Source organism: Ornithodoros turicata, chromosome 9, assembly GCF_037126465.1.
Source record: "Ornithodoros turicata isolate Travis chromosome 9, ASM3712646v1, whole genome shotgun sequence".
Classification (NCBI taxonomy): domain Eukaryota; kingdom Metazoa; phylum Arthropoda; class Arachnida; order Ixodida; family Argasidae; genus Ornithodoros; species Ornithodoros turicata.
The window spans coordinates 16070024-16214202 of NC_088209.1; the positions used below are offsets into that span (position 1 = coordinate 16070024).

The 144179-nt window shown below is 46.4% G+C and overlaps 4 protein-coding genes across 6 annotated transcripts in view; all 4 read right to left on the reverse strand.

The window, feature by feature from the left end:
- Positions 1–7969, reverse strand: part of LOC135368196 (protein obstructor-E-like) — a 22717-nt gene extending 14748 nt beyond the window's left edge. Inside the window, exon 1 of the mRNA XM_064601328.1 lies at positions 7747–7969. Within this exon, the coding sequence (XP_064457398.1) occupies positions 7747–7801 (55 nt within the window). The 5' untranslated portion in view covers positions 7802–7969. The remainder of the gene's footprint in view (positions 1–7746) is intronic.
- A 3058-nt stretch (positions 7970–11027) lies between these two features.
- LOC135368197 (protein obstructor-E-like) lies at positions 11028–16170 on the reverse strand. Its single transcript, XM_064601329.1, has 4 exons — positions 16064–16170; positions 14474–14677; positions 11484–11692; positions 11028–11346 (listed from the first exon to the last, which is right to left on the reverse strand). The coding sequence occupies exons 1-4, from the start codon at positions 16107–16109 to the stop codon at positions 11299–11301; spliced, it is 507 nt and encodes a 168-aa protein (XP_064457399.1). The 5' UTR covers positions 16110–16170; the 3' UTR covers positions 11028–11298.
- A 15554-nt stretch (positions 16171–31724) lies between these two features.
- Positions 31725–120850, reverse strand: LOC135368198 (laminin subunit gamma-1-like). 3 transcript variants are annotated; one of them, XM_064601330.1, is made up of 25 exons: positions 120362–120850; positions 77543–77844; positions 75889–76019; positions 75652–75824; positions 64780–64965; positions 63691–63808; positions 63375–63619; positions 63180–63302; positions 59061–59363; positions 57017–57241; positions 54157–54342; positions 51095–51224; positions 48855–48967; positions 47325–47633; positions 47080–47217; positions 46201–46392; positions 44925–45234; positions 43896–44030; positions 42474–42654; positions 39577–39699; positions 38551–38665; positions 38265–38464; positions 36303–36461; positions 33983–34082; positions 31725–33145 (listed from the first exon to the last, which is right to left on the reverse strand). In XM_064601330.1, the coding sequence occupies exons 1-25, from the start codon at positions 120777–120779 to the stop codon at positions 32892–32894; spliced, it is 4869 nt and encodes a 1622-aa protein (XP_064457400.1). In that variant the 5' UTR covers positions 120780–120850; the 3' UTR covers positions 31725–32891. The 3 variants fall into 3 exon arrangements, with proteins under 3 accessions (XP_064457400.1, XP_064457401.1, XP_064457402.1); XM_064601331.1 differs by having other exon boundaries at positions 42474–42651; positions 43893–44030; XM_064601332.1 differs by lacking the exon at positions 54157–54342.
- A 17694-nt stretch (positions 120851–138544) lies between these two features.
- The window catches only part of LOC135368199 (mediator of RNA polymerase II transcription subunit 7-like), a gene marked incomplete at its 5' end in the record, with an annotated part of 6080 nt that continues 445 nt past the window's right edge, over positions 138545–144179 (reverse strand). Inside the window, 1 exon segment of the mRNA XM_064601333.1 lies at positions 138545–138876. Within this exon segment, the coding sequence (XP_064457403.1) occupies positions 138700–138876 (177 nt within the window).

The window sequence follows — 144179 nt, forward strand, 5'->3', positions numbered from 1 at the left end:
CAGGGTGAGTGGCAAGTCATGTTCTAGCCAGCTTGCTAGGACTGTACTGTACTCCGCAGCGACTCTCCCGTGTTTGGATTGTTCGCATGGTATGGGCAGTATACGAAAACTGTCCTAGACAGTGTTGTTATCTAGCTTGTGGGATTGTAACGTGCAGTTAGTGTCACTGTAAAGTGGACTACCCCCATAGGTAGTCCGCCTGCTTCATGACAATACACGCATCAGAAATCTGCCGCGGCCGATAAAAAGGTCGTCGGGGCAGTATAGCTTGCGGTGTTATTCCCGGGAAGATTTTTTCTCAAGATCAGAAATCTGTCCCAGGGGCTACCTGCCCTGTGGGAAAGCGGATGCTTGTCCCATCCTACATTTGGCAATAGAAGGTAGCTCTCCTGCTTGCTGACAATACATTATCAGGAATCTCCCTTAGGCAGCATCGCTTGTGGTGCTCTTTCCGGGAAGATTTTTCCTAAAATCTCCCTTAGGAGTGTTGTTATCCTGACTTTCAGTATAGTGCCCTTTTAGTGTTCCTGTTTGTGTAAGGGAGCCTGCCTAGCACAGGTTTATCCTGCTGTTCGTTTTTATGGCGAGGGCAGTACTATTTTTGAAATGCGATGTGGGCAAACTTTCGCTTGTCCCATTGGAAAACTGTATATTTGTTTGACAAACAAATAAAATACCTACATACTTATAGCTGGAAAATAGGAGCCTACCTCCATCCATAGGTAGCTCTCCTGCTTGATAAGAATGCATGTGGCATCGGGGACAGCCAACAAAATAATGTTTGAAGATTTGAAGATGAAATGATTTGAATCGTGACGTGGGCAAGCATTGTGCTTGTCCCATCCCACAGTTTGCAATACAAAAATATGAATGCACCACCATCGGTTCGATACCCGTATGGAGGAACACCATCTCCTCTACACTTCCATAGATTTCGCTCCCACGCCTTATGGCACGAAGATGGTCCACCACAGTATGGTATGCATGGTTCTGTTGCCCATGAATGGCATAATAAAACTGGCGCCTAACCTATGATCTGCGTCCACCTGTCGGCACACGGCTGAAACACAATGACAAGTCCATGGTCGGCCGTCGTAGTGAGGGCGTCGTCGTGTGTAAAGGGCCTAAAGTCCAAGAAACCCTGCACTTCGCAGGACGCTCCACAGTATACATTTTCGGACAACTGTGCTCTTCGAAGAAACGCATAGAAGGTATACGTTGTCCACTACTAAGCATTACTTTCCTTCGTGCCGTTAGCCCGTACGCAACTCCCCGCAGTCTTGGTCTGTTGCATGACGACGACAAGCACGAACGTGACGTGATTTCACATGCCGGAGTTGGTATTGCGCTAGTTCTAGTTTTTGTCCTAGTTTGTTGAGACAGTTATATGGGAGCCAGTTCATGTGACTGGACTTCCGCTTCGATGCAAATATATGACTTCAATTGTACGATTGACGGCCAGCACGGAAGACTAACAAGCAAGAAGAAGAATCACGGAAGACAGCACTAGGTGGGCAGCAACAATAACAATTATATTCTTACGATGAAGTGGGAAGGTTTTACACTCTAGGAGTGAAACGCTACCAATACCTAGGGGGTCTAATATGATAAGCTTGCGCTTGTCCCATCCCGCAGTTGGTAATAAGACGAGCACACCCCGAATTGGAACGACTCGTTTCTTCAATCGGCTTTATTGACGCCCTCACACACGTCAATGGCGGCGTGTACCAGTTTACTTGGAGCAATTCCCGTGGGCAGCACCGGGCCTAGCCAGCTGTTTGTCCTGCTGGTGCTGTTTTCGGCGTCTCAACGTTCCCTTACTAGATGACCCAGAAATCAAAAGCGATTTATACAATCGGCTGCGGGAACAATGTTCCCACGCGAACTTCGGGTCAGATGACTGGGAGACCTTGGAGCAAGCGGCCGGTGCCCGCGCTTCCGGTTTTGGAGTAGAGAGCGTGCGCGTGAGCACCGGCAGCGTAGAGACGCACTCAGGCAGGTACTAGCTGTGCTGCGGCTCCCTGACTCACGTGGCTAGTGAGCTTGCGGACGTATCAAGACGCCTGGCGTCTCTAAGGGTGCACGCATGGCGCAAATTCGTCGTCAAACAGAACGCCGAACGTTGGTGCTGTGAGGCATACTGTTCCCGCCTGGTGCGCTGCATGCGCTACATGTCGGGAAATCCGTGCACGAGTATAGCCGAGCTTAGGTCAGAGGACGGCTCCCTTCTCACTGACGCAGACGACATTCGACGCGCAATCACTTCTAGCGGACTAGCCTCCTCATGGTTGTGCTCTACAACTTTGCAATTGCGCGGTCAACCTATATTCATATCAGATTAGTTACGAGAGGTAATTAACGGCTGTACCAATTACTGATACGCCACCACCTTTGAGTCGGCCCCATCCGGAATAGATATATTCAACGGCTTATCCGAAAGAAAAACAAATCGCTCATTTAGTAAAATTCTGGTCAGTCTTATGTGACGCACCCTGTATACACACGCTAAAAGTGCCTTCCATACTCTTTTAATCTTTGATCTCAGTTGTCTGGCGACGTAAACACCCAGTTATTATTATCTTTTAATATTTGTTTTGCATCCGGATTATCCGTTCGTTTTACGGCTGATACCGTTGCGCTTGTACAAGGCACCGAGCGCATCGGCACGTCAACACTCGTCGACCGCTCTTGCTCGTCGTAAAATTGCCGCGATTAGAATGGCGCCCCTGATCAAGCGCAACGTTTATGCAGTACCCGTCAACCGCGTGCCCCATCCAATCTAATCTAATCTCGTTAAGGCGGCCGCATCTCAATGAGGAACGTCAAGGTGCATCATGCAGACCTCCGCACGTTAGATAGGCATCGACCACTGCACAGACTTTATCAGAAGTTGCTTTTGGTGTGCGCGCCTGCGTGCTTATTTAATATCAGCCGTAATTCGCGTGTGCTGCAATGTAGTGTTTTTCGAAAACAGCTCCGGTGGAAAATGTATTTGTTAGACGCTGAGTTTGTCAAGCGACGAGTGGAAGGACAACGTTGTTCCGGGGAGCTGCAACGTTCTATGACTAAAATAACCGGCAAAATGAGAATGAAGGAAAGGAAGTTTCGCTGGCCGATACTTGCTTGACACATTTAAGCCAATTAACCACCGCAGAGAATGATATTACATTAATTCCGAGTCAGCTCCACCGCTGATTCTCATTCCGCTAAGACGGCTGGACTCGGTGCCTTCCTGGGAATCACCCTTGATGGCAGGGTGCAAGTTGCTTTACGACGCTGTCTTTCGCCAGGGGCATTAAATACGGCGCGCTGAGCTTTCGGCGCACGCTGAAGAACCCTCAGGTGAGCAAAACTAATCCACAGACCCGACCACTGCGGTGGCGTAGCTCATGATCACATGGCGATCACGTGGCGAATTCCACAGGTATATAGCTGTAGTGCAGAGAAAGTTACACTGACTCCCCACAAGGAGCCTCTGCTTAAAGTGACGATGAAATTATTTTCGCCAATTCCAAATCGAAATTACGAACGAAATTTCCAAACATATTTCGTGGACAAGTTTGCATGCTCGCTGGCAAAAGACCGTCCACGAATCAGCAACATCCTCTGTGTATGATCTGACGGCCTGTGCGCCTCGCAGACGGGTCGCCTGTGTTTCACGGCTGCCGTTCACGGCTGTGGTTTAGAATCTTTGCGCCATTTTAACGATTTTGAACTTCATATTTCACAGGGCGGTGAATGCTTTAGTACACAGGAACAAATTGAAAATGATCGTAGGCTTGTCAAATATCGTTTCATTGTCCTTTTAACGTTCCACATCCTCGCTTGCTTGTCGGCCATCCTCTATTAGACTGGTTAGGCAAGGCTTGACTGGTCTTTTCTTTTTTTTTTTTTTTATGGCGCATTTAATAAATTGATTTTGCGAAAGGCTGAGTCATTCATCGTCATTCATCATTCGAGGTACCCTTGTGCAGCGCACGGCAAGCATCCACACACAAGATAGTCACGCAATCCACGCGCCAAAACACCATGACACCCGCCAAAACGCGTCTCTGAACTGGCTGAATGGCGGAACTACGTCACTTAACTTCCATCGTGGTGCTTTTTGCACATCACTCCGTTTCTGAAATGGAGCTACGGAGGTTGACTGGAGTCACGCGCACCGGAAGTACGCTTGGCCTTTAGTGGATGGGGTCATGACTCCTCTGACTGTGGAGTCGTCACTTAATGCGCCCACCACGGTGGACGTGAAATATTTATCAGCAGTCACCGAGGGCGTATAGCTTAGGACGGGGAAGAAGGCGGCTTAAGGACCAATGTTGCCATACGGGATGGACTGCTGTCATCAGTTTGCTTTATGGTGTCATACGCTTCTCTGTGTTCGCGTGCAGTGAGTTCAGCATTGCCCCCAGTTCCCACACATAGACGCCGGCACTGATAGCGCCCCTCTTTCATGCACAAGGATCAGTAAGGTTTTTTTTTTTTTTTACAAGCAGAATTTTACGCAATTTGTGTGTTAGCTTCAGTGAACTCTGCATAACTGTTGGTGTCGTTTTTGAAGCAAGCAGTAAGTAAAATATGTTACTTTGCATAAACATACATATTAGCCTAATAGTTTATAGCTTATAAACATACAGTTTTTAATCCGTCCAGTTCTTGAATACGCTATCATAGTTTGCGACCCTTATACAATGAAGTTAAATAATAAACTCGAGCAAGTACAAGGGATGGCAACAAGATTTATTAGGGAAATTGTGGATTGACTGCCTCAGTAAGACATCTGCTTGAGAAGCTACATATGGAACCTCTTGCCCAACGGCGAAAGGCAGCCAAGCTAAGGATTTTATTCCTCGTCTACCACAACCAGTTACAAGTTGACAGTAACAAATACATTACACGTGTAGACTGTCACAGCAAACGAATAAATCACGGCAAGAACATCAAGCCGTACACCTCACACATAGATGTCTTCAAGAAATCTTTTTTTTTTTCCTGATTCTATTGATTTGTCTGGAACAGCGACCCTAGTCCGTCGCCTGTGTCGATAACGTAAACAACTTTTCCAGTTTGTTACCTAATGCCCTTGACACATTATCTCGATTATGATTTTATGGTGCTGTGATATTCTTTGTTGTGTATTTGTTTGCTTATATTTAAGTTATTTGTTTGCTCTGACCCGCAGCATATACCCATCCCCCCTGTAATAGACAGTATTGTAAAATAAAATAAATAAATAAATATTAATGGTACCATCACTACCCCTCTGAGACAAAACAGACGCGTTCACTTCTTGTTAAACCCATAATCTCTCTCTCACACACACACTTCTTGTTAAAAGCACTCTTTAGAATCGCTCCACTGAACTGATGCCGCGATAAAGAGAAACGAACGAGGGGGAGATAGCGCATCGCGAGAATGAAAAGACCCCCCTCCACTGACGCTACGCTTCAACGAGGCTCAAAAGTGCGTTAAGGAAAGGCTATCCCGTTAAACACCCAAGTCGCCATTGTTCAAATTTCGGACCTGCGACAGTAAGAAGGTAGCCAATTTGATCAAGAAGGAGCCGAATCTGGAAACCCACCGCGTCTGCATCTCCCGCAGTAATGGCGGCGCATCTGCGAACTCTATATACTCGCACGAATGCTCTGCAGCGCACCGCCTACGCTGGAACTCCGCGGTGTCCGTGTTGCACGACACGACATCACTGAAGACGCGCTGTACAGACACTGAGCGACCACCGGCATGGCCGGGTGGGTAAAAGCGTACCCCAACGACACCGAATATCCTCTGGATGTACGAATAATGACCCAACGGACGGATATCTGAGTGATATCCATCGGACGTACGAATCGGTACGCGTGAATCCGTGACGCGACGCGGCTGCACTGAGGCCCGAAAAGTGCGTTAAAGAAATGTCATCGCATGGCCTGGAGTTGCTATCCATATAAAGGAAGACTATTCATTGCCTAATTAACCAAATGTCCTAAGTGCAAGCTGTGTGACACATTTGAAGCAATCCCCGTTGCATGTATCTCCTCTCACTTCCTCTCCACCCTTCCTGTGGTAGGGGACCTCCGACGCGCCCGCCCTCTGCTCTAAGACTGCACGTTGGAACGCAAATTTTACTTTTAGCATCCGGCATAACTTTGCGGGAACACGATTTTTTATGTCACATTACGTGACTTACACGCCTTAACGGTCACAGAACCCGGTGAGACAAGTAACGGTCTCCAGCGTCTCGAATTCTTGGCCGTATGCCATCGTATATCTCTTCGAGCGTATGGCCTTGCTGTCGCTGCTATGCCTTCGCCTTCTATCCTTTGCTCTTTGTCTTATTTGCCCAGATCCAGTTCTACTTTACTCCGCCCGCCAGAGAAACGCGTTTCCTTATGTGGGTCGCTAATGATCGCGCCGATTGAATCGACGAGAAGATTTGCAGATTCCGAAAGCTTTCTCTGCATCACGATGATGTTCCGGTCCGGAGGCTGCCTGCTTAGAAAGCCACGTCCGTGAGCTCCTACACGTGCTATTAAGTATTCATAAGCCCAGCTCAAAGTTCATCATGTAATTCACTGAACTTCAAAGATGGCAGTACAAAGTGTCATAGCATTACATAGGTGACATCGATTGCGCTAAGGAATGTGTCGCATCGCATGAGTACGCAGGTAATCCAGCTTCTTGTAAGTACCAGAGCCGCTTGCACGAGCGTTGAGGCAGTTCCTCAGAGGCGTTAGCGATAGCTTCGGCGGTACTCTACGAAAGATCAGCGTTGAGGACACTACCGAGTGCCAGAAGCACTACGAATCTACTGAGGGCACCGCTGAGGAATCTCCTCAAAGATCGTGCAAGCGGGCCGAGGAGCAACCGGATCACGGACAAAACACGAAAGACGCAAACAACTGCTGTCTTTTGTGGAAAAAAAGCGATAAAAACCGGGCTGTTTGGTGGTACATCTAAAAGCGATAAAACCCCGGTGCAGGGGACACAAAGAGACAACACAGACACATACATAAGACGTGTAGTCCCAACAATGAATGTAACGAACACAGTGAATGCCCGCCTGAATAGACAGTAGGTTAAAAAGCGCTTCGTCTGTGTTGTCTCTTTGTGTCCCCTGCACCGGGGTTTTATCGCTTTTAGGTCTTTTGTGGTTTGTCCATGTTCCTTTGGCTGCTCATACGTACTTACAAGATGCAATTGCATCAACAGGGCCATATCCCTGTTTTGGCAGTGTTTCCCTATGGAACTTAACTTTCTTTGAAGGCCGTTGAAAACGAAGCAGACATCGCAACAGAAATGACAGAGGTTGCCAGAGGAATGCCAGACGGAATGTTGATGAGTGAAACAGTCACGTTTCTTTCTCTTAAGCTGTCACGTGACATTTAGTCACGTTCTTTCTGTGCTCCTTCCATTCCTTTTTACTTTTTGTTTTTGTTAATGGTATCAGGACGCCGTACCGAATATGTGCTGCTTATTCTTTAAACGTAACGTTCATAAAAGGCGCGAAGTAATGAACAGCGCGTTGCCTCCCCGCAGCGCTCCTTATCACATAGCATCACATGCGCCACAAAGGCAACGCGACACGCCGACATACCGCACACAAGGGATCGTCTTGAAGCGACACGTGACATAAAAAGGGGGCTAACTATCTCCTGCCATGCATTGGTGACTGCCCTTGAGGGGCGCTATCGCGAACGATACGTGCCACTGGTCATCGATTCCGTTCAAAAGGAAGTGGCTACTCACCAGAGGCCGGAACGAGGAAACAGGAGAGGAAAGCGAGCATCCAGAGCTTCATCATTCTCTCTTTCTACCTATCCCGAAGCTTGTTTGTGTTTTGCTTTTCGAGAGCCCAACGGTTGAGCGTGGTCTCGCAGGTTCACCACGTAAGCGCTCTCTAGAGCTCCGCCACAACACTTCCCCTTGATTTCTGTTTCCTTCCTGCCACAAGGCAAGGGACCAACAAGAAGTGGCGCACCGGGGTCACGTGGTCGCCACTCGTCGAGTCGGTTTCTGATCGAGTAACCTCGTTTTCTTTCTTTAAGGTTGTGGGTGGGGAGCGGCAGAGGTCCTTGCTACCGACCGCGAGATGTATACGTGTCCCCTTGTGGCGCTAGGTGTGCTGCGTCAACCAAAGTATAGCTCGCCGTAACGGACGCTAGGTGTTGTCGCAAGTTCAGTTGTGTTTCTTCTTTCTCTTTCGCTGCTTTTTTTTTTTTTTCTTTCGAAAGCTGATGCATTGTATTGGTAGGTCAACGGACGTGTTATGTATGGTGGTAAGGTGGGTGGGATGCAGGTACGATCCCAACGCCCGCTACAATTGCAGGACAATCCGTGGAGCTGTCTGGAACTTCTCATGGTGCGACGGAATCGCAGGGGAGAGACTGGAGACGTTAGCCGCTCCAGTGCAGCCAGCTGCTTCAGAACACCACTTGGTACATGTTAAATCGCGGTATGTTAATCACTTTCTTGAGTGAGTCATGGGTAAGGATGGTCCGCTTCAAGTTAGCAAGCGCCACAAGAGCTTTCCTGCCGGTGATTACTAAATGCAAAGTGTTCATTTTTAAGACTGCTTGTTCATGCTAGAGATCTATCGTCATCGAGACACTGGTCGAGCATGATTCACTTGGAACGCGTATCATTCAGTTCCATGCCGTGGGATAACCCGTATTAGCTCAACTCAGTTCACCGTGCTTATCGAATTAAATACTTAAATTAAGGCATTAAGGCCGCTTATCACAATTTGTGCCTGCAAGGGTTTCGGAAGCAGACGGCCTTCAAAGCACCAGGAGCAGTGCACAATCCTTGAAAACAGACCTTTGGTGTCCCCAAGGGCAAAAGAGAAAAACGTCTTCCTTCTGCGCTGGGAGGGGATGTTACATGCGGTAGAAGAATATGCCCTCGTCATGTGATAGGTAGTTTTCAGAATATTTGGCTTTTCCTCTGCTACTTTCGGCCCTCCATCGATGACTTGCAGCTGAGCATGCAAGTATTGGTTGTAGCTGTTCTCCAGGATAAAGTTTATAGTCTCCGCAGGAGACCTCACTTTTTATGAGACAAGTAACATTATGTCCACAGCTGTTGTGTCCATAAACTGTTCTATTGTTCTGTATAGGTCACTGCATTGGTGAAGTACATGATGGATTTCAGTCCTCGAAGTACATTCGGGGTCAGTCGTAGTTCCTTATTTGTGCATCCGACTAAGCCTCGTGATCGATATTTGAAGGCAACAGCTGTGTAAAGTGTAACTTTTAAAATGTTCCGGTTTCTCAGACTTGTTTTTGTTTTGCGACGCATGGACTGAAGCAGTACAAAAGACTTCAGAGGGCTAAACCTCTTTTTTTGCTCCGAATTACGTTTCACGTTACGACTCTAGTGTACTAGAAAACGCACACACACACTGCACCCATCATCTCCTCTTGTAAAGTACGGGCACCATACGTATACAAATCCACAACAAATCCAATTGTTACATTTCCGCTGCATGCTTTGACATGGTGGGCGTCGTCTTTGATGTTCACTAAAAGTTTTACTTTTTTTCACTTTAGACGTATGATAAGCGAAAACATCACTCTAACGCAGTTTTATGGAGAGCATGGGACACGCATGATCGACTCCCACAGCAAATGTCCTAGTCAAGTTCATCAGACAGTGCCAGCAGCCTTCGCAAAGCATCTTTAGTATTATTCGCATAGGACGAGGTACAGTCGCTATAGGACTGTGACACTGTACTATGTAGGACACTATAGGACGGGACACTAAAGGCTGATTCACGTTACTGCGTTTACGGCTGCGTACAGCGTCTTACGTATACCTTCGTTCCATCCGGAAGGATGCTCCGTGGCTACGATTCGCTGTCAGCGAACGTAACACGCGAGCGCAACCGTAAACGCAGCTGTGTGAATCACCCCTTAAAGGGGCTATCGCATCTGGAAAGGTGTGTGTGAGACCAATACGGTAATGTTCGGCATGGTTTCACAGACTACTCGGCTAAGTTTCTCTTCCGAAAACAGCTTACTTATTAAATAAACCAGTTTTAAAGATTCGCACTCCCTCTGCAGCTAAGCCAGAATGACGTAAGTTGGGCACACAAATGGGAGCACAGCCAACACCACCTAGAGAGAGAAAGCCTGTGCATTTCCTCCTCTCTCTCTCTCTTTCAATTAAGAGCCAGAATTCGTCTGCTACTGCGATTCTCCGTTCTGCGAATTCAAGAACCCGCAAGTGATTGCAGCTCACCTGGAGCCTGCGGACCTAAATATTTAGACAAAAAGTGCGAGACGCTTTCCAGAAAATCACTTTTGAGAAAGACCGAGACCGTTTTGCGCTTTATTTCCAAGTTTTCCTATTTAGTACGCGGGGACGTTCAACCACAACTCGCAGACGACGGTGGTTCGTCTCCATAGCCACGACCGCTGAAAGCACGTTCGTGATTGGCTACGGCCGCTGAAAACACGATCCTGATTGGCTGACTCTTAATTGTTACGTCACGTCGACGAGCGCGCAGGCTCTCTGTATCTAGGTGGCGTTGGCACAGCGCAGGTGATTGTCTTCGAGGCCGTCTGCTTCGCGCTTGCACCGCAATATACTAAGTGAAAAGCTCTTGGCTGTACGCTCTTGACTGTAAAAACACGTACGACGCTAACCAGAAACAGCATTCCACGAGCTGATCTCAGACTTCTCCGCGACCTACAGACGCCATCACTCCCGCACGGCGGTCGGACGCTAACACCTCTCTGCCGCTCACTGATTGGCCTTGCCCGCGCCAAAGGGCGCTCACTGATTGGCCTTGTCCAAGTGACGCTTACAGAGAGGGAATTCCGGAATACTCTCAACATCCGTCGTCTGCCGTTCCCATGCGTTACATCAAATTGCACAGAAACAACTTCACTCATTCGCGGTGGATTTTCGGCGCCATTAGCGGTGATGAACGAGGAGGAAAATGGCGCCGTAGTTTCGGAATCGACCGCGATGGATGCGATAGTCCGTTTAACAGTCATTAATGTATGTATAGGACGAAGGACCAGTAAGAGCTAAACGATATCTTTATGAAGTCACAACATATAGGCATTCACTTTTGTCCGCGTGATCTTTCGGTCACGTCTGATCATTTAATTGAGCATGGAACAACCAGTCCGCACGGAACCAGCTGTGATCGAATGTCCTTCTACGCACTCATTCTTTGTCACGGTAGTCGCGACAAAATACTCGGCAGTTACACGGAGCGCAAAAGTTCCTCAGCAGCACCAAAGTGTGGCAGTTGAAGACTTGTGACTCGTGGTAGTCCATCCGGGGTATCTACTCGTAGTCAGCAGTAGTTTCACCGTGATGAGTGCTGGAATCGTCCTGCGTGCCAAGATACGAGAATCAGCCATATATAGCATTTCACATGAAAATCCTTCATTGAGTAATCTGGAAAGGAGCATCGCACGAAAAAGAGCTTTTTTTTTTGGAAAACAGCACGGACGTGCTGAGACCCTAACCTCAGGATGTCTTGCGAGATGTTCGCATCCGGGTACCTTGGCGGCCCACTCACACCCTCCAACGGCAGGGTTGAAGGCTAGGCCTTTTTGACAAGCTATCGTCGAAGCGACCCCTTTGTGACACTGGTAGAATTCTCCGCAAGCCTTGGGGTCCTCGTGAGGGAAGTAGCCGTTGCTGCGAGGACATTTCTTGCTCGGTTTGGCATTTTCTGTAATGGCGAATCAAGTGTAAGCAGCGCCAAGATAAGTGTCTTTTAGCCATCTTTTTGTTGCGCATTAGCTACTATAAGGCAATAAACCTATGATTACTATTATGACTGTATTTGAAGATTATTGTTAAGTTATGTTATTATGCATGACAGGAGTTGTTATTGTCTGTGCTCCCTCCTATTACAGTAAAGCCCCAAATTATTATCAATTACAGTTGCAGAAGATCTGGGCTTGTTACATTGCTTCCTCTATTGTATCTTGTGTACAGGCTATAAGAATTGATAGATTATATCATTTATTTCAGATGTGTTCTTGGAGTATTTAAAGCGAACAGGATCCCACAAAAAGGAGGAGCGCTACAAGTAGATGACATTTCATGTCAGAAACCTAATTCTGTCCGACATAGTAATGTTTTTGCTATATTTGCTCATTTTGACAAGCACAGATATGCGTCACAACTGTGAATGTGTTTGACACGTATACCCGGTAGCTAGTGTGCTGTGGTTCCGTGCTTACAGGCGTCCCATATTCCACAAGTAAACCGATATGGCTGGTATTCCGTTATGGCATGTATGCTGGTACAGCTGCAGATATGCTGATACAGCTCCGGCTACACATATGCAGATATGGCAGATATGTCTCATACCGGGACCAAGAATATGACATGACGTTATAATGGGAAAATTATATCGGAATTTCCAGTAGGGAAGGGCTTCCATACGAGAAATAAAGGGAAAGAGTGTTTCGACTGTCCCAGTTGTGCTGCGGGGGTGTCCGCCTTGCCTTTCGCGGGACAGTCGAAACACTCTTTCCCTTCATTTCGCCTGAGTGCCGCTAGGGTAGCTCCCTTGCCGCTCCGCAGGCGCTTTCAAGTTAACTCTGCTTCGAGCTGTACAGCGAAAATGTGCGCTATGTCACTGGATGCTATTCCGACGAATCACCTAGCTACCTAGGTCGTCTAGACCATGTGCAGACAGCTCTTCTTTATGCTGTTCTGTGCTGTCCTTATGCTGCGTACCACGACCGACTAAACCTCTTCTGAATCCCACCTGAATTTCAATGCCCTTGTAATTTAGGTGTCTCCCGCTGTATACTCTTCAAAAATAGTGTTTCTTGACGTGAAGCGGAAGTATCATAAAATCAATTTCTGCTTTAGAGAATAATGACGTCATGTGTGTCCAACCTACAAACACGCCTGGCAACATTGCTCTTCGAGGGTGTATTCCCTTCTCTTCACCAAAGCTGCTGGCGTGCCTCCAACGTGGGAGGAGAGAGCGGAGACGAGCGCTGTTGCTAGGAGACAGACGTCAGAGCCCCCGATTACGTCACTTACTATTGGAGAATCCGAAACTATCAAGTTTTTGTGGGCTCTTTAGAAGTCAGTTGGAGGCGGTAATGTTCACTGGCGGAATTTACATTTTGCGTTCTGAGTCTGAAAGCGAGGTTGATCTATAATATATATATATATAGAATGTCGTCTGCGTCTTCAGCCCAAACTCAGGGTCATGTCTTCTACAAGTCGTGGTGATCGAGTCACGCGATTGGATCACTTTATGCGGAATGACCCATATACCGGCTGACTCGCGTTCTTTAGTGTGTTCTACGCTTTTTTAGTCCTTAGTAGCACTTTGGCCAAACGCGCAAATTTTAACATATTTAGAGCCACTCTGCATTGTGTGCCGCAAGTGTCGCGCCTTGCGTCCTCTTTCTAGCCTCTTTCCACACAGAGAATGTGCTGAACGCACTAATCCCTCAAACTTCTACTCGCCTCATCCAGCCAGGTTGCGATGAAGCTTCCAACGCCCCTGGCACTCATTCACCTGTCACACACGGACAGCCTTTAATGATCATTTAAACCAATGACTGTCGAACCAGAGCCGTTTATAGAGAGAGCTTGGACCATTCTCTTATCTTTTGCCACCTCGTGGGTGGAGCCTGTTTTAAAGTCAGAGTCGTCGTCGCGCCGCCCAAAACGCCTGAATCCAAGCGAAATCCGTCCGGAATCCGCTTCTCAGCCATTCTGATGGCGGGCGCCATTCTCATGTTGTCGAGCAGATGGTCTACACGTGTGCTCAATGTAATCTACAGGAATCGCCGGCTTGTGACCCATAACCACCTGTGACATGGAAGGGGGGGGGGGTGCTTTGTTACCAAACTGAAAGAATTCAAGGACGAAGAGCTTTCGAAATGTCGAAGTACGCACGTGTCTTCCCGTCTTGCCTCGTTACAGGGGTGTTCCTTTATTCACCTCGCGCGACACGCGAGTCGGAGTCGTGACGTCATAGTAAGTCATCAACCCGAGCGACTCGCACGGAAAGGAGAGTCGCTGCGGGTCGACCTCCAGCACGGTGTTGAATCCTCGTATTTTAGGACGTGAGTCACTGTCGCCCACCAAGAGTCGATTCTCTTGACTCTCGATTTGATCGAGCACACCCGCAATAAACGAAAGCACCCGTAAACAACGCTCAGCGTCGACGTGGCGACCGAGTGACGACGCGACAACAGTAGAAGACGGCGAGGGAGGTCGCTCAGCCGTGACGTCGCATGACGCGCTTCAAGTTAGGCCCCTCTTAATATCCAAACTCTTTCTATAGACAGCTCCGCGTAACGCACGTAGCGCCATCAAGCGTGTAACGTGTCAACCTGTGAGGGAACACTCGATTCAATGCTCTTTGAGAAGTTGACACAGTACACACTTGATAGCGGTGCGCGCATGTTCATTGGTTACAATTGTCATTGAAGACCCGTGTGACCATGAGGTGTTACTGAACAATACTTACGTAGGTACGGCCTGCTGGAGCAGTCAACGTTGGGCGTGAAGTCACACCTGCCGTAGAGTGGGTTGTTGGCCAGGAACGCCATACCGTCGGGACAAAGTTTCTCGTGGGCTACACCACGCCTGCACTCGTAATACATGTCGCACTGCTCCGGGTCGGGGAAGAAGCCATTGCCGCTGGGGCATTTGAAGTTGGACGCTCCCAGGACTGCAATGAATGTGGAAGCAACACTTATCCCACCAGAAAATTTAAGCGAAATACGCGGTAGACGGCAACTCTTTTGAAGTGCCTGCAGCGTCCCTCAAAGACTTGCTGGAAGGAGCTGGCCCAACGACATGGCGGATCCAGACCCTCGGTTTGCGGGGGGGGGGGATTTCTTTGTCGGAGCGCGTAGTGGGGGAAGAGAGATGTAGAAATGCAATGCATAAACAGACATTTTTTTGGGGGGGAGGGGGGATCGCCAAACCGATCCGCCCCCACGGATCCGTCACTGCGTGAATGTTACTATCAGTCGTGTTCTCTAGCGGGCAGTATCTTTTTATTGTTTATTATTGAGTCTAATTAATTAACTAGATGAGACTAATTAGCTAAATGTCAATTGGAATATTGTAGAGTGCTTCGTCAACTATCCGACCGAAGGTGTGTTTGACAAGGTGCGCTTTGTATTTCTTTTTTTTTTTTATCCTGCATGAGAAGAGAGCCCACAAAATACAAAAATGCCATATGACCTGCATGAAATATCAGGACCGCCTTTGGCAGCGCTCCACAGACAAGGCGGTATTGCATTTCGCTGACTTTTTCTGAGGCTGACAAAAAAAAAAAAAGAAAAAAAACGTGGCGTATACCGTGTCCGAAACACCCCGATCGAGCGGGTGTTTGTCTAGGCGTTCTTGAACATTTCAATTAAACACCGCGGTTCTTGATGGACTATTTTTAAAGTTAGCTAGTTTATCTTATCTATTTAATTAAATAGACTCAATGAAAAAAAAATCTGGCGATTGCGATACGCTACTGCAAAACAACATTCAGTTGGTTTCATATATGTTCAGTACGTCGCACAGTGCGCTCCGTCTTTTCTTACATCTTGGTGCGTGTCAGGTTGGGACTCCACTGATTTTCCCAGCACCCCCTCCCTGCACACCCCTTCCCCCAAAGATCCTGAACATCCCAAATATCCTCATAAATCATTATCCTCATAACCCCCTCATGAAACGTCGCAACCGTTGAATGCCGTTCCTTTCGTGTTAGTGTCAAGGTAACGTAATCTTTCATTCCGAGAGGAGAAAAGTTTTTACTTTAGTGCCCCCTTAAAGGTGCGTGACACTTTGATACACGTGGACAACAGTGTTCGGACTGTTAGTGAGGTAAAGACTCAACAGGAGGCGCTGCACCGAGTGCTGGAACCCGATGCGTCCGGCAATGTGTCCTGTTACGAACGATTTAAAATTTAGACGATTACGTATCCTTAGTCAAAGGTTTAACGAAGATCAGCGAACCGCAGCAAGGGAAAGTGGGATTGTATCGATCTGACACGAAAGCGGACGAACCGGAGCGAGTGCACAGTATATGTGGTCGTGACGTCATTCGGCTCACCTGTCTGCAGAAGGGAGACGAAGCAGACGACAGCGACAAGCCCCATGGTGAATGCGTACAGCTCGGAGCACAGCGCAGGAATATAGTGCGGGTGATATTTCTCTGCGGGTCTCGCCCGGTCTGACTGAGTTCCCGCCTTTAGCAAACCGGATGAACCAGAATTGAGGTCAGAATGCCTCTTCGCTTTCGTGGGATTTGCAAACGTGTCTCTCAGAAGCAGTTTTCACTTAGTACCCCTTACCCCGTCGTGTGTTTGCCGCGCGACCTTCGGCATAAAGGGCATTATTAATTGGGATCGGTGCGATCGAGATTGGTGTAAGCGGAAAAAACGAGTTGCAGGATACGGAGATTGCGATTGCTGAGCACGTAACTCCCCTCTCACTGTAAGAAGAAGAAAAAAAAAATACAACCTTGGTGGTACATTGTATTTTAGCATATTGCGGCAACTGAACTTGCAAACGATGCAGTAATAAACTATGAGGCACAAAACAAGTAGCACGTTTCAATATCGTTCATGAGAGGGTTGCAGGGCCGCTGTAAGGTTGGTTCTTCCTTGTGATTGGAGGGTCTCCCCACTCTCTATGTTACCGGAGATTTTTTTTTTTTTCACACCGTTTCGAATTAGATTATCAGATTATCGGTATGGCACAACATCTTCTTGCATTTTCAACGTCAACCTTTAGTTTTCGCACGGTATTTTTCTTGGCAGCTTACTGCTCCACTCTTTCTGTACTCTTACAGCGATTTTCGGCAAGACACTATAGCAAGTCATTCACGATATCTTTTCGAGGAGTTTTTCCCAACATCTTCCGTGTAATATCGCTATCAAAATGCGTCGCATAGCTTGCAGAATGCCGTATACAGTTTAGTGTCTCAGGCGTAAGAGAGGCCTTTCTTTCAGGAAATGCTTTATTTTCGCTAAATCCACTCTCTAGATCTGCGTTTACATGAGGAATACAGAGTGCTGCTTTGACTACCAGATCCAGATCCTGCTCCCGAGCAATCATGTTCGCTTGGTCAAAGCGCAATATGGCAGTTCGCAATATCGCTTCATGGCAATCTCGTATGCTCACGTGGCGCTTTCAGAGCGCAAGGAATTTGAAAGCTACCAATTTTTCGCCCGCCAATCGAGCAGCGGGTTGCCCAACTATGTCCGGTGTCGTCACATCCGCACACCGAGGGTGGCAAGGGCCCGCATTGGTCCGCACGCCGAAGCTGACGTGGGTTAGCAGACGACAAAACCCAAAGACGAGCGAGCGCGATGACCCTAGCGTGGTCCAAGCGACTAAACCGCTAGATTCCTGGCACTCATGTTCGGATGGCAACAGTCACGTGGTCCAGCGCGGGCGCCAGACTCGCAGTTTCCAAGCACTAGGCCGTGTTGCCACGAAATACCACCCGAATTCGCCATAACAGGGGGGATATGTTTAATAGAATGAAAAGGAAGAAAAAAAAAAATGTCGCCATAACAAATATTACCTCTTTCGTCCAGCGTCGTTCGGATTTTTCTTCTTCTTCCGGGAACGCCGGGCACACCGTAGAGCCCTGCATGGGCAGACTTTTCCGGGCCCGACCCTTGCCGGGAGCATCGAAAAATGGGCCGGCCCGAGCCCGCACCTTCGTGTTTTTATGCGGCTCGGTGGCTCAGTGAGTAGAGCCCGGCCCGGCCTGGCCCGGTGACTCAGCGAATAGAGTCCGGCCCGGCCCGGTGATTCAGATAGTAGATCCCGGCTTAGTATTCCCAGCCGTGACGTACGCGTTTCTAGCGCTTATCAAAACAAATTAATAAGTCAATTTATAAGGAGAGAAGACACCGCCATAAACATACAAGAACTGTCGGTTTAACGCCACAACAGCACGAGACCAAATTCAATCCAAAACGCACGCGGGCAAGCGCGTTGTCGTTACATTACCAAGTTCTTGTGGAGGTAGAGGATGTCGACAAGCTCCTCCCGAACCCCAACCCCTCTCACCAAGCTTTGCAAACGTGTTTGTGAAATACGGGAGGAGTCAGGAGCAATGTGGAGCGGTTTTGAGAATGTTATAGAGGGTCGAATCATACGCATAACGCAGTGTCCTTTGCTTGTTTTTGCAAATACTAATGCGCAGGTATGACGCATGCGCGTGATGATATGAACTAATAGTCCTCCATTGTGTGGAATTAGCCGCGTGACCCGGTCGAGCCTGACTGGCAGACCGACCCGCCCTGCTGGCATCTTTTGTCCGCCAGGACCCGGACCGCGGTGTTTGCATATTTTGTCGGCCAGTGTTTGGCCCTGCCAGGAGCATACAGCCAACAACAAGCCCGGCCTGTGCCCGTGCAGGGCTCTAGCACAACGTAATAGAGAACTCCCACGTTCCGCAGACATTAGGATAATTGGGACATGGTCTAAGCAACTACCAAGAAATAGGCTCCTCTGCTGCTCCACGTGGCTGTCAACTGCGCACATACTGCGCGTTCCCGTTTATAGCACACCTTGGTCGAGATTGTCAGAGCATTTCGAACAACTAAAAAAATTTTTTACCGGACAACCGGAACCTGTGACCACTGTTCTGCGCTGCCACACTCCAGAATACCAATCATATTGATTTTCTCGTGTAGTGGATTCGATTGTCTCAAATTTAGCGTCATTTACAAGGAAGAAGTGCAGCCTACGGCACGAAAGTCTTGTTTCTAATGTATATAGTAAACAGTCTATGCTCTTAACCGTCTTTATTTTTGATTCTGCATCGCCGGAAACCTGTACATTGTTTTTCTTCAAGTTCTACGATGTCATTTACAAGGCTCAAAACAGCCCCGTAAGTGTTTTCAGCGCTTTCGACACCTCCAGGGTTTTCCAATGGGCCGAAAAAAATATTCAAACGAGAGCAAAATGGATTCCAGAGCTCTTCAGCGCATTTGTATACTTTCTACAAGAGACCAATCCAAGGCAATGACGGCGACGGTCTCGTTGATTTGCGCTGGAGCTGGCTTGTTTTTGCCTCAACTTGTTTTTCAGTTTCCGGCTCCGCTTCCAGACTTTACCCTCCCTTTGACAGCGAGTTTTTAGCTATGGTCCTTGCCCTCAGGAGGGTTCCTCCCGCCATCGAAAGGATTCTCTTGCTGTCGGACTCCCTATCCGTCATTTCAGCTTCAGCCCTTAGGTTTGCTGCCAACCTCAGAGTCATTGTTGTCCATTTTGGTACACCTTGCCCCGCATCACATTCGCAATGTCGTCATCACGTGGATTCCTGGCCACCGTGGACTCACTTTTAACGAAACCGCCGAGACCATCGCAAAAGTGTCCTCTCTAGGGGATATTTCCTCTCCTCCGAGTTCTTGAGCCTGTCTCGAGCTGCCCTTCCACGACCACCCTATGAACATCTTTCCTTTTCGTGGAACCCTAACCTCTGCAGCTCCAGGCAGACTTCTAGTCTGGGTGATGCGAGCTCGATGCCTCGAGCTACCGTTAAAGTTTTACCGTCGCTGTGCCGGAAGCCTTTGTCTCCTGTCTTTATCTCCAGTTGTGGCCAGGATGAAACAACTGACCACTTTTTGCTCCTCTGCTCTCATTCTGGCCAACTCCGCCAGAGGTATATCTGCACTCCTTTGCGTTTGTTAGGAGCCCCACTTTCGTTAGCGCCAGTGCTTTCTCTCGGAGCATCCCATACTGCGCTCTGTAATAGGTCTGCTGTGGCAGATCCCGTGTCGTACATTGTGCTCTCCAACCGCTTGTAGGCACTTTCTCGCTCCTCTCGTACATTTTCACGTACGCACGTGTTCATGCATAGTCGTCATACGTCATAGATATGTCAGTTAGCACCCGCGCCTTACATCTCATCACTACAGGTGGTGACGGTGAAAGGGCTCGCCGTTGTGGGAACTGTGCCGACATATGTCTGAAAGCGTCAGAGGAAAACCCAGGAAAAACCCCAGACAGCACAGCCGGCATCGGGATTCGAACCCGGGTACCTCCCAGCCTACAGACGTACTTACGCCCTTTTGTCCTTGCCAATCCCCCTTAGTGGCCCACGGCCATCTTTTGATTGGTAGAACAAGAAGAAGAAGATGTCTTTGCGCGATCTGCATGCAATCGACATCGACATCATGAAACGTCTCGTCAGTCGACGCATCACGCGCTCTTCATTCCAAGCGTAGTTCACGGACGTCCGTCGGATTTAACGTGCACGGTTCCAGGACACCATGGATCGAAGCGTCTGTTCCCTTTTTGAAACAAGTATGGGCTCCAGCATTAGACGGCGTGCATTCAGGAGGTCTCACAGCACCGAGTGCCGTGTGGTTCACCCAGACAGCGAACTCCTCCTGATGAGTACCGCGGCCAAAATTCGAAAGAGTAAGAGCTGCCGTTTGCACACTGACGATTTGCAGCTGGGCTACGCTTACGTAGCGTCTGCACCTTACCAGAGTTCTACATGTATCACGGGTGAGGGTCCGCTCATAAGCCATGAGCACCATGAAGGGCAACCCCATAGAGAAGCTCATAGGGCAAAGAAGATAGTAACCAAGGACTGCCGTTTAGAAGCAGATCACACTGGTGATGAGACGACTAGTGCGAACAACGTGCCTTCGAAACGTACGGTTGAAGACCATATGACTCTGGGCGCGGCATTATCTGCATTGGAAGAGTACTCCGCAGTACAGCACATACTATCGCGAACGGTCGAATACGAAGGATGGCAGACCGCGACGACGGCAAGTAGCCACACCGCTGGCGTGGATGCGCAAGTGTATCCTCCGGATAGTGTCGCAGGGCACATGCCACACCGCGAAGATCTGGGCTCTTACCGTAGCCAAGGACATTCGTTGTGGACGTATGTGCCACACGATCAAGGAATGTTCCTGGTTGATGACATTGCAGACGCGACATTGGACTTGGCACCCTCTTCGTGCCAATTCTATGGTGACACAAATTTACGAAACATCCGTTATGAGGCGATCGTGCCAACTTGCCTAGCTGTTGCCGAAGAGAGTGTGAGTATAATTGATCAAAGCGGCTGTTCTTTCGTACATCCTGGAGGCCAGCAACGGCAGTATTCAAGGAGCATAGAGGAAATCGGAGAAGATCAAAGGAGGAGTAACACCGTGGGAGAAACAGGATATGTCATTTCAGAGGGCGTATCGTCTTTTCACGGAGTGGAGGCATATTCATCTCATCCACATCCGCCCCATACAAACTTCCAATCGGTATATCTCGCTGGTTCTTCTCCACGGCTGCACCAGTCCCGGAAAAGCCAGGAGAGCTCAGTTCGTCGAATGGCACGGCAGGCTCACGAATTCGCACGCCGACCAAAGAGCCTGAGCCCAAGCTACGCGAGGAGCAGCTCGTTGAGCAGAGACACAACAAAGTACGCTGCCTTCGTGTACTCCGATCACTTGCGGGATTCGTCACCGAGTTACCTGCTGAGGGGTTTTGATGCGGGAGATTCGGTTGGCCGTTCATTCTCACCAACGCTCAGGCATTCGGAGGAGAGTGCCCATACCTACAGTCCTGATGGCTACATCGAAGCAAACATACTCTACCCCCATGTATTTGCCCACACATCCCCCCATGGTGACGGCGAGCACCGTCGAAAGTATCGCTCTTCCAGGGAACGATCGAAGGCGGCGTATTTTATGCACAAGTCCGGAACAGACTCGAGCAGAGCGCGGGTGGATTCGTTGAACGCTGCCACTTGCAGGACTTCCGAAAACAAAGCGAAACGCACACGGGACGGAAGTTCACAGATGCACAGACGAGGACGACCACTGTGGTGGTGCAAAAAAGTCAGAAAATCCAGGAGTCTTGACAACAGCACGAAACAAGCGGGTGGCTCCACGTTCTTGCACGACGACATGACCGTAGAATCCACAGCTGCCATGCTACAGAAGCCGACGTGCTTTAGCGGTTCATGTCCGCTCCCCACAACAGCTTTCGAGTGTCTCGAAGACGACATGCCACCAACAAGGAAGATTAATGACCGCGAAGCTGCTTCGTTGATGCATAACATGGACATCGACGACGCAGTGTCTCTCTTACAGCCTACGGTGCGACGGTTGCCATTTCTCAGACGCATTGTTCTCAACCGTAAAATGCTATTCCTTACTCTGGTCCCCGTTGCGCTTCTCTTTAGCGTCATATTGGCTTCCGTCTCCAGGAACAAAGATTCTCAGGGTCCAGCAATTGTATTAGGCAACTATTCAATGTACAGGATCAGAGAGCATAGTTCACCCGAGACACACGACGATCTGTCAGCAAGAGACATCTCTACCACGTGTGATACGGTAGCATGCCGCAACGACGGCATCTATCTCAAAGGCCTCCTGGCCTGGGATTTTAATCCATGCGATGACTTTTACCAATTTGTATGCAAGCGATGGAAGAGCACAGTCAGCGGGTCCTCGTTCAAGAAGGAGGAGTTTATAGCAGCTGCATACAGAGACCTAACTCACCAACTAGAGGTACAAGCATTACATCTGCTGCAACGTACAGAGTCCTTCGAAGAGCTCTCAGAGCTTAGAAAGATCTTCTGGGCGTGCATGGACACACAAGAGCTTCAGAAGGACAGCTACAGCCACATGACGGAACTGCTCTGGCTTTCTACGCTCGAGGGGTTTCCTTTTACCTTTTCGCAGAGGAACAGTTCGTCAGTTTGGTTGGTTGTCGCCAAGCTGCTTCGAATGACTGGGATACAGACCCTCGTAGACATTCGAATGATACCTCATCCGTCCGCGGATCACGAAAGCATTCCGGCTGTTCGAATACCGGAGCTACTTTCTCCATATCCAGACAACTTTACCAAGACTTCGGCCTTCTACAACCAGACTGCTTATATGGCTATGTCGCTTCTAACCTCACAGCACATTGCAGCTACCCTTTCTGAGCAGGTTGCTGTTTTTGCCGCACGATTAGAATCCCTGGCTTCAAACTACAGCAGCTCCCACTGCTCTTCGGGCATGTATTCATTGAAGAAGCATCCAGATCTCCTGCTCTTCGTAAACGAGATGTTCTCGTCCAGAGGGTCGTTTATGCATTCCGATCACTACACGACGGTGGTGGTCGAGTGCTCGCACTATTTCAACAATATTTCATTCCTCGTGGCAAACACCAGACCCCTTATCGTGCTCAATTATTTAGGTATTCGACTACTGACAGACATGTCGGCGTTCGTACCGTGGGAAGGGCAAGTCACCCAAGCGCTCGTGCAACACTTCTACAGCGAGCCTCGTCCGTTTCTTCCCCGTTGGAAGCTGTGCCTTCGCATGGCAGAACGCGCTGCACCGCTACTATTTCTACACGCCGTGCGCATAGCACAAGAACATACCGCTGGACTGGACTCTATCTCCCACCATAGCCGTGTCCTGGTCCAACAGCTGACTAGTTCATTGGATAAGCTAACGGTGCTGGACGAAGGAACGAAATCGATAGCCAGAGGGATTCTTAACAGGACCAAGATAGCGCTGTTTTATCCTTCTTGGTTGAAGGACACCAACAAGTTCAACAACTACGTAAGGAAGCTTCCTCGCGTGATACATGGGCAAGGTCTGCTTTCCTTCTATAAGCTTCGTAAACATACAGTCACGGAACGCCTGCGAAACAATGACTTCTACTGGCCTTCTTCAGCGTTTCAGACCGACTGCCATATTGAGGACCAAACCATTTATCTGCCGTGGCTCATGTTCAACATGACTCTGGTAAACTTTGAAGGCGACGAAAGCTTGATGCTTCCGCACGCCGGAGCAAGAATTACACAGTGCTTGCTGCGGATGATGCTGCGTGCCATCAACTTCAATGCAAGCCAACACTCGCACAGCAGTTGGTGGCCGGATCTCAGCCACTCCCTCATTGGTAGTACTAAACTGTGCTTTGAACAGTACGCAGACGTCCAGAGGGCAAGTTCACAAGCACTGTTGGAGTCAACAGCAGCTCTGAAGCCCACTCTGGACCTGTACCTCAGAGAGAAGCGACTGGACACTCGTTTTGAGATGCTGAGGTCGTACAGCGTTCAGCACCTCTTCTATGTCTACTACGCCCTGGGGTACTGCGAAAATAGCGCCATAAATGGTAGTAACGCAGTGGCATCCCTGGTAAATGTTCCCCTGTGGAACAACAGAATGTTCCAAGAGACATTCCATTGTGCCGTGGGCACTAAGATGAACCCAATGAGAAAATGCCTGCTATGGAAAGAAGCGTAGCAATGTCGCAAGCTTCCCAATGCTTGGGGTGTCGGCCCTATCAGTGCAATGAACTTTTTGGGTATTACTCTCCCGAAGGACCACACCATAAGGAGTTCTAAGGTGTATTAATAAAGCATACTATTTCTTTTGCGACTCAATTTGCTCAATTTGTTCATGTAGTGCACGACTGAATGTTTATTATCTGTGAATTCCAGATGAGGGCAGGTGACTATCAAGGAAAATATTTGTATTATGAAATGCTCTTCAAACTTGCAAAGTTAAGAACACAGTTGCTTTGTAGTGCTCGTGGAAACTCTCCCCAGCGCTGTGCAATATGCGTCTAGATTGTTAGCTGCGCAGCGACAGTGTACTTGGGAGCAACTTTCCCGTTGCTACAAGTGTGGTTCAACCCATTTCCCTAAGATATGTTCTAACATGCAATCAATAGATCGGAAAGGGGCTGCTTTCCAGGACGGTATTGATTGCTCCGCAACATCCCCTTAGAGTATACATTGGATCGGAGGGCATTTGAACAGTCGACGAGAGCGAAGGGTGAGGAAGGATGAGGCAGCCTCAGAGCAATCGCCTGGGGGTTATTCGTCGATTGATCGTCTTTTCTGGTTATGCACTACTTGTGCTCTGGTTATATCGTCTGTTCTGGCTACGTTCTGGTTACTCGCTGCCCCACTGGTCCATGTCTGCTAGCTAGAGTCGAGTCGAGTCTAGTATGCTGAGCGGCCTGTCTGCCGTATAAGCTACAAATTGCTCAAACGAAAAAAGCAAGGAGTCGTGGGTGTTTGCGTGCTTGATGTGTGCTTCCACGGGCGTTTCCTATAACTAAAGTCCTTCAAAGTCCTAACTAAAGGTGGGTGTTTCCGCAGTGCTCCGCTACTCGGCCTGCTAAAGACATATGTGTTTCTGCACCGCGACCTGCATGCCATTCCTATAGAGACTAATGGCGGCCGGGTTCACATTTTTGCGATTACGGTTGCGCTTGCGCTTACGGCGAATAATCGCCATGACGACAGAGCGAAGGAGTGTCACCTCAACAAGTGTGCCGCCGCGGTAGGCCCCTAACAGGTCGAACATAACACAACCCCTTACAAGCTCCGTGCGCCGTTCTCGTAAGTCGTAGCATAAGGGTTTATTATGATTCACCATAGTTCTATTGAGACATATCCGGTCCGCGGGTTGATGCCCTGTGGCGCTAGTGGACCGCGCGGTACGATCATGCGCGTGAGCACAAAGGTCTTCGTCGTCGTCGTTGCTACAGTTTCAACAGTAGGTCGTGGTGGTGGTGGTGGTGATACCCCTACCTAACGGAATAATAGCAAGCAGTCCAAGCACACTCGATGTTAGCGGACAAAATAAACGCACTTCACAGTAGTAGGCAACGTTTCCATCAGTGTGGGGAGTACAACGGACGGGACAGCAACCAACCAGGGACGAGCCAGCCAGCAAACCAGTAATAGCGTTTGTTCTCACAAAACATACAAGCAAAATACACAACAGCTCGGGGACTGTGGCAGAGCTCCAGGTGATTTGCTAGCGCTCAGTGTGTTGTCGTGCTTGCTTTCTTTCTTGCCGATCCGCGCTGATTTCCTGCCGCGGCTCCATAAGCATTGGTTTTTCTACTCAGCGGCTACTAGTTATCCTAGGGACTAGGCTAGGATGGGTGAATTGTGGTCGGCCAGACGAGGCTCAAAGGATATGGAGGCTACTGATACAGCGATGTGTGACTATATGCGTATAATGCAAGCGGATTCCGGAAGGGTGCGCGACCCATCATCTTTGATCGGTGACCGACAAGCAATCTGTATAGTACAACCGGATAAATGTCTGTATATATACAATTCGGAGGAAGATGGATTTGTTCTTCACGATCTGGATTTGTTCTCCACGATAACGATCTGCGCTCAAAGCTCTTTTGACATTTCTGGACACCATCGGACTTCGATCGTTATCGTGAAGGGGCTCGTTATTTTATTCCCCACATCCCCACCAGCAATGGGGTACAGTGTCGCCTCTGGCGATGAACCGCCCCACTCTCCAAAGTCAAATAAAGTTGTTGTTGTTGTTCTTCACACTGCCTTTTTAAATAGGCGCCCCGGAGCACGACTGTTTCAGGCTCCACTCACTTAACGCGACAGAAGCACCACTCGCGCACCCGGGAGGTGCACTGAGCCGCTTTTCGCGCTCTCGATTCATTTTGGTGCATAGAAGGAGACGACCAACGCCCGGGTGCTTGAGATTTTCCGTGACGCACTTCCAGTTCTTCGAAGTGCGGGCTCGGAAGCAAAATGCCGACTTACTATGTTCCCAATTCTTCCGTTTCGGGCAACTGTAATATTTTTATAACAGCCATCATGCTTTTCTATTAATGGGCAACTTTCACACGGATATCGGTGGTTATTCACGCGAAATGCAGTGGTTTAATGCAGACATCTTCACGCCTACACAGTAATCTTCCTGGTGGGTGGCATCTGTTACAAAGTCCCAATTTTCTATTTCATTCGCTGTTACAAAGAAAAGTCTTCACAACCACTGTCGTCTCTTCCAACGTTGCTGTATGTGCTCAAACTAAGCCGACGTGTCGTCCGACTGCAGGGGCGGATCTATAGACCCTGAGTTTTGAGGGCGGAGCCTTTGTCGAAGCGCGTAGTGGGGGAGGGGAGAGAGGGAAAGCTACTGTATAAACTGACGTTTTGGGGGCGACCGCCCCTCCCCCGGATCCGCCACTGTCCGATTGTGCACTGCAATAGCCAGACAACAGGAAGCGGCATCAGCGAGCGAGGAGTGTAGCGCTCCGAAGTTGCTCGTCCCTGTTTAGTGGCCGCTCCGGGTGTCTCATACTCCCGATTTGAGTGCGGAAGAAACACGACTTGGATTGGATTGAATTGGATACCAGGCAGCAGCATAGCCAGAAAAATATTTCGGGAGGGGTTCTATGGAGACTTTAAATGCGAGAAGAGGATATCCCCTCGTTTCCCCAATGCACTGCCAAAGGTACCATTTCGGGTGGGTTGAACCCCCAGGACTGGAAATGACAACTTTTCGTCGTTTCCAGCCCCAAGTCAATCTTTTAGGAAGTGCTCTGGGTGTGTTCTCGCTTCTTGTCTAGTGTCCCCTTTTTGTAACTTCTTGCTTTGTCCCTTTGGACGTTCCATTTGGCTTTGCGAGGTTAAACTGCTCCCCCAAATTTTCTGCCCCTGCCGTCTAAGGTTTTTGTATAGCCTTTGCCCACTTTCTCCCTCTCTCTTTCTTCTCCTCCCCCGTTTTTTTCATGAGTTGACCATGTATAAAATCTTGCTGCATACCGTTTATTCCGGTACCTGAAGGTACAATTTGGTTACAAAGGTTACAAAGGTTAGGTCTCTGGTACAATTTGAAGAAGTGCAGACTACTGCACGGTTAATCGTTTTATTTGCATGTGTAGATTTTTAATGCGTTAACAATTTTTAAAATGTTAGACGCAGCACAGTATTACATTTCACGGTTGATGCTTGAAAACGCGATTTTTTTCTCCTGCATTTAGGAAACGTATAAATACACGTTGAACATTACAGGAAGCTGATCGTGTGCCCTTCGCAAAATATTTATGAAAATAGCAGGAGCAGGCAGGCTAGCTGGTGTTGAATGGATATTAACATTGCCTTGAGTTTGGGGGGAAAACACAGGACGAACACAAGACGAGATCTGTTCATCTCGTCCTGTGTTTTCCCCTCAAACTCAAGGCTATGTTAATAGCAAAATATTTGTTCTGCAAAAGCAGTACAGGACTGAGTATTGACCTACACATTGTGAAGCCATTCAAATTAGACGAAGTGCAAATATCTCAAGAAAGAAAACTGAAGCGGTCTTCCAACAAGATCGCTTGGGCATGCCTAAACCATTAGCAAGAAAATCGTTTCTTCGCTTGCTTTTTTTTTTCTTTCTGTTTTTATATATTCTTCATTTCTTTCACTATTGAGTGTCTTTGCTGAAGCTGCATGGATGAACCAGTGCAGAAGCAGGCGCGTTGAGTGACAAAAACTGCTTATCCCCCAGGAATGTCCCCATGGTGTCATCGTGTCCTCGTATATATCTTCAGAACGTCCTGAGGATGAACACTCATTCAGGTACATCCTGTGGCCGTCCCTGTGGGCAGCTGGAGGGATGAGAAATCTTAATTTGTTTAATTTTCCTGGTAAGACTCCCAGAATATTGATTCACACACTTTTTTTTTTTTTTTTGCTTTTTGGGGCTGAATGCCATTTGCCAGAAGTAGTATATCGTGGCAAGCAAAGTTAAGATAGTCAGTGACAACAAAGTGATACACTTGACCCCGCGCCCACACAAGAATCGCTCCGCGCGCGCGAATGTAGTGCGGCGCGGGCAAATGGGGGGGGGGGGGGGGAGACGGCACTACATCGCGAAGTGGGGGCCAATATGGCGGGGGCGTCCTGCAAAGGCTGGTAGCCAATCGTAGGAGCCTTTCACGGAGGAGTGGGTGGCCCCATTGTTGGACTTAAGTTGTCACTGACTGTTGGCAGCGAGCAGAATAAGACGGTACATCGAAATATGGCGAGGCTAAATGAGCGATCTGGGACGCGTTCCTTGCCACAACTTAGTTTCGCGAGCTCGCGATTGCCCCGCCTCCCTAGAGTGGGTGGCCGAAAATGGCCAGGGGCGTTCTGACAGCTACGTCGCAGATTCGCAAATAGACATCTACCTGATCGCAGGGCCGGCGATAGGGGTAGGTGAGTAAGGCGCGACCGCCTTAGGCCCCGCGCACGAAGCCCTCAACCAGGAATTACTTTTTTTTAAATATCAAATATGCACTTAATCGCACGCAAATGAGAGAAGAATGTGTTTTATGCCATTCCGTCATGTGATGAGAAAAAGTCCCACTTTTAAGAAAAATCCGGCAACCCTGCAATCTATACCGAGGATTTCGCACCCTTCTCTCCTGCTGCCATTTTCCGTACTGCTAAAATTCTCCCACTGCGAAAATCTTATCATTTCTTATCTTTTCATTACTGCTGGTGTGAAACAGGCCCCGCGATGTGGCTTTGCCTCAGGCCCCGCACAACCCTAGCACCGGCCTGCCTGTTCGTAAGCAAAATGACGTCATAGTGTTCGACAGCGCCACCAATTTGGTAGATTTGCACTAAGTTCGATGCTAGGGGCGAAAAAAGGTCGTGCCCGAAAGCCACGGTCTTGGGAGGATTACGGTCCCATAAAGGGACGCGACCTTCGATCCTACTTTTCTTTCAATAGGAGGCAGCGAACAAGTGCCCATTCAAGGAACCCAGCCCTCCCCTTCCGATTTGTTTCGGTTTCAGTCTCTCTACCAACTTAACAAAGACTTTTCGCTCATCATCATAGCAGCAGGCGGGCCACCGTTGGGAGAGGAGGCTGAACGATCGACGAGAATAATTTCGATGTTCGACGCTTGTGTTGGGAATCTGATGACGACCCACAGCGTAAACATACCGCACTCATGGAATGCCCTTAGACACGCCGTCTTCCGCGACGGACGTTAAATACAGGGTGCTGTGGTCAGCTCTTTCCGTGTAGCAGCGCCAGCGCGCCCCCTATCTTAACGCAGGCTCTTTGGGTCGGAGAGTATCTGGCATGAAAAATTCCAAAGACTACGGCTACGGCTGGTTAGGCTGGTGTTGTGTGTTTTTACTCCTTATCATTTTTTTCTTTTGGTGACCTCGTATCATGATCGAGGAAGACGGCGTACCATTCCTACTTCCGCACAACACAAGGCAAAAAGATATGTCCCCAAGCAGCACATTGTACTGAAAGTCGAGTGCAATAGGGGTGGACGGTATGTGTCTTATCAATTTTCTTTAGTTTCACCCAGTCTGTTCAAGGCCTTCCACCTACCTGTCCGCCCCTACTGCACTCGACTTTCAGTACATTGTGCTGTTTGGTATCGTTGTGCCCCTACCAAGCAAAACAGTTTGGGCATATCTCATGGCATATCTCCATTCGGCAGTACCCTCTGTTCGACAAGCGAACAAGGGGTGGGCATTTTATCAAGGAAGTTATGTTCGGTCACGTTGAATCTGATATCGACGAGTCACATGCGTGCCTCGAGTGTGAATTCCGTCAATGGAGAAGGGCGCGTACACAGTCTCCGTTTGGCTCAAGAAAGGATCTGGAGAGATCATTGGCGCACACACTGAGACGGGTAAGAACCTCTTCTAAATTTATGACTAATTCACAAATGTAGCAGGGCTTCTGCATGCTTAAAAAAGCTGCTCTTCATGTGCTCAGTACGTTACACGACAAAAATTTTGAAATCATACACTTTTAGGTTCCTGTAATGATGATGGTACCTTAGGGGAAAGGAATAAGAAGAATGTGGTGACAAAAATCTTTTGAATTCTTAGTTTTGTAAATTCGGTAACAGTACTAATCCTGTACACAATCCAAGTAGGCTATGTATCGTATCATATCCTTGCAAATGCGTCCACTTGAACATCAGTTTGAATCTGTATTATGGTACCTGCATTAGATCTCTCACGGGTTCACGAAGTTCTAGAGCTCGTGTATAAGAGACAAGTAGGCAATGGACGATAATGTCAAACAGAATGCTTTATTCTCCATGCGCTCTCGTGCGGCTCAAGGGTTGGCGACAGCCCGCGCTGTCGTGTAGCCCAACGAGTGGTGGTGGTGGCGGCGGCGATTCAGCCGATACAAACGGCGATTCAGATACAAACAACGTGTCTTTTCTTTCTCTATACTTGCATCGCAAAATCCGCACTGGAATTTCCTGGTGTCCTCCATGATTCAGCCGAGACGAGTCACAGCAAAAGCAGACGACAGCTGCTATAGCTACCCCTATCTGATATAGGTAGCGCGAGTCGATCCAGAGTAGGGTAGGCAACACGCTTTAGAAACGCGGGTCGTGACGTACTCCGGTTTTCTGGACTGCTGGAGTCTCGCATCGCAGTTTGCGACGGAGTTCGTTGCCGACAGGTGAGCGCTCTCTTAACACTTAACGCTTAAAAAGAAGGAGGTGAGCGCGAAAGAATGAAAAAATTGTCACATCACTTTTGGTGTTACATTTGCAGTTACATAACTTTTGACCTTAAAGTTTGACCTTTACAGGACCATTGTTACAGGGTCCGCGATTGGGTTCATGCTGGGCTGAAAAATGACGGCCCATGTCAACCTCTGCTTCTAAATATTGGCACCGCGTGTTGCACAGCTTTGGAGCATTGAAACCCCCCCCCCCCCCTCCCCACTGATTTGCCCGTAAATGGGGGCGTCTAGCGTGTGTAAATTACATTGGTTTAGTGGACAGCATATGATATATGTCACGTCTCATACGACTCCTCCCACAGTTTTCTGCAGTGGGGAAATGCGCTGGTCGTTCCTTCACAAGAGCTCACGTAAAGTGTTGCACAACATGCCGCAGCCAAAGATGAAAAATTTATAGATGATCGTTTCACTGCCCCTGTACGGTTCCGCTGCATGGAAGCAATGAATGTGAAGCATGGAGGGTGATTGGCTCGGAAAAATTTATTTCAATAGTAACTTCATGTCATTTCCAACAAACTCTGATGCAAGTGTTATTTTTCTACTATGCACAAATATAAGCCACATATGAAGATGCAGCTGTTGGCAGTGCGTCAAATGCAGAAAGCTGCAACACACAGCAGGCTTCAAACATGAGTGAACAAAGAAGTACAGCATGATGTGGCTGGATTTAGACTTCCACTCGGATGAGGAGCAAAAAAGAGCGATTTGACGGATGAAATGTACGATGCGCAATCAACACATGAAAGGGAGGAAAAAAAAAAATGTCATAAGCAAAACCTATATGGTATATATAAAAATTAGACAAACAGTGGGAGCAGGCACGTTCCGCTAGTGCTACGTTTTCACTGTAACTATATAATGCCTATGTTATTTTGCAGTGGTCCCCATATATGTAGAAGCATGCTTCCCTGCATGTCCAATCATAACTTCACGTTAAAAGTAATGGCAGTTTGAGAGCTTCATTTGATGTGTTTGTGTGTGTGAGTGATGGAACCAGCTGGTAGAATATTAATCTCTCGCCAACATTGCTTGAGGATGTCGGACCCTAATTTTACAACATTTACTAGTGAAGTACGAGATTCCCGTCGTACCACAACGCTACGTGGACTGCAAGATGTTTATGTCAGTGTCCCCCGTTAGAATAGTTTGTCTCCACAGCGGAGAAGAGTGGCCTCAAACTAAATAGCGCACTAGTGTCGTTTAATTCATCAGTCGTCGCGATAAAAGCCGCAACGGAGCAACAAGAACTGGAGTCGTCTCACTAGATGGCCTGCAGCAGGTATCATGTACATTTTCTTTGGCGTACACTTTGGAGACGTCAAGCATAAACACCACTCTTTACCTGTCACGCACCCAAAATAATTTTTGGCTGGCAAAGAAATGTTTTTTGTGGGCCATAAAGGTATACATTAGGAAAACAATTTACTGCATAGAGCCAGCCCATCGAAAAAATATATTGCTGGGCATCGCTGAGGTAGTTTGACCAGCGAACGACAAAAATAACTTAGATTCTCGAATACGTACATTTCTTCTACAGAAGGGTGATCATCACTCTGCCACTTTTAGTAAAAGAGCAACTCATAATATCTTTTCTTCTAGAGACATCACAAGGAAAAGGGAGCCCCGAGATGTTCAGGGCTCTAACCTTATCCTGCGGAAGCAACCTTCAGGCAGGGATTCGCTGATGTCCTTTACGTTAGCGACATCCTTCTTGAGCTTGTTGATCTCGTCTTCGTAATCTCTCATCCAGCCCAGCTGCATCTCGCGTGCATTCTGGAGCTCGGCAACACGGTCATCGAGGCGAGCTTGTGCCATGTCTCGCTCTGCTTGTCTGAGGCGCTCTTCGAGCCTGTTAAGGTCACCGGTGTCTACATCGTCCACATTTTCTGTAACAAGGAATCATATTTCACATGTCATTGCTGCAAATGGAGCTACCCCATTGTTTGCGCATGAGTAGGGCCTTGTTTCGTGGGGTGAAACCCGACAAAAAATCTGTTCATACCCCCCCCCCCCCCAAACAAAAAAAAAAGAACAAAAATGAACTCGGCAAAGTGCCAATTCAGCCACCACTACGGGCACTGGACACTCAGTACGGCTGTTTGGCAACTTGTGTTAATCTAAAATGCAAGAAGCTCTTATTCAAATATTTTTTTCGTGCACTATTATCCGATTTTACCCTGTTTTAAGGCTCCTGGAATAAAACCAATTTTTAACCCCCCCCCCCCCCCCCCCCCCCCCGATTTTTAAAAAAACATAGAACCCAAAAACTCAAGGCCCTACCCAGAGTCACTGCTTGTGAGTTTCTTGGAATCTCGGTGCACCACTTCAAAGGGGTAGGAAGTGCAAAGCCCTTTGAAGGATGCTGTTACCATGACAACCAACACAAAAAGAACGGAATTCATCCGTTAGTCATGTGTGATTAACGAAATGCAGATGCACGCCACTTTGCACCTTCTGTCTTCATTTCCTCATCAAGCTGCGCGACAATGTGGAGTGTTGTAGAGTACAAGGAGTACTCTTTGCATATAACGACCCATCAGACACAGTCTGTTTTACTTTTTGAACACTGTGCTGGCTACCAAAGCTGTGTTGGCTACATTGCGGACTCCAGTTTGACATCCCCTCCTCAGCATTATGGTCTGGTCCCAGCTATCGTACCATGAAGAGGCACTACTTTGTACTCTTGGCATACCTGTGGCGACTTACGGTTGTGAAGCACTCACCTAGAGCAGCTATGATACCGTTTACTGTGTCCAAGGCAGCCCTCGCTTTATCGTATGCTTCCGTCGCTCCTGTGCGGGCCTCATTTGCCTTTTCTGATGCCTGTGGAAGAGTATTGCAATACCAGTATAGCACACAGTATGGCATTACCAGTACTACTGGGAACAAAACATAGAGGAAACCAATTCCTTCAGCAGGGTCAATAATGGCTCATCTACAGGGGGTACTACTGAAATAACAGTTACTGGTAACGGCTATTCTAGAGCAGTGTTATCGCTATGGTAATGCTGAGGGAAGCAAACTTACGCCCCAATATGTGACAATCGTGCCTAAGTAACTTTGTAAAAACTATTTGTAATGCAATAATTAATAATAACTAATTAGCTAATAAGCTATAATAATAACTAAATAATGCAACAATAACCTTGGTGTTCGGCATGTTTCCCATGTTTTCTTTAGTGAACATTTTTGCAAGGTACTGAGGTTTGCAATAGTATCTATGAAGTAGGTCGATGGTGAGTAATTGAAAAAGGTAATATAATTCCTTGAGTACCAGGAGCAGGATGACACATAACAGGACCAGTCGGACTCAAGTCAGGTTTTTTAGGACAGCACAGACTGAATCTGTCTGGTCCTGTTCTGTGTCATCTCCATCCCTGTCCCGCTCCTCAGACTCAAGGATTGCTACCCAAAGAAAGGTAACTGAAACAGAAACCCAGGTAACGGTAACAGAAACAGAAATGGATATCGCGCACCTAGAATACCTGAAACAGAAACGGATATGACAATAATTTGCAGTAATGATTTGGGTACCGCAGGACCCGAATTATTGCAGTTCTTTACCCTATCATGTAGATAAATTTAGGAAATAAACCTCAATGAAGCAAACTAAAATTAACTGAAGAACTAAAATGAACTGTCGCACTGGAGCATGTAAGTAAGTAGTATAGAGTAAATAGAAGAAGCCTAGTCCTTATACGCTTATGGTGAGTTGGAAGTTGCAAGCGTGAGTAACATTCCTGAAAACCATGTTCATATTAGCTGTTCACAGAAATCACGTACCTATATGTGTATTTTGAAAAAACGTTTTCTCTTGTGTGCGTGTATCCCTAGAGTCCTCAAAATAGATTTCAGAACATTGAGGGACTAAGTTTTGTCACAGTCTCAAAGCTCTTTTCTTTTTTTTTTCCTTTGAAGGGAAGAAAAGTTAGAAGGAAGACAAAAAGGCTGGGGGTGGGGCGGTACTGAAACATAAACGTAACGTTAACGAAAGTAACGATTGAAACTGAAACAGAAACAGAAACAAATAAGGGCCAGTAACGAAGGTGGTAACGGAAACAAAAAAGATTCTGTTACCCTTCCTTGATGCTACCTTCTTCAGTTACACACCAGCAGTGATGGCCAGTAATTAACTACATGTAGTTAAACTACTAGTTAAACTACCAGATTGTAGTTAAAAAGTAGTTATCAACTACTTGCAGAAATGTAGTTGCAACTACTAGTTAAGCTACTATTTTAAGTAGTTAACTACAGTAGTTAGGTTACTGAAGGCGCGAACTACTTCCGATTTTGCCGCAGGCTTTACGGCACGATTGTGCTTCCGACTTTTACCTTGAGCTACTTGTTTGACGAGAACGGAGGTGCAGAGCAATTGTGTCGTGCATGTGTACTAAATCTTCACTTTTAATGCTTGTCCAATGTCCAGTGAAGCCTAATTTGCTGTGAAATAATTATGCAACTTAGTTTATCGCGTAGGCACAGAAAGAATCCTGCCGCAAGCTTTGTATTTGACGATCGTAGCAGTGGCTTGAGCCAAAGTTTATCATTGTTTGTGATTCATATTTAGGTGTCCAAGAACACTACAAGGGATTGGTGTTGATGGACAACGTTAAGTAGTTATAGGTGTAGTTAAACTACATTGCAGTAGTTAAAGAAGTAGTTTTAACTACTCCCCTGAAAAGTAGTTGAACTACTAGTTAAACTACTCCATCACGAAGTAGTTAGTATAGTTATAGTTAAATTACTGTAGAAGTAGTTAGTGGCCATCACTGCACACCAGCTTGCTTGCTTACTGTTCCCATGTTTGACGTTATACCCCACTGCAAACCCTGTCCCTCTGTCCCTTTTATGTTCTCGCTCCTCAGACTCAAGAATTATGCTACCTTCTTCGGTTACGCACATCTCGGTTGCTTACCGTTCCTGTGTTCGAGTATGAGATTTTGTACAAACCTCCAGGGCTCTTCATTCAAATTCTGTAGCACTGCTTTACCTATAGAAGCATGTGCGTCTTTACATCAATGAGGCCACATATAGCATGTTTACCGCTTTGGCAAGGGCTTCATCATCCTTAGCCTGGTTTTCATATTCTTTCATGCGCTTGTCAGTGTCGTCCACTTGAGCTGCCACGTGGTCTGCATCTTCGCGCAAGGCGCTAGCCGTGTCCTTCGATCGGTCAGCTTCGTTCTTCACATGATTGGCATCCTGCAGGACAAATTGTTAGAGGACCACACATTACACATCAGAGTCCTTGCTCGCATCCAGCGAGACCAAGTGGTTAATAAAACCTCCAAGTTCGCTACAAGCGTGCTGATTAACATCGAGTCATTGAAATGAAAGCATTGAACTGTTGCTCTGTTGGCTGTCTCAGATGTGGAGAGATTCCCCTGAAGGGTCAATATATTTGATAACGTTCCCTCTCGACAGTGCCATATGTGCCACATGGTATAAGTAACACACTTGCAAGAGATAAGATTGCAGATCTAATTCCAGTCTGTAAAACTCGTAATTTTTTTTCAATCCCTCGTAAAACTCTCGTGCTGTCTCAATTTTCTTGCCATATGCGCATACACTGTCGAAGAAGAAGTCTTTGGACGAATATTTCTTGAAATTGATTCTTTGTGAATTATTTACAGTTATGTATTTAATTATTTACACTGAATTATATACTGTCACCACTTTCGTTAAAGCTGTCTGGGGGACGGCACTAGGAAGATAAATCTACTTGAATGTAGATGCGCCCATTAATTACGCACTGTTCATGCAACGGCAGAACGGTGCTGTTCCAGAGACACTGTCGGCAATTCATTAAAACATTTTCCAACCTTGGGAAAAATGGGAAAAATACCAGGAAAAATAGTCATCAGATAAGCCGCGGAGCGCCCGTGAGAAGAAAAAAAATCGTGTATAAAATCTGCGGCTAATACGCATGAAGAACCTAAAACTAAGCATCTAAAAAGCAACATAAACTTGGGGTGTGCGAATATTCGAGTTCTCGAATTCGAATCGAATATCAAACGCTCGAACTACTCGACTCGCGAATCGAATATCCAATATTCGATTTTTCGAATATTTGACACGAATATGAACGACACAACCCGAAAGTGGGCTTCACCTGATGCTTCCGTGCATGAGGCGAAGCCTGCTTTACGAAATTGCTCTTGCTGCAGGGACCAACACAGGCGGGACGGATAATGTTATCCAAACTTAGTTTTGTAGACATCGTCTGTGGAAGGGGTGGCGCCCCTCCCACATGCAGTTTAGTGGTGCCTACGGGGGACTTTGATTTGATATCTGTGAGGTTGCCTTTGAAAAGTTAGGACTCTCGAATAATGACTACAGCCCACGAACAAGAAGGGAGTTTTAAAGATGTCCTTTATGTCTAAAATTTCAGCAGTGCAACTTCCTCGAGTGACAGCAAAGAGACTAAAGGGTGCTCATGGCAAAGCTGAGGCAGGATGCCAATTCGTTTGTTTCACAAATGGCCTGTGGTTGTCTGAAACAACTACAGCCCCATCCGTATAACGTGCTACTGCATGACATAGAATTTTGAAATGAAGGTAACCACTCCAGCGCTCCAGTGAGTGTATGCTCACCTGAAAAGCAGTAAGCACTCTGATGTAAAATTAAAGAGTAGGGGGCTTTAAACAGAAGGATTGCATGCCTCTCTTGTGACAGTTAATGCCAGAAAAATTACACTAAAGCCATGGGCCACAAAACGGAAAGTCGAAAAGTTTAGTGCGAAAGTCACATATTGTAAATTTTGCACGAATATTCGATATTCGATTCGGTATACGCAATTTTTTTCCCCCATTCAATTCGACATTCGATTGGGGTGAGTCGTACTCAATTTATTATTATTTGTTATTTATTATTTATTAATTTATCTAGTTTTTAATAATTTATTTATTTCTTTGTTTTTATTAATTTAATTTATTTATTTATTGTTATTTCAATTGGGGGTGAGTCGCACACCCCCAACATAAACCCATTCACGGGGGACTTTACCCGGGATGCCTGTTCAGCAATACGCTCAGCTTCTTGCGCTATGTCCCGAGCACTGTGAGCATCGTCTTCTGCGTCCTCAAGTGCCTCCCGAGCTTCTCCAGTTCGGTTCTCTGCATCCTCAATGAAGTCGGTGATCTCTGGGATGCGGTCCAAGGCTTCCATGGCCTTCTCTTTGCTCTTCTTTACGTTCTCGTCAAATGCTGAAAAAGTCGCCGATGACGACAATGATGGATAAGGATAATCTTAATGAATGAGGGGACGTTTTGGCACCATTCCAGTCAGTCACCTTTGAGAGTCTGCAGAGTGTTTTGCGCTTCTTTCAAGATCCTTTCGCCGCTCTCGACTGCCTCCTTCGACTTCTGCAGGGCAGCGTCCGTAGCAGCGAGGAGCCCATCTGTAATCTATGTAGCAGCACATTGTAAGTATTTAAGAACTGTAAGTATGAAATTAAGCACTATTTTTGTGACTGTGTTAGGCAAACCCTGAAACATCTCCTCTGGTGGTATTGGAGTCATTGCTGTTCTTTGCATACCGTAATAAAAACACCACGGTGGTTTATCCAAAACCACAGGCACGGGGGGAGTGTTGCAAAAAATGGGGGGGGGGGGTAGAATTATTACAGTTACGTGATAACAGCTTAATGTACCATTATCAATGGAAATAACAAAGACCCACTTGTAGGAGGTGCACAGACAAAAAGAAAAATTGGTGACCTCCCTCCTGCTGCAGTGAGGAGTAATGCGATTGTTTAACTGCTAAGAAAATGCGGGGATAATTTTAAATTGTGTTTAATGGTTTGCAGATATGGGTCAAACGTTGGAGCAGAACTGCAGTGAGTTACAATGTAATGGCAGATAGGTAGAGCCTGAAGTTTTAGGTTTTACCCCCGATTCTTCGCCGAATTTGCACCTCTAATTGAAGGTTGCCTCTTTAGGGTGAAATCCCATTTTTACCCGGCACATTCGTCTTCACTGAGACATCTGTAGGAATGCACACTAACTTGTTTGGCAGCAAATGAAGTTACATCACCCTTTGTACCAAACCAGTACAGTTTGTTTGAGTAACTGAGCCCGATTGCTCCCCGAATTGAGCATACTGGAAGTTTTTTTCACCCGAACTTGGATGAATTTAGAGCACACGTTTATTTACCCGATTTTTACCCCCGAATTTAGAAAAAAATATTTCCCAAAAACTTCAGGCTCTACAGATATTATAACGAAACATCACTGCAGCTACGTAGTGACTTGCACAAGACATTTTCATGTGGAAGAAGCTGGAAGCTAACAGACAACATGAATGGTTACGTTCTTACTTGCTGCTGGTGTTCAGCTTCTGCAAGCAGTCCCTCCGCATCTTCCCGCTGTGGTTCAATGCTTTCAACAATATCTCTGTGCCTTTCCATGAGATCATCAGCCTCCTTCTGAATTCTTCTGGCCTGGTTCGGCAAAGTATCGACAAGAGGTAAATTCCAACACCACATGCATGTTCATGTATGCACTCATGTCTAACCCCCCGTGCCCCATGTTCAAGAGCAGCAAAAGGTAAAACAAGCACCTGGATAGAGTGGTTACATTAACATTTAATGCGAGCGTGAACAATAAACTGTTGGTGCTTGCATTTAAAGGAGCATTAAAATGGTATCTAACATGGCCAATAACTGCTGTCATCTTGTAAAGCAGTATGTGAAAAGCATTCCCACAAAATATTTCTGTCCAAAGTTGTTTCACCACGACGCAATTAATTTGGAAAATGGCTGCTGCGGTGACAGGCCGGAGCACTCCAACTTGCAGACCGCACCCACCCTACTGTGGCGTTTGTGGTAGAGAGCCCCTCATTCGTTCGTAGGAAAAACCGTCTGCTACGAACATTGCGAGCCGTTTCTTGTTGACTTCTATTCTTTATATGATTTATATCACGTTTTCTAAAAAAGAAAAAGCGTATATGCAGCCTGAGAAAATAAGATTACGATCACGAGAGTAATATACCCGTGGCTTCCGTGCAATCTCAGAATTCACAGCAGCAGAAAGCAAGCGATGGCGGCAGTCTTGTGGCGCCACCTGTTAGCCACTGAACCAGCTGCGCGGTGAAAACGGTCGGACAAGGTTGCACACTGTCGGGAAGCACGGGGTTTTCGCTGTACAAGACGCGGTTAATTTCGGGCTGCGCCACTCGTTCTTCCCGTGGTATCTGCGGTCCCAAAAAAACGTGGTTGTGTCGTGGACAGCCTTCACACCCTCCGTTTCGGACACCACGTAGCCGGAGAACGCATGGCGTCTCCGAAGCGGTAGCAGACGCTCCGGCCTGCGCGGTGTTGCTCACCTCGATCCTGTAATCCCAGGTCCAATGAGGAGCGTCCTCACCACTTGCGTCACATAGTGACGCGCGTGGCGGCGCTCATCACGTGTCTATCGTGAAGGCGAAGGAGGGTGCTTCGCGAACGGGAGGTTCAGGGAGCTATTGCAGGCGTCCCAACTTCACTACGGTTGCACTAATTGAGGGAAAACTGTTTTCGGCCGCCTAACATTCCGTACTGACCAAAAACAGAAACAAAGTTGTGGGCCTCTAGACTGCTCCTTTAAGGCAAACCCCGTTTTGTCGTCCATGGGTTGCAGAAATTTGCCTCTTGTGTGGAAGGTGTCGCATGCTTGAACAATGATGAGAGCACGTTCACCAAGTGAAGGCAAATAATTTTTCCAACAGAATAGCTCAGAATAGCTTTTGCAACAATAATAAAAGTATATATTGTAATCATGCCTGGTCACTGATGTTCGCTGATAAAAATTGCCCAGCTTTCCAATAAAAGTGGACTCCACATAAATTAATATGTTTTATTTAAAAAAGTTAGTTAAGAACAAAGTGTCTTTGTAAAGACGTGCTGACCTCTTTCCTGTTTTGGATTCTCCTCAGAAAGAAACATGGATATGGGAGGGACTAGGATGAATATGTTATACTTAGGGCCTGACTTTTTCGGGTTTTATTTTTGGCCAAATTCGGGGGGTAAATATCGGGTGATATTTTTCATTTGAAAATTCGGGTGTATTCGGGTTAAATCCCATTACGGCATATTCTGTCGTCAGGAATTCGGGTGTATTCGGGTGATTTTTTTTTGTTTAATAAAAATTTGTCTTAACGTGGAACTATTGTTTAGCAATGTTATCAAACTTTATTTTAATGCACGCTTATGAGTGTGCCACGCGACCCGGATGTTTTCGGGTAGATTCGGGTTAAACCCGAATTTTACAGATTTCGTTCGGGGGGTAAATATCGGGCGGATACGGGTTTAACCCTAAAAAGTCAGGCCCTAGTTATACTTACTACATGATGAAATGTGCAATTTCATTCCCTTTCCATGAAACATATATATTCCCCTATGTATCTTCCGCCCCGCTACTTTTGGCTCCGCGGCGGAATACTCGTATCACAGCTGCGCGGCACAAAAATTTCGGTTGGGGTGGAGCTCTCTCTGTTGGAGAAGTCAGCGAGGTTTCGGAAGTAGCTTACCTTGCTGACTTTTAATTTAATCTAGCTAAATTAAACTAATTAAATAATCACAATAAACTTAATGTAATTGTCCTCATTAATTAATCTGGATAATGAAATAAGACACAAAAATAACATAGCATAACATTAAGACACAATAATGCCTAATTATCTGTTCATTTTTTCCTTTTTAGTACTATTACCAATCAGTGCTATTCTTGTTATGCAACTAGTTGTTTGTGACATTGTATTGCTTTTCCAGTGTTAATCTATTTCCTGTCTTTTTATTTTAAATTTTTTTTTTTCTGTTATTGTTCTGTAATCTTTTTCATTGCGGTTATGCGTTCTCCATGTAAGTGGAGCACCACAATAAATAAATAAATAAATAAACCACATTAAGGACACAAATGCTACGTCAAAGCTATGTGGGGAAAAAACGGCAACCTAGTGTGTGGTACTGAAAATACTTGCCCCCCAATAGTTAATGATTTTCCAGTAACAAGTTCCTGCGGTGTGAGTTCATTCACCGATTCAACATACCTCACATTAATTGCAACAAAAGAGAGTGCACTCATAAAAGAGTTAGCAGTTCGATCAGTGCACCATTTACACTGCTCGCTACTGTGAGAAAGTACGGCTTTCTGCATATGGTACAGTAATGCTCATTAGAGCTCAGCCCATTCACGATGCAGGCGTCAGTGTCATTGTGGAACACTTGGAGCAACTTACATCATCAATAATGTCCTGAGCTTGATTCTTCAAGTCTTCATGGTCGATGTCTGGCAGCTGAATCGAGTTTGTGTCGGTTAACACCTGAATTGCATCGTCGTGTGCTTTAAAGGCTTCTGCCTTGGCCTCGTTTGCCATTTCCTTTGTACGTTCCATTAGGTCCTTTACTTGATTCATTCTGTTGTGACAGTGACAGCAGGTTAACTCAATGGTACACAATGCAAGATAATCTGTCATGCAAAACAACGAATAGAAGCAGAAGGATGTGGGCTTCCAATAAGCAAGCAAACATAGCAAGCTGCTGAATTAACCTTACTGAAACTATAATCAAACTCAACTCAAACCTTACTGAAATACCAATTTTTTTCTTTGTTCAGTAGTAGGCACACCAGTATCAGCAACACAAAGTAAAAGTTTGTTACAAAAAACCCCGTGTAAGTCTCAGAGTAAGAAACGTTACGGAAGTTACCTATATGCAATGATGTCCATAGCTTTATGACACTTTTACACTATGCAAGTCTATAGTTCATTGGTGATCGTGGCTGTCCCATGGCCACATATTTATGCGATAGGTTTCATTTGCTTTTCAGCGGTGATTCACACACCCTGACGGGAGAAATCAGGTGCTACATGACCCTCTGACGTTGTCCAAACGTTGCCTGCCTGCGTACTGCTGACGATGGCACAATAAGGCCGAAACAGCTGTCCAGTACTGGCATGGCGACGTTTGAGCACTTACAAACATTAGTTACACGTGCAACCAAAGAGGTCCCGCTAATTTTTTAATTTTTTTCTTGCATACTTCATTGGCTTTGCACTTGGCTTTCAATGGTAATTCGCATAACCTGACAGGACGAATCACGTTGTACGTGACCTTCTGACGCCATCCAAACATATGTTATACGTGCTTACAAACATATGTCATACGTGCTTACAAACACATGTTACACATGGAGCCAAAGACCTCCGGCTAACTTTTTTTTTTTCTTATTTACTTTTGTTGGTGGTTGAGTTGAAAAAAAAAGAAACTTAACGATGAAAGATGAAAGTCACTGAAAAGGTTAGCCAGCTGTAGGACTCGAACCCACATCTTCTGGATTGCCGGTCCAGGGCTCTACCAATTGAGCTAAGCTAACAGACCTCCCCAGCGACTTCCAAGGGTGCGGCATCTGAAGGGACAAACCAGCCATCAGTTCTTACATGAAGAGACTTGTATGTATACCCTGCATTGCCTATGACAACAAGAGGAAGGCTGACAAGTGCAATGGCAACTGCATTGCGCTGCAGTAGCAAGTGCAAGTGCAAGGCAGTGCAAGGCAATCACCGGCTGTTTTGTGCAGAGCCATGCTTTCAGGCTTAGTCACCACAGACTTTCTGCCCTGTGGACTGTAAAGCACATTATGGGCTTCTATGACTTACCGTCGTCTGAGTAACTTAATTTCATCTTCCGTCTGATCCTGCATGTCCTGTGCCGCAGCTGCAATCCGCTGTGCCTCACTTGACGTGTTGCGGGCGTCCTGAGCAAGGCTTTGAATCTCTTTAGCATCTTTCTCGTGGCTATCGAGAGGAAAAAGAAAAAAAAAAATGAAGGTTTCCTGTGACCGTCGAACAAAGCTCTCTTCAGCAACGAAGATGGTTCTCAACAAATTGTCGCAACGTATATTCTATCTGCTCACATAATTAACACTTTCTTTAAATTCCGAGAGCACGGCGCCATCGAGGGAGTGAGGCAACTACACAAGGAAGACCCGCGTACTCGGTGCTAGGTGGGTGCTAGATAGCGGAGCTACTGATGTCAAAGTGCACATGAGGTATCCAGAGAAAAATTCCGTGGTTAACTATGCGAGCGAACAGATAGGGCCTGAAGTTTTTGGGAAATGTCTTTATCTAAATTTGGGGGTAAAAATCGGGTAAATGAACATGTGCTCTAAATTCATGTGAATTCGGGTGAAAAAACTTTCAGTATGCTAAAATCGGGGAGAAATCGGGCTCAGTTATTCAAACTAACTGTAGCGGTTTGGTACAAACGGTGATGTAACTGCATTTTTCTGCCAAACAAGTAAATTGGTACATTCCTACAGACATCCCAGAGAGGGCAATTTGCCTGGTAAAAATCGGGTTTCACCCTAAAAGGTTCACCCTAAAGGGTGAACCTTCAATTCGGGGTGCAAATTCGGGGAAGAATCAGGTAAAACCCTAAAACTTCAGGCTCTAATTGTGATGTAACTGCATTTGCTGCCAAAAAAGAAAGTTAGTGCTTCCTACAGACATCTCAGTGAGGGCAATTTGCTGGGTAAAAATCAGGTTTTACCCTAAAAAGGCAACCTCCGATTCCAGGTGCAAATTTGAGGAAGAATCGGGGTTAAACCCTAAAACTTCAGGCACAACAAATAGCACTGTCAAAGCTTGACTAGAGATACTAAATTAATACATTAATAATAATAATCTTACTCGTCACTGAGGCGCCGAGCCTCACGTGCGATCTGCGACATCATTTCGGACTGCTGCCCATAGCGGTCCGACCTTTCCATGGCATTCCGCAGGGCATCGCGGCCCTCGTCTTCCAAGAACCGTCTGGCTTGAGAGAGAATACCTCGGATACGTTCAATCACGTCCTCTGCTTCGGTAAGGTTGCGATCGCCTCTAGCCACTGCATTGTCTGCGACCGTTATTTCGACTGCTATCTTCTGAGCTGTCTCTTGCACCTTCTTGATCCTCCGCACAAGGTCATCAAGCTTCTCAACGAGGCTGTCGTCTGTCACTGCAGAAAAAACAGACACAGAATGCAGATGAATAATGTGCGGAATAAGATACGTATAAAGATAAATGATAATGCTAAAGACGTTCAACCACTTGCGATAAGAAGGATGAAGCAATCATCCTCTCTAATGCAAGAATTGCAGCCGCTAAAGACACAGAGCTCTAAATATTCTGTGGGCTATATGAATAGAGTGAACATTCCCCACCCCCACCCCCAATTCAAGCTACCAAAAACAGGGTTTTAACTCTATGTGTCCCTCGACTAAAACAGCTCGAACAGGAGGACACAAAGTCATCACAACTAACACAGAACTTTGGAAGCCGGGTTGTAAATGCATAGGGCCTGACTTTTTCGGGTTTTATTTTTGGCCAAATTCGGGGGGTAAATATCGGGTGATATTTTTCATTCGAAAATTCGGGTGTATTCGGGTTAAATCCCGTTACGGCATATTCTGTCGTCAGGAATTCGGGTGTATTCGGGTGATTTTTTTTTGTTGTTTAATAAAAATTTGTCTTAACATGGAACTAATGTTTAGCAATGTTATCAAACTTTATTTTAATGCACGCTTATGAGTGTGCCACGCGACCCGGATGTTTTCGGGTAGATTCGGGTTAAACCCGAATTTTACAGATTTCATTCGGGGGGTAAATATCGGGCAGATACGGGTTTAACCCTAAAAAGTCAGGCCCTATAAATGCATAAGTAAATATGCTCACACAAACCATCAATATACAGAGACCCTGCTGCCTCTTAGATGCACGGACTAAATAACTATAAGATTTAAACCTGATTCATTGCAACTAAACCAGAATTTGGTCGAATCAGGTTCAGTTCATCCCAATTAGTACACCTGAATTATTGAAGCAAAATATAACGCGATATTTACACCCCGATATGCTGCTGAAGCATATATAATCTGAAAATGTCGGGCCTTAGTTATGAAGTTGAAAAAATGGGTCAACAAACCTGACGCCTGCTTAGCATCTCTCCAGAGTGTGTCCACGATCACCATTACTTCTTCGAGCTTCTTCATAAAATCGTCACTCATCTGGATGTCCGGGTTATTCCTCACTTTGTCAAGCAGGTTAGAAAGTTCTGCCAGTTTCTCTCGATGTTCATTGACTGCATCTTGCACCAAGTTGTAGCAAGTGGGGCAGTCTAGAATAAATAATAATAATCATCATAATAATAATAAATATAATAATAAATAAATAAATCAAAATATGTTATATAGCAAGAATGCTAGGAACACATACACACACAGGTGTAATTTACGCCTGCTATGTACTGCTGTCCAGTGATGAGCAAAGTACCCAGGATTGTACTTGAAGTAAAGTACAAGTACTCAGAAGTGTACTTGAAGTAGTAATTGTGTACATGGTACTTAAAGCATTGCATATCGCTGCTGCTGTTGCATAAAACCATTGCGGATCTATCTTTCGCAGGTAGGCTCGAATCAACCTTGCATATATTTAGAGCCTGAAGTTTTTGGGAAATATTTTTTTTCTAAATTCGGGAGGTAAAAATCGGGTAAATGAACGTGTGCTCTAAATTCATGCGAATTCGGGTGACAAAACTTCAATTACGCTAAAATCAGGGAGAAATCGGGCTCAGTTATTCAAACTAACTGTAGCGGTTTAGTACAAACGGTGACGTAACTGCATTTTTCTGCCAAACAAGTAAGTTGGTGCATTCCTACAGACATCCCAGAGAGGGCAATTTGCCTGGTAAAAACCGGGTTTCACCCTAAAGAGGCAACCTTCAATTCGGGGAAGAATCGGGTAAAACCCTAAAACTTCAGGCTCTACATATATTGTGCTCACCAAAAGCAGCCGTGTCACTCACCAATGCATCCAGCCTCTTTGTCGTACTTGTTCTCCTTGCAGCGTTCACATCGGCGACCTTCCACGTTCGGCCGGCAGTCACACTGTCCATCGGGAGCACACTGGTGAGACAGGGAGCCCACCGAGTCACAGTCACACTCTGAAAGTGAGAGGGTGTACGTCTTATTCAGCGTGTCTCGCCCTTCATTTTGCTTTGCGAGTTCACTCCGAAAAAAACAGCCAGCAAATAGGCCCAAGAGCACTCACGAGAACATCCGTCAGCAGAGAACCCATAGTGGTACGGAAGGCACTGGTCGCAGTGCTTGCCAGTGACACCAGGGCGGCAATAGCACTGCCCGGTGCGAGCGTCGCAAGTGTGGTTCAGCGATCCAATCACGCTGCAGTCACAAGATTCGCAGCCCTCATTGCTCACGAGGTTCCAGGTGCCATCGCGGCACTGGTCGCACTGGCGACCAATCACGTTTGCCTTGCAGCGACACTGGCCGTTTAGAGGATCGCATTCGGGCGTTGAGCGTTGAGCGTCAGCGACTGTGCCCAGGCTGTTACAACCGCATGCTGCACACAATATATATACTTATAGTTAGCGTATCAATGCCTCATTGCTCAAAATTAAGCTTTCACTAGCACTTTATAAATAGGCGAACAAAAGAAAACTGGTGCTACTTTTTCTGTTCCTTGGGTAAGAAACAGGTGCTACATAATTAGCAGCACCTGTTTCTTACACAAGTAGCATAAAGTTATCATCCTGTTTCCTGTCATCGCTGTGTTTGCGTAACGCTCGTGAAAGCTTAATTTTGAACACCCTATATATATATATATATATATATATATAGCCTGAAGTTTTAGGGTTTAACCCGATTCTTCACCCAAATTTGCACCCCAAATTGAAGGTTGCCTCCTTTGGATGAAATCCGATTTTTACCCATCAAATTCCCTTCACTGAGACGTCTGTAGGAACGCGCCACTAACTTGTTCTGCAGAAAATACTACAGCTACATCACCGTTCGTAACAAATCAGTACAGTTATTTATGTAGTAACTGAGCCTGATTTATCCCCCGAATTTAGCGTGCTGGAAGTTTTTCCACTCGAATTTACACGAATTTAGAGCACATGTTTATAACCCGATTTTTACCCCTTGAATTTAGAAAAAAATATTTCCCAGAAACTTCAGGCTCTAAATACGTACCAAACGGAAATCTGCAAAAGAGTTCATTCCGCATCTGCTATATACTGGGCATTTCACGAAAAATGAGCCAAAGTTTTTTTTTTTAAATGTTCATCGCACACCAAAAAGACTGACTGCATAGTGTTACCGGTGGTGTGAGGGTACTCAAACTACTTTTGTTTTGTAATTTGCACCGTAAATCTGTTGCAGTTGATACCTATTGTAGAGTGTGCTAACGCCCGGTGGTTTCCAAAACTAGTGTGATTCCGACTCCAAATACGTCCAATTTGCACCAGCGCAGTCCCACGAGAACAATAAAAAGACGCAAAATCAAGGGTTTTCCGAGGACTGTAGAAAAATTCCCGGGGTTTTTCCAGACTTTGAAAATTGCATTTTCAAATTCCAGGGTACTCAGGGGTTTCAAAGACCAGTGGGAACCATGGGGAAAGGTTGGGGTGAGGGGCACTCTAAGCACTCCATAACTGTGCTTAGATGAATTCCATGACCAGTAAATGTGTTCCTAGTTGGAGCAGTGTGTTGTCATGTGTTAATGGTGGCTCCTCGAGGTAGAATGAGCTATGTAAACTGCGGCTTTGTAGTAGGAAATTACCCTTGCAGTCGCCCTTTGTCTGTGCCAGGGCGTCACCGTAATGGCCTGGGAGACAGCGTTCACAGTTGTAACCGGCCGTGTTGTAAATGCATTTGAGGCACTCTCCAGTTGTCCTGCAATATGAACAGTAAGTTCATTCTATCTATAGATACCTATTGAATCTAGCTAATGATATATACTACACTACATGATACATGATGACACTATGATACATAATATATACGGATAATGATACGTATAATAATAATACTACAATGATACATATAATAATAATACTATAATGATATGCATAATGATATAATGATACGCATAATAATGTGTATAATTATACATAATACATCATACATAATGATACTACCATATCTTCCTGCGTTTATAACTAGGGCCTGACTTTTTAGGGTGATGCACGATAACACCCGATATTTACTCCAGAAAACAAATCGGCAGAAGCAGGGTTTCACCCGATATTTCCCCGTAAACTTCTGGGCCAGGGGGTATGAAGTTATCGCAACAAACGCAGAACTCTGCAAACCGTGTTGTAAATGCATAAACGTGCTCCTATAAACTGTCAAAAAAAGAGATCCTGCTGCCCCTTAGATGCAACGACTAAATATTGATACTCTGTGTCTTCTGGTACTGTGTGCTATACAGAGTAAACTGAAGATTTACGCCCTATTCAATTAGAACTGGGTTGAACCAGGTGCAGTTCAACCTGACCATCCCCGAATTCTGGAAGGAAAATATGACCCGATATTTACCCCCCATGTTGCTAAAAAAACATAACCTGAAAAAGTCAGGCTCTGTGTATAATGCGCGCATTATACTTAGAGAGTGACATTTTCGGGTTAAATCCGATTCTGCCCGGTTGTTCCCCCCAGAACTGACCTCCGACCAATTCGGGTTAAACCTGATTTCTCCACGAATTTCAGTCACTATGAAATCCTCAAGTGACGTTTCCACCGAAGACGGTCACTTAAGTTCCCAGCAATACACCCATGTGTGTCAGCACTCTCTATGCCTTTTGGGATTAGCGCTGGTAGGTCACCCCCCTCCCCCCCCAAAAAAAACGTTATAAACGACTTAATAGACAAGAGGAGAAACAAAAACACCCGATAGCACCTGAAGGCACAATTATCGCCTGATTTCTCCCCAAATTACAGATTAAAAAATAGCGCACAAATTTTACTCCCCCCCCCCCCCCCCCCCCGAATCCGAGGAAGGCATTTAACCTGAAAAAGTCACACCCTAATTACACTACAGTGTAAAAAGTGACCTGAAAAGGCAATGCACGCCATCTACTGGTGTGCTTTATAGTGTTTCCGTTCCTATAAGGAGATGCCGTGCAACCTCTAACATTGGTCCATCTATATGTGACATAGGCATACATTGTTCGATTAAGTGTGCCCAGGGAAAAGTGAATGATAGACAGGCGAGCACCAGTACACGGGACGGAAGCTTTCCAAGGTAGCGTGGTTAGGTTGAAGAAGCACGCGCAGGACAGCATCGAGGTGTCACTGATTCTGAGCTCATATGGAACTCATTTCAGAAGGCTAGCACTGCGGAGAGAGAAGGAATGTGAGACACACTGTGTATTCACACGAGTGACATCCCCACGGAATATTCTAGTGGAAGAAAAAGCTAATAACTGCTCGTGGGACGAAAGTTCCACCGCGTGTAATGTCGAGCATTCGCACCGCATCAGAATATAAGGAGGTGGCATACTACGCTCATAGCAGACGACACTCTCTCGGTCATGTCGTCTGCTACGGAAATATCTCGTGGCTGTGCCGCAGGATATTCCTCATGCTTAGAACAGCACAGAAAGGCATGACGTTGAGCATGTGGCAGCAGAAATGTATGACGGTTTTCGTATCTTCCGCTGGGGTATTCTGGCAATGTCGCGGATTTGAATGCGTGGAGAGAGTGATACCCACCAAGGCACTGACTGCTGGATCGGAGTTTGACGGTCTCAAGTAAACACTGTGTCCATGATTAATGTAACAAAAAAATACTACCACTCAATGCACAGGTCTTGATAACTACTAAACACCAATGTTTACAATTCCGATGCACTACTAATTGCATTGGTATTGTCACCATGATAATGCGCATTACGGATCGGCACACGTTATCCATTGGACAGTTTTCGATAATTTTCTGGGACGTGTGCTATATACACTGGAAAATATGGTAGTAACGATTGACAAATATTCAGTGTACATAAAGAAACAATTACTCACGTGTTGCAATTTGCAACAGCATTTGGATCCACGTTTCCATTACAGTCACATTTCTTGCACGGTCGAGATGGGCCGCTGATGCCGAGAGGGTCGCCATAGTGGCCGTCAAAGCACAGGTCGCATCTCCGACCTTGACACAAACAAGGCACACAGTGTAATATCGTTCATCTCATTGCGTGCCGGGGCTGCATGCTCACATGCATCATACACAATTTTAGCCCATTCGAGACAAAGAACATGCACAACGTGTACAATGCCACAAGAAGCTGGACCTACTTCTTCTTCTTTTTTTTTTTTTTCAGACAGATTTCATAAAAATTCTTCAACAAGCTCGTACACATAATTATACCTTCCATGAAACACATGGGAAACTACATGCAACTACTAAATGTGCCTTTTATTCGACACACATACCATTTATACATTCTGATGTCCCATACGCAAGTGCTCTTTTCTTGTATGTGACATTTGTTTGGGTTATCTTGGGTTTTTTCATGTTTGATGCAGGCTCCAAAACATTTCTTGCAGTACATTGAGATTGATTACATATTTTGTTAGCTACTCTCATGAATAATACATTGGACAGATTGAATATTGTTCCTCCTCTTGCATCGTCAAGCAGCACTGTATAGTGACAGCGTTTTGCCATGGGGAATCTTGTATACTTAATGTAACAACTTTCCAATGTAATGAAATTGTGTGGCTCTTTCTGACTTTGTTGCCTAACTTCATAGTGACTTTTTCTTGAAACTATCTATTCACATAAACCGCTGATCAAATATTGAGCAATTTTGGACAATTTGGTACTTGAGTTCATGGTACACAGCCCAGTAAACCATTCATATCCATAGGACATCCCCATAAGATCGCGAACGTCCTGAATATCTCGACAACCATGTGATATCTACTGGATGTCTCAGAACGACATTCGCATTTCGGTTTTACCAGTAAATAACAGATGTCGTAGGTACATCTACAGGATATCGCGTTTTGGATATTTGACTGGAGAAAGCAGCCTGGAGATCCCTGGGATATCCACGTAAGGTCCAGTACACTAGATTTTGAGCACTGGTTGAACGTCACAGGGATGTCGCCTGGAGATATACAGATAAATGTGAAGTTTATGACATCTTGTTCTGACAGCCACATTTTTGTGTGCTGAAAGCAAGCAAAAACTTCTGTAAACGCTAACTGGATATGGGGGAACAAGGAAAATCGTTATATATTTTTATCGTTCGCGTGCTGCTTGCCGTGAAAGTATTTATCTATGCGTAACGCTCGTGAAGCAACAGTGGAATTCGATCAGTTTTACAGCTACACTAAACAGCTAATCGCACTATAGACAATAGGTTGAATTAGAAACATAGTATTTGACAGGAAGGAATGTGAGACACGTTATTGGTTACTCTGCAGAGACACGGGTTAATGGGAAAGAAGCACCTCCTCACCGCTACAAATGTATCACGGCCCAATACACTCAACGAATGTGCCCCAGCAACTTGTATTTCAGTATATGCTTTGGCCACTTTGTCAACAAAGACTGTTGTGCTGTGGCCTACCTTCAAAAATGCGTACGCGGTGGAGGGGGCAAAAGGGTGGACCTTAGTGGACCGTGTGTCGGAGTGTGGCCGAACGCTGGCGGGCACACTACAGTTACTGCATTTTTTTCCCCCTGTTGTTGATGTTCGAGGCGTTCATTTCAACAAACATGTGATAATTAACTTATGTAATATGTTTGGTAATAGATATGTACTTTCCGTTTATATCAGCGACGCGTCGTCATCTCAGATATGTATTAAACTAAAAGTAAATATGCGCAAGGTAATATTAACTCTTAAGTCAGAAGTACTTGTGACGTCCAATTTGTGTCCAGATATCCACTAAAATACCTTGCGGGGACATATCTGGGATGACAAAGGAGGGTTAAAATGTATATCTCACGGACGTCCTGTAGATGTAAGTTGGATCCTCACGAACCTCCAGCAGATATCCGAATATCCGGAATTAGATATCACATAGATATTGCCTGGACGTAAATGGTTTACTGGGAGATGTCTTTGGTTTCACATTTCATGCTGCTTCACAGTCGTAAGATGAGAAGGCAGGGTAATATATCAATCAGAGTTGCTCCAAGAAGGTTGGGGGAGCTTGAAAGAAACAACTGTCCTGAAGGGGATGCAAGATGGCAGGGTTCCCGATAGCTCATGATGTTGGTTAACAAAGTGAGAGACGAGAGAATTTTTACTGCCAGTATTTAGAATAAAAATTTTCTTATCTACCTTTTACGCTTCCACTTTTGTTCAGTTTGAATTTTTTCTGTGGAGCTTTCAAGTGCACAATATCTACGTGGCAGGATAAATTGTTAGTGATATTTGACTAGCTAAAGACGACGAATAAGGAAGCGTAAATTCTATGTCTCTCTTTTTCTTTTTTGATGTTGCACAATCTTTAGACAGTGCATCTTATGGGAAAGTGGGGGAAGCTTAACAGTCATTCTGCCTCAGGTTGCAGCTGGCCTCAGGATATCTCTGGTATCAGGTGATAACGGGTAAGGTAGATACTACGTATCCAAGTGAAAAATTCAGGGGAATTGCACTGTACTGCCATGAGTATAATAATTGCAAGACAATTATAAGTACACATAGTCAGTATCACCAAAAACGTTAGTCCTTTGCTTCTGAATTTTTGACAACCAAAGATTGTGTAATTCTGCTTCCTGTGCTGCTTCCATGCTGCTGTGTGATTCATGCTTCCACACAAGTAAACATGTCTCTGCCTCAAACTCAAATCACAAAAGTAATGACTTGTCTCGATCAAAAACACATCAGCCTGGTCATTATATTGCATAACTACCATACATCACATCGACAGAGTTCAAACAGCACATAAGTATTGTAATACAAAACTGTCAGAAATACACATGATAATAAGATAGTCAGTAGCATAACAGCAAAAGACCAACACAGAAACCAACACAAGAGAAAAATGACACAACATGTGCAACAGTTGCATGCAAGCCAACATGCAACACATACGACACTTAAGATGTCCTTTACACCCACCAGAATAACCTGAAGGACACTCGAGACAGACGACGCTTTCATCTGGGAGCACCGCACAGGCCCCCTGATCAGGACACGGGCAAGGCTTACAGTCATCGGGAGTACCCACCAGCGCGTTCCCGTAAAAACGAGGTGCGCACCTTTCACAGAATTCGCCCGCTGTGTTATGCTGGCAGATGCAGTGGCCTGAGAGTGAACCAAGCAATATATGCCACCGTGAGTTAGCCTAGCCACCAGTCAGAGCAAAAGGAAAGTGATGTTAGTGTTTAAAGCGACAGTCCGGAGCCAAACTGGCGCTAGGAGAAACATCATCGAATGCTTTCTCGTGATGCTCACAGCCATCGTACGTTATTTCAATTAAATTTGCAGCCATTCATGTTTATAGGCTGATTTTGTAACTCTGGTTTTTTGTTCTTCCAAGTACTAAGCGACAAAGTGATGAGAAAAATTGCTGAATACAAATTACTGTTTCTCGAAACAGTCCTCAATTGTATCTTATATATGCAGATGTATTGTCTTTGCATATTTGATAATCCCGTTAAACTGAAAGAGCATATGGCATCTGCATGAAACTTATATAGACAAGTATAACTCTAAAGTGAAAGTCAGTTTATGGCTCTGGACTCTCCCTTTAAATTATTTTGGCAAGTTACTCCAACACCTTTCTAAACCTGGGATTCAGACTCTTGTAGTCCTGACGATAAAGCACAATATGCTCTGTGCATACATAATTATCACAAAATGCTGTCCCCACAAGCCAATAGACTTTGGTAGAGTTGAAAGTACTACAGGAAAACCCAGCACAGGAGATTGGGGTACAAAATGAGGTAACTTGAATGTGGAACTACAGAGACAGGGATGGAAATGACAACACACATGCACACTTGTGCTTGTTGTCCTTTCTGTCCCTGTCCTGGTAATTTTGCGCTTCAAGTTCCTCATGAAAACCCATCTGTTTTTTTCCGTGGTTTCATTACTGTTTAATTCCATAAGCTATTCTAGTTTTCATGCAAGTTATGAAAATTAATGTTTTCTAAATTTGCATTCATAGAACGCCAATAAAAGGCAAGCTGCTGCTGCCAGTACGGTAAGTAGGTAAAATCATGCTTTAGTTTATGTGGGTTAATCATATTATGTGCCTAAAAGGAGCCATACGACATGACTTATTAATCCTGCTGGTTACTCTGGTATGCTTAGTAATGTATGCAAAAAGGATAATTCATATGAAACGAAGAGCACACCATTTCACGCCCAAGTGCAGAGGCAATAAGAATTTAAAAGCCTGTTTTATAATGGAATACACAACTCTTCAAAGACAATAGGGATATAGTGTTTGTGTCCTTCATGGTTATACTTAGCATTATTCATACCGGTCGTGAAACACGTATGATAATGTACCCATTCTGTGCCCAGTGTACCATTCTTATGGCTGAAAATAAGTGTTGTGAGGATGACGATGAACATGCACCTAGAATAAAGATTAATCACAGAGCACGGTCAAACCCTTATCGTTCACAAGCCCATAACTTCTTTTTTTTTTTAGTTATGCAAATTGAAAAATTCTCAAAATTTAAGGCACGAAAAACGTCTGAAAAGAACTTGGAGAACTATTCTTCAGAGGCAGTTCTAGAGGTACCTGGAAACAAGTTGAACTTACAGGACAAGCGTGTAAACACGCCACTTTTATCAAATTTGCTGTGGGCAATAAAGGCTCATCAAGATGTATGAGGGCTGTTCATTAAAGATTTCCCCTGACCAACTTCTAATGGTCATAGGAGTGTGAAATTTGGTAGACATAATCGTACATGCTTCTAGGCTATACTGTTACAGGTAAAGGCGTGTAGTAGTAACCGTTTGTGTTTTCTACCAGTGAATGTGCAGTGAAGTGCGGACATGGAGCCAGTGGAGTGTCGATCTGTCTTGAGGTTCCTCTTTCTTAAGGGAAAATCGCCGAATGAAATTTTGGACGGGGTGACCTCTGCGTACGGACAAGATGCCTCGCCCAGACATTTTAAATCTGGACACACATCGGTGGATATGGCCCCAATTCCTGGTCACCCTCACTCAGCCATCGATGAGGACACTGTCAGGAGAGCTGAGGCACTGATTCTTGAGGATCGCTGTGTGACAATTCGAGAAATGACTGAAAGGGTGAAGATTAGTGTGAGGTCTGTCGAAAAAATCATTCACGACTACGCGTCAATATGAACAAGGTTGCAGCATGGTGGTTTCCTAGTTTGCTGACGCCTTTCCAGAAAAAACGCCAGAGCCAATTGCTGCAGTGAACTTTTTTGACACTGTGTCTGCAAAGCCGGAATTACTTTTTCATCAGATATAATTAGGGAGTGACTTTTTCGGGTTAAACCCGATTCCGCCCGGTTATTCCCCCCCCCAACTGACCTCCGATCAATTAGGGTTAAACCCGTTTTCTCCACGAATTCCAGTCATTATGAAATCCTCAAGTGAGGTTTCCACTGAAGACGAACAAAGGTCGCCACGTGTAACACATGTAAGAATTGGTCACTTAGGTTCCCAGCAATACACCCACGTGTGTCAACACTGTCTATGCCTTCGGGGATTACCGCTGGAAGGTCACGATTCCGCAAAAAAAAAAAAAAAAAAAACACCCGATAACACAATTATCGCCCGATTTCTCCCCGAATTACAGATTTTAAAATAGCGCCCGATTTTTACCCCCCGAATCTGAGAAAGGCGTTTAACTCGAAAAAGTCACTCCCTAGGTATAATTAATCTCATCTAGTTTGTCTCATCCTGCGGAATTAACGGGGATGAGAGACACTGGTTCACCACTTTGATACGGAGACCAAAAATGCAATCGAATCCTGCACTGTGTACTAACCTGTGTCGGGCTCACATATCAGTGCGTGCTTGTTACAATTACAAGGCACGCAGCGCGAGAAACGTCCCCCACCAGGGGGGTCGTGACGATACCCCGGCGCGCAGGATTCGCAGAACTGGCCCACGTAACCCTCGGGACAGGTGCACATCTCAATCCAAGAGGCTTCCACACCATAAGCTGTCCTCTGTGCAGACTGGAGGTGGATGTTGTCGATGAACCCGGTACCTGCAAAATCATGTCACGTGTACAAAGGTTCGCTGCTGGGTATGACGAGACCACGACCTACTAGATCACTGCAACCATGTCATAGGCACCCCTTCCCAGCACCGCATTTGTAGGCTAGAGGTGGCGCCACTCGTCGGCCCGGTTAATGCGTACTCAATTTCTGCAATACTTTGTAGTTCAGCTTACCTCAGTATTTTTATACAAGCGGTGGATGTCTAACGAGAGGTGCTTCCTTCTAAAAGTTGATTATCGTCATTGTTCTACGCGTTTTCCTAGGAACTGCTGCTGTCGTCTGCAACGGTAATCGTGCGTCTGCTTCTGCGTGTTCCAAATTCAAATCTCCATCGTCCAATCATGATGCAGACCTCATGGGCCAGAGCCATTTATAGGGAGAGTTTGGCCATTCTTTTATCTTTTGCCGGCTCATGGTTGGAGCCTATTTTGACGTCAGAGTCATCGTTGCGGCACCCAAAAAGGACCACAATCCGACCGGAATCCGCTTATCGGCCATCTAGTCTGCGCCATATTGATGCTGTCCTCCAGCTTCGAGGTCGCGCTGAATGTAATCTACAGGAATAACCGGCTTATGACCCACTCACGCCAGTGATAAGGGGGGCTTTGTTGCCAAACTGAAAGAGTTCAAGGACGAAAGGCTTTCGAAGCAAGAAGTTTGCACGTGTCTTCTCTCCGTGGATTGTAAACAACGATCAGCATCAATATGGCGTCGGCGACCAGCCGACAACGGGACAACAATAGAGCACGACGAGGGAGGTTGTTCGGCCGTGACGTCGCATGACGCGCTTTAAGTTAGGCTCCTCCTAATGGCCAAACTCTCCCTATAAACGGCTCTGTCGTGGGCTGATAAGTAGCGCCCCTAACGGATTGTGCGCATGGCTCCTCATTGGGTTTGCCGATTATGACTATGATTGTGATAGTGGTCTCTACAATGTAGTAGGTCGTGGACAAGACGCACTATCACCCGCAAAATAATGAGCACACCGTATTGGCATACCTGTGCTGGCGGAGCCGCTGAAGCCAGGGTGCATGAAATATGGGGTGAGAAATGTAAACATTTGGGCGCTCAAGTGTGGTGGAGCTAATTGCGCGAGTGCATTATTTATGGAAGTTGATACAGCACATACTGTGAAATCCTTCGGTATTGCGACCCCAATTTCTTGTGGATCGGGCACAGGGCTTGCAGCTATTAAATTTGGCAAAATGTGGGTGGTGAAATTCGTCGGTTTATTTGGCAGCTCACATTGTGATGCACCCAAGATATCCCAAAGTGCTTTTAATAAAATTAGGTATCACACATAATCATTCTGTGGAGCAGTTCCAATGGTTACTCACAACCTGTACAAGCAAACGTATAATAACTGCAGCATTGTTTATGAATTATTAATTTTAACTTGCAATTTTGTGCACCCGTAAAATTTGCAAAATTCTCAGAAATTAGGGGTTCATAAGCATTGAGATTTTCACAGCACTGGTAAGTTGGACTTTTATCCCATTTCTAAACGCACAGACAAAGCAATAAACATCATGTGCACAAATACCAGTTTCCTAATCACATTTTACTGTCAATATCAGTAAAGTGTGAATTACTGTGCCTCTGTCAAAATCGTAACGACACCTTCTGGCCCGGGTTCTGTGAATTCACAAAAATAAATATCAAACAAACATACAACACATGAAGATTGCACCCAGAGTGCAAACAATAAACTCTTTTGTAGCTGCCTCTAATCATTTCTAGCTTTCCTAGTCGATACATATGGCATTGTACATTTACTTCCAAACAGCCAAGAAGTTTTTCACCTACCTCTTGGCACGTACGTAGCTTTGATCTTTATGGAGGTCAGATTGGCCAGCACGCTAATGAAGTCTTGAGCACTAAGTCTTGGGGTCCAGCCGTAGCGTGGGTCCTCGTGCAGTGTGAAACGGTATTCCTGGTTTCGAATAGAGGGTAAATGATTGCCTTGACCAAAGATTGGTTGAGACACTGTCATATGGGCCCCTTCCAAGACGATGTCCTCTACGGAAGATCGTGGTCCATCTTCTCCGATACGAAGAGTAAAAGTTAGATTCTGATGGTAGGATGAACGTTGGTCGCCCAAGTAACGGTCTGAAAATAAAGAGATGATTGGGTTCATATTAGGCATAAATAATTATAAATATAAATAATATATAATAATAAATATAAATAATATATAATAATAAATATAAATAAATAAATAAATATAATAAATACACAACATGCAGGACTCGGATGTAGGTTTGACAAAACATTCACATTTCATTTGAAAGTGGCAAAGTGGGAACAATAGTACGTATAGCACTTCATCTTGAACACTTCATGCTTTATTTATAGATCCTTCGATCCTACTTTTCTTTCAATAGGAGACAGCGAACGTCTGTCCAGTCGTGGAACCCAGACCTCCCCTTCCGATTTGTTTCGGTTTCAGACTGTGTACCAACGTCATGATGACGTTTCTCGGGTAGAGGTTTATTTAAATTTGAATTTTGAAAGCGCAGAAGCGGACGTGCGACTACCGTAGTAGACGACAGCAACAGCTCGTCACTACGCGTAGACTGATGATGATAACCAACTAGAGATCGGATTAAATAGAAAGAAGCATCTCTCGTGGCCGTGGGAGATCCACCGCTTGTACAAAAATACTAAGGTAAGCTAAAGAACAAAGTACTGTAGAAATTGCAATGGAAATAAGCGGGCCGATGAATAGAGCCACCGCTAGCCTTCAAATTCGGCGCTGGGAAGGGGTCCATATGACATGGTCGATATAATCTAGTAGGTCGTGGTTATGTGACGCAACCTAGGGGCCATTTCTCACTTGGCGACGCCGCAACGTCGTGAGCGGGCGGCGGAAATGGGCGCGAATTTAACGCGGAAGTGGTGAGAACCACGACCTACTAGATTATAACGACCATGTCATAGGCACCCCTCCTTCTCAGCGCCGCATTTAGAAGCTAGTGGTGGCGCTACTCATCGGCCCGGCTATTGCTTACTCAATTTCTGCAATACTTTGTACTTCAGCTTACCTTAGTATTTTTGCATAAGCAGTGGATGTTTCACGGGAGGTGCTTCTTTCTAAAGTTGATTATCATCACCATTGTTGCTGTCGTCTGCTACGGTAGTCGTGCGTCCGCTTCTGCGCGTTCAAAATTCAAATTTCTGTGCTCCAATCATGATATACAGATCTCGCGGGCCGATGAGTAGCGCTCTTCGCGGATCGTGCAAACGGGCTCCTCATAGGGGTTGCCGATTATGACATAGTCGTTCTAATCTAGTAGGTCGTGGTGGGAACATGAAAACCGTGCGCTCTGACGGGGCGGCAGAAATGCGCCTCTACTTCCGCCACGCACTCACGACGTCTCGTAGGCACGTGACGTCAGCGAAGGTGTCGACGAACGGGAAGGTTTCGGGAACGACAGCCCCAACCCTAAAGGGGCACAAAAATGCAAAAACAAGTTTACTTCAAATTACGTTACACGCTAGGTTGACTTTGTACTTGTTATCATAATTCAAAACTTTGATTCCGTTACGAAGCTGCAATCAAAATTATACCGGACTCTTTCTTGCTTCGGCGCTAAGCAGTGAACGGCGCTTCAGCTCGTGCATCGGTGTTGTAATCTATGCGGCGCGTGCACGAGCGCGCCATACCATGGAGCAGTTCCGGTGAAAAACAAGTGCGCATTGCGAAGAGGATTGACGTCGCTCTCCGATGGACAGAAGATAAATAATGGTGTCAGTGAAACAGTGCGCATCATGCCGCGCATGTACGGAACACTACGACAGGACCTTTTCCAAATCCACACGCTCACGATAGGTATGCGCACGTTTCTCTTGCTGTCTCACTGGATGCCGCCAACATTTGCCTCCTAGGGATCCCATTCGCTGCCGCCAAAGCCCAGCTCCCGTGGCTCAGTGGTTAGCGTGCTGGCCATGTCACGTCGAGACCGGGAGGTACCCGGGTTCGAATCCCGGTGCCGGCTGTGCTGTCTGGGGTTTTTCCTGGGTTTTCCTCAGACGCTTTCAGACATATGTCGGCACAGTTCCCTTAGAAGTCGGCCCAGGACGCACATTCCCCCAGGGCGTCAGTCGTGACGTTGCCCACCTACGTGAGGCCGACAACGGCAAGCCCTTTCACCACCCACCACCTGCCGCCAAAGACGGCTCTGTTTTGATTGCGTTTTTCTTCTAAACGGTAGTGTTGTGTGAACTAATTTTGTTTGGACTGTGCTAATTGAAACACGGACTTTCATTTTGAGAGTAAGTTGTTTTTGTATTTTAGTGCGAGAGCTGCCAAAATGGCTTCAAGGTACTACTTCGCGTGACTCCTATCAATGCCGCCACGGTTGGCACCGGAGTTTATATAGATCGCGCGAGAACGCGTTTGCATCAAACGAGACGTCTTTCGCGAAACCGCTTTACTATCGTCCACGTACAGATTACCAGCACGATGCACAAAGGCCCTGCCTAAGGCCTACAGTCGTGAACTGTCTTGATAGCTCCTTCGCTGAAACTTAACGTCGCGACTACTTCTGCCCACTTCTTCGTGTATAGGAGAGGGACGAAATGCCCGTCAAAAAACCGTGGTGCCCGATCATGAAGTGCAACATAATTTCATATTAGTTGTGTGCACGGCAAGAAGTGCAAGCCTTTTTCTCCATCGTCCTCGTCGTCGTCTCATTTCAAAACCGTCCTACTACGCAATCGGCTGAGAACGCGGAGTCTCGTTCCAAGTCGTCCGCAGTCAAGTGACAAAGTCTAACGACAGTGGCGGTAAAGGAATATCAAAAACTGGCTGGTATGGCTCCCAGTGGTCGTAATCGCTCCATATACCGATGCTCATCTGTCGACACTGACGGAGGCGCTCGACAGTGGTTCGGGATAGGGCGCAGCTATACTCAGCACATCCAGGACTAATGAATGTACACAAGTATACAGTCGCCGAACATTCGCCACGATGCGTTGCTGCGCGTTCGTGGTGCAGAGCGGCTCGTGGACGTCCGAAAAATCGGTCGCCGACTGCATACAAGTTAATTGTGTGATGAATAATATTGTTGAACATGCAAAGGCTGCACTGGGAGTATTGAGAAATTGAATTCTAATTTGGACACAAGCGCACTCACGTTCGCTCAATGCCGCCCAGCTCCCCCTCCCCCCACTTCCCCCCTCACCCCCCGCCCTCCTTCCTGCTGTCCTCTCTCCGTCGGTCCACGTCTGTACGGAGCTCATAGCCACAGCTGCTTCGCGGCGTTAACATGAAATTTAAAAAAAAATGCCGCCCAGTATATTTGAAACCTTCTGCCGATACTTGCTTGGTGGTAACAATGTAATACCCCTGTCACACAGGCATTTCGATCCTTCTCAAATCTGATCTGCATCGAACTTCCCGAGCACGCTCGAGTTTTGACGCTGCTACACGGCCACATTCAATGCGCATTGAATGGTTGACCTGTGCAAATCAATAAACAGAACTCATTAATTTCGCGTTTCCTATATAACAACGATATTAGTGGTAATTTATCGTATACCGATGTAAGCATCATTTGTAGCTTCGCGCGCATGTCCGTCTTAAGTTATGACAGTTCACCGGGGTCGAGGATGCAAATGGCGGCCGTCGAGCCGTCTTGAAATTCTCAATCCTGTTATGGGAACTGTCTTGAGTCAAGCAGGATCAAAGTTCGATCCTGCTTGGAAGCGGCCGTGTAGCACCATCCGATCTGCATTGGGTTCAAGCAGGTTCGGTCGAGCAGGATCGAAAATGCCCGTGTGACAGGGGTATAAAAGCTTGTTGTCTTTTACAAACAGAATTGCGCCATTAGGATGCCCTGCAACTTTTGTGCTAGATTTGAACACATAGCTCTCCACCATAAACCTTTAGTACAGAACTTCATAGGATCGCTTTGGCCTTACCTGGAGCAACAAAATACACAGGTTCGTTTCCAGGTGCTGCTACAGCCAGGTGGTGGGCCGAATATTCGTGTCGCGTCGCGACGTCCCTTCCGTGGAAGTCTAGGGCTCTCCAGCGTTCCCTATCTTGAAAACAGAGGTGAGAGAAAGAACCGTTCATCTACCACCCCACTTTCTTCGGGACATGGTTGGCCTCACCTCTGCTGAAGGTGCTGCTAATGCTGTACTTCGAGTAACCACGTGCACTCTGGCACACGGACGAGTGTCCGAAGCAGAAGCACGGCGTGCAGCCAAATTCGTTGTCGTGCTGGACGTCAAAGTATCCCGGCTTGCACCGGTCACACTGGCGACCTTCGACGTTTGCCTTGCAGCGGCACTCTCCTGTCTCGGGATCGCAGGATGGGGGGCTCTCGGTACTGCCCGCTGCACTGCAGCCGCACGGCCTGCATGTGTACGTGAAACCTTTGTTGTAAACTCGTATGGCTGTGCACCATGTTGTCCGCCATTCTCGTACCTGCAGCCTTGTTCTGAGAAGTCGTAGTGGTTCGGCGCACACCGGTCACAACGCTGACCTTCGACGCCCGACTTGCACGGACATTGTCCCTTGCTGTTGCACTGCAAACTCCTGGAACCTGAATCACAAACAAGCACATATTTACACTACGAAGGGTAAATGAGTGTGATGCATCTCAAAAACACTTGCTATTCCAAAAACTGAATGATAAATTTGATAAACAAACCCAAAAAAATAAGAAAAAAAAGCATCTTCAAGCATTGTTTTTACGCTTATAGCACAGTCCTGTTCCTGTCCCTATTTGGCAGCACATGCGTACGTGTAACTACTTATGTTCCCCCCCACGAACCGCAACAAGTCTAAATTACGGCTATACAACCTTCTGGTACAGCTTGGGACAGAAGTTTACGGAACATCGGGGTGTCGCAGTGGGCACACATACTGAGAGATGGCGGAAATAGCCAGCCACCCGTTTCTTATTCGACCTCTTCCTGATAGCTAGCAGGGGGCCGACCCGATGAAGAAATACGCGGTTGCCGTGTTCCGTAAACTTTTGTCCCAAGCTGTACATATAGGTCTATCTTCATGCGACATTATGAATGACCACGTTGGGAAACGTAGCCGTATTGCTGAAGGGCTAGACCGCCACGGGCCAGTCAAGGCTGCGCGAGATCCACACACGTCTTGGTGACAGCATGTGACCCACGTCGTGGCCCCAGTGACCCTATTCCAATCCGTGTCGGCAGCGCGAACGTGTTCGTTCGGGAGCGAGAGCACGTGGTATGTGACGCAACGTAACGCTAGCGATGAGAATTTTGTATTCCCTGCGTTCCAAACGCGGCGCCCATAGACGACGGTGTCGCTCACGGGAACGACAGCCTCGACCCTGTCGTTATGGTTATGGTGGGCCATACTGTCTTTAAGCGGAGCGAGAGCTGTCAAGATGGCTGCAAGTTACTTCGCGTGACTCCTATCAACACCGCCAGGGTTGGCGCCGGTGTTTAGATCGCACGACAATGCGTTTAAAGATGTCTTTCATGAAACTGCTTGAAAAGGTAAGGTGAAAAGGTACAAGAGCAGCACGCTCACCCAGTTCGTTGCATCCACAGGCTACACAGCGTCCATCGAAACGCTGATAGTAGTTCAGCTTGCACCTTTCACAGTTGGGGCCATCTGTGTTGTCTGCACAATCTGTGCAGTGGCCGCCGTGGCCCGTGCGGTCGTACAGGTCCTGGTCGAAGTAGCACTTGTTGGACCGGCCGTTGCAGTTGCAAGCTGGAAGAGGGAACAAAGAAGGAAACAAATATCTTACCAAACCCTGTCGGAAAAAGCTCGACAATAACCGTGTATTCACACGAGCGACATCCTCACGGAATATTCTAGTGGAAGAAAAAGCAAAAACACTGCTTACAGAGACGAAGTTCCGTTCCGTGCTATGTGAGCATTCACACGGTGCAGAATATCGGGCGAGGCGTACTTCGCATTTAGCAGACGACACTTAGCAGACGACACCGTCAGCGTGTTTTCCTGTCGTCTGCTACGGAATATGTTGTAGCTGTGTAGCAGGATATTCCCCACGGTTAGCAGTGTACGTGAAGACACGACGTTGAGCGCTCGCGCTCACGTGACAGCAGAAAGCTATGACGCTTCTCGCATCTTCCGCTTCCGGGGGAATGTCGCTCGTGTGAATACACGGTAATAGTCGTTGAGGGCACCCACTCCAGTACAGTCGGCAGACACCGGCTTATAAATTCTCGCAAACGACGTCTGCAGGAAGTCTGGAGATCATATGGTTATGCACTCCATATCGCTATACCCGTGTTCAGCATAAGAACGGCACGAAATGTAGTCCATTAACACCCATCTAACTTTTTAGTCTTACTGGTTTTTATTTTCAAGTGTTTCTGAGTAGCCGGCTCCTGTGTCTTGTAGGAGCCACCATCTCCATATGGTTCTTTTCTAATTCTAACTCCAACAAGAGTTACACCGCCAGAGAAATTTTACTGTAGCCTCACGAGGTGCCGCCTGTAGGAGTCCTGTAGCAGTGCCGTATAAGGCAGTATGGACATATACGGGTCATGCCCATACCTGAAGCTCCACCCAGTTTTTCACCAATGAAGTTTTGAAATATGGGGTATTATCAATCAACCTATCCTCACTATTTGTCCCCCTATCCAACATGGGCAGTGCCATTTCAGGTGGCAAGTGGATTAGATCGGATTGAAATGGATACCCATCTCGCGATCTACAAAACTACGGGATTTTTCGTGCAAATTCGGTGAGCGCCACCCATAGGCTGCGCAAGACACCTCGGGAATATTGTCGGCTGCTTCCGTCGTTGTACCGCTGCCGGCAGAACTACCTGCTGGTGCACATCTACGATTTTTTGAACTACGTGAATCTTAACTAATCTACGTGAATAGTTGGAATAAAAAAGGCAAGAATGTTTATATCTATAAAATCAGGTAATTAAATTCAAAATTGTACAGCACAGTGTCATTTTGTTACAATTTCATTGCGGCCGCCATGTTCACTATAGGCCTATAGCACCGGCGGCAAAACGCGTTATTTTCGATTAGATATCGATAGCAGCATCAGTTGAAACTGGTTTTCGAGAAACGTATGTGAGGATGTACATCTGAAGCCTAAAATCATAGTAGTGTGTGAGTTTTTTTTGTCACGAAACCCCCGCTTCACCGCGTTTGTTTTCGTCGCCATTTTCGGCGGCAGTCAGGTGTAGTGACGACCTCCGTGGTAAACAGCAAATCAACCAGAGGCCCGGAACTGCGATGGACAGGTCGAGCCTCTGTTTGGGACTCATCTCAGTAGCCATACTCCCTTTTAATATACGGCTCATGTCCTACAGTTTTGGTGTCGGCGCACTTCTTTTTGCGACGTAGAGTAGTGACGTAGCCCGAGGGGAGCGGTGTTCAAGTTCCAAAAGGGGAGGGGGGGCGGTTAGAACCACGACCTACTAGATTATAACGACCATGCCATAATCGGCAACCCCTACGAGGGGCCAGTCCGCACGGTCCGCTAGGGGCGCTACTCATCGGCCCGCGAGATCTACGTCCTGATTGGGCAATGGAAATTTGAATTTTCAACGCGCAGAAGCGGGCGTACGATTACCGTAGCAGACGACAGCAACAGCTCCTATGGAAACGTGTAGAATGATGATGATAATCGACTTGAGAAAGAATCTCTCGTGGGACATCTAGAGAAAGAATCTCTCGTGGGACATCTACCGCATGTACAAAAATACTAAGGAAAGCTGAAGTACAAAGTACTACAAAAAATTGAGGAAGCAGTAGCCTGCCGATGAGTGGCGCCAACGCTAGCTTCCAAATGCGGCGCTGGGAAGGAGTGCCTATGACATATGGTCGCTATAACCTACAAGCTCGTGGTTAGAACGATAGTTAAATCATATGTCCCCCGTGTAAAGTTCCCATAGAACTCCTCCCTCGAATTCTTATTTTTATTTTTTTTCTCTTCTGTCTACGCTACTGGTGGTAGTGATACTGCTGAAAGAGAAAGAAAAGGAGGGGAGCTAAGCCACTGATGTATAGTGATGCGGCTACAGTCGTAGGAAGGGAGTTGCCTCAGGACAGAAGCCGCCGATATTTCGAACAGTCTCTGAAGAACAAGAAGAACAGTCTCTGTTCGAAATATCGGCGGCTTCTGTCCTGAGGCAACTCCCTTCCTACATCTCTACCGGTTCGCTGGATTTCTACCCATCTACGGCTACAGTCGTGTTCAACTAAGAGGGGTAATAAACTGGTATATACGGTGCACTTTTTTCTAATGCGCTGCGATTCGTTGCCTACGATGAACTTTTTCCAAAAATTGTTGCCGCAAAAAAAGGAAAAAAACGAAATAATAATAATAATAACAACAATAATAATGATGATGATGATGGCTCCAAACCGACCGAATATTCACTTTCGCTCTCATGCCCCGCCCTGCAATGCCCTGGCGATAAATAGCCACACGTCATTTTGAAACGTCGCGCATCATCAGCCATTCAAAATGCGGGACGCTGATATACATTGATTTCCTTGTAATATGGGGAAGTGAGGTCAATTCTAAACACCTTTCCATTTGTCAATCCCAAGGTAGCTAGATCAAAGGGTACCAAAAACACGCAATGTTCCATTTCATGCGCGCACTATATTTTCAATGCTGTATTGCTCCGCAAGGTCACCGCGATGTTCCCGCACCTGCGCCTTCGCGAAGTGCAGCTTGCCTCAGTGGAGCCTGCCATTAGCTAGGTGACCGAAATCTCCCCCACCTCCAGCGCCTGCATGGAATGCAGTGCTGCTATACGTTGGAACGTTGTGACGTTCCGTTGTGACCCCCCTCCAAGCATGAAGGAGAAACTTGCGCGGATTATTTGAATGGCATATTGTTTCGAGGTAAAGATGCTCGCAAGAAGCAAATGAGTTTCATAATTGGATATCGTGAGCCACGTTCTTTGATGGAGCATAATAACTGGAGAAAATTCGTCGAGCTGTTTAGTCGAGCCCCTTTGAGAAGGAAAAGAAATCTAGTCCATCGGCTTTCAAAATATTACTGCTACGCGGACAGGATGGCTGGACACAGGGAGGCCACCTTTGCTCCTTGCACCAGATGATGTAATCCTTCATGCTCACTCTGCTTCTGTGTTGTCTGTTGAGGCTGGCCACATGACACTACGCTGCGGCAGAAAGTGCGCTCCCCTACTAATGTCGCATGGTGGCGCCGCAGTATTTCTCCTTATCTCCAACGGCGTACATAATAGACTATTTTAAAAAGGTGCGCGCGCCAGCAAGAGCGCGGCGCAATGCAGCATGGGAACTTTGAGGAACACTGCTCTGTCGTCTGCTTCGGATATGGTTTACCCCGGCTGGCGCTGCTGCTGAGTGCTGAGCAACACCGGGAATGTTGCTGTTGTTGTTCTTCCTCCGCCTCGGGGCCGTTTCCTAATGCTTCAAGGCGCTCTAAGTTCCCATGAGCGCTTTTTTGAAAAGGTATTTTTGATTGCTCTGCTGAGAGGAGACCTCCGTTCCATTCTGCGACGCCTCGTGACGCCCCTGGCTTCCTGCCAATGGACAACTGACATTCTCCCCCCATCCATGTTGAGCAGAGTTGATCCAACGCTCGCTTTCCGCATGCCACGAAACACCTCTCGTCAAGATGCTGCAGGTCAAGATGCTGAAGAAAGCAATGGTAGGTATGTCATCCGCTTCTAATATCCTTCGTGCTGCTGTCCCACGAGCAACTCTCCGTGAGTTTGGTTTGTTGCGAGGTGGCATCTAGCACGTACATCAATCCCAGACCTGCCGTGAGCTCGTCTTCGGGTGTTGGCGTTGCGATGGTTGTAGACTAGTGCGTTTGTTGCGTTAAAGGGAGCCAGCCAATATGGCTGGTCTTCCACGATGATGCCAATACATATACAGGTGGCGCTTGCTTTGCTAAAATGGTCTATTGCGAAAATCGTGCAGAAAGGGCAGAAGGGCATACGCAAATTCCAAATTGTTAGTACGACTAGTGCCGCGAACGCCTAGTTCCAGTTTGCTATTGCTACATATCACCCATGCTAGTTGCCCAACTTTGCCGGTGTGCCGGAAGCATAACAATCAAAGTGTTCGAGCCCCGTCCTCCTCCGCCCCTAGCGGTAATCAATGAAGACGACGTTCCACTTTTGAGAACTGAAATAAATGTTGATCATGGTGCACCCTTAAAAACGAACTTCACAACATAGCAGGCATTGCCAACCATCATCCCCAGTGACATCGTTCTCCCCTCCCCCCGATTTGCTGAAAACGGGGGCGTACGCTTTCTTTCTTTTTCTGTTTTCTTCCTTGCCGACGTACAGAGTGTCCCAGAAAACGTGTCATTCAATTATAATAAAAAAAAAACTACACCACCTAGAGTCATGCGGTCAATGGCATTTGTTCTTACTGGGCTTTTGCCACCTCCTCATGTGAATGTCGTCTAACGTAAGTTTAATTATGTAAATTTTTGCGAGCTTAAGTCGGAAATTTGACTAGTAAAGGTCACTTTTTTACCCCAGCAATGTGAAGAGTGTGTCTAATTTAGTCAAATTAATGATAATTATTGACAGAGATATTCAGGAGCTATCCCATCGAAGAAAATAGCCGAAGATCATGCTCTACGGAGGTCACACAGAATAGCGCACACTCTTAAAAATGAACTTCACCGCATAGCGCGCTCCTAGCCAACCGTCATCTCGAATGATATCGTTATCTGCCCTGATTTGTTGAAAACGGGAGGCGTACGCCTTTTCTGTGACACTTCTGCTGTTCATATTTGTCACAGAAAAGGCGTACGCCTCCCGTTTTCAACAAATCAGGGCAGATAACCACATCATTCGAGATTATGGTTGGCTAGGAGCGCGCTATGCGGTGAAGTTCATTTTTAAGAGTGTATGCCACATTTATTTTCCTATGGGAAAAAGAAGGTGGTCTGCCTGCTCAGAATAGTGGCGGCCAATTACATATCCAAGTGAGGAGAGTAGGGGTCGAAAAAATTAAGCTGAATACTTTAGAAGACGAAAAGAGGAAGGGGAGAGGATGCTGATTGGATATAGGAGGCGTACACTCTTAGAGACGAACTTCACCGCATAGCACGCTCCTGCCCAACCATCACCTCGAATGATACCGTTATCTGCCCTGATTTGTTGGAAACCGGGGAGGCGTACGCCTTTATTGTGACAATTATGAACAGCATAAGTGTCACAAAAAAGGCGCACCCTCCCGTTTTAAAAAAATCGGGACAGATGACGACATCATTCCAGGTAGTGGTTGGCTAGGAGCGTGCTGTGCGGTGAAGCTGCTTTGAGACTGGAGTATGGGGGCAGCTTAAGCTATAGTGTGCAGACTTGTTGCGTATACATGCCTTCTGCACCACTTCCGGTTTGTTGCCAAAACGACATCCGGTTTCGCAGCAGACACACTTTTCAGCAACCACTATCCCAATTCGTACAGTTATCGCTTCTGATTTGAGGAGAGGGGACCCGTGTCCACCTTTATACGGCAATTCAAACTGTCACAAAGAGGCGCAATTTGTTTTTTTTTTTTTTTTTACGGACCTGCGTTAGTCGTGACGTTGCCCGCCTTGCGAGGCCGACTACGGCAAGCAGTTACACCACCACCACCACCACCACCACAAAGAGGCGTACGCCTCCCGCTGTCAACAAATCAGAGAAGTGAAAGCTGCATGGTGGCTAGTTCCGAGCGTCTTTAGTCGCGGAAGGACTGGAAATCTTCGTGGCGCCGGAAGTTGTGATGGAGGCTTGTTTATGTTTACGCGAGAATGTCATGTATTGTGATGAAACTATATTTAAGAACGAGAAACGACAATTTCGGCACACCTAATCAGTACCGTGACATACAAGCCAACATAGACTGAACGGATAAAGACGCGGTGTTGGAACAACTAGATAATAGGACGGCTGACATCTTAACTATTGATACGCACTCAAAAAACAGAGCTTCACCGCACAGCACGCTCCTGGCCAACCGTCATCCCGAAGGACAGCGTTCTAATCATTGACTTGATAAAGACAGCAGGTGTACGCCATCTTTCACTTTTGTGGCGTTTATAAGCTGCATAATGCAACGGAAATGGCGTACGCCCCCGTTTTCAGGAAATCAGGGGGGGGAACGATGTCACTCAGGATGATGGTCGGCTATAGGAGCGTGCTATGTGGTGAAGTTCATGTTTATGAGTGTAGGCTGAACGCGACTAGAGTCGTTTTTCCTCGGGCCGAATAACAACAGAAAATTAACGAGCACAGTAAAAATAAGTTGGATAAAGCTTAAAAAAAATAGGTCAGTGTCTTTTTTAGGCAAGCTCCCCAAATTCTCGATTGACTGCATACCTAAGGACTTTGTTAGGAAAAAAAAAAGAGAGAGAGAAAAAAAATCGCAGGTCAAGTTTTCCAATGTGGACACGCATAAAGTCAATTATCCCGACGACACATATTTTGAGACCACTAACTATTGTGAAGGAACGGCCACTTCCAAAGACAGCACCATAGCCCCGGAACTGGGCGGTTCCAGACGTTCATGTCGAAATGACGTCAATAACATCTCACACAGCACCAGGAAATACAAAGGGGGAAGAAAAACAAGAAAAACGCACTCAGCCTGTTCCTGCCGCTCACGAGCACCTGCTGCTGAGTGTCCTCGTAATCCTCATAGTCGTCGTACTCCTCGGGTTCCGAATCGTGCTGTCTCGACTGAGTGTCCCCGCGGCGTGGATAGTGCGTTCCGCACGCGTTCAGCGCAAGAAGAAGCACCAGTCCGAGTCGCGTCACCCACACGAGCGTAGCGTTCATGGTAAAGAGCGCAGATCCGCACCGAATGTCCGCGCTTGAGGTTCGCAACCAGGCTAGAGCACCTGGTGAACCTCCAGATGTTGGTCGGAAGGCAGCCGCCAACTGAGACGTCCAGCCGCTGATCGCCCACGCTCAGCGGAGGACGGTGATTGCGAGAAGGACGCCCATATACTTTGTTCCAGAGAGAGAGGAAGGTTTCGGACGAGAACAGGTCCGTACTGCGGAAATGGCGGGTGTTTTGAAGTTGCCGTCTTCCGTCCTTTTTTCGCGCACGCGCGCATGACGCGTCCGTGGAGCAAAGTTTGCAACACTTTCGCGCGCTCATCGGGAATTTCGGGGGCTATGACTTTGGAGTGGGGTATAAGGAAATATACAACGAACGAAGCGATTTGTTCCTCGTTGCTTTCGAGCGAATACACATCGGTTAAATAAACCTTTGAATACAGTGAACCCTCGTTATTATGACCATGGTCGTTCCCGAAAATTTTGGTCATAATGCGGAATTGTCATATTAACGGGGGGATTTGCAGAGGTTTCACTGCATTGTTCCCCAGGAGTATGGTCGTAAAGCGCGTATGTCAGATTATCGGGGGTCATATTAACCAGGGTTCACTGTAATAGCAAACCATCATCCCGAAGGACATCGCGCTCTGCTCTGTTTTGTTGAAAGCGGGAGGCGTACGGCGTTCTTTGTAACACTTTAAATGCAGTATATACATGGTGTTTCAGTTAAATCCCCGGGCTAAATGATTCGAGAACGGGTGCACAATCCGACGAACTTTCTTTTTACAAGTATCTGTCCGACACCACTATATGAGCTGCGCACCGTGTGAATGAGTGGGAGGCGCTCATTATTTAAATAAAAATTCAAATGACTTTTGTAAAAAAGTCATTTGAGACTTGTAAAAAAGTCATACATCTTTTTTGTAAAAAAAAGTCAGCGGGGACGTACGCCATTTTTGTGGCATTACGAAGTTCATAATTGCCACAAAAATGGCATAGGCCACCCCGTTTTTATCAAATCAATGGAGAGAACGCTGTCAAGTTTTTTTGCGAATGTCGACACACTTCCCTGTGAAGCCGGCCCAGGTCGCGTGCGGGCAGCGCCTGTCCACCTCCTTCCTTTTCGTTTCTTCCCGATGTTAACACGGAATTGAAAAAATAAAATAATAACGGGGGGGTGTAACTGTGTGCCACAAACCTCGCAGCTTGTATCTTCTCTAATTTCCGAATTAGTCCAGTTAACGATGAAAGATGAAAGACCGGCAATCCAGAAGATGTGGGTTTGAGTCCTACAGCTGGCTAACCTTTTCAGTGACTTTCATCTTTCATCGTTAATTTCTTAGGCAAATTGAGCTTTGTATGTATTTGTCCCTTCTATGTTGTTCCAGCCTCAGAACTTCAGTTCGTTCATAGTCCAATTAGTTAGCTTTAGCCGTCACGTAGTTCGCGCGAGATATCCATCCATTCGTAACGCTCGAAAGACACTGGCAAGCTACGCGTACTGACACACATTATAGAAAGGCGTTCGACAGAGAGGAGACGCCCCTCCTACGCGTAGACGGCGCAACGCCATTTTTGTCCATCCACGGCGGGGAGGGGAGAATTACGCAATACCGAAAGCGGCGTTTCCGTATTGACGCATTTTCAGCTCGCGGATGCTCTAAACGCGTGGGAAAGACCAGATGAGAGAAAGACGGACCATGTGAAGGTATATAGAAGATGAGCAGCGCGTCGTCCACCTCGCAAATAAACGCTTCAATCTGAACCTTGATTCGGAGGGGACGCCTCCGACTTCCTCGAAGGGATCACAATCTCGCCAAGTAGCACAGAGGGCCCGATTCGTGCGAAGGTTTTTTCGAGTACCATACACATGTCCAAATGTCCACTCATATGAGGCAGCTGTATAAGGGAGTATTCGTGAAGTGGCATATAGATCCACACATGATTCACGTGCGCCTCGCATTGAGATGTTGCCCGCTTATTCGATAGAGGGACGCTCCACGAGCAACAGGTGAAAGAGGGAAACTGATCTGCTGCGGAGACAGCTGAACTACTTGCATACGAGCATGCATTGTAGAGTTCAGAAAGGGGATGGAACGACGAAATGATGTTCGAATCTGTGTACATGTATGTACGTGGTGCAGATGTTGGCCAAAGTGCAGAGGCATGTCTAGGGTATGGCAAGTACGGGATACAAGGGTGCCTGAATATGAGCAGCCTCCGGGGTGAAGACAATCCTGTAGCCTGTTACAAATTTCCGCCATCTTGAGGCACACATGGTGTCCCCTTCTGCAAAGGGTGGCTCCTAACTTTAGAGAAGCGTGTTCCCTGCCGACTGTCACGACATCAGCGGCAAAAAAAGAAAAAGAAAAGAAGGAAAAAAATGATGGAGAAGTGATGATGGCCCCTTGAAGTCACGACAAATTACGAACAGCTTTGGAAGTACTAAGGTCGATTTTGTGCGAAATGGCTCGCGGGAGAGTTGTGTGGAGTCAAGTGCTCGTGCCGGACATATTTATTTCAAGGATGTCAGGAAGCGATTTTTCCCTTTAACAGTATTTCGCGAGATTTCAAATTCGTAAGAAAATCAAGTTCGCTAAATTCGTGAAGATTACTACTTCTCTCGTGTGCTCACGTAATCACGGGGAATATCCTGCGGTTCAGCTACAAGGCACTCCATGCATTGTAGACGACAGGACCGATGATGTCATCTCCTGGCCAACTATCATCCCTAGTGACATCGTTCTCGCACCGGACTTGTTGAAAACGGGAAGCGTACACCTTTTTTGTACCGCTTATGCAGTACACGCTTAGAAATGAACTCCACCGCATAGCACGCTCCGAGCCACCCATAATCTCGAATGATATCGTTATCTGCCCTGATTTATTGAAAACAGGACGCGTACGGCTTTTTTGTGACAATTATGAACACCATGAATGTCACAAAAAGGAGTACGCCTCCTGTTTTCAACAAATCGGGGAGTGTAACGATATCATTCGAGATGATGGTTGGCTATAGGAGCGTGCTATGCGGTGGAGTTCATTTTAAGAGTGCGCGGTTCCACTGCACTCTTAGAAATGAACTTCACCGCATTGCACGCTCCTAGCCAACCATCATCTCGAATGATATCCTTATGTGCCCTGATTTGCTGAAAACGGGAGGCGTACGCCGTTTTTGTGACAATTATGAACCGCATAAGTGTCACAGAAAAGGCGTACGCCTACCGTTTTGAACAAATCAGGGCACAAAGCGATATCATTCGAGATACTGGTTGGCTAAGAGCGTGCTACGCGGTGAAGTTGACTTTTAAGAGTGTAGGAGCGTGCTATGTGGTGAAGTTCAGTTTTAACAGTGTAGTGCCGGGGAAAAGGAATGCAGTACTCTAGGCGAAGCTATTCACTCCGTACGCGGGGACGTTGGATCGCTACTCGCAGACGACGATGGTTCGCCTTCATGGCTACGACAGCAAAAAGCACGTTCGTGATTGGCTACCGCCGTTGAAAACACGATCCTGATTGGCTGTCTGTTTACAGTTGTTACGTCACGTCGACGAGTAAGCAGGCTTTTTCCATCTATAGGCGCTGTTAACAGAACTCGTGTACGGAAACGCACTTACGTTTGCATTCGTGGGCGTCTATGTTGGTAGCACTTCCCCAGGGCTGATCGTTGTACGAGCTGAGGCAGCGCTCGCAGTTGGGACCGTCGGTGAAGTGTTCGCACCGGCACACCTGCTGGCGACCATCTCCCGAGCTGGGGTCGCACGCCATAGCGTGCCCATTGCACTTGCACCTGTCTCAACACAGTGGCATATGTTTCAGTTATCGCAATGCTACGAAGCTATACGTGTACTTACCTTCCGCCGACGGCAAAGTCCGAAATGGCGTAGTAGTAAGAACGCAGTACCTGCTTGTCCCCGAAGATCTCGTCGCCGAAAGTGTTCAGACGGGTGAGAACTATGCGAATCGAAGTAGCAGTCACCCATTCCTGGTTAAAAGTCAAGTCGTGTCAGTCACTGCACCAATTTCTTATAACGCAACTTCACCACACGACACGGTGCTGTGAGGGCCAACCGTTACGCGTAGTTTGATAGCGTTATCAACTCGTCTTTGTCCCCATACCGCGCGCGTTAAAATCAACTCTTCGCCCGTGATTCGCCGCGACCTCTTGTGCAAGGCTACCAAAATGGCTTTGGAGCGCGCGTACTTTAACGCAACGATAACGCTTGCTATGTCAGAGTTCAAAGCATTGACCTCTGATTTGTGGAAAACGGAGGGGAGTACGCATTTGTGTGACACCTAACGTAACTGCCCCCCCCCCCCATAAGTGTCACAAAAAGTCCTGTCACGATGTTCCGTTTTACAAGTGTCCTTTCACGTCTTACCCTCTCCACTCTAAAAACAGAACTTCACCGCATAGCACGCTCCGCGCCCACCATTGCCACGAATGAAAGGGCTATCGCTTCTGATTCGAAAAGACATGGAGGCGCACGCCTTTTTATGTCCACTAATCGTATCGTTCGTGGCAACAGTTGCCGCGCAGCGTGCTATGCGGTGAAGTTCGGTTTTTAGAGTGTACGGATTTTTTAAAAAAAGAGTTGTTTATTGTATTTGATATTATAAATCAACCTCAAGTGAAAGACTCTGTACGCAGAATATAAATGCCACAAGCGAACGTTAAGCGGTTCCACGAATTTCCATCAGAACCTGGTAAACTTCCGTCTGTCTCCCAGGAACAGCGCTCGTCTCCGCCCTCCGCTCCTCGTTGGAGGACTGCCAGCAGCTGATGTGGGTTGCCAGGCGCGTGGCTAGACTGGGTACGCCATGACGTCACATATACCTCTCAAACCAGAAATGACTTTTATGATACTTCCGCAGCCACGTGTAAAAAGAATGTTATCGGGAGAATACCGTGGAAGAAACGCGGATTCGAATGGCCTAAATTCGGTGAGACACTCAAGGCGCGAGATTTTGTTCGCCGTGGCACTTCGTGCTCCATAATTTATTGTCGGCACTATAAATCATCAGAATCCACACGGCCTGAAATTGCCGCACAGGGTACGCACTTCTTCAGGTTTGAGGACCTGCTACAAGTGGTCAAGAATATATTGCTTTTTTTGCGACTTGGGCTTGATATATTCTTGACCACTTGTAGCAGGTCCTCAAACCTGAAGAAGTGCAGCCTATTGCACGAAAGTCTCGTTTTTTCGCAAAGTAAACTGTTTAATGCTCTCAACCGTTTTCTCTCTACTCTCAAAACAGACAGACGATAGACTCTAGACACGCGATCCAGGGTCAATTAAACACTATGTGAAGACAGAAATTGAGGAGGGGGTCAGGACATCCGGGACCTCCCCTCTAGATCCACCCCCTGGTCACTTCCGCGCTCTTTTGACGTGCAAAATTCCGGAAAACGCACTACCAGTTTTTTTTTTTTTTTTTTTCGAGTCTTTTGTATCGTTCTTCCGAGAAGAAATGTTTGTCGACGCCATTCGAATTTTTGAAGCTCACCTGAAGCACCGAACTGGTTTCGAAGTGAAAGGCAGACGGTCGCCCTTCTAACGTGGAGAAGGCGACGTTGCCTCCCGTGAGGGGAACCAGGGCCGTGTACTCGGCCGTGCAGAGGGCACGCGTCTCGTCGTCCCGGTTGATGTGTCCTCCGCTCTTGATTCCGTACGTCTGCAGACAAGTAGAACTGTAGTAGTGGTACGGCACCCAGGGCCCGTCCTCTGTCGTCCGCTTGTAAATGGCGAAGCTTTCCGGTCGCATAGAGTGGAACTTCAAACGGATGTAGGTGATGTCGAATGCCCGTCCTTTAGAGAAGAGGGGGAAAAAAAAAGTCACTCGGGTACAAGCATACGTTGACACTTGACAGTGAGTCAATCGGGTGAACCACATATTCAACAAAGGATATGCTTAGGTCATGCTGGGAACGAAGCTATTCAAAAAACCGTCGTGTACACGGCGGCAAAAAAAGTCGCGCACACGGCAGTGGTCAATCATTGTATTTATTTATTTGTTTTCTTATTTATTTAAAGGTACTGTAAAGCAGCAGAAGCCGAATTTTATTTAGCGTGGCTATTCGATAGTCCAAGCAATCAGTACAAAAACGGCGCAAATTTCATTCCAATCGGTGGTGCAGTTAATTAGAAAATTACAATTAAAGATTATGGGCAACACTGTATTAGTATTCGGAAGGGATCCGTACTCTCAGCCGCGTACGGCAGCAACCACGTTGCATGCGTATAACACTGGGCCCGACAGCCGAACAGCGCTGTGTTTCTTTTTTGATTTTATTTCGCAAAAAACACACTAAACAGGGGTCTCTGCCCTCCTATGGAAATATGATACGAAATAATATAGCCACGAAAAGAACAAAACGCGACAAAATAGTGCTGCATGCATAATACATATTCGACAGTGTCGCCCACTGCACAGGGTTCGACACCAGGCGTCGCGCCGCTGCACTACGCCGGATTTTTCATGATAAATTAAAAATATTTAGAGAGCGTTGTCGGTCGTATGGTTCCGCATATGGGATTTACAAGTAACAAAGTCTCAAGCCACGTCGCCAGCATATCCTGCTTGTCTACTGCTTTACAGTACCTTTAAAATGCGCAAGCTGGTAGATACACGCGACGAGATGAACCTGAGCTTTCGCGAGCGAGAGGACTGACGGCGTCCGTTTGACGAAGTGATCAGTTGTGTGTCGTCGCCTTCTTTGTGTACGTCCATGTTTGTTTGTTTGTGAGAAGAAAAAAAAAAGAGAGGATAAATTGATCCCATCTCCCAACGTGTCCCAGCACTGAAGGCTTTATCGATTTTAAGTTTTCATTGTGTCCGTTTGACGCCAAGCCAGTATGGAGTTCAGTGTTGCAAGCTAAGGCTTTTCTCATCCTGAGACTTGGACAATGGCAGTAATTATGTACGGCTAACCAGATCTGTCCGTAGAATTTACGGTCCATACTTACACTTCAGAATAAAGAACTAGTCAGATGCGAGACTTAACAGTTCCGTGAAAATAATTAGACCCGCAGCGTAACTAGTTACCGGTAACTCAAGTCGCTGTAATTAGTTTTCGTTCTCCGTTATTAATTACTTCCAGGATTACTCTCAACTGAACTGTAATGGTGACTGTAACCTAAATACTTCGGCAAGTATAACTCGTAAATGCACTTGGAGTTATACTTTTGGAATTACTTTGTACGCGATTTGGGATTCAACTTCGTACACACTCATGAATTATTTTCACGATGTCTGCGACTACCTATTGACGAAACACAGCATCATCGTGACCACAACGCGGGTACGGAACAATGGATCAGCGGTATACTTGAACAGTAGCGGTGGCGCCTTCCCACGCAGTATCCTCATGCGGGAAGTGTCGCCGTCTATACCAACTAATCCGAAACACGTCAACGAGGCGCGCATTACAAAGTTCCCCGAGTAAGAATATAGAATAACATTGCACACCGAAATTGAAATGAATGTGACTCGGTGTAATTCAATTACCCTCTAGAGTATCTCTAACCGTAAGTTACAATTATGATTTTGCCACGTGTTGTAATGTAGTTGTAACTGCAACGCAATTACTTTTGAAGAGTAATTTTTACGGGTATGCTTAGAAGTACACTATTAAAGATGGATTTCACCGCATAGCACGCTCGTATAGCCAATCCTCATCCCGAGTGACATCGTTCTGTCCCCTGATTTGTTGATAGCGGGAGGCGTACGACAATTTTTTGTGACAATTATGCGGTGTATAAGTGTCACAAAGTGTTATAAAGCATTATTCTGTGCAGTGGTTGCTCTCAAGCCCGTTCCATGGCGGACGTTTTTTTTTTTTCTTTTTTTAGTGGACAAAGAGGTACAAAAAGGGCGTACTCCCCCTCGTCCTCAAATCATTCGCGCTGGTTTGCCTCGAGCGTGGTTCTTTTCTGAGTGTGCAAGGTCGACCGTCGTCCAGAATGATATCGTTTTCTCTTGTGATTTGTTGAAGATGGGGGGGGGGGGGGGGGGGCGTACGTCTTTGTGTGACACTATAGTACCTTATAGACACGCAGCAAACTTTATGCAGTAAACGGAGCGGCAGTAACTTCACCCCCAGCGGCATGGCCGAGCGGGTTAAGGCGTCTCGCTCGTTGGTGATAGCCAAGGTCGTGCTGAAGACTGGGAGGTGGTGGGTTCGAATCCTACCACCGGCTGTGCTGTCTGAGGTTTTCCCTGGGTTTTCCGAAGACTTTCCAGACGAATGTCGGCACAGTTCCCCTTGAAGTCGGTCCAGGACGCATAGTAACCCCCCTACCCCCCTCCCACTCCTTCCTGCTGTCCTCTCTCCATCTGTACGCCGCTCATAGCCACAGTTGCTTCGCGGCGCTAACACGGAATCAAAAAAGTAACTTTTTTCCTTTAAAGGCGTACGCCTCCCATTTTCAACAAATCATGGCAGATAACGATATAATTCGAGATGAGGGTTGGCTAGGAGCATGCTATGCGGTGAAGTTCATTTTTAAGAGTGTAGGTTATGTGCAAGACGGAGCTCCAATCGCGGGCAGGGCTCTAAACGCAGAACTTCGCCGCATAACACGAAGACGCCTAACGAGCACCGAGAATGATATCTGTTTTGTCTCCTGATTGTTCAAAACGGGCGGCGTGACGCAGGAATGAAAGATGTGCTGTTACCTCGACACCAACACAAAAGGAACGGAAAGCATACGCTGCGTCTTTCGTGATTGACGACCACACACACACATAAATGGGATGATGATGGCGGGTACACTGCCCCATTGCGCTTGTGGAAGGAATGAGAAAGTGATGATGATGGAAAGGTGTCCTATCAGAGTTCGTCCATTAGTCCAGTGCTGGAGAGGAACTCAGCAACAACTCGTAGGTCTTGCATCTGACGCGAGGGGTCCGACCATGGCGACGAGCAAAAGAGACCGCAAGTTACGTTTTCCCTCTCCTCTCGTTCGCTGGCCATGTCACGTCGAGACTGGGAGGTATCCGGGTTCGTATCCCGGTGCCGGCTGGGCTGTCTCGGGGGTATTCCTGGGTTTTCCCCAGACGCTTTCAGACGTATGTCGGCACAGTTCCCTTAGAAGTCGGCCCAGGGCGCACATTCCCCCAGGGCGTCAGTCGTGACGTTGCCCACCTCTGTGAGGCCGACAATGGCAAGCCCCTTCACCATCACCTCCACAGTCGCATTCTCAACGATCCCGGCAATGGGGAGTGCGCTCTCATTGGTCTCCGCAAACGATTTGAGCAATCATGGCGAGGGATCGTTTGAGGAGACCAAGGAGGAGACCCTCTCCGCATTATCGGGGGCTTCCTGAGAAGGACGGACAAAGCTTAAATTACACTTTTTTCTATCGATCGTAGATCAAGAACGACGCAATAGATGACTGTCGTTCCTTTTATGTTCGTGTCAAGGTAATGGCACAGCTTTAATTCCGCGAGGTCAAACTGTTGCACTTTAATGCACCTTTAAATACAGCTAGAGGTTGCTCAAAGGGAGACTTCGCAAGGATTCGACAAAAATTAGGTGAGCATCATACCGAACACGAACCACGCCCTCGATACCGAATACAACATTCGCATTCATTTTGCGCGAGTAATTAATTCGGAAATGATGACAATACCAAACCGAAACCGAAATCAGAAGAGCAGAAGACAGAGCTCCATACTACGTTACCCGGCATTGTCGTCTGCTACGAAGCCTGCATTCTCCCTCGCCAGATGCTGTATGATGTCAGCAGTGTGTTGCTTTCAGTGCCCTCTCGCTTCACAGAGGCGAAGCGCTCGCTTCGCAATAAATTCGTTTGGATAAAATCTGCGCAGTTTTGGAACGAGATATTTCGTACAAAAGTTCCTGACATCTCAAAGTTTACGGGTACGCCACAGCTGAATTAGAAGTGTCACTGATTTTCGGGGGACGAAGTGAAATCCTTCTCCCTTCAGCGCCACGTGCACACCAGATCGCGTGGCTGAGTGGTTAGCGCGCTGGCGACGTCACGTCGAGACTGGGAGGTACGCGGGTTCGGCTCCCGCTGCCGGCTGTGCTGTCTGGGGTTTTTCCTGGGTTTTCTTCAGACGCTGTCAGACATATGTCGGCACACTTCCCTTAGAAGTTGGTTCCGGACGCTCATTCCACCAGATTGTTAGTCGTGACGTCAGGTGGGGGTGGTGAGCGCTTTCACTAGCACCACCGACACTTGCAGCAGAGACAGCTATTATGGCGGCGAGCAGTGTGTCTGTAGTTGGTGGCGAGTGATTCATATTCAAGTTCCTTGTGGGGGAAGAATAACGTTAAACGAAGCAGTCAGTGACAACTTAAGTCCTACAATGGGACAGCCCACTCATCCGTTTAAGGCTCCTGCGATTAGCTACCAGCCTTTGCACGACGCGCCCCCGCTTCGCGATGTAGTGCAATTGGCCGCGCCGCACTACATTCGCGTGCGCGGAGAGATTCTTGTGTGGAGGCGGGGTCAAGTATGTTGTCACTGACTATACGTTCTTTCATTGGGCGTAATAATTGGAGAATGTTCGTCGACCTGTTTTGTGCCCCTTTAATACCAAGTTTTTATTTAACCACAACTATGTGATTTGTGCCAGTGACAAAACATTTCTATACCAAAGGCCTCAATGAGTTGCCACAACGATGCCACATCGGTGTCTAGACGTGCACGGTGAATATATTGAGAAACTGACGCAGTCTGCTGCTTTCCGAATTTCCCAAGGTATTTAAGGAACTGTAAAGTGAATGGCAAGCCTGTAGGAACTGTATGGTCTCCTGAATGCTTGTACACTCTTAAAAATGAACTTCACCGCATAGCACGCTCCTAGCCAACCCTCATCTCGAATGATGTCGTTATCTGCCCTGATTTGTTGCAAATAGGAGGCGTACGCCTTTTTTGTGACACTTATGCTGTTCATAATTGTCACAAAAAAGGCGTACGCCTCCCGTTTTCAACAAATCATGGCAGATAACGATATCATTCGAGATGACGGTTGGATAGGAGCGTGCTATGCGGTGAAGTTCATTTTTAAGAGTGTAACATGGACGCTTTAGATACGTAATACTCCTGCTGCATACTGAGCACTTTTTCAGCAATCGATTTTCAAAAATTGCTGCGCAAAGCGAGCTAGCGGACCCCAGAAACGCCCCAATCCTGAGGCGCCTCTCGTCCAGACGATACATTAGGGGGGATCGTCAGTGTCTTACAAGTGCAGTATGTATTTCATTGCGAGGTTGCACGATGTGTCTATTCCTGAACACAAGAACGCAAACCATACATTCGTTTAAATCACTTGGATGCGAGGTTTTGCAAACAGCAGCGGTATACAGCGAGAAGGCGACAGAGAAACGCGGAGAGAGAAAAAAGGCCAACAGATGGCGCAGATCGCCTCACGGGAAAGAGCTGGCATGTTTTTTTACAACCGTTTATAGTTTAAACCGAACTTCTCAAGAATTCCTGTTGTTCTTAAAAAAGAGAGACTAATGGTAATTAGTAGTCTATCTAAAATCCGTTAGGTTGTTACTTCAGTATCAGGTGATATCTGCCCGCCAATGCGAGGCCGACTCCAACTTTGTTCTTCGCGAACGTTGAGGGTCGCCACCTTTCAGTTTCTAAAATTGTTCAAAATTAATAAGTGCGAAAAGTATGAAGAACTGAGAGGTGATGACGTGTGTGTGATCACACAGACAAGTTCTACGTGATGATACCTTGAGACATTTAAGTATATATATATTTCACTTCACAGTTCCTTTAAAGAAATAAAAGTATCGGTCAACACTGAACGGCCCTTGTAGAAGCGCCAGGATGCTTCCACACTCGTGGATACATATGGATATTTTTTTTCCTCTTATTTCCATCATCATCATTATGGATACAAATCTTCATGTCGCATCAGTGCGCGCGCTATCATTTGAAGAGCAAAATTTATTCGGCCTATTTTCGCATGCTCGCTGGCTGAGTGCAGATAAACTCGCTCTGAATGAGGCGGATTGCTTATATCTATCCACGTGCTTTCTTGTTTTCACTTTTCCCCAGCGTGATCTTTCTCTTCATGCTTCCAAACTCGTCTCTCGTTTCGCTGACAGCAGGGAAACTGCAGCCTGCATAACCACGAGAAAAAGCAAATGGCACTTCCTGGATATCACCATTATCGCGTCTTCCAACCCGAGCTATTTTTGTCACGTGCGCTCTGTCTGAGAGGTCGGTATCCGAAGCGTTGAAAGAACTTAAAGGGGCTATCGCATCCGGAAAGGTGTGTACGAGACCGATAGGGTAATGTTCGGCATGGTTTCACAATATGCTTGGCCAGGTTTCTCTTCCGAAAGCAGCTTAGTTATTACATAAACGAGTTTTAAAGATTCGCACTCCGTCTGCAGCTAGGCCAGAATGACGTAAGCCGGGCACACGAATGGGAACGCAGCGCAGGTGATTGTCTCCGAGGTTGTCTGCGGCTTTCGCTTACCAGCGCGAGTGCTGACCATGACTTGGCCATGTTCAGCGGAACACGGTGTTACGGTCTTGGCTGTACAAACACGTGCGACGTTAACCAGAAACATCATTCCACGAGCTGATCTCAGACTTCTCCGCGACCTATACAGACGCCATCACTCCCGCCTGGTTGTCGGCCGACGCCAAGGTCTCTCAGCCGCTTCCTGATTGGCCTTGTCCAAGTGACGTTTACAAAGAGGGAATTCCGGAATACTCTCAACATCTGTCGCCTGCTGCTGCCACACTCTTAAAAATGAACTTCACCGCATAGCATGCTCCTAGCCAACCATAATCTCAAATGATATCGTTATCTACCCTGATTTGTTGGAAACTGGAAGCGTACGCCTTTTTGTGACACTTATGTTGTTCATAATTGTCACAAAAAAGCGTACGCCTCCCGTTTTCAACAAATCAGGGCAGATAACGATATCATTCGAATAACGAATATCATGCGCCGGAAGCCTGATTGGCCAGCCGCCATTCGGGATGATGGTTGGCTAGGAGCGTGCTATGTGGTGAAGTTCATTTCTAAGAGAGCAAGCCCTTTCACCATCACCACCACCACCATCATTTCTAAGAGTGTACCGGGACTCGCCTTCTCTTTACGTGCAACATTGAAATGCAGATGAATAAAAAATAAGAGGCATTATCGTAGGAAAAAAAAAGAACTGTCCGATGTAACCATTTCGCCCTTACTATTTTACCCCTGATGTTACACTACGAATTTTCGAATGCTTTCCTTCAGGGTAATTGACAGAGCGCACCTGAACTGCCGGTATAGACACGCCGATATAGACACAACACGCCGGTATAGACACTTGAGGTAAGTGGACTTGGAAGTATTGTCCTGCATGGCCCTCGGGAGTTGCGGGTGACCCGCACGTTGTTGCCGGTGGCAGGTCTAGGTTTTCGCTGTCGGGCGGGTAGCGGGTCGTGCGCGGGCGTCATTGTTGACGGCGAAGCAGGCAGCGAGTCGATCTTATCAAAAAACTATTAGAAGGTACACCGAGTTGCTCAATTTCTTACGCGTCTGTACTGCAGTCGCTCGAAATATCCCAAGCAGCACAATGTACTGAAAGTCGAGTACAACGCAGGGGTGGACGGGTATAGGTGGAAGGCCTTGACAGACTTGCGAAACTAAAGAACATTGATAAGACACATACCGGCCACCCCTATTGCACTCGACTTTCAGTACATTGTGCTGCTTCGGATGACGTAAAACGTCGCTGACAAGGGCGGAACGAACGCTTACACCATCAGGATGCAACAGCGCCTGTGTGTCCTCCTTTGTTCATGTCGCGTTTCGTATCATCAGGCCTCAAGTCACACACCAGCACGTATTTGCACCTTTATGTCCCCTGCGCTGATGTCGTACAAGAAACAAGCACATATCATCTGGCATAGACCAGGGTGTACTCTCCGTTTACTCGTAAAGGTTCATCGCTTTGGGCGTAGCGGGTCGGGTGAGCTTTTGGTAAAAATATGCGGGCTGCGGGCGGATGCGGGTCTAGGGCCTAACAAAAGCTCAGCTACATGACGTGAGGCCGGCCTGGAGTGGGCAGCTTTGTCCCAAGGGACGAGGATGAACGACAAGTTGAAGATGCGGCTGTCAAGGGCGGCAAGCTGTGATTGCAGTGTACGCCTCTATCGTTGATATAAGTCCGACAGCGGAGTTCTCTACGTTGGGAAGTACATCACACTCCTTGCAAATAGGGCTCGCTTCACGCCGTAGCTGATAGCGATAGAACGGAATGAAGGCCACGTTCAGACATAGCCTGTGGATGAGCGAGTTCAGGGGACGAGGACGCTTTGCAGGCAAACGGTATGAGAGCGTTGGGTCTACAGTTCGCAAAGGCGACCTGGTTGAAATGCCGCGTTGCCACTGTAGGGTAGACCAGGAATCAGAGAAATGCAGGACATTAACAGTCTGGTAAATTGCTGTCATACAAATGGCTTAAAATTAAATGCCAGCAAGATTGTCGATCTCCATGGTATTCCACATTCCCTGGCGTAGCTTGTATCTTTCCTTTTTGTTGTCAGTGCATGACGTTCCTCTTCAGTACAGCCGAGATGTCAGATTTCTTGGTGTAACTTTTGATCAACATTTACGTTTTCAGTCTCATATTTAAAATATTACACGTAAAACCTCTTATGGCACAAGCGTGCTCACAAGAACGCTTCACTACTTTTCCACGACCACTCTTTTAAATTTCTGTTATGCGTTTGTGCACTCCAATCTTTCGTACTGTGCCATTCTCTGCGGCATTACTTACAACACTCATCTGCATGCTTTACAAATTACTGAAAACCGAGCTATGAGAATCATGTTTGTCATTACCTTTTTCTGTCCCCTGTCTCTTCAATCAGATGTGTCCATGAGATACTAACCATTAAACAGTTAACATCTCCGCACAAAACTACATATAACGTTTGGCATTCTGAACGGAAATCTCCGCTCCGCAATTATGAGCTATACGATGAACTTCGGAGAAGGCGTTGTTATAGAGCAGGTGCTGAGGGTCGTTTTAACTTTCCTTTTGTCAAAACTACTTACGGAAAATTGACTTTTCTATTTCGAAGTGTTAATAGATGGAATCAAACTCCATCAAATGCCAAAGATGCGAGAAATTTCACCGAATTAAAAAATTTGCGACTTCCTCTTCTTTTTTTCTTTTTTTTTTGCTTTCTATAATATACTAAGAAAAACCTTTTTGAACAGTGCTTGTTCTTACTTTGTTGTTATCCCTTCCTAGCCAAAATAGCACTAAATATTTGTCCACTTAATGTACTAAGACGTGTTTGTGTCTTATTCTCCTGTACGTTTCGTTGTCTATGGCTCTTTACATTTGTACGACATACGGAAGACCCTTTGACCGGGAAATATTCCTTCTGGATCCTCCATCTTGTATGATTAGTGTCACGCATTTAATCTTGTATACTTCCAATAAAAATTCAATTCAATTAATATTACTATTATTATGATTGTTACCACACGATCCGTACTACCTTCAGGAACTGTTGCGCAAGGTAGTTTCACAAGGAAGCGCACATTTCCTGACGTAGTGGACCTTTTCCACATACGTATCCCTGTGGCTCTCCAGTGAACCACCCTCGGAGCGCGTCGAAAAAAAAAAATCCAGATGGGCAGCACGAAGGACTAAAACCGGTCCGGAGTGGGACGGACGAGCTCGCGCCGTTCGCGCGGTCTCCCCACTGGTCTCCACTAGAGTCACTAAATAGAGGTACAGAGTATCGCATTCCTTTTCCGCTCCGGACCCGCCGTTCGGTGTCCGCAATTGGGCCGATCGTGTCACGTGGTTTATCCTTCCATGAACCCGCCGTCCATGTTAAGTCCCTTCCATCCATAACCGGTTTCCTCGGTTGCGAGCTGGCTTGGCAGCGCGCTGTTTTCCGGCGGAGAAGGGGGGCGATTGGCGTCCCATTGCTAGGCGACGCAGCGGCGCAGGACCCAAGATGGCGGCCTCGCTCGCCGGCGTGACTCAGTGTCGCTACTCTGCTCCGTATTTAGTGAGTCCAGTCCTCACTTCCGTCTTCTCCATACTGCGCCATCTGAAGAAGATGCAGAGAACCCTCTCCGGCGCCTCAAGGTCATGCGCATAAGCCCTGGTGAAAAAGCAGCGCAACAACAACAACAACAACGAATAGCCGTCGATTTCATCCAGGTCCTCCTGGCGTGTTGCGGCGTCAATTCATTCGAGCACTTTTATTGGTTGCCGATAATCGTTTGCGACGGGACTGTAACCGGTCGGTCGACTATCCTCCATCCGTCTCCCTTTCTTTTTTTCTTTTTTGCTATAGTCGTGACGACGTCCACTTCTGTGTGGCCAACAACGGTGAGCCGGTCCTGCCCTTACCCCCCCCCCCACCTCTGTTTTATTTGAATTACATTTTTGCATTCTGTCTTTAAGGTTGCAGTACCTCTACACCTCAAGAACAAAACCTGACCGCACAACATGTTCCAAACCAACCATTATCTCGGATGAGACCGTTCTGCCCCTAATCGGATAAAAAAGGAAGTCGCACGCCTTTTTGTGACACTTCCGCAATGACGTTAAATGTCGCAAAAAGACGTACGCCCGGCGTTTCCTACGATCGCATGATCTTTGTATCTTTGTATCGTATATGTGCTTTCACGATGTGCGCGTATCGTTCGGTGCAACGGTTGACCTCCAGCGTCTTCATCAATGCTCATAAGACAATGTCATTGGGCAAGCTATATGAAGTATCAACGTCATCCTGACGTCATAGCCTTCGTGACAAGGTCGTCCGAGGAAATGCCCGGAACTGTTCTTCTTTCACACGCCCCGCAGTGTGTCACTACCAGCGTGATGCATACTTGGTGCGATTAAAAGTGAGCCCAACTTCCGGTTCGTGTCATAAGCGCGTACGACAGCCGCGCGCCCTAATTAGACGCAATTGGTAGGGGGGCGTATGCCAGGAAATAGACCTCTTGATGCAGACCTCGTCTTTCTTGGCAAGTCATCCAAACACACTTTGTTTTGCGCTGCCCAATGCAACATTGTAAGCTCCTATCACTTTAAATCTTTTCACACCTTTAAAGGTGTAACAACGTGCATGGCGCACGCCTTTTTAGGTGTAATTTTGGTAACATCATAATGGAGCACGGTTTCGCACAAATTTTCTTTACTCGAGTGTTGTCTGTCCTCCAAAAATCCATTCTTGCAACATCTCAACATTGTTCAACAGTACTACTGTAGACACTTGCGCGTGCTCGATTATCGATAGCGATGCATATATGCATTAGCTCGTACCAACGATATCCAAGACATACTGAAAGCAAGATTTGCACTGACACTTGATCTTGAGTAATGCTTTCCAAATTTTGTAAAATATCATCCTGGAGATGCAATGTTACGCAACCAGGTTGAATGTGCATAGCGCACACCTTTAAAGGTGTGAAAAAGTTTACAGTGTACTGCACGAGAAGTGAACGGATTGCAAGACGTGCTGACGCGCAGAAAACTTTTTTTTTTTTAATTTTTGCCTGAAAGCTGTACACGAGCTGAAATATTGCAAGAATGTTCCCGGAAGACACTGTCCCCAGCTGGTGTCGGTATACCGCTGAAAATTGCCCCCCACCCCCCCCACCCGGAACTCCAAGGTCGCTTCTGCAAATAGTGCACTATTTAGTCATAGGTTCTAATGGTTACAGTGAACCCTCGTTATTATGACCATGATCGTTCCCGAAAATTTTGGTCATAATGCGGAATTGTCATATTAACGGGGGGGGATTTGCAGGGGTTTCACTGCATTGTTCCCCAGGAGTATGGTTGTTTGGCGCGTATGTCAGATTATCGGGGGTCATATTAACGAAGGTTCACTGTATACCCAGGTGTCATAATAGGAACCTCTGAACATCCACACAGTACGCGACGTGGATGTGAGCTGAGTTGTAGGGAACTTGAGGTACATATCCCATGCACAGATATGCACACGAATAGCACGTGCCACTATATAGCACGTGCAGGATCACTCTACGCTCGCAATATGTTCCACTGGCAATGCGTACTGAGTGTGCCTTTCTCAAATGTCTTTCTCTGAGTCGGGAGGGAAAATCGGGTGTTTTAAACAGGTTGTAATTCGAAGCGAAATTCGGGATATTGGGATGACCCGCGATAACATCCGAGTGTATCAGCAGTATCAGCATTTCTATATACGTTCTGTTCAACAAACCGCCCACAGTCAAGTGTGACTAGTGACTGTGGTGCATACACTGCTCAAACAGTCATTCGCGACTTCTCGTGACGATCACCACACGTAACCAGGGTTGCCGGATTTGGCTACTTTCTGACTGTCGTGGCGGCGAAATTTGGGCAATGGCGACCTGGCTATTTTCTGGATACTTTCGTGGATTCTTCTTCGTACTATGTTGCGGACTCCAGAGCCCCCAAAATAGGGGTAGTCTTCATCGTGCACCACACAATGCCGAAGTATACGCACCGTGCGATCATTCCTGCTTCTCTTGGCGATCGGCCTTCTATCAGTCGGCACGATGTCCTACCTACTATTTTGATTGTGTGCCTGATGTTTTGGCACTCTTTAAAAAGTCCTTCATTCAATATATGATTCCTGCTCACGACTGGCTGCAGAATTGGCTACATACAAGAAAAATTGGCTACTTTTATCTACTTGCTCATGGCGTCTTGGCGGCTTTTCAGAATTTTGACCTGGCAACCCCTCATGTAACATGAAATGTCTTTCGCAACCTTATTGTTGCGCTCAAATAATATCCAAGTCACTCATGCATACCTATATACTTCTTCGTGGCACAATACGTGGTACAACCTGACACGCGATTAGAAGCCGGGAAGAAATCGGGTTTAACCCGAATTGAGCCTAACTAAATTGATTCGGGAGGTAATACAAGTCAGACCCATAGAGACATACGGTAGCGATAACCTCCACGTATTTCAACATCAACATAATCCGTGTTGCTGCTGATAATTGCTTGTAAGTGAGTCGAAACATGCCTTAGATTATACGCGAACTGGAGCACAGTAATCAGCTGGGCTTGCAATTATAAAGCTCAAGGACGAAGAACCAAGAGGAGTCCGGCTGCACAGCCACTGCGAGATACAGGAAACTTACCGAGGAAAATCAAGTATGTCCTAAAGAAGTAACGTATGAGTAAGGGCGTAAAAACCATAAAATACACTAATATACCATAGAATACCCCAATACAGTCGATCGACCCTCGTTTTATGAATATTTAGTTCGTTGTGAAAACAACTGTATTCTTCTAGTCATTTAAGACCTCGATTTATGAATTCCCTGGTTTTGTGAACGTTTTTCCGAGCAATATTCGCTGTTCATAAATCGAGGTTTGACTGTATACCATAAAATGCAATTATACGCAAAATGCAGGAGCTGTTGAGGCATAGTGAAAACGGACGGTGCGTGGAGAACTAATTACTTTAAAACTCTATATGGACACACCAAGAGAACTAAACAAGTTTCCTTTCCAAACGGGGGGGGGAGACTTAAATTATGGAAAATGATGCAAGAAAAATACGTAGTTCTTGACATACGATCATGACAATGTATAGAATCACTGAAACTATCTCATATTTCAGCACTCTGCTGTTGACTTTGTCGACGTAGAAAAAGAAGTAGAAAATTCAGAGAAAATCAGCTGGCTGACATTATTGGCAGTGGATGGCTCCGGGTTTGCTGCTTTACTACGACCTCTAAAATATTAAAATAACGTACAATGACGTTTGTACATTAACTGTTCTGACTGTTTCCTTCCATCCTTTCTTTCTTTCTTTCTTTCTTTTTGTGTGTGTTCTATTATTTAACTACGCGTGAACAACAACAACAGCTTTGTTCTTAATATGAGGAAAATGGGAGTTTCATCGCGATGGGCGATACTCTACCGCATCGCTGGTGGTGACGTGGGAAATAAAATAATGAGCCATTTTCACAATAACGATCCAAGTCCTATTTTGTCCAACAAGGTCAAAAGAGCTTGAGGGCAGAGCGTCGGTGTCCTGGATTTGGCCAGGGGCCAAGCAATTTTGATAGAGAAAAGGGGCCAGAGTCCAGCTGACTGAGAGACCCGCGGAGAGTGCGGTTCGGAAAGGTTGGTAGTGTGGGCAATGAAGAAGAATGTGCTCCAGATCCTGTAGAGCAGTGGTTCCCAAAGTGTGGTCCGCGGACCCCCGGGGGTCCCCGAGTGTGTTCGTGGGGTTCCGCGACGATCGAAGACAGCCCGAAGACCGTCTTGGCGAGTGCTGGTCACGTCATCTCTGACGGGGACGCGCGAATCTAAATCGAAATATCGAATCGATATATACTACCTTCTCATTTCCTGCATGGCGGTGCCTTGTTTGTTTGTTTTTCCTTTTCTTTTCTTCACGTCCCTTATTTATGTCAACATGAATCGTACTTAACGGGGGGTCCTCGAATGGATTCTCAGTAGTTTTGGGGGTCCGACACAACGAGAAGTTTGGGAAACGCTGCTGTAGAGCACCGCAGTGACAGCACCTGGGAGAGTCAACTTGTCTCAAGCGGTAACGCCACTGAGCTGTAAAAGTCACGTCGAGTCGCATTCGATGAACTAACGGACCATCGTGACGAGAGGTGTTTCGTGGCATGCGAAAAGCGAGCGTACGTGAGATCAACTCATGGCTTTTTCATAGCCTCATGGCTTTTTTGCCCTGATTTCCAACACCTTGAGTGTGAAATAAATTATCTATCTATCTATCTATCTATCTAACTCTGTTCAGCATAGATTGGGGGGAGAATGTCTGTTGTCCATTGGCGGGAAGCCAGGGGTATCACGAGGAGTCGCAGAACGAAATGACGGTCTCCTCAGCAGTGCAATACTGGACCGCTTCCGATACGAGAGAGCTGCTTCTGCGGCGCTGTCGGCCTGCTCGTTCCCCACAACACCACAATAGGCTGGAACCCACTGGAGAACGAGCCTGTGGCCTGCTTCATACACAGGGTGGTAAGCCAGTAACACATGCGTGACTAGGGGTGCGGATATGAGCCTCGTATGCCGGATTTTTCAATAGTGCAGATTTTGAGGCAGTAAAGACTGCCCATCCCCGCGGTGTGAAATCAACGATGTGCTGCAGTAAGAAGAGGATGGCATAGAATTCCGCAGCGGTTGATGAGGTAGGATGCGAGAGGCGTCGTCCTTGCACTACTCCTTCGGATGGGATGACGAAGGCCTAGGCGGATCTTTCCGCCAGTGGGGATCTTCCGGGGTTTCGGCACCAAGATTATGACAAGAAGAGAGGACATCCGAGCAGAGCAACGATCTAACTGTTTAATGATACAAGACAGCGCGAATAGAAAAACCGAACGAGGTCACGAGCCCCGGGCCATGGAGTGCGTCCGTGAATATGTAAGGACATCTTTCTTCGCGCCACAAACAAACTGGCGACAGGTCATCGGCGGCTTCGGAACCATCGAGCTTCACGGATGCTTCTTCAGAGCCATCAACAGCTGACCAGCAGACGATACTCTGAACCAATCAGCGAGCGCTGACGGTGGAGCGTTAGCCCAGGTGTAGTTCACCATAGCCTGGTCTGGTACTGCTCTCCACCCCCGTTACGCACGGTCGCTTTTCGCGGCGTACTTTAACTTCAATTTCTACGATAATTATGACTCTGCGGGGTGAATTACATCTCAAGGTGCATTTTACTGGCCTATTTAACAGCGTTATCGAAAGAAAACAGGGTGTTTAAAATGACTTCTGCGCTACTTTATGTCTACCGGTAATAGTTGTGGAAAGAGAAGAGGGAAGGGAAGAAGCTATACAACGGCACCGAAGCGAATGCGGGCAATCCAATCTCTCTGTGAGGATAATTGCCAATGAACGAGGAAGAAGAAGAATGCGGGTACATGAAGATCAATATAGGAAGATAGCCTTATGAACAGGCCCGGGAGTTTATGCAAAATGCATATTTTTTGAATGTACTGTAACGGATGTCCTAACGTTTCTCCACACCGCATTACCAGCCACAACAACACAATTCTACAATCTTTCGTGTATTATACAATTACATATTTGGGCATATTTCTTCCTAATCGTCATACAATACGACGGTTGCATATTATGTCATATTTCGGCGCCATTTGAATACATGAGGTCGTCGGCTCAAAACACGTGTCCTGTTACACATCTCTATACAGGGTGTTTCAGTTAAGTCCCCGGCCTAAATAATTCGCGAACGTGTGCACCAATCGAATAGCTTTTTTTTTTCTTTCTTACAAGTATCTGTCCGATACCGCCTACAAGCTGCGCACCGTGTGAATGAGTGAGGGGCGCTCATTATTTAAATAAAAAGCAGGGCGCCGTCGGCATTAAAATGGGTATTACCCCTTTTGGTACCTTCAGTGGACACCTTCTAGAGAAAAATCTGCCACCGAAGCGGGTCATTTGTTGCAGTAATAAATTGGTTTCGGTTTACATATTTTTGTCGCGGCTGGTCGCGCGGTGAAGCGCAAAAGGACGCTCTTCCACTCCCTTATCCACCAATGAATTACACCAATTAATTACGTCCTTTTGCGCTTCGCCGCGACAAAAATATGTAAACCGAAACCAATTAATTGCTCATGGCAGGGGACCGGGAGATACGGAACAAGAAAGACGGACGCCCGTTCTTCTCGTTCCGTGTCCCTCGGGCCCCTACCATGAGTCTACCGGGTGTTTCAGTTAAATCCCCGGGCTAAATAATTCGTGAACGGGTGCACCAATCCACGAACTTTCTTTTTTACAAGTATCTGTCCGATACCACCTACAAGCTGCACACCGTGTGAATTAGTGGGAGGCGCTCATTATTAAAATAAAAATGCAAATGAGTTTCGTAAGAAAGCGTAACTTCTGCAGCAGGGCGCTGTCGGCATTAAAATGGGTACTACCCCTTTTGAGACCTTCAATGGACACCTTTTAGAGAAAAATCTGCCATCGAAGCGGGTCATTTGTTGCAGTAATTAATTGGTTTCGGTTTACGTATTTTTGTCGCGGCTGGTCGCGGCGCAGCGCAAAAGGACGCTCTTTCACTCCCTTATCCATCAATAAATTACGTCCTTACATTAATGAATTACACCAATGAAATACGCCCTTTTGCGCTTCGACGCGACCAGCCGCGACAAAAATACGTAAACCGAAACCAATTAATGACAGCAACAAATGACCCACTTCGGTGGCAGATTTTTCTCTAAAAGGTGTCCACTGAAGGTCCCAAAAGGGGTAGTACCCATTTTAATGCCGACAGCGCCCTGCTTTAGAAGATACGCTTTTTGACGAAACTCATTTGCATTTATATTTTGATAATGAGCGCCTCCCACTCATTCACACGGTGTGCAGCTTGTAGGTGGTATCGGACAGATACTTGTAAAAAAGAAAGTTCGTGGATTGGTGCACCTGTTCGCGAATTATTTAGCCCGGGGATTTAACTGAAACACCCGGTATACCAACTTTCCTGCACCCTCTCCCTTCTTTCCAATTAATGACCGCAACAAATGACCCGCTTCGATGGCTGATTTTTCTCTAAAAGGTGTCCACTGAAGGTCCTAAAAGTGGTAGTACCCATTTTAATGCCGACGGCCACCGTGCTTTAGAAGTTAATAAGATATTGCTTTCTTACTTATTTTTTAAAGCAAAACTGTCACTTTCTGGGTTACTCTCGTATTACCACAGAAAACGGCCGATTCGTGGTGACCGACATAACCAGCAATTTTTCAATTTCTAGAATTTTGAATTTTTTGATAATCAAGCACTGGAAACCGGAAATACTAGTTCACATTTGATGCAGCAAGGACGAAGTCGACAAAGGGTATAGTTCTTTAACTTGAAGGATAAAACAAAACATACGCTATTGCGACCTTCACATATACGTATTCTACCCACCAGCGAGCCTGCAAATAACTTTGTTTGTACTCTCGGAGTAAGTGATTTCCATTTACGTTACGTATATGGGGGCTGAGAACGAGATCCATCATTCTTTCAATTTCCTCGTGCATCGTAAAGCAGTGCGCAGCGGGAGCATGAGATGTCCAGCCGAGCTGAGCGCCCTCCCGAAATACCGGCCCAAGAATTGGCGTGATCTTTATTGTCAACCAAAGTTTGACAATAAAGATCACGCCAATTTGGAGCCAAGGCTTGTCACGTTACTTGACAGAAACTTTCCAAGAAACGTATTCTCGCGGTTCAATAAATGAGTAATTCATGAGTCATGATTTACACGCAGGCCCGTATGACGTGCCTAATTAAAAGGGCACTGAAGCGCGAAAATTTCTCGTTCGCGATTTGTGAGCGAATCAAACCGCCAACTTTCCTTCTTCTTCACCTTCTCAAGAAGCACGACAATGTGGAAAGGCCCCGGATTGGTCTCCGTCTGTGGAGACCAATACGAGATCGTCCGTAATCTCGATCTGATTCGACAATTCGTTGCAGCCTTGCAGGAGACCAATGGAAGCACGCTCCGCATTGTCGTTCTTCTAAAGAAGGATGTGGAAAGGGAAAGCATTACATTTGGGGGACAGGGGAGGAGCCTTTTTGTGTTCATTCGGGCGCCTGCATACGCATACAGCGCATGTACACTTTTAGAAATGAACTTCACCACATAGCACGCTCCTAGCCAACCATCACTCCGAATAACAACGTTCTCGCCTCTGATTTGTTGAAAACGGGAGGAGGAGTCTATTTTGTGACCATTATGCACGGCACAAAATAGGCTCCTCCTCCCGTTTCCAATAAATCAGAGGCGAGAACGTTGTCATTCGGAGTGATGGTTGGCTAGGAGCGTGCTATGTGGTGAAGTTCATTTTTAAGAGTGTAGGCTCCCTAGTCTTCATGTCAAGGTAACGCCGTCTTTAGCCCTACGGTTTGTTTTGGGGCACCAATGCAAAACAAAAAAATATTGTTATTATTATTATTATCTTTCAGCACTCGATGAGAAATATTTTCGCGATTTACACAGCTGCAGTGTTGCCTAGCTTATGCGCCTGGAAATGTATTTCAACAAGTTCAGGTTTTAACACTTGGTGCTGTCTCTAAAATGTAAATGCAGTGTGCTATGTGGCGGAGTTCTGCTTTAATAGTGTCAGGCTCTACGTAACAAAAAATATTAATATATAAAGAGCGCATAGTTGTCTCGCGACGTAAAGTCACGTATTATTATTAAAAACAAAGATGGTCACGTGCGCCAACCCATTGTTGCAAGACTCGTATTTCCTTCTGCCAATGACCCGTATATGATGAGGATCCGACTTCCTCCGCCACACTTTCAAAAGAACAAAAAAAGTAGTACGTTGACGGATGCCCAGATGGAAATGCAACTTCGAAGTGCGAAGACATGAAGCATGACCGTTACACAAGCTTTGCTTTTGATTCCACAACACAGTCGAATGTCAACCTAGATCTGTCTTTCGTTCTTACCCATGCTGTCATTCATTTATCTCTCTCTTTCTCTTTCTCTCTCTCTTTAGGATTTTTTTTTCTCCCAGTAGAGAGCGGCTGCTCCACCGGAAGGCCATCTTCCGACGCCTGTACCGGTCCGTAGATCTGCAGGACCGGGTATACAAATAGAAGTACACCATGTGCCTCTCCAGGTAGAACACTCCTGCTACCACGACCGCCCTATACCTCAGCGCTTCTCCGTCTGAGCGGGCGCCAGGCCGTACCCGATGATCGAGCCAACGATCATAGCAACGCATAGAAACAACAACTTTATTTCAGGATGGCGGGTGGGGAGTTTCATCGCCCTGGGCGATACTCTATACCACAGTGCTGAAGGTGAAGTTACAATGAAGATCGAAGTCCTGTGGCGTCCAAAAAGGCGAAGAGAGCCTTGAGGGCAGAGTGTTGGTGAGCTGGATGCGGCCAGGGGCCAAGCAATTATGTGATGGAGAGTGGACGGGAGTCCAGCTCGTTGAGGGAGGCGGAGAGTACGGAGCGGGAAGGGTGGTAGAGTGGGCAATGGGGAGAAGAATGTGCTCGAGATCTTCAACAGCACCGCAGTGACCGCAGTGGGGAGAGTCAACTTGTCTGAAGCGGTAGCGTCACTGTGCTGTGAAGGCCACGTCGAGATAGAGCCCTGCACCATGAAGCGGATATCCGCGGATATCCGTAAGATACTTGCGGATTCGGGTGGAGGTTTAGCACTTTCTGCGGTGTGCGGATCGGATGCAGATCGCGCGAGGTCGGATGAAGGTCGGATGCGGATGCGAAGGCAGCGGATCGGTAGCGGATGGATACGGATGTACCGCGTGCTGTAATTTTTCCACGAGCAATATATTTGTATTGCGCGCTGACCATGCACCGACAAGACGGGAGAGGAGGCATTCTGGCGTCTCGAACCGCGCGAGCGCCGACGAGGTAGCGCTCCGCGCGTTCCAGAACTCTTTCCATATCGCATTTGTTGAAAGGTTTAATTTTGCTTGTCGTCGTGAATCCTTCCGTGAGAGCATGGAGGCATCCGAAATTATACCAACGTGCTTCTGGTGGTCTTTACGCGTCCTTCGAAACGTGCGGATTTTGCGGATCGGATGCGGATGGTGCGTTTTGCTGAGCGGGTCGGATGCGGATGTAAACTGTTGTGTATGCTGCAGATGCGGGTCGGATGCGGATGCCAAAAAATCTCATCCGCGCAAGGCTCTACGTCGAGGCGCACTCGCTTCGCACGTCAAGGCGCATTCGAGGCGGAACGCATAGAGCATCGCTATAAAGTACTGAAAAACAATGTTTGACCAGCGCTGTCATCATTGCCTTATAGGTGACATTGTGACTCGTTATTTTGACGCCAGGTGGCTTCAGCTATAGCTAAGAAAACGGGAGCGCGTCTACTTGAGCGTCGACAAACGACCACCAGATCTCCTTATTTCCAGGCCCTTTCTTCGCGCTGTAACGCTCTCGATTTTCGTTCTGAAAACGGTAATGTTGCCAGTGGCCCCAAGAGATTCGACGTTCTCATTGGGACAATCTTGTATCGTTGATAGTTAAAAGTCAATTAACGAAACTTAATTAATGCATCGACACAGAAGCTTGCCAGTGCCCTCTTAAGGTTGGCATTTAGGCTTAGAGTACTTCGCCTTTGGTTAAAACTGGGAAAAAGTGATGTTTCTATTTTTAAAAATTACTTCTATAGTTACGGTGGACACCATGTATAAAAGCAACATGAAAATGACAAAAAAAAATATACAGGAGGAGTACATGGGCAACCTATTATCAAGCAGGATTGTGCAACTAGGGTCACGCTGTCTTCGCTTCATTTCATATATACTTCGAAGACAACATACCTCGCCCGTAGATTCATAAAGCCTACCAGTCGCAGCAGGCAACCCGACCGCCGCAGACGATTTTGAAACACACGCTTTCTGGGGCTACTAGTGGCTGCACATGCGGCTAATTGCGGCTCCTTTCCATGTAGCACGGCCGGTGAAAGCAACGCCGTGATTGGGTGTTCTTAATTGTTACGTTACGTCGCTCAAGCGAACAAGCTTTGTGGTGGTGTTGTCCAGAACCGTGTATTCAACGCGAGTGATAATATAGCACAGACGCAGGCGAGCTGGTGGATAAACTCCATAACGAAGAAAGCTTGAGCTACGGGAGAAAGACGCAACTGCTCAGCCGCTTCGCCCATAGCTCAACCTTTCTTCATTATGGAGTTCAACGCGAGCCACATTCTTCAGAATGGTTCAGCGGAAGATGCGCAAAACGTCGGAGCTTTCCGTGGCAATATTCCGTGACGATGTCGCTCTTGTGAATACAAGGGAAATGTAGTAAAACTGCCAGAACTGAGAGAGCTGTTTCTCTCGTTTCCGAGGTTACAAGAGAAGGGAACTCATTATATAGTGTAGCGGAAGGGAGAACACGTCATTCAGCGAAGCCTCTTTCCCCTAACGGAGGAAAGAACGCAAAGTAAAATGCAAAGGATGCTGCCGCTGCGGCTGCGGTGTTTACTTTCCGGTCGTCTGCTCTTCCTTCTCCCAGTTAGCAGACGACACACTGGGGGTTATGGAGCGTTTATTGCAGACATCGTCTGCGTCTCCCGATTTGGTTTTAGTACGGAATTCCAGTAAGCAGGTTTTTCTTTAAAAGTGGAGTCATGCTGCAGTTCGGCGTATATGGTCGCGGGTCATGGTAATGTTCAACAATTTTGGTGTAAAAATTGTGTTTCGTGTTCAGTACCTTGTGCGCATTAAAAAACACGTATAGAGTGGGTCGTCTGCGGCGTTTGGCTGAAGGGAGGGAGCACTACTACCGCCTTTTATGTATACGATTATAGGTGGCGTTGGGCCAGATGAGATTGTCTAACTGCAAATATACTTTTGTTTCCTATGCTCAACATATTATTCAAGATAAGGACGCCAGCAAGAAGGCAAATGGACACCAGTTTTTCAAGTATTTAAGTAGTAAGTATCAGTGCTTACGAAACTCGAGATGCACTTCATTGTGCACTAGTGCATTATGCACAAATGTGAATAATCATCCTGACATTTCTTTTTTTTTTCGTGTGCACTCTCTTCGATTGAAAAAAGAACGCTATACAAAGTTGTACCTTGTCGGAAACGCCGTCTCGGTTGAGTGTTTCTCAAGGCGCCCTATATACCGGGTGTTTCACGGGTTAAACCGGATGTTGGTGAGATTATCTTTATTTGTAATGCATTACCAGCTACTCATTACAGTTTTAACTAACGCATTACATTACCACGGTGACATTACTCATTACTTTTTCATGCTTAGTAATGCATCACTAACGCCATTACTTTCATCAAGTAATCGGGCATTACATTCTTCTAGAAGGCTCTAACCCACACTCTAAAAACAGAACTTCACCGCAAAGCACGCTGTCCGCCAACCATTCCCAAGAATGATAAGGTTATCGCTTTTGATTCGAAGAGAGAGAGGGCGTACGCCTTTTTCTGGCAATCTGGATATATGAAAATTGCCACAAAAAGGCGTACGCCCCCCTCTCTCACATTTATAACGTGTAGTTCTCGGTATACAAGCAACAATATGTCAAAGTATGCCGCCAACATAAACTACCCGGCTCTGTGTTGCTTTTCTTAGTTGATGTTTTAGTTAGATTTAGGTTATGTTGGGTTAGGTTAGGTTAGGTTTCGTTCTAGTTTAAGCCAACCAGCCTATTTTCTGAGGTTGCTTCATTACATTACTCATTGCTCCCTCGCAAAATGTTACGCATTACTCACACTGCCGAGCTATATTGCAATGCATTTAGTACTTTGTTACGTGTTACTTCCCATCTCTGTTCTCGACAAGCGGTTCGATTCAAGGGCGCACAACCTCCACACGGGCACTCGCTCCATTCATGAAGCGAAACTGGATCCTGCCCGGCACGGCGACAGACCGACTGGAGGAAACCCGAAGCTTTTGTACAACAATTTACAGCCGGTTCCCGCATGAGTCTCCGCAGAGACAGACATGGGAATCGCCTCCGCGAGCGCGTGACGCAAGCGGGTATTTTATCGCGACGCCGTCTGGCCTCTCTCAAGACCGGAGGAAGTCGGACCTGTCAAGCCCTCCCGGCTCTGAGAAAATATGGAATACGATGGGAATGCCAAAGAGACAGTGTATGGGACACACCGTTTAGCACGTAATTGATTGACACGATATTTTTTTGTTTCTCGAGAAAATATTACAAGTTTTCCGTTTCTTATGATGGCCCCTGGAGTTGCGGTGGAATTATACTAACGTGATGGCTCTGCGAAATTGAAACAAAAATAAATAAATAAAAAGGAACACGTGGCAACCTTTCCACGCTCCATCGCGGGCTTTCTTCTTCGACAGGAAAAAAAAAAGAAGAAGAAGAGAGAGAGAGAAATAAGCCCCAAAAAGTGTGCCCCATTGGGCACGCCTCAATCACCTGCAAGCTCTCCAGCTGACACAAAGTGTAAAGTGAATAAAGCGCTCAGACTTTTCTTCTCATTGTATTGCGTTTTTTCTTTTCTTCGTTTTTTTTAGCACGTTAGTTGTTATGTCCTGTATAGCCTGTTGAGCAAAAAATATGCCGGTTATGCCGGGCTCAAGTTCCGTCCGCTGCTCAACAACGTAACACTACACTGTCGTCTGAAAGGGGAGTGAAGTATGAGAGGGGGGAATTTTTTGGTGTAACGAACACCCGCATGTAAGACGCAACTTGACACCATGAATCGAGCCAGACATGCCAACATAGCGGTATATGTGAAATCCGGCACAGGATGTGCGCAGAAAAACCAAACCCGTGGCACTTCCATTCCTCGTCTATGCGTGCCGGACGAACTTCCAGTGACGCACGACGACGCGTTTATGCAAGCTAAACCAAGCGTGAAAATTAACAATTAATTAATAATTAATCGCAACAAAATGAAAAAAAGAGACTCGAACTTGGACTTCATTGCATTATAAGAGGCCATACCGACGGCAGCATGGCAGTCTCCAGAGAGTTGTGCGTCGGTACCGCTGGGAGCGCTACCGGCGCAGAAACCGAAACGATGTCCCATATACTGAGGCCCATTTCTGTTATGCAGCGGTAGCGCTCCTGGCGGCACTTGCCAGGGACCTTCGTGTTGACATCGGTGACTGTTGTACTAAAAGTATGCGTCGCAAAAGTTTGTTGCACCGAGTTTCATTTCCACGATTTTTCTGTAGGTTTAGCTCGTCAAAAGTGTGCGCCGCCGCAGGTTCGTCCGGAAAGGAGGAAACGAGTTACCTGTGCAACACGGATTCCCTTTCCCCTGAAATTTATGAAATTGAGATGAGAAATTATGAGCTCGGCTACCCATACACATGTATCAAAAACATTTACCCAACATATACCCTGACCCCTTCGAAGCTCGATACCTCCCTCCCTCCAGCGACATGTCGGTCTTCTGCACACACTGTGTACAGCGGTTGATTGATTGATTGATTAATGGTACTGCGTTTTTGAAGTAGGCAAAAATTTTGGCATCCCACTGCAAATACATCACCAGTGCTGGAGCATGGTCTTAATAAACCTATCCCCCCCTTCCCCCGTACGAGTATAGTTGTTGCCTAGAATTGACGGGTCTTTATGAAACCGACGAAGAGACACAATTTGAGGGACGGACATCTAACTGATCGGTCGACTGAATCGGTCGGATCAGTCATCGATTCATGTGTACTGATCAGGTTGCTGCTCTGGATGACATTTGACCCAATCCAGCAACCATTCTTGGCTCGATATTGGGCAAATCGAGATGTTGTGGTGCGTGGAAAAATGGCTGAAGCAGCCAAAGAATGTGATGACAACGCCACCTATACAGAAGGCCTCTTTAATGCGTCCCTAAGTCCCTCGCCCCGAGGAAAGCCGGGATGTCGTCTGCTTCTTTCAATCGCTGCAGACGATTTAAAACACAGGCTTTCTGTGGCTACACTCTTAAAAATGAGTTTCACCACTTAGCACGCTCCTTAGCCAACCATCATTGGCGTTCTTTGCTCTGGTTTGTTGTAGAGTCACTAAATAGGGGTACAGAGTATCGCCTTCCTTTCCCGCGCCGGAGCCGCCGTTCGGTGTCCGCGATTGGGCCGTTCGTGTCACGTGGTTTCTCCTTCCACGAAAGCGCCCGTCCATGTTGAGTCCCCTCCATCCAAAACCGGTTTCCTCGATTGCGAGCAGACTCGACTGCGCGCTGTTTTCCGGCGGAGAAGGGGGAGGTTGGCATCCCGTTGCTAGGCGACGCAGCCGCGCCGGACCCAAGATGGCGGTCTCGTTCGCCGGCGTGGCTCACTGTCGCTACTCTGCCTCCTATTTAGTGACCCTAGTATGTTGAAAACGGGAGGCGGAGCCTATTTTGTAGCCATTGTGCACGTGCATAATGGTTCTAATGACTGCTTTAGTGTGAGCGCTAAAGTGGGGCGAAAGGAGGTTACATTCAGACGCCATATACGAGGGGGCGAGGGTTAGAATCCCAACCCACAGAACAAACACGGGCTATGAGTTCGGGAATCGGAACACCCACGAGCGAGGTTGTTCCGTGGGTTGGAACTTCCGCGGATTTTTGGCCCAATTCATTTCAGCAATTGTCGTCGTTTATGTCAGCGTTATCAGGTGATATACTGAGTAAAATGACCACCAGGAACCCATTTCTACAAAGAAAATGTTAGGTCATGACCTGGGAAATTTCAGAGTTCCATTCGAGACATTAAATTTGCAGGAATTGAGGTGAAATAAAAATGGTACCGATACGTGGCAAATGTTCCTGGCAGAAAAAAAAAAATCCCTCGACCGCATGTCTCTCCTTTGCCAACGTTATTTACTATGAATTTCTATCATGGTTGGTGGACCACCTTGTATACAACACCGACGACACCATAGCCGCCCTCAGTTTACGAGCGGTAAGAAAAGCACTTGTAATTTTTATTTTATTTTTTTCTCCAAAAATGTGAAGCTTACCTTGATGACGAACTCAGATTGAAACCGCGATAAACTACAGCAAAACAACTAAATCGCATTTTCTTTTCTCCTGTCATCTAATCTAATATAGCCCAATGCGGCAAGGATAGTGGACAAGAACCAGGAGAGAAAAAATAAGAAAAACGGCACCACGCCTAAATTCTGCGAGGTTTTTCTGGAGGTGGGATCACTTTTTCTCTGTATATTTTTGAAGGGGGAAAAAAAGCGAAATCGGCCTATATTCCAGATATGCGCGTGCTCGAAGCAAAAGAAAAGGTAACTTTTCTAAGGCAACAACAATTTTATTGCAATTAAGCACAGATCAATTAAGATCAATTTCTACAATTATTAATGCGGTAGCATTAGGAGTGTGATTTCAAAGAGAGAATGATTTCAAATTGAAGTAGTTGAAGGTAATTAAGAGTAAGAGGTAAGAGTAATTGAAAATAATTAAGGTAATTAAAGACAATTATAGCAAGAAACTTGAGTTTCAAGGTAATCAATGTAAGATATATGTAATTTAGAGAAAGATGAAATTAAATTAAAGATTACCAAAGGTAATTAAATGTGATTAAAGGCAATTAACGTCAATTAAACAGAAATTGAGAGTAATTAATGCAAGTAAAAGTAATTAATGAGAATTAAATGACATTCAAGATTACCTCAGGTATCCTGCAGTTACCGTCGGTAATTAAAGGGTAACTTAAAGTAATTCAGGCTAATTAAGGGTTATTTAAATGGACTTACACATAGTAATCGAAAGTGTCGAACCAGAAGTCAAGTATAGAACGGAGGCGGACAACCGGAAGTCGAGTTGGACCGGAAGTGGATACCGGAAGTCAAGTATAGACGGGAAGTGGATACCGGAAGTCACGTATAGACGGGAAGTGGACAACCGGAAGTCGAGTTGGACCGGAAGTGGATACCGGAAGTCACGTATAGACGGGAAGTGGATACCGGAAGTCACGTATAGACGGGAAGTGGACAACCGGAAGTCACGTATAGACGGGAAGTGGACAACCGGAAGTCACGTATAGACGGGAAGTGGACAACCGGAAGTCGGGCTTAGAACAGAAGTTGAACTTAGACCGAAAGTGAATACGCGGAAGTCAAGTATGGACTGGAAAAGGCGTTTAATGCTAACGCATTTCTCTCGCATTTACCTCTAAATCGCCACTGAATTATGAATGTTGCAATGAGTGCAATTATTGATTATTGCAATTAATGTCGGAACGCACTGAAAAATATCCCCGAAAAGAAATCACATTTTTAGAGTAATTGATTGGTTTGGTTTACATATTTTTGCGTTGAGCAGCGTACTAATGCGCGCTCTTTCGCGCAGCTGCCGTGTTCATCGTGCTGGTTCACACACGGCCAAAGGGGGGTTTCGGGGGTTTAACCCCCTCTCCCCCCGAAATCGTATCTCTGGCAGTGCATGCGGGGGATGGAAATGAGGGTGAACTCCCCCACCTGCCCTATGTAAAGTCCACATAGAACTCCTCCCGAAATATTTTTCTGGCTACGACACTCCACAGGGGGTGATGGAAGATGAGGAACCGCTGCAGGGCGTGCCTTTTTCCTGACGATGACGAATGCACCGAAGTGTCTCTGATGTCTGCTCCTTACCTACAGTCACCCCCGCGTGTGAACCACACGGATGAACACGGAATTGGCAGCTGAGCGAAGAGAGCGCATTGGTTCGCTGCTACGTGCAAAAAAATATGTAAACCGAAACCAATTAATTGCTCTAAAAATCAAGAAGTATAAACGCGTTTTTTTCTGAAACATTTTTCGCTGGGTTCAGATCGGTACGTAAAATAGAGATTCCGAAAGCGTCCAAAATAAAAAGTCAAAGTTTGCAGTTTTATTTCATTAATAGGCGTGTACAAATGGCCCGCTCACTGCTCAGTTCCTGGCCGATCTCTCAAAGGTAATGATTAAAAAAAAATATTTTAGATAGCATCATACCTATTCACGAATTACTCAGCCGGCGTACCTTCGAGACATTGTGACGTCGCAGTGACGTCGCATGCTCGTAAGCTCCTCCCACTGGTTGTCACTCTTCGCGCTGCGGGCATTGAAAGATGACAAAACTGCGCTCCTTTTCGATGCGACAACCATAGTTCTTATAAAAGAAAATGTGAGAACGACAATGACGAAGTGTCTTCGGGATAAAAGAAGGGTACAGACGCGACCGGATTTCAAAACACTATTCGAGGCTTCGATTTCGAGCAAATGCTAGATAATCTCGGTAGCTGCACTCTTACAAATGAACTTCGCCGCATAGCACGCTCCTAGCCAACCAAAATCTCGAATGATATCGTTATCTGCTCTGATTTGTTGAAAACGGAAGGCGTACGCCTTTTCTGTGACACTTATGCTATTCATAATTGTCACAGAAAAGGCGTACGCCTCCCGTTTTCAACAAATCAGGGTAGATAACGATATCATTCGAGTTTATTGTTGGCTAGGAGCGTGCTATGCGGTGAAGTTCACTTTTAAGAGTGTGCGCCGAAAAAAGTGACTACCACCATGGCGGCCAAACGCGTTCGTTTGGTGTAATGTAACAAACACAACCTACACAATTATTTGCTTCGGTTACACATAACTGTTCGCTTCGCATGTTGCTTCGGGCGTATACTCGCTCCGTTTTTGTTTCGGGTATTCACTTCGGTTACGTATATACAGGGTGTTCAAAATTAAGCTTTCACGAGCGCTATACGCAAACACAGCGATGACAGGAAACCGGATGACAACTTTACGCTACTTGTGTAAGAAACAGGTGCTGCTAATTATGTAGCACCTGTTTTTTTACTCAAGGAACAGAAAAATAGCAGCCAGTTTTCTTTTGTTCGCCTATTTATAAAGTGCTCGTGAAAGCTTAATTTTGAACACCCTGTATAACGACGTATTCTCTTCCGTATTACACACGCTGTCACAAGGCAAACTGAATGTCATTCACAGCGAATGGCATTCGCCCAGTGACTGATTTCGGGGAACTCAGTCACTTTTCCCTCTTGCACCGACAGACTGCCCTCGCAGTAGAGAGGTGCAAAAACAACAACGATAAACAGTTTGAAGAAATCAAAGAGGAATGCAAAGTTGCACTCCAATATGAATCGCCCACCCCATCACCATTCAATGTATGTGTGTGTGTGTGTGTGTGTGTGTGCACTCTTAAAAATGAACTTCACCACATAGCACGCTCCTAGCCAACCATCACCCCGAATGACAACGTTCTCGCCCTAGATTTGTTGAAAACGGGAGGAGGAGCCTATTATGTGCCATTATGCACGGCACAAAATAGGCTCCTCCTCCCGTTTTCAACAAATCAGGGGCGAGAACGTTGTCATTAGGGATGGTGGTTGGCTAGGAGCGTGCTATGTGGTGAAGTTCATTTTTAAGAGTGTGTGTGCACTCCAATATTTTATCACGAATTTAATAACTATTGACACGAAAGAGTGGGAGCTTAAGACTGTTTTTCGAAGGACTATACCCTCGTTCACAGCCACCAGGTTGCCAAGTGGGGTGCAGATGGGCTTCCTATTTGTCTTTACTTGTTATATAGTTAGCCAACTGAGCGTCGTTCGAAAACGCGACGATTTTGTGAAATAATCTACTATGTTTCGTTAGTTCTGAAAAAATAAATAAAAATATAGCGAATGTATACCTGTATAACGCTTCATATGTTCGGCCCCTGTGTCTTAATTATCGACAGCGACATAATGAGCGAATGAGACATTTTGTTTCTTCGTGTATAGCTCAATGCAATACAAACGTATGACATTCGGTGGGAACGCCATTGAGTTTGGCGTGTGACAGGGCTATTCCTTTCGCATATAGCCAAATCAAGGAACACAAAACGCACTCTATATACGGACTGACGCACAAGACGGAAGAGCTGGCAAGAAACAGGGCAGTTATATGGCCACCAACGTGATGCTGGAAGGCGCTCTTTAGTGAAGACGATAAAGAAAAAAAAGAGAGAGAGACGTAAGACATCTCGGTGGGAGAATGTAAGGCGAGACGCAAGGTCATCTGGCAAAGAAGTCGCTCTTCTCACACTTTCTTCCCCTCTTGACAATCGTCTCGCGAACACGTCGACACACTAAAAGACGATCAACGTTTAGTTGCAAGCAGTCAATGGGTAAGCTACTGAGAGAAAAAAAAGTAACTAAGGTACAGTTACAGTAAGCCTGCGAAACGAGTAGCCGAGTTACAGTTACTCTTTTTAAAATGTAGCTCATTACAGCCAGAGCACCAAACCGAAGTTTTTTCCCGTTCGGGTTCGGGTCCAGGCATAATGGTTCGATTCCGGGTTCAGCTCCAGGAGGACACACAAATCGGTTCCGAACCGGTTCAGGATGCTCTAACCCGGTTCCGAACCCGGTTCATTGTGCGAGGCATATGCCCTAAAATAAACTGTAGGAAAGTTATGAAAGCCTTATGTCTCTTCGCATGTCCGAGGTGGCCGCAAAGTTGTGACAAGAACGCCCGTCCACAGGAAAACGAAACTATAGAGCACGGTTGTCCGACGTTGTCTCCATCGATGCGGCCGTCCAGCTATGCATTTCCGCTTGTATTGGAGACTCGGGTTCCAAAAAAAAAAATGTCGCATGAACCGGTCACTTTTGGAACAGGTTGGGGCACTTAAGGTAGGTGAGATGAAAAACGGTCAGTCTCGAACTCTCGATGCTTCGAAACCGGTTACGAAACGGAAACCGAAATTTTCTGAATCGGTTCGGCTCCGGTTCAGCTCCAAGATGGCGGCGGCCTTTTCCGTTCTGTTCCGGTCCGGTTCCGGCAAAAAAGTAACGGTTCTTTCCTGTTTTCGGTTTCGGTTTGGTGCTCTGGTAACAGCTACAAGACAGAGATGACAAAATTCGCGGAATTCGTGCAGCGTATATTTGAAGTCTCGAGAAAACGACACTATATGCGCGGAAAATATTGCGCTACTTGAGTAACGTAGCTAACGTTCTATTGAACCGACTCTTGGTGTATACTAGGTATACAAGACACTCTCGGGTAAACATAAACAAGCCTCCGCCACAACTTCCGGTGCCACGAAGACTTCCGGTCCTTCTGCAACTCAGGACGCTCGGAAACAGATACCATGCAGAATGATATCTGTCGCTTTCCTGATTTGTTGAAAACGGGAGACGTACGCGCCTTGTTGTGACAATTGGAACTGCCACAAAAAGGCGTATACGACCCCCTCTCTCTCTTCAAAAAATATATCAATCGGCACAATGGTCAGCGCAGAGCGTGTTTACTGTGAAACCGGATGTCGTTTTTTAGCACCAAACCGGAAGCGGTGAAAACGGTATGTACGGAAGGACCGGGGCTAAGGCGAAACCCGCACAAAAAGAACTTGGGGCAGGAGGTTCCTCCACGCAGCTATTTTTTAAAAACCATTTGCCGTGAAAAAAAGCGTGTTTTAATCGGTAAATGCATGTGTAACAACATCGTTGAAAAAGGTGACGACAAAAAGCAGAGTTCTGATGAACAGTCTTGAATGAAATACACCTCCCGATCTGATGTTTCTCCGATGTCATTGGAAAGTGTGCTTTTTTTTTAATACATCATTTATGAGGTGTTGCTGTGGTTCTCGTCCTCACGTTTTCCCGTCCCTGCTGAATTTTCTATGCTTCTGTACATTTAGAAGGGTATGTTACAAAACAGCCTTCTTAATGGTGCGAAGACATACGTGTTCGTGTGTGCGATAAAAGGATGAGCCATTTACACCCCTTTTCGTACAAGGATCACGAACAATTAACTCTATACGGGCCCCTACTCTATAAAACCCCTAAGTCATCCCCATTCCCCGCACCCCCCCCCCCCCCACCACCACCACCTATACGAGTAAATTCAGTTTATTTTCTGTCGCATTCAAGGTAACTGTCTCACTGCGACAAAAATTGTTACACTTCAGTGTCTTCTAATAGAGTTTCGGAGAAAAATAAAACTAAGGTGCCTGTGCTAAGGAGCCAAACGGCTGACTCACACAATAATGCCCCTGAACAGCGTAATAATAATAATAATAAAAAAAAGACGTCAATTTGGTCCTGAGTGAACAGATCAACCACACGGTTCTCAACGTGTTCAGGAGACTGTTGAGATCTCGAAGTTCTACCTTCATGTTCTGCCTTTCTATACCTTACACTAAGTTCTATCTTCAAAGTAAGACCTTCATCTCGCAGCCCCAGCCTTGGCATCTGTGTGCGTGCGCTCGCATTTCTTTGTCCTTTTTCTTATTAGGTCATGACACAGAAGCAGAGGCCGCCCGCCTCACAAGACTGCGCCGATATATTATTGATTGTATTTATTATTGCTATTGACGTATTATTATATACTATATTGATACAATGATTATATTACTGATATATGAGAATTTTTCGCGCTACTACAGGGTGGCGCTCCCTGCTTATCGCACGAACTTCCGGTTGAATTCGGCACGACGACGAATTAATGCGATGAAAATCAACAAAAAAAAAATCGTAGCAACCAAACTCCACGTAACACAAAAGTTATCCATGCAAAGGTCGCTCTCCGTGCATCCCGAATTTCCTATGCAGAAGTCAATATGGCGGTCACGGCACAGTCGCGTCTAGCTACCGCTAGGCGTGCCACATTTGGTTTCGATTCAGAGGCTTTGTTTGGATTCTGCGTAGGTGGCACCCCCAGCGGTAGGGCGACGCAACTGTGCTAAACTGCAATGTCCCGTTGAAAATACACGGAGCAAAGTTCGCGTGGCTAACGATTTTTGTGTGTGTGTGTGCAGAATTTGGTTGCCACAATTTTTTATTGATTTGTTGCGTCGTCGTGCGCCACCGGAAGTTCGTCCGGTATGCAGGGAACGCGCTATATGCATAAATCTGGGGCTACTTTATCTGCGCTCGCCTTGTACATTAGCTAATGGTGATATAATAAGCGCTAACTGCGAATCAGGAGTTGGCAGTATAACAGTAGTACTTTGTATTGTGATACTCTCTCTCTGATAGTTACATTATATGTTATAATGACTGTTCCGCGACCTTGACCTGTGAGCATAATGCGGCGCAGCTCTCGGAAGTGACACTTGAGGCTTGCCCTCAGCCAGGCTTGGCGTCCGAACATGCCCGACCACGTACGGTCGTCGCAAAGAGCAGAGCCAACGCCACCTACGTCGACATGTAAAGTCAGAATTCGTCTGCTACCGCTATTCGCTGTTCTGCGAATTCAAAAACTCGCAAATGATTGCAATTAACTTCGCAAATTTGAACCTGTGCACCAAAAGTGCAGCACGCTTTTAATCTTGCGAAAAAGATTGGTCCCGCTTTATTTTGTTTTCTCGTTTACTTCGAGGGACGTTTGCTCGCAGACGACAGTTGCCATCCGTGACGCCGACGACGGTTCGCCTTCATGGTTCAGACCGCTGAAGGCACGTTGGTGATTGGCTACGGCCGTTCAAAACACGATCCTAATGGACCATTTCCGACAACGCGTATGCGCATGCCCAGCCCTTGAGTCCGCCATTTTTGAGCGGAAAACATCGCCATGGACCCACAGGCGGGCGACTGTCATGTTCATTCTGGGGAGATAATCGGTTTCAAGGTTACGCGGACGTTTGAGGTCTGGTAATGAGTACAATGCGCTTTCACTCTTTCCGCGTTCTTCTTCCAATCTTCTCAATCTATCTACTTTCCCACGCAACGTACGTGCCACTTCGTAAAGCGTCACCATCATTGGTGGGAAAGACACGACGTTCGACATTCCGCCGCCAGGGGCGACGCGAATACGGAAAAGGTCCATTGGCTGGCTCTTCATTGTTGACTTGTTACGTCACTTCCACAAGTAAGCAGGCTTTCTGTATCTAGGTGGTGTTGACAGTACTGTCAAGGCGTTTAACGAACCTGGCAAAGCTTAAGCGACATCTCGTGACGAAACAATACATATTGTAATGAAACACTTACATATGTAATAAAACGAAAAAATAATAAGTTGTTACTCCTACAGTCGTACCATGCCTAGTTCGCCTGACCCACATCTACACAGTTGTATCTAGTTGTGGCTTCCTTCAAGTCGTGCTGACACGGTCAGAGTGCTGAGTGCTATACGTACCGAGCGTTACCGACGTACCAGAGCATCAAACCGAACCGGAACCGAAAACCGGAAAGAACCGTTATTTTTGCCGGAACTGAACAGGAATCGAACCAAAAAGGCCGCCGCCATCTTGGAGCCGAACCGGAACCGAACCGAGTTAGAAAATTTCGGTTACGGTTTCAAAACCAGTTTCAAAGCGTCGAAAGTTCGAGACTGACCATTTTTCATCTTACCTACCTCAAGTGCCCCAACCTGCTCCAAAAATGACCGGTTCATGCGACATTTTTTCCAACACGAGTCTCCATACCTGAACCGATTGTAAAGTAAAAACGTGATCTCGTTGAAGGCCGTTTGGGGATACAACAGAGCTTGTACTAATATAAAATTGTTGGCTGTCTTTACTGTTTACGCTATAGGACATGCGAAGGGAAAAAAAGCTTTCGGAACTTTCCTACCGTTTATTTTATGACATATACCTGGTGCCATGAACCGGTTCGAAACCCGTTTACAGTATCTGGAACCGGTTCGGAATCGATATTTGTGCCCTCCTCGAGCTGAACCCGAACTGGAAACAAAAATCGGTTTGATGCTCTGCGGAGTGCGTTATCACAAAAGCAACTCTGGCTATGAGCAACGTGCAAACGTGCACAGATGGAGAGATGACAGTAGGAAGGAGGGGGTTAATATGCATCCTGGGCCGGCTTCACGGGGAACTGTGCCGACATTTGTCTGGAAGGTCTTCGGAAAACCCAGAGAAAAACCTGAGACAGCACAGCCAGTGGTGGGATTCGAACCCACCACCTCCAGGTCTTCAGCACGACCTTGGCACGACCTTGGGGACGCCTGAACCTGCTCGGCCCATATACGAGGGGTGTTCAAGTCAAACCGGGACTTTTCATTTTTCGCAAAAGTAAAATGAACTTACAGACGAGAAATTAGTTTTATTTTTCAACGTAATCTTCAGCAGCTGCACTAATGCACTTTTCCCAGCGTTTCACGGGGGCTTGGATGCCAGCAGCGTAGGAATCCTTTCCGGCGCGTAGCAGCCATGATCGGACCGCATTCTTGACCTCCTCGTCGCAGCTGAAGTTGCGGCCACCAAGGACCGCCTTCAGTGGCCCGAAGAGATTGGAAATCGTTGAGGGCGAGGTCCGGACCGTAAGGGGGATGTGGCAGCAACTCCAAGCCAAGTTCCTGTTAGGTGCGTGTCGTGAGATGCGCGGTGTGCGGGCGTGCATTGTCCTGTAGGAGGAGGACTCCTTTAGTGATGAGGCCCGGCCGCGTTTGCTTCAGCGCCTTATGCACATCCCTGAGAACCTGGCAATAATATGCACTATTGATGGTGGTACCACTGGGTAGAAAATCAACATGAACAACGCCAGCCTTGTCCCAGAAAACCGTGGCCATGACTTTACCCGCAGACGGGGTGCTTCGGAACTTCTTGGGGACTGGCGAGCCCGGATGCTTCCACTGTTTTGATGCGCATTTAGACTCGGGAGTGAAATGGTGCACCCACGTTTCATTGCACGTGATGATCCGATCAAGGAACGGCTGTCCTTCACTGTCGAAACGGTACCCTAGCTCTTGGGAGATTTCCAGTCTTCTCTGCCGGTCAAACACGGAGAGCTGCATCGGGACCCAACGGGCACTTCCGAAACTGGAGGTGTTCAAGAATGATAGTGTTCAACGTTCCCACAGAAAGGTCCGTCTTTCGAGCCAGTTCGAGACATGTTATCAGTCGGTCCTTGAGGATCAGGCGCTCCACAAGTTGGATGTTCTCAGGAACTCTGACACAGGTCTCTGAGCCGCCCCGACCGGGATCGTCCTGCACTGATGTACGGCCGTCTCGGAACCGTTTGCACCACTCAAACGCTTTCCTGCGGCTGAGTGTATCCGTGGCCATACTGAGCCTGAAGTCGTCTGTGAATTTCAGATGACTTTACGCCTTCATTCACGAAAAACTTCATGACAATTCGCTGTTCGATGTGCGCGCTCACCTCGTTGTCGGCCATCTTGTCCAGCACGTGTCTTCTGTTTTGCACAAACTTTGAACCACCACGCGGTGAACGCGGAGGCCTGTCACGTGTGGAAATGACGAAAAAGGAGTAGCGCGAGCCATTTGTACACTCAGGAGGAGGACAGAAAGTCCCAGTTTGACTTGAACACCCCTCGTATATGCCGCTGGTATTTATGACTGCATACTACTGGTATACAACAGGTAAAAAATCGTTTAAAGAAGAAAAAAAAAAGGGGGCGGGGGCTGAAACACATTCGAAAACCACACATCGCGGAATGAGGGGGAATAAAGCTCGAGATAGAAGAGCTGGCACTCCGTCAACATCCCACTTCACTCGTTATCTCGGAGACACCGTTGTCAACTGTGAGTCAGATCAGATGCGAGGAGCATGCGGAGACCTCTGAGCCAGTGTTGCCTTTCCTTTCTTTCACATCTTCCGCCACCGGTAGTTTTTCTCTCGCATCTTTCAGCGTAAAAGAGGGCGTAAAAGGAGGTGTTGTCGTAAATAAACACCCCCTCCTTTTGCATTCCGCAGGCTCAACTGAAAAGGTGCTCGCAAAACACCCATCTGAAACTGTGTTAAAAGTAGAGAAAACCCTTCGAAATTGTGCGCTTTTTGTAGAACATACGTAGGGGTCGAGCTCTTTCAGGTTAAATACCTTTTCTGAGTTCAGGAGGAAAAATCGGGTACCTTTCTTTTATATTTTAGATATGAAATACAGTTTATCGAACTGTTATTGTTTCTTGCTGCTGCTGTCCAGCAACGGTGAAAGATGTTCGCAGCGCACATATTTGTGAGATAGGCAATCCTCGCGAAGTATAGTCACAAACACCACATGTTGTAAAATTAAAAGTGCATGACTATAAGTTAAGCTGAGTGTATGCCATCTATACACCTCCCAAAGAGCTACAGTGTCGGCTGCAGTCGATCACGGCCGCACCATTCACATTGGCAACCATTCTCGGCCCTTCGTCTAACCAGACTGACCATCGTCAAGTTCTTGAGTATTTCAAGATTTTTCTCCGGGACACTGGTCTCCTCTCTACCCTATGACCTGCCTGCGTACCTGTGTGCTGTGTGTGTGTGTTTTTGTGTGCTGTGGTTTTGCCTACCGTTCTGATGTCTTACTGACTCCACTGACTATCCCTATTTAGCATCGTTCACCACCTCATCATCAGGACACATCACATCCTGCCCCATTGTGCCTTGGGGTAGTGGGCCGCACCTTACGTGGCGAATTTCCCCATTCATTATCATTAACCTATTTGTTGTTGTTGTTGTTTAGTGTATGCAGAGCGCCCGCAAAATGTCAGGCCGCCACACGTGCAGACATCTTGCCACTAAATACATACGTGGTACGGATTCGGTCAGAAGGCTTCAACGCGAATTGGTCCGAAACTTATTCGGGGAGAATAAAAGCCGTGAGAAATCGGATTCAGGGATTTGCGCGGGATTCTCGTCTCTGGGGGTGCGTTGGGGGGTGGTGTGTGTGTGTGTGTGGGGGGGGGGGGGATTCCTGAATGACATCCGCACTGCCACTCTTTTCCTTCCTTTCTCTTTTTTTTTCTCTCTCTCTCTTTATCTTTCGCTCTGTTTTGGCCCGTTTTGAAGCTATCTTGGTTTCCTTGGTGGGTATTTTGGGGGGAAGGATATGTGTGTGTATGGGTGTAAGGGGACGTGGGTTGATGGACAAGTTCCTGATCGAGTTTCACTCTTAAAAATGAACTTCACCGCATAGCACGCTCCTAGCCAACCATTATCTCGAATGATATCGTTATCTGCCCTGATTTGTTGAAAACAGGGGGCGTACGCCTTTTCTGTGACAATTATGAACAGCATAAGTGTCACAGAAATGGCGTACGCCCCTCGTTTTCAACAAATCAGGACAGATAACGATATCATTCGACATAATGGTTGGCTAGGAGCGTGCTATGCGGTGAAGTTCATTTTTAAGAGTGTTGACGCGAAAAAGTCACACCTTAAACGTGCACTATAGGGCCGTTTATGTATATGCCGTAGAAGTTACTCCGTAATGCTGTGCGGCGTATACACAATTGGTTGATGATGATAATTGGAGGTTTTTGGCGCAAAAGCGACGTATACACAATTGGACGAACCATTTACACGCCGAGAGGTGTAACGACAAAATTGACCCTGTATCTATACTGTTCCGAACTCGACGCTTGCTCGAGAACAGAGACGTGCTTGGCGAAAAGATGCACGGATTGAACGCGTCGTGTGCCTGCCCTAAAGTCAACGCCCCTTCTCCTCCGTTATCCGAGCTAAAGATAAAACTCTTCTGTTGACACCGTCGTGAAAACCCACGCACGTAGGAGCCCCCTAGCGGAAACGAAGAAAGAGGGGAGAAACCCATCTCTAAGTCGTGCCACATGTATATAGAAAAAAAGGACAACCTCAGGAGTATGGCAATGTATAACTGTATACATACTCGGTAATGTTACGATGTGAGATATAAGCATAGAGACAGAGAGAGAGAGAGAGAGGAGGAGAGACGAATATTTTCAGAAAAGAGAAGAAACTCGGCGCAGTCCATCACAAAGTCCAACCCCAGCAGGACCTGATCGCGCTCCTCGCACAAAGTAAACAGCGGGCCTTAGTGAGATAAATATGCCTGATCCAACGTTCGAGTTCACAGCTATACGCTTCCGCTGGTGCTCGGCTGACAATTAGCTAGTCAATTATTTGATTTTTTTTTTTTTTTTTACTATTCACAAATGCTTGTCTTAGAAAGCTTTTTCGTAGTTTATGATCTAGTCGTTTACATCGAATATGTACAGCACCATGGTTGGTTGGTTGGTTTTAAGAAAAAATAAAATGGAGGTTTTGGCTTCGCTATAGTGTGAGGCCCGCCACTCTACATCACCTGAAACCAGTTACTTTGGCGGAAAACTCCTGTAATGATAATGCCAATGAAGAGGAGCAGGATGGTGATGATGACGGTGGTGGTGATTCCGACAGAAAACAATTGCACACACACTGAGATGCCACAGAACGCGCAAACGCGCAGCACGCAAACAGTCGAACAGCAAACCCCACAAAATACACATAGGCTCAAAACTTGTCCCGGAAAAATTTCACTACAGCAGAGAACGCCCGACACTGTCACTGACACTGTAGTTCCATGGCCCAGCACCATGGTATGAATGTGTCGCGCAGATGGCATTTTACAGTGGTCGTTGTGCCACTGTCTCATTGGAATGTACGGGAATGTCAGGACTCTGTCGAGCCATGCGGCTTTCTTCTTTCTTTTACTTTTACCTGTTTTCCACGCACATCTAGAGTGCGAAATAGAAGTTATCTTATCAATAAATAGCGTTATCTTATCAATCGACATTGCACGTAGCTATTACCTTCTAGTTCCGCGCGTGTGACGAGGGTGAGAGAGGCTGCTTATTCTATGATCTCGTAAACTGACTGTATACGAACTTGGTCATTTGTAGTTGCACTCAATGGCCAGATCGCTGTTGTCATGACTTGTAGTTGATGTTATAAGAAAAATTTCCCACACAACGACATGTTGCCCACTACGCACAAGGCAAGGGTACGAACAATGCAACTTGGTTTCATTCCTAATTTTTCATCGCATTTTCTCGAGTTGGCAGATTTTTTCTGTGCGGCGGTCAAAGACAGTGATTTATCCAGGACCCCTATATCCCCCCCTTCAAGGTTTGGCAACACCCCCGTACTTTTTTAACTGTGCATCCCCTGCAGGGGAGGGGGCTTGCTATTTCGGCTTCAGACACATATCGCTGGATAAACCGCTGGTCAAAGGTCCTCGCGCCATGGAATAGCTGCCCGCGGGCGGAGGGTTTCAGACCTCCGCGGTAGAGTAAGCGCTCCAATTGTCATCGTTAAAATAAAATTGTTGTTGTTATTTGGCGTTTTTCTGCGGACCTTGGAAAAAGCTCAAACACCGACATCAGTAACTTGGACACAATCTATATTCTCATTGTGGTTGGTTGCTGCCGTGTTTCGAAGCAGCACAACATCTAAGCCCTGTGCTCGCCCGATATTGGAGCGGTATTGCCGATATCGGGCCGATATTGGGCAGTGATTATTGTCGAGCACTGTTATGTTATTGTCTTTGCAGCGGCGTCGTTGGAAGTGCTGTTCCGATACAACAGTGAACGACACACCAGGATGTGTCTCTAGGACGAGAGTACGGCAAATATACAGGCCAGCTGATAGTTTCCCAAAACAACAGTTTTCGGTTCCCTACATTGGAACCACTCCCCAGTTTCGTCCCCGCTTAACCCCGATATTTACTCCCTAGTGCTGCAAAAAATTCCCTAAACTTGGCGTGTACACTTCCGCGAATTTAGCCCTGAAAGTTGTGCTGGCAATGCATGTGGCGTTCTAAATTAGCATAATTATTGTTTATCTGCCTTTTCTCTCTCTCCCTCTCCGACATGACGCCACAACATAGCGCTATATTTACCGGTTGAGTGAAATTACTTGCACCTGTATCTCTTTCTTTCTGGTTAACGCACTGCTTTTCGTTGTGAGGCGTTGTTCGTGCACATTATTATTAACAATATTTACACTTTTCGGGTGCAAATGGCTTGTTCCATATACTTAAATTATCACGCACCTTTTTGAGTAAGTTACAGAAGGGAGTGGCCGAAACAATATTAGAAATTGCACGCTCTGTACACAAAGACACCATATTCTGCTTATTGGTGGATCTTCTGTCTATTTTGGGTGTATTGTGCTTAAGACATTCTTTCCGACTGGCTTTATCGTAGCACCTTTTCTGATACCTTTCAGATGAGTCTATAAACAGATGTTTAGTTGCACGATTTTATATTCCACAAAAACCGCCTGCCACGGCATCGGCTAAGCGCGATATCGAGACGTTCCGCCACGAGGACTATTAAATTCCAGTTATCTTTCATTTAAATGAGGCTTGCAGGCGGTGAGGTATCGGTTGCCCCTCTCGTTGAAGTTCGCGAAAATGTCTCCCGGTGACGTCAAGGCCACTTCGTTTCGAATTGTATTGCCCATAGAAATATATATCGACAAGAAATGAAAGAGTCATTCTACAGACTGAAAAGTGTGAACAAATGTAACGTCGGCAATCCAGAAGATGTGGGTTCCAGTCCTACTGCTGGTTAATCTTTTCAGCGACTTCCTTCTTAAATCACAAATGTACTGTGTACCGAAATTTCGGATACCACAACAACCTAATCAGCCGGATTTTTTAACGAAATACCGGTCAGCCGGAAAACAAGGTGCCGGCTTCAATACGTGTTTCGGTGTTCATGTGGGGAGAGGAGGGGACGTATAAATTCGAGCAGAAAAACTCGCCTTGACGTCTAGACCGCAGGCAGACGACATGACTTGCTATACAGCAAGCATTGGTGATACAGCGTAGCCTTCGAGGCTTGCATGTTAGGTTTTGACGTCGAGCATCGAGTTGGCATAACATTCTACAGCCAGTATGGAAGAACACTTTGGAAGCATTGCAATGCACGCGTTCGTTATCCTGTAGTAACGTTTTGTATTTCACAGCGGGAGATTTCTAACACGACAGTTCGCGCAACGAAAATTGATGCTGCAAACGGTTTGCACGAAATTATCCAACGTGACAAAGAATACCTCCAATTGCGCTTCGAACATCGTGCGTGCGAGACATTGTTTTCTTTGTTTACGTTAAGTACGACTTGGAGTATACCGCAACCTTTTCGTAGCCACTCTGCCGTTCTACGTCACACACTCGCAGCAAAACGTACAAACCAAACAAAACGTACGGCTGTAGAAACAAAAGACAAACACACACACACACACACTCACCGAGATTCAAGGTGAGATTCACTTGGTTCGGATATTGTACACCATCCAGCATGGTCTCACTCTGCCACCAGGTCACATTCTCGTTGTTGTGTAAGTCAGTGAGGTACTCCGGCGGATGCTCTCGTCCCCTGATATAGGCACTACACTCCTCGCACGTTTTCGTCGTCCCGGGAACGTCCGTCTGCGGGCAGAACCTCGTGGGTTCCGAACGATTCAGGCCGCACGTGTTCGTAGCCTCCACCTTTACGTTGAACGCGGCGTTCACAAACTCGGGGATGCACCGCTGAGCACGGCCGTCGGCGTCGTAACAGGCGCTCCTGATCTGCTGATCGTACAGTACAGCGTAGTGACGTTCGTACTGGGCGGTGGCAGCAGTGCAAAGTGCTGCCAATACTAGCAGCGCTTGGAAATCCGCCATAACCGACCCCGACTACCAGCCCGTAGCCGACTGAGAGAGACGCCAACTACAGCAGCGTCCCCGGCGGCTAGAGCACATTGGGAGAAGTTTGACGGAAACTCTCATTGGTTGGGAGGGGTAGTGTTGCCTGCGGCGGAATGCAACTCAAGCCTCATTTGGCGGGGGAGGAGGCGGCGAGCGGAAGCTAACGGCATTTCGCCCCCCCCCCCCCGTTTTTTTTCTCCCCACAAAACGCACCCCCCGGACGGTCCCCCGACGACGGCGGGTTTCTGGGAATTTTGAGCCGCCTTGTCCAAGATTTTTCCTCCCTTCTCTGGGGAAGTTGCCGTGCTCTCTTTGGCTCTCTTGTTTTCTTCGGGCGTAGAAGCCGCCGATTTTGCGTCTATGTTTGCTCTAAAGCGGCTCGTGTGTAATAATTACGACAGTTGGGCGTGCATGGGAGTGAGGTTCTGTAGGTGGGGTTGCGTTTCATCTTTTTTAATTGTCATTATTAAAGAGGCTACATTGGCTGGGTAGAGAAAGTGTGGCCCTCGAGTGTAGGTTCGTTCTATTCGCTTGATCTGTAAATTAATTAATTAATTATGAACTGTAATCTGTAAGTAAATTAATTAACTGCAGGCAACGCAACCGTTGTTAATTAATCACATTTTGAATGGTCAATTAATTTTATAAGGTCTGTAGATTCTCTGGTGTTGTGGCTATCTCGCAAGTAGTTTTTACTTAAAGTTACCCTTTGGAATTACACGTTGCATGCGACGATGCGGTGCCCCTCTTCACCGTTTTACAGTGGTATTTTTTCGTGCACTCACCGAACTGCGTGATGCTTTCGCAGCCTCCGCTCACGCATCATCCCACTTTACCAGTCATTTGATTTGTCCTTGCAATATGTATTTCCATATTTATACTTGTTATATCACATCAAAATTATACAGGTTGGTTTCTTTTATCCTTTACAGATAAAAAAAAAGAAAAACTGTGAGAGAAGCAGTGATGTCATTTTTTTTGCGACCGGGTGCACGTCTTGTGGTTCTAACATATAGTTAGAACATATAACTAAAGGACGACCAATTACCTACGGTAACATTCATTAATTAATTTTTTTATGGCGGCGAATAGCAGCAGTAAAACAAGGACATAGGTAGAAGCAAACAGGACAACTGCAGACTCTCGACTTATGTCTAATAAAAGAAAACGGTATCTTAAACGCAAACGTCAAGGTCACAGACTATCACCTATCAATATACGGAGAGGACAAAGGTCTATGCTGCCGGCAGGGAGACTGCACTCAACAGCTTTTCCATGTGTAGAAAATATATTTCCACATCTGTCAACGTACTTCTACCTATGTCCTTGTTTTCCTGCTGCTATTCGCCATCATGAACCTATACCAACTACCCCGGATTGTTCCTATTGTGTAATTTTGTTTTTTTTAATTAGATATTTTCGCCAAAATGCGAGACAGCAGCATTGGAGGCGACCATTATTTGAATGCACCCTCTTTCTCAGAAATCCTGAAACTATGGCCGGTACGTACTTTGAAATATAAATAGCCAAACATGGCATGCAAATGGGGCGACACCAGAACTTCTCGAGCGCAGAAACGACATCGTTTGGGCTTGGGCCGGAAAGCGCGGACTATCTGGCCATCAGGTGAAAGCCTGGATTCCAATCAGCTCGATCGCTATACAACCCTTCCCTTCTTTTTGCGCTCGACAGATGCGTGGTTTCAGTTTCAGCTCGCTTGCATATAGCGAAATCTGGCGATTTATGTTGAAGTGCGTACTCGTCTCGAGACATTTCATGGCCGGCTCCAATTCTGCTATCTCGCGTTTCCTCGAAAACATCTAATTCGTAAGTAAATTAATGAATTGTAGGTAATTACTCGTCTAGTACTTACATCCTCTTTCCCCAAGGATATCCGCCTTGCTGCGTTACCCGCCTGTGAAAGCCCCATCTATAAGTAGGTAGCGCTCGTAGCATTATAAAAAAATTCGACAAACAATTTAAAAAAAGAAAGACTCCGTGTATATCGAAATTAAGATATTCAGTTGTGGGAACGCAAGTCCAGGGAATGAAGCACTGTTTGGAATAAAACTTTAATATACACAAGCTTTCGTGCAGAACCTGCACTTCATATTTTTATCTTCACCTGATGAAGTGCACGTTCTGCACGAAAGCTTGTGTATATATAAAGTTTTATTTCAAAGAGTGCTTCATTCCCTGGACTTATTGTGTTCCCACTACTACCAGACTGGACTGTTTATTTTTTCGTTCATCGCCCAAGTGATATTCAGTTGTAGTTCAGTAACTTTTCATGTAATTGTAATTAAGTTACCAGTGTGACTTTATAATTGCAACTATAATGTAATCGCCTGTGGCTGGCTCAGAAATTGGGTCCGTCGCGGCTACTCACTTTAAAAATAAATAAAATACAAACAACATGACCGCATACACTCTTGATGAACTTCATCACATAGCACTATCCTAGCCAACCATCATCTCGAATGATATCGTTATCTGCCCTGATTTGTTAAAAACGGCAGGCGTACGCCTTTTTTGTGACACTTATGCTGTTCATAATTGTCTTGAAAAAAAGGCGTACGCCTCCAGTTTTCAACAAATCGGGGCAGATAACGATATCATTTGACATCATGGTTGGCTAGGAGCGTGCTATGCGGTGAAGTTCATTTCTAAGAGTGCCTCTGTGAGACCGACAACGGCGAATTCTTTCAGCACTACCACCACCACCACCATGTGTTTTTCAACCCTGTTCTGTTACAGCGGGTCTCCTCCTCCACCACCACCACCACCTCTGTTTTTTACAGTGTGGGATATTCTGGCTGGGACGTGGAAACAACCTTTCGCGAACCGCTTGTGAGAAGACGGTTCACTAAAACTCCGTAAGCGGTTGTCGAACACCAGTGCCGTGAATGCCAAAGGGAGTCTAGCCATTACTGGGACCTGCCTATACCTGAGGCTCCACCCACTTTTTGAGGTATCTAGCCAATCACAGGCCGAAATACAGTTGTCTATTATTACATCCATCCAGTACTTATACCTCACCGTTATTTACTGGGTGCCACCATTTTGGAAAAACTCGATTGATTCGGATTGAAACGGATATCACTGGTGACAGACCGAAACGACGGATTTTGCGCCCAGTTTTATCAACGCCATCTGCACGGAGAGAGGCATGTTGGGAAGGCTCAGAATTGCAGAAATGGTTGTTGGCAGAAGTGATTGGCCAGGAAAGCGGAACAACCGCTTCCTCGTAGCAGACGACTGCCGGTATGAAGTTTTAAATCATGTAATGTAAGTTGATCGAATCAAAAATGAGCAAATATGTATGTATAAATAAAATGCAGTTATATAATGCAAACTCCTACGTATAAGGGTCGTCCTTCTTGCTGTTTTCTTGGTATCACGGTCTTAACTAGGCCCAACGTTAGCGACGAAACATCCCATTTTCACGAAAATAGTGATGGCGGAGCGAAAGTTAAATCTGATTTTGCAGATGCGTACATGAGGATATATACCCACAGTATGAAATTAAAGTAGTCTGTGAAAATTTTTTGTCACGAAATCTCCGCTTCGCCGTTCCAAGCACCGTCCTCCATCCTGGAGGAAATTTGGTGTCATGGCAGCTCCCATTGAAAACGGTAACCAATGAAATGCACCTAAGATTGATTGACAGCTCGAGCCTCTTTTTTAGCCTCCTCCTATTGGCCAGACTCCCTTTCGCGTATACGGCACTGTCGAAAACTGTCTGGAAGCGCCGCGCGACAGCTACCTCGCGGTCTCGCAGCGCGGGGCGCCGCCTCAAGAAACGCATGTGTGAATCCAGCTTAATCGTGGTGCTCAGCTCTTCGAAGGTTTTTCAAATGTTCCGAGCAAAGAGTTGGCAGTGTTTCGTTCACCACGAATCGGCTCTTCTCGATTGAAATACACAAGGTGCAAATCTGGAATTTCTCTAAAATTATATACCTCTGAATCTGATATTGCACTTTTTAATCGTTTTGGGGAGGAGTTTGTAATAAGTGAACACTTTAAACGCGCACGATTTTAAGTAACTAGAGTATAAGTAGCTTACCAAAACGACAACGTTAGTGTCACAAGTGATATGCAAAGCATTCCCCTCTGAATTTAAAGCGCTCATTTCGATAACTATCGCTGCAGAATTATTTTCACCGATCGCGTAAATAAACGGCGTACATTTTTTTACAGCGTGCTGGTGCTTTTCGGTTAATACCGAAAACAGGAAAACCTAACCTAAACCTAAACACAGCCAATACAATACAGTCGTAAGAGTTTTTGGGGTTTTCTATAATGTCAAACGCAAACTCAAACTCAGCTTTTGGGGTACCCTGTTCACCCTAAAAACTGAACTTCACCGCATAGCACGTTGCCACGAATGATACACTCTTAAAAATGAACTTCACCGCATAGCACGCACCTAGCCAACCATTATCTCGAATGATATAGTTATCTGCCCTGGTGTTGAAAACGGGAGGCGTAGGCCCTTTTTGTGACACTTACGCTGTTCATAATTTTCACAAAAAAGGCGTACGCCTCCTGGTTCCAACAAATCAGGGCAGATAACTATATAACAGGGCATATATATATAAGCAGATAACAACAACAGGGCAGATAACTATATAATTTGAGATGATGGTTGGATAGGAGCGTGCTATGCGGTGAAGTTCATTTCTAAGAGTGTAGGGTTTTGTGTCAATTATCATTTATCCAAATTGTCACAAAAATTCATGTCATTCGTGGCTAATGGTTGGCGCAGAGCGTGCTGTGCGGTGAAGTTCAGATTTTAGAGCGTACCACACCCCACAATCAGGATGCACATCACATATCACAATCAGGATACTCATCACCACAGGCAATATCACACGCCTTCCTGTCCGTACATGAAGACCTGTGCTGTCTGTCTGTGAAAGCAGAAACGAATTTTGAGGAGATCCTTCTCCAAGAGAATTCGCTTTTTTTTCTCTTTTTTTTTCTTTTTCAAAAGCGAGCTCCCACACCATTTCCCATTTCCGTTCGGATTAGACCGGATCTTGCTGCTGTGGCACCTTCCTAGGATGCCTTACTTTTCAAACATGACTCCAAGTTATCTGGCTGTACCCTGTGATACGCGAAGCTGCTCAGACGGCAGCTGCGGCTGCGAAGACGATACGATAAGGTGCTCACTCTCTCCGTTCACCACCCACGCCAGAAAATTAGGTCGTCCTCGAGTTTCCTCCCGGCATCTACTAGACCATTGACTGAAGAAGCAAAGATATACTTTTCAAGGTTACCTCATCACCATCTGGCTCCATTGAGTCTCTTTCACGTTGACCCCCACAGATGTCGCAATTAACGCTGCCCTTCAGGAAACGACTCGAAAGCCAAAATTGTGCCGCATTTGACACTTTCGTATCCGCGCCCGCTTGATAATCGCACGTCACGTGACATTCCGGGACGGCCATTTCAAGTCACAGTGCGGCACCGGTGTACTCTTCACGAGAGCGACATTCCCCGGAATGTTACACCGGAAGAAGAGCAGAACGTCGTAGCTTCCTGCTACCACGTGAGCACAAACGCTCGACGCAGTGTCTTCTCGTGCTCTAACCTCCTAACTACTTCTAACTAGAGTCACTGAATAGTCACTCCTAACCATATGGGTACACCCTGCAGCTCAGCCAAGAGGTATTCCGTAGTAGATGGCAGGACCGATGATGCCGTCTGCTACGTGTGCAGAATTACGTCAACGTGGAGATTCCTGTGTGAGCAGTCTTTCTTTCTTTCTTTTTTCTTCTTCTGCTAGAATATTCCGTGAGGAAGTGGCTCGCGTGATACGGAAACACTCTTTCTACAGAACTTCACCACCTACCGCATTCCTTGCCAACCGACATGCCGAATGACATGGTTCTCTTCCCTGATATGTTGAAAGCAGGAGGCGCACGCTTTTTTGTGACACTTACACCGTTGCGTTAATTGACACACAAAAGCGTACACTCTAAGGAGCTAGGAGCTAGGAGCGTGCTATGCGGTGAAGTTCATTTTTAAGAGATATTACAACGCTCAGACATTACAACGCGAGACTGTGGCGTCCTCTGTGAGGCGCGGGAGGAAGCGCTTTACTGGATGCTTCAGACACTCTTCGGCCAACTCCAGAATCTCCCCCCACTTTATACCTCAGAAGCAATGATTGAGAGATCCTGATAGACCTGAGAAACAGAAGCAATTTAATTGAAATATCTTATTATTGTTAGTATGGTATTGTCGTCGTCTTTGGTAATAACTTAGTTGCGCATTGTCTAGCTATTCACGTTCAACATCAGATAACTTATTTGAATGAACAATATGGGTGAAGGCAAGATATCTAATCCGCAGATGGAACTCGGAACATTTCCCTGTGTCTGAGCAACAAGAAAGGAAGCATGCAAATCGAACTGGGCACAGATTCACAACTTGGGCCTCTCATAGCGATGCGGCGGCGCTGCTCTCCTGCTTGGTGGTAAAAAATCGCGCGATCATCGACTCACTGCAGGGTGCTTTCGGTAGTTATTAAAGGTATAGCGCAAAGTGGTGGATCTATTGGATGTGCTACGCGGTACAGAGAGGCCACATACACCGTGCACACCATGCGGTTTCCCAATCCCTTTTGCCCTCCAGCGACGTCTGCTCCATGCGCATGCGCAGATACGCCCTCTTGTTTACAAATAGTAGTGGGTCTATAGTGCCGTGTAGCCGGCCACGCTCTGGTAGGTAACGTCACCACTATCGCAGGGGCGACCGTGCGTCCTGGGCTGACTTCACAGGGAACTGATGTGTACACGTTTGTCTTAAAGAGTCTAAGGAAAAGCCAGACAGCACATTCGGCGCCCGGACTCAAACCCACACTCTTAACAATGAACTTCACCGCATAGCACGCTCCTAGCCAACCATCATCTTGAACGATATCGCTATCTGCCCTGATTTGTTGAAAACGGGAGGCGTACGCCATTTCTGTGACACTTATGCTGTTCATAATTGTCACAGAAAAGGCGTACGCCCCCCGTTTTCAACAAATCAGGGCAAATAACGATATCATCCGAGATAATGGTTGGCTAGGAGCGTGCTATGCGGTGAAGTTCATTTTTAAGAGTGCAGGCCACATCCCACCCCCACACAGTCTCTCAAAAAGCAGAACTTCGCCACACACACACCGAAGGCCAATCACTGCACGGAACGATACGCTTATCACTCCTCGTTTGTAGAAAGTACGCTTTTTCTGGGAACGATGAACGTAACGGTATACGTGTCACAAAAAGGCGTACGCCTCCCGTTTTCAACAAATCAGGGGAGATTGGGGTTGATGGTTGGCTACGCAGGAGTGTAGCTACTGCGAAAAATTATTTAAAATAAGACACTAAATACTCCACGTAAAAAGTATTTAAAATAGAGTACAAAATACTCAAAAATGAAAGTACTTTGAGTAAAGTACTAAATACTCCAAGAAGCATTTTAGGTATTCTTTGAAGTACTTTAGTATTAGCAGTAAGTGAAACGCGTATTCTGAACGTGACCGTTATACAAATGAAAGGAATAAACTTCATCTGCTATACCAAAGCGTACCGTTTGTTTGCATGGTCTCGTGTGTCAACTAATGTTTGGCGAACTCCGGGGATGTTCTGACTCCAAACTTCGCAATCCCTCACTCTTAAAAATGAACTTCACCGCATAGCACGCTCCTAGCCAACCATCATCTCGAGTGATATCGTTATCTGCCCTTATTTGCTGAAAACCAGGGGCGTACGCCTTTTCTGTGACAATTATGAACAGCATAAGTGTCACAAAAATGGCGTACGCCTCCCGTTTTCTACAAATCAGGGCAGATAGCAATATCATTCGAGACGATGGTTGGCTAGGAGCGTGCTATGCGGTGAAGTTCATTTTTAAGAGTGCTCCTGTATGTCAGCGGGGGTCTTTCAATTTCGTGTTTATTAATTTGGTGAGTGACCAAGGAAATAAGTACCAGGATTCACTTTTACCTAAACACCTGGGGATTCACCTGGCAATATGAATAGGGACCGTTTCCTGGCGAAGGGGTTGGGATATTGACAAGCAAGGCCAAGCGTACACTCTTAAAAATGAACTTCACCACATAGCACGCTCCTAGCCAACCATCATCCCGAATGACAACGTTCTCGCTCCTGATTTGTTGAAAACGGGAGGCGGAGCCTATTTTGTGTCTATTATGCACGGCACAGAATACGCTCCACCCCGCGTTTTCAACAAATCAGGGGCGAGAACGTTGTCATTCGGGATGATGGTTGGCTAGGAGCGTGCTATGTGGTGAAGTTCATTTTTAAGAGTGTAGGACCAGCGTATTGTACAGGAGGATAAATGACAGATGCGCGAGCCCCCCCCCCCCCCCCTCTAAAAAAAAAAGTTGAGGGTTGACTTCGCGTGAGCTCAAAATCTGGACACGGCGGGGAAGTGTGCTGGATACGGCTTGACTTGACGAGGAAGGGAAGTATTTTGAGTACTGAGTAGCAAATACCGAATACAGTATTTTAAACACTTTAAAAAATAGGGTAAGGATGAGCAAGACGAGACACGGGGCAGCGCACGGGGCAAGACGCGACATTTTTTTGCTCGACGCCGCCTGTCTCAGAGAGTAATGAGGTGAAGCCAACTTGCAGAATTGAGCCGCACACCAAAAGAATACTAGTGGTAACGTGAAGTGGGCTTCCCCTAACCCTTGGGTGTAATGAGACGAAGCCCACTTCCCGAATGGCGGTAACGATGCCCCCGCTCCAGTACTATTCGAAAAATATTAGAAAATTTCGAACACTGGAGATAGGTTGCGAATGGCAGTCGAATAGCATCAGATATGCGTTTCATATTCAAAATTTCGAACATTCGCACAGCTCTAGAATATTACAAAAAACGGAACAAGCTGAGCGCGCTATGGATCTAAACTTCGCAACGAGTGTCGTATTCATCGTTGCAGTAATTATTTGTCCGCTTATCGCAACATTGTACAACAAAACAGATGAAAGCATTACACCGTTCGGAAATTAATTTGCACATGCTACTGTGTCAGCGCGTCGCTATGAAAGTCACTGGATTGGGGAGAGCACCGCCATCCTCTGATCTTTGCCGCCGCGACCTTGGAGCAACAATGGCGGCCGTAGCATGCACGCTGCGGCCGCCATTGTTGCTCCAAAGTCGAGGCGGGAAAGGATAGCGTACTTTCTCCAATCCAATGACATTAATTGATATAAGTGTGCGTTGCAACGTTCAATTCCACCACCATTACGTTCAAAGTTCCGGGAGCCCATGCGCTCCTCCATTCGATATTCTAGTTTCGTGTGGCGAAACATGATGGAAGGAAGCTGTAACACACGAAACACTGGAATATGGCGGTCGTCGAAAAAGCCAGACAGTGGATCGGAACCGAACGATTGCGCTAACTTCTCTTGCGCTAACTTCTTTTCTGATGAAGAGCATCCGCTCGAAACGTCAAGCATACTAACTATAGTCTTCCCACTTTTTTTTCCCTTTTGGGGTACACTAGTCCCAGTTCTTGCTCTTCCTACGACAATTACGAAGGGACTCCATTCAATGAGCAGGACAGGTACAGCGTAGTGGTCAGCCCGGTCGAGATGCGCTCACTGGCTTTTTCGACAACTGCGTCACCTCAAGAGGGCGAAAGCTGATCGACTCGTCGAAAGATACTCGTCACTTCAGAATGACGACAACACGGGAAAGTATACGCTAAGGCTAAGCCAGTATGTCTCTGTGCATAAGAGGAAGAAAAGGTTGGAGAAAGCACGTAACAAAGCGTCTGTCCACTCAAAAAGCACCAATAAGGGGGCATCCGCAGACTTTGGTCACAACGTTATTGTGAAAAAGACTAGGTAACGTGGAGTGGTGAAAGGTCTCGCCGTTGTCGGCCTCACTGAGGTGGGCAACGTCATCATGACTAACGACCTGGGGGAATGTGCGTCCTGGGACGGCTTCTAAGGGAACTGTGCCGACATATGTCCGAAAGCGTCTGAGGAAAACCCAGGAAAAACCCGAGACTGCACAGCCGGCACCAGGATTTGAACCCGGGTACCTCCTACTCTCGACGTGACATCGCCAGCACGCTCACCACTGAGCCACGCGAGCTGGTGAAACAAGGCGGCCCTCGCGTGCAGTTGTTGTGGAATCTCATTTGAGAGCCGTCCAACGAGACCGTCCCACGTGAACGAGGGGAAAGGGAAAAAGTTGCGGGGCTGTGCGAAAAGCTGACGTGTTTGCATGGCGTATTGCCAGTGATACGAGTTGCTCGTAATTAACAAAAAGTAAACAAAACATGTAAACAAAAATGAAGTCGATCAACAAGACGGAAGCCGAGAGACACGGAACAAAGCAGGAACGACACGAACAAACGTCGTATCATCCTTTTTTTTATTCCTTGTCTCTCCCTTTATACGTCCGCAAAAGGGAAGTGTTTGCTTGTCCACACTCAGGGAGTGGTAATAGCTTATCCAGTAACTCAAGAAAGGAGGGCACTGCAATAATAATAATAATAATAATAATAATAATAATAATAATAATAATAATAATAATAATAATAATAATAATAATAATAATAATAATAATAATAATAATAATAATAATAATGACAATAATAATAACAACAACAACAACAATAATAATAATAATAAAATAGCGTGTGCGAGCGTGGGTATGTCATACTGTGGGCAATGATTATTATAGGTGAGCGTGGATGGTGTCACGGTCCGTGAGCATGCCACCGCGTCACATTCCATGCATTGTCCGCACTGTTGCTTTCGCGGCCCATCTCGAGTTGATGACACTTGTAGTTTGAGAATATTGGCAGTGCCATTAGGTAAACCCTTGAGAGGGGAGAGGCACATGGCTATACCGGCGGAAACAGTACCGAACGATGTTTTGCCGTTCCGGCGTCTGGTCCTCGCCAGTCCCATGCGCCTAACAAACCCTCCCCCTCCTCAGCCAATCGTGTTAATAAGTGGAGACCTTTTGGTGTCGTCGACATGAAATTACCTATGCGAGGGTTCGGAACATGAACGCCGACACCAACTCAGTTTGGTGTCGGGCCATCTCCAGGACAAGTCGCACGTACACTTCAGTGGCGTATCGGGAGCTTCGGGACTGTACATCAGTATTGGGCTGATGAGGTGTCTCTTCTAACCTGTGTGCGGCTGAGTCCAATTTGATCTTCAACTCCGGATTCATTGTTGGTGTTGTGTGGACAATCTCCGACACGGCCATCCGTTTGTTCATCTGTTCATCACTTCACAAGGGGCTCCCTTCTACCCCCAGCAGTCTAGAGGCCCAAAACTTTGTTTCGGGTTTTGGTCAGTATGGAATGTTAGGCGGCCGAAAACAGTTTTCCCACAATTTGTACAAACATAGCGAAATTGGGACGCCTGAAATAGCTCCCCGAACCTCCCGTGCGCGAAACACCCTCCTTCGCCTTCACGATAGGCACGTGATGAACCCCACCACACGCGTCATATGTGACGCAAGTGGTGAGGACGCTCCTCATTGGACCTGGGATCACATGATCGAGGTGAGCAACATCGCGCAGGCCGGAGCGTCTGCTACCGCTTCGGAGACGCCATGCGTTCTCCGGCTACGTGATGTCCGAAATGGAGGGTTTGAAGGCTGTCCACGACACAACCACACTTTTTTGGGGACCGCAGATGCCACGGGAAGAACCAGTGGTGCAGCCCGAAATTAACTGCGCTTGTACAGCGAAAATCCCGTGCTTCTCGACAGTATGCAGCCTGTCCGACAGTTTTCACTGCGCAGTTGGTTCAGTGGCTAACAGGTGGCGCCACAATACCGCCGCCATCCCTTGCTTTCTGCTACTGTGAATTTTGAGATTGCACAGAAGCCACGGATATATTACTCTTGTGATTGTAATCTTATTTTCTCAGGCTGCATATATGCTTTGTTCTTTTTAGAAAACGTGATATAAATAAAGAATAGAAGTCCACAAGAAACAGCTCGCAATGTTCGTAGCAGACGGTTTTTCCTGCGAACGAATGAGGGGCTCTCTACCACCAACGTCACAGTTGAGTGGGTGTGGTCTGCAGTTGGGGCGCTCCGGCCTGTCACCGCGGCAGCGATTTTCCAAATGAATTGCACCGTGGTGAAACAACTTTGGACAGAAATATTTTGTGGGAATGCTTTTCACATACTGCTTTACAGGATGACAGCAGTTTTTGGCCATGTTAGATACCACTTTAATGCTCCTTTAAGACTGGACACCTCGTCAGCCGCAAGTTTAATGTCTATTTGTTTTTGTTTTTCCCAAGACCACGTTGCTGATTGAGCTCTCATAATCTTGTATCAGTAGGATCATGTGTCATAGCGCCATCTATAAATGATGTTAATGGAATGAGTGTGTGACTGACCTATTCTTTGATCGGGTGACTAGCTTTCCAACCCAACGTCATCCCGGGATCATTCTGCCTCATCGGGGTTTAGACCTCACACCTGTGCGTGTGACAGATGGGATTGATATAGTATCCACAACCGCGCTGGTTGACGTAGGGATTTCCGCATGTAGGGAACGTAGACCAAACGTCTCTACACCCTTTTCAACACAGAAACTTTCTCAAGGGCGCCACCCTATAGTATACCTTATATACGCCTTGGGGTTCCCTCAAATTAGCGGCGGTGACTGCACAATCCTGCCTGCCCATTGGTCGCTTCTGACGTCAGGTCACTTACAGGTGACAGCACTTTGGCGGATTAGCAGCCCCTTGAGGTAAGGGGGAGCCCATCCAGACGGTGGCTGTCTGTCCCGCACCGCTTCAAAAGGCGTGCCCAAGGGTCACAGCGAAAAGGACGCGAGCCCGGGAATGCTACCCACGCGATCTAAATTCGTGTTAACGCCGCGCGAAGCAAATGTGGCTATGCGGCAGACGTAGAAAGAGCAGGAAGGTGTGGAGACAGTGACTTATCCAGACCCCCATCCCTTAAAAATAAAATACAAAAATAAGCAGAAGAGTCTCCTAAAATTTTGTGAGATTGCGCAGCTTTGTCAAAAGCATGTACATACGCACCCCTGCGTACATTGCCCCTGGCGAGGTGCCATAGTAGTAGCACGTCGCGTTCCGTATCCAGTCAGTGGGGGAATTAATCCCTCTTTTCTTTATCTTCATCCATTTACAGATAAGTGTCGGCCGTGGAAGCAAACTAACCTAGCTATCTCGGCTCCTTCCTGCTGTCCTCTCTCCATCTGTCCACGTCTGTGCGCCGTTCATAGCCACAGTTGCTTCGCGGCACTAACACACACAAAAAAAATCGATAACCGAAAATGTTTTATTCGATAATTGAACCTCTGTATGCACTAAGGGGATAATTCGAAAGACACCAACCGACAAAATGGGCCTAATCTGAATGTCCGTCCCATTGACACGCATGCATTTCCCGTTTTTTTTTTACCGTTCTGTAGCGGGCCAATAAATTGCAGTACGGCCCGAAATTTTCTTTGGCACGTACATACTGGTATGTAGATGTCATTGCAGCAAATATAGTAAAAACGGGATAAGTCGACTAATACCCTTATCGCACACAGAGGTTCAATTATTAGTGATCAAAGATTGACATTTTTTACTCCTGCTCACTTATCTCACACTCACCACCTTGTTTACTCACTCGCCGCTCAGCTTTCCGTTTGCTTGGTCATGCTCAACTCGTTCGCCACATTTAGCGTGGATGACTGAGTTTTGCCGAGTGATATCTGACACATTTGATTTCGAAGTGTAAAGCGTCCCTGTTTTAGACTACAGACACTCTTAAAAGTGAACTTAACCGCATAGCACGCTCGTAACCAACCCTCATCTCGAATGACATCGTTATCTGCCCTGATTTGTTGAAAACGGGAGGTGTACGCTTTTTTTTTTGTGACAATTATGAACAGCATAAGTATCATAGCATATTTCATCGTTAATTTCCTAGGCAACTTGAGGCCTTGTATGTGATTGTCCCTTCTATGTTGTTCCAGCCTCAGAACACCAGTTCCCTCATATTCAGCATAAGTGTCACGAAAAATGCGTATACGCCTCCCGTTTTGAACCAATCAGGGGTCTTAATCGTTTCATCGTCGTTACGGTCGTTACAAGCTAACGAGTGGCGGGAAATTCAAAAACGTGGGCACGTGACACATTGCGCGTGACGTTTACCACGGCCTTCACGATCGCGCGAAGAGCGCCGTGCACGTGTTTTATCACGTGCCCACCTTTTTAAATTTCCCGCCCGCCTTTTTGAATTTCCCGCCACTCGTTAGCTTGTAACGACCGTAACGACGACGAAGCGATTAAGCCCCCAGGGCGGATAGCAATATCATTTGAGTTGATGGTTGGCTCGGAGAGTGCTATATGCTGTCGACTGATGAGCACATTTCATTTCATGCACACGCCTATCACTGGCGGGGTGGGGCCAGTACGTACAACTCCCCCACTTGCCGATGGTCCTGTTTCGCCTAACGAGATTGCACAGGGTTAGGCGAAATGGGACGTAGCCCCCTATGTACGAGATCTGAACTTTACCGCATAGCACGTTCTGCGCCAACCATGGCCACTAATGATAGGGCTACCGCTTGTGATTCGAGGAGAGAAGGAGGTGGACGCCTTTTTGTGTCGCATTTTTGACGCATAAAGGCGTACGCCCCCTACTCTCTTCGAGCTACAAGCGATTATCATCGTGGCAATGGTTAGCGCAGAGCGTGCTATGCAGTGAGGTTCAGTTTTTAGAGTGTAAGGGGGATAAGTGAAAAAAATTCCAAACTGAGAAAACTGCACGTGAATATTTGTTAAAGTAATTGCGGCTGGGTTTCCGCAAATAACGTGTTTACTCTTCACGCATGTCCTGTTAGCAACGTTTTTGGACGCGAGCCCTAACAGAAATTGAACAAAGTCCAGGAGCATGACATATCTCCGTTCTCAATGTAACACCGCACGGACATGGGACCTGTTCTCGTGAAAGTAATCGACCGCGGTCGACCTCGCCTGTCATGGTTGTTACGTGAAGAAGGCGTGACGAACAGAGGTGAATGCAACGGACCCTCAACCAATCGTCGAGAACTTGATCATGCATGCTTTATCTACTTTATCCCGAAGATTGCAGGATCAAGCGTGTCTTCCCACTGCGCCTATTCCCATTTCGCCTAATGCTTTTTAGCGGATTATCTCGCAATCCCTTAGGAGGTTCGCCGACTTCGAACTGCAGGGGGTCCCATTTGGCCTAATATAGGCTGTTGACAGTCCCACTTCGCCTACTGATCCGTGTCACGTGATGAAAGAAGGCGGTCCACTAGCGTGCTGCCAAAAGTCACTTTACTTACAACCTCATTGGTTTTATTTAAGCATAGCATTGTGTTATATGCATTTTTTAGTACTTCCTCAAAAGTAAATGCGAGAAACTTATTCTTTGTCGGGAAGTCAAAGTTAGTTACGCATCTCCACATAGACACTTTACCCCCTTCCTAGTTCTTTTCAAGCGTGCTGCCAGGTCACTTTACCTGTTATATTTCGTATCTGTGCGCTAAACTAATGAGGTCTGTCACAGGTCACGTGCACAGGGACCACATCACGACCATCTGGTTGGTCACGGCGTACCCTCCGCTCTAGTCACGAGTGGAGTTTTCCTTCCTTCGTTCTTTCTTTCCTTTCTTCTTTTTTTGGGCTCTGAGCTACACCATTAGTATGTGTGTGTAGAAAGGCCTGATCCGACTGTCTGTCCCATGTGCAGTCACGTGCATTTCCAATTTCTTACCCTCCTGTAGAAGGTCAATAAATTGCAATACGGTCCTAAATTTTCTTTGGGAGGTAGTACATACTTGTGCATAGATGCCTTTGCAACAAAAGTACTCAAAAGGGGATAAGTCGACGTATCCCCGTATTGACACACAGAGGTTCAAGTGTTCAATTTATCTACTTCTTGGAAGCAGTAATAGGCTGGATATCTCAACTGAGCACTCAGAGAAAATTTTGCTTCGGCATGAAGAGTGGTAAATGGAGGTGTGTCATGATAAAGCAGCCTACTCACATGTCACAAATAAGAACTCGCCCTTCAAATATGAATATACGCTTCAGGGCTATACTCCGAAAAGAATTCATATTCATTCATATATCTTGCCATCAGTACAACTAGCAATCTGTAATGTGATGAGCGTACATATTGATGCCACAGGGCAGAATATATTCCCGTAGGGGAGTAAAAAGACAAATCATTCTTCCTAAAAAAGTGAATATCAGTTTCTATATATATATATTTAAATATAAAAGGTAAAATCGGTTTCTAGGTGTCAACACTGGTAAATGTATTACCAGGGCAGACCCCAATCTTTGAGGCACAATGGCTCGAAAATGGTTGGGCCGTTAACTGCGCGAATATACTGTTGCTGCAATTAAATGTAACAGTGCCATTGAATTCGAGAGTGCCTTGAGACATTGCCATGTGTCATAAATGCAACCTTCTTTACTCTTGCTAAATCAATGGCCCTGAAACTGCACTTATGATCCACAACGTTACCACATTTCAATATTTTCAAATGAAATACACGCATTTTTAATGGCGTGTCCTAGCAGCTCTCCAGTGAACCACGCTGGGTGTATCCCCGTTTGAAACCCTTAAAAATAACCTTTCCCAAAGAAACGCCTAAATTATTTAAGTTAAAAATAAATCTCCCAAAATACACGCTTAAAAATCAAGGCCCAAAAATAATCGCTAAAATATCCGAGTGCAAACAAAAACGCTTAAGAATCCACGGTTAAGAAAAAAATCGTAAAAAATAAACCGTTTCAGAATCCCCCCAAATCCACTCTCAGTTGCTGCAGTCACGTGGTAGCATGGCCGCGAGTGAAATGGACAATCCACCACGTCCGGCGCGAGCCAAAACAGATCCAAGTGGGTAGCGCAAAGGACCAAAACTGGTCAGGAGTGGGACCGTGCGGTCTCCCCACTGGACCCCACTTCTGTCATCCCCATACTGCGCCATCTAGTGAAGATGGAGATAACCCTGTCTGACACCTCAAGGGTCATGCGCATAGACAGTTGTGAAAAAGGTCCATTACACACAACTTACTTGAAAAAAAAAAAAAAGAAAACAGGCTTTATGTCAGAAGCCATAAAATAGGGTAAGACCAGGTGAGAGAGCAGATTTTCCAGCAGAACAGACTAAAATGTGAAAAGAAAAAAAAGAAATAAAAAAGAAAGAAAAACACGATATGGAAAGACGCAGCACTGAGTACAAAGTATTTAGAGTTCTTTGTACCTCTAAGTACGGCTGAGTTTGCCCCTTTGGTTAGTTAAAGTCTCTGGTTTCTCCAAGTTTTTACCAGAAGAATGGCATTTTAGAGGATAAAACCATATTTTCCTAGGTTTCACTCTGGAACGCAAGACTCTATATTTAGCCAGACGTCTCCAAGCATGCACAGTGTTAACGCAGACTCCCGTAGGGTCTTTCGAGCATGGTGAAGCTACAATAAACATCTCCCTCAGCTTTGGTTACAAGATATTATGCCAACACTTGCAGTTTGGCAAGAAAGAATGTGGCCTGAAGAATGAACTTAACGTGCCTCAGTTTGGTGTCGGGCCATCTCCAGGACAAGTCGCACACCTCAGTGGCGTATCGGGAGCCACTGAGGTACTATGGAAGGAACTTATGGAATTCCTTCCATTCCACAACAATTAAATTGAATGAATGAATGAATGTGTGAAGCAAACAAAAGATACTATCATCTACATAATGTATTTAATAGAATAAAAATGCAGGTCGAAGATCATTATGCTGCCTCCTCCACAAGAAGGAGCATGCTGAGCATTCCTTGCAGAGCATCATTATCATATACAATATTATATACAGACGTAGCAGAGTGTGCCAGCACTGGTTCTAGAGGGCATCAACAATATCACACATAATTTTGTCCAGGTTCAAGCACTCCTCGACCTGCGTTTCCGTGTCGGGCTTTCCGGCCGAAGTCTCAGCAGTGTGTGCGGGAAGGAGAAGCTCGCTGTCCAGATCCGTATCAGGAAGACTGCTCAGTGTGTTCTGCAGGATTTCCCGGACCTACGAGAACGTGGTGACGTCAACTAAGTTACAGTATGCACGGTGCTGGACAAAAGTTTACGGAACATGCTTCGGCGCGTTCCTTCCTCAGAGTGATCCACTAGCAACGAATGGGACCGTACGGACTTACAGACATGCACCTAGGTAACGCAGCCACCTGTTTGTAAGTCCGTAAGGTACCATTCGCTGCTGGTGTGTTACTCCGAGGAAGGAATGTGCCGGAGCATGTTCCGTAAACTTTTGTTGAGCGCCCTACAAAGAAAAAAGAAGAGAAAAATTATGTACAACTGACAGAAAAAGCTTGCTGGAAAACATGAAGAGTTTAATAACACTAAATAGAGAGGGGTGTTCATGTTTCCGCAAGCAGTGCTGTCTCAACGGTATTAAACGAGACGAGGAACTTACTCAACAGAAGGAACTTGTTACAAGTTTAGTTTCTTTGTAAGACATGGAACAAAGTTATTAACGATATTACAGCCTATTAAACTTGACGTTGCCGAGTTATTTTGTAAAAGTAACGAGTCTTTTCTGTTGCTCCTCATACTCAAGGAGTATGTTGCCTTCAGGTCTGTTACACCAGCTTGTGTGCTTCCTAACCATCTGTTGATGAGTTCAAGTTGCATGCTATGTGATATGCACAGGTTGGGACAATAGTATGCATGGAACACGCGAGCGGCGTACTTCTTCGTCGGTGCGACGCTCTAGCGGCCACCAGAAGTGGGCGCGTTCACTGTTTTGGAGGGATGGAAGGGTACGCTGTTAGCGACACACAGCGGTAGCTTCCACTTTTCAGGCACACCCAAGTGACACTGGAGCTACCACTGTGTGTCGCTGACAGCACACCCTTCCATCCCTCCAAAACAGTGAACTCATCCGCTTCCGGGAGCCGCCAGGGTGTCGCACAGATGAAAAAGTATGTTGCTCGCGTATTCCGTAAACTTTCGTCCCGGCCTGTACTCTTTAGTTGTTGAACTTTGTATTTTTAGTTGAAATCTTCATGTCACGACACTATGTTAAGATTGTCTGGTCTATGGCAAAATTCAGCCCATCAATGAGCTGTCGTCAAAGCAATTCTACAGATCTTGGGCACTATTTTCTGTCCTCACTGTAAGGAAATTCATTTTTCAATTCCATCACATTACCGCATTAATGGGGCGGAGTATCACACTTTTGAAGAGCACTACCAAAGGCATCCTTTCTGGGAATGAAAGTGTTTAACCTTTAACACCGCCGCTATGGCCCTGCCACTGATTTTAAAGTAAGTTAAAGGGTGCTGAACTGATGGTCGTACTTTGTCTAAAAAAGACTACACAGCGTGGGAGCAGGGGTTTCACTTTAGCCAAATACGTGGAAAACTTTGTGTAATCCAAGCGCTTCCGCTATTTAAAGACCAGACCAAAGAGCGAAATAAGAACAACTCCCCCGATCAGCAAACATCACTCGGCTTCGGCAAATGGGGCACACTAATACCCAAATGACGTGTTGCATTGTCAACCAATCCCGGATTCTCATAAGGTCATCCACGGGGGAGACCTCGGGGACGTAGTGTAACAACAACAACCTGCTGAACCTGGATGCTGTCGCACTGTTGCAGCTTCGTGGTTGCGGAGCGGTTCCACTTCAAAGAATAAGTGCGGGTTACCAAGTAATCTCATCTCTGTTAGTAAAGGAAGTAGGCAAAAAAACAAAAACAAAAAAAAATACAAAAAGAAAACATTTCTTCAAAAATGCAGCAACATAAATGGTGGCCTACATGAGACGTCAAAATAACGTCGATCCTATCGTTGCGAGAACCTGGAGGGTGAAGCAAGTTCAAGAAATAGTGCGCGACACATTTTGTAATTACTGCGCTACTATGTCATGGTCCACCTTCATAATTTAAATGGATCACGAAATGATTTTCGCACATTCTGAGTACACTGCTGAAAACGGTTCTCACGATCCCTCACTATCATACACACATCGACTTTGAACCACAGTCAGTGCACCAGGGGTGCAGTTACCATATAAAAATATCATGGTGTGACCGCCGGACACATCCCTTCGAGGCGGCCTTACAGCCAACTGTGGACGACCGGGAGCACACAGACCGTGGGAACCACGCGGGTGCATGGTTTCGGTTTGGACAACAATGACGTCGTATATCTGCCATCGAAATCAATAGAAATATGGCGGAATTGTCAGCGATAGAGGAACATATTATTAGGGCCTGACTTTTTAGGGTTAAACCCGTATCCGCCCGATATTTACCCCCCGAACGAAATCTGTAAAATTTGGGTTTAACCCGAATCTACCCGAAAACATCCGGGTCGCGTGGCACACTCATAAGCGTGCATTAAAATAAAGTTTGATAACATTGGTAAACATTAGTTCCATGTTAAGACAAATTTTTATTAAACAAAAAAAAAAATCACCCGAATACACCCGAATTCCTGACGACAGAATATGCCGTAACGAGATTTAACCCGAATACACCCGAATTTTCAAATGAAAAATATCACCCGATATTTACCCCCCGAATTTGGCCAAAAATAAAACCCGAAAAAGTCAGGCCCTACATATTATGCATTGCACACAGCATCTAAGAATCGTCCCCTATGCAGCAGTTCCCAAAAGGTCACAGACAGACATTTTCTGACGAAGAAGGTCAGAGAGGAAAATGTGATCCGGTAACCATGCTGAGAATCAAAGGACAATTTCCATGTACTGCTTGCCAAACGGTTGTTTGGGATCGCTTGTCAGTATGTAGTTCTGACAGCCAATGTTTCCTTGATTGCCCTAAAAAATGTTGTTCCAATATCGTACTTAAAGTAGCACAGAAGTCATTTTTAAAACCCAGTTTTCTTCTTATAAAACTGTTAAGTTTGCCAGTAAGATGCACCATGCGAAGTAATTTACACCACAGAGTCATAATTATCACAGAAACTGAATTTAAAATATGCCGCAAAAAGCGACCGTGCACAATGGTGGTGAAGAGCAGTACCAGCCTGTGATCTGCCTGGAACCTCGCGCTGACACTATAAGGACTCGCTCGCTGATTGGCCTAGAAAAATGTTGTCTGCTACTCCGCTGTCGTCTGCTACTCGGCTGTTCGGGGTTCTGATAAAGCCTTTCTCCTTGCTCGGTAAAGCTTCGGGCGCTCCTTGTATCCCCAATTCTCCGGGAAAACTGGCAAAACAGGTTTACGGCGGCAAAGGAACAATGCGCTGACCCCCACTGATCGGCAAACCAGAACGAGTCTCCTTATGCCGTCATCGGTGACGTGCCATCATACCTCCTCATCCTCGTTATAGCTGGAGTGGCGAGTTAAGGGTGAAGGCGCGGAGCTATGTTTATGTGAGTTTTTTTCTGGGAAACAAATTGCACACATCAAAACATTTCGCGCTATTCGGTATAATGACACACACACTTTCATCAGATGCCTTAACCTGAAATTTTTTTGGATGGCCCTCTGTACTCCTTTAAAGGTTGACCACATGCTGCACATGTTTCTTACTTGAAATAAATGATCTCGTAACACCTCACGATTTGAGATGGGATAAACCACATGATGCTGATTTCAGGCAACCGTGTCACACCTGACATCGGAATGCCAAACGTCAAATTTTAATCGCAAATTCTCGCCTTTCGGGCTGGCACTTCGCGTGGGAAAGTAGCGAGAGAAGATTGCAAAAAGAATGCGGCATGCGTGAAAGCGTATTGTACTGATTACGAGTACAAAGCATTGCCAAGTGTCAGCCTCGAATGTTTGCGCAACCTTGACACCGTTTATGTACCCCAAAACATAGCAGCCGTTTGCAGGTGGTCGGGCGTGCACGCATGCTTACTTGCAAAAGGTCCATCATGATGATGATGATGATGATGATTGCAGTTTTTATGGCGCATGAGCAACTAGACTATAAGGTCCACCATCACTGCGCAATCAAATTTACAAGAAAAGACATTGAACCAGGCACAAAAAGAGAAGCCCAGGAAGCCAGAGCTTGCTAGCAACGTGTGAAGTTTGAAGGGACAGTCATATCCAGAAACCCATCTATGAAACCGAGACGATATGTTCCGCATTGGCCGCCAATCTACATGGCTCAGTTTATTGTTAAAAAAATGCTCAGACACTAGATGTGTTTTAGATATAGGCGCTGCTTCTGCCGTCGCTGCCTAAGCAGAAGAGTAAGTGTGTCCACTGTATCCTCGCTCAGCCCTGAGGGATCTCGTGCTTCGAGGGACCCTTCCAGGAACTTTGACAATGCATTGCGTGCGCGTGTACAACGCATTGCCAAAGCGACTGTAAGGGTCCCTCGAAGCGCAGGGATCCGTCAAGGCTAAGCGAGAATACGGCGGTGTGTTGCTAAGACATAACTCTATGAGACAACACATTTCCATGCAGTGCTCTAGTGGGCATCGTATTTGACAATCCACTTGCTCATAGCAAAACTCTCGTTTTCCATATTTTTTCTTGCTTTGTAAAGACACTTACATGATTCCCCTTTTTATATTACACAAATCCCTTCAGCTTCAGTGGCTAAAACTCTAAAACAGCCTATCGAAAGGACAGAAAAAAAAAAAGTGAAAAGGACGCTGCTCCATCCCCGAGTCCCCAGCCAATAGGGGTTTGTAACAGTTTGTAGGTTGGAGGCGAAAGTTCTACAGTAGGGCTCCAGTCCTCCGCAGACCGGAGTATATGCATATTTGGGTGACTTTGGCCGCGACGTTAACACCAACCGCGGACGCATCCCAGGGATGCATCCCTCGTGTGAACCAGCCCCAATAGAAGTACAAGTGCAGGCTCGTAACTTTAAATGGGACACATACAGCAAAAAAATTCGAAACGAAGGCATATGTAGGGTTGCCAAATTTCGCTGTCGAAACTACCAGCCGAGCGACGGAGACAAAAAAAAAAAAATAAGAGGAGGAAAACAAGATTGGAAGGGAAACCTAGAAAGAAATGGGAAAGATTGAAAAAGAAGCGAGTCAGGAGAGAAAGCATTCATTCAGTAGCGTGAAACAAAAAACATGCTGTTTGTTTCATTTGGGCTCTAGTTTGGACAGAGTGAAACCGGTTGTACCCCCCATTTCCAGATGGTCTTCTCTTCATTTCTCTCCCCCCCCCCCCCCTCACCACACCGTCTGGCCAAAACGTGTCTGTGTCCAGCTTCCCTGACTTCATGACAGCTGTACCCATACCCAATCACTTTGTGGGACTCGAGCAATGTGTCAATACCTCCCAGTGAAACGGCTTCGGCGGTGAAATGACGGTACAGCTGTTTCGATATTGCCTGCCAACTGGCACGAGGACCAATTTTGTG

What these genes read in the sequence shown, in the direction of transcription:
- LOC135368197 (XM_064601329.1), bottom strand. Translation starts at nt 16,109, where the DNA reads ATGGGGCTTGTCGCTGTCGTCTGCTTCGTCTCCCTTCTGCAGACAG. An exon ending in CTCCAGCAGGCCGTACCTAC is followed by an intron (nt 11,693 to 14,473) that starts GTAAGTATTGTT and finishes TCGCCATTACAG; the next exon opens with AAAATGCCAAACCGAGCAAG. An exon ending in ATCTCGCAAGACATCCTGAG is followed by an intron (nt 11,347 to 11,483) that starts GTTAGGGTCTCA and finishes CTTGGCACGCAG; the next exon opens with GACGATTCCAGCACTCATCA.
- LOC135368198 (XM_064601330.1), bottom strand. Translation starts at nt 120,779, where the DNA reads ATGGCGGATTTCCAAGCGCTGCTAGTATTGGCAGCACTTTGCACTGCT. An exon ending in TGTGTATTTTGTTGCTCCAG is followed by an intron (nt 59,364 to 63,179) that starts GTAAGGCCAAAG and finishes CTTTATTTTCAG; the next exon opens with ACCGTTACTTGGGCGACCAA. An exon ending in CGGTATCATAGCTGCTCTAG is followed by an intron (nt 33,146 to 33,982) that starts GTGAGTGCTTCA and finishes TCCTTGTTACAG; the next exon opens with AAAATGTGGACGATGTAGAC.